General features: G+C 33.6%; 13 protein-coding genes across 16 annotated transcripts; 6 read left to right on the top strand and 7 right to left on the bottom strand.

Annotated features, from left to right (window-relative positions):
* Window positions 1-4,271: 4,271 nt before the first annotated feature.
* On the top strand, window positions 4,272-4,781 carry LOC116004757 (uncharacterized RING finger protein P4H10.07-like). Its single transcript, XM_031244920.1, has one exon. It carries the CDS (start codon window positions 4,272-4,274, stop codon window positions 4,779-4,781), a length of 510 nt encoding a protein of 169 aa, XP_031100780.1.
* A 5,271-nt stretch (window positions 4,782-10,052) lies between these two features.
* Window positions 10,053-10,541, top strand: LOC116004755 (E3 ubiquitin-protein ligase RHA2B-like). The gene has a single exon (XM_031244918.1). It carries the CDS (start codon window positions 10,053-10,055, stop codon window positions 10,539-10,541), a length of 489 nt encoding a protein of 162 aa, XP_031100778.1.
* Window positions 10,542-35,143: 24,602 nt separating this feature from the next.
* Window positions 35,144-35,653, top strand: LOC116004754 (RING-H2 finger protein ATL28-like). The gene has a single exon (XM_031244917.1). It carries the CDS (start codon window positions 35,144-35,146, stop codon window positions 35,651-35,653), a length of 510 nt encoding a protein of 169 aa, XP_031100777.1.
* A 5,948-nt stretch (window positions 35,654-41,601) lies between these two features.
* LOC116005175 (probable E3 ubiquitin-protein ligase XERICO) lies at window positions 41,602-42,362 on the top strand. The gene has a single exon (XM_031245429.1). It carries the CDS (start codon window positions 41,725-41,727, stop codon window positions 42,169-42,171), a length of 447 nt encoding a protein of 148 aa, XP_031101289.1. The 5' UTR covers window positions 41,602-41,724; the 3' UTR covers window positions 42,172-42,362.
* A 9,929-nt stretch (window positions 42,363-52,291) lies between these two features.
* On the bottom strand, window positions 52,292-53,742 carry LOC116004220. The gene has a single exon (XM_031244180.1). The coding sequence runs from the start codon at window positions 53,467-53,469 to the stop codon at window positions 52,483-52,485; it is 987 nt and encodes a 328-aa protein (XP_031100040.1). The 5' UTR covers window positions 53,470-53,742; the 3' UTR covers window positions 52,292-52,482.
* Window positions 53,743-68,010: 14,268 nt separating this feature from the next.
* Window positions 68,011-76,003, bottom strand: LOC116004694 (choline/ethanolaminephosphotransferase 1-like). Of its 2 annotated transcripts, none has more exons than XM_031244850.1 (19): window positions 75,856-76,003; window positions 75,498-75,673; window positions 74,848-74,857; window positions 74,712-74,762; window positions 73,747-73,824; window positions 73,073-73,148; window positions 72,907-72,929; window positions 72,725-72,825; window positions 70,970-71,064; window positions 70,801-70,869; window positions 70,439-70,508; window positions 70,197-70,260; window positions 70,056-70,096; window positions 69,888-69,972; window positions 69,566-69,628; window positions 69,116-69,174; window positions 68,960-69,012; window positions 68,571-68,643; window positions 68,011-68,390 (listed from the first exon to the last, which is right to left on the bottom strand). In XM_031244850.1, the coding sequence occupies exons 2-19, from the start codon at window positions 75,632-75,634 to the stop codon at window positions 68,369-68,371; spliced, it is 1,170 nt and encodes a 389-aa protein (XP_031100710.1). In that variant the 5' UTR covers window positions 75,635-75,673; window positions 75,856-76,003; the 3' UTR covers window positions 68,011-68,368. The 2 variants fall into 2 exon arrangements, with proteins under 2 accessions (XP_031100710.1, XP_031100709.1); XM_031244849.1 differs by having other exon boundaries at window positions 75,498-75,663; window positions 75,856-75,997.
* A 9,666-nt stretch (window positions 76,004-85,669) lies between these two features.
* On the top strand, window positions 85,670-87,163 carry LOC116004597 (S-adenosylmethionine decarboxylase proenzyme). Its single transcript, XM_031244711.1, has one exon. It carries the CDS (start codon window positions 85,858-85,860, stop codon window positions 86,950-86,952), a length of 1,095 nt encoding a protein of 364 aa, XP_031100571.1. The 5' UTR covers window positions 85,670-85,857; the 3' UTR covers window positions 86,953-87,163.
* Window positions 87,164-88,971: 1,808 nt separating this feature from the next.
* Window positions 88,972-94,396, top strand: LOC116004646 (signal recognition particle 54 kDa protein 2-like). Of its 2 annotated transcripts, none has more exons than XM_031244772.1 (10): window positions 88,972-89,105; window positions 89,972-90,371; window positions 91,269-91,368; window positions 91,593-91,746; window positions 92,322-92,472; window positions 92,575-92,723; window positions 92,838-92,938; window positions 93,022-93,179; window positions 93,500-93,614; window positions 93,706-94,396. In XM_031244772.1, exons 2-10 carry the CDS (start codon window positions 90,141-90,143, stop codon window positions 94,032-94,034), a joined length of 1,488 nt encoding a protein of 495 aa, XP_031100632.1. In that variant the 5' UTR covers window positions 88,972-89,105; window positions 89,972-90,140; the 3' UTR covers window positions 94,035-94,396. The 2 variants fall into 2 exon arrangements, with proteins under 2 accessions (XP_031100632.1, XP_031100633.1); XM_031244773.1 differs by having other exon boundaries at window positions 88,995-89,105; window positions 90,116-90,371.
* Window positions 94,397-98,508: 4,112 nt separating this feature from the next.
* Window positions 98,509-101,101, bottom strand: LOC116004243 (DNA-directed RNA polymerase III subunit RPC6-like). The gene is made up of 2 exons (XM_031244208.1): window positions 100,821-101,101; window positions 98,509-99,310 (listed from the first exon to the last, which is right to left on the bottom strand). The coding sequence occupies exon 2, from the start codon at window positions 99,306-99,308 to the stop codon at window positions 98,619-98,621; it is 690 nt and encodes a 229-aa protein (XP_031100068.1). The 5' UTR covers window positions 99,309-99,310; window positions 100,821-101,101; the 3' UTR covers window positions 98,509-98,618.
* Window positions 101,102-102,299: 1,198 nt separating this feature from the next.
* LOC116004753 (peroxidase 11-like) lies at window positions 102,300-104,790 on the bottom strand. The gene is made up of 4 exons (XM_031244915.1): window positions 104,521-104,790; window positions 103,804-103,995; window positions 103,530-103,695; window positions 102,300-102,816 (listed from the first exon to the last, which is right to left on the bottom strand). The coding sequence occupies exons 1-4, from the start codon at window positions 104,788-104,790 to the stop codon at window positions 102,386-102,388; spliced, it is 1,059 nt and encodes a 352-aa protein (XP_031100775.1). The 3' UTR covers window positions 102,300-102,385.
* Window positions 104,791-106,051: 1,261 nt separating this feature from the next.
* LOC116005262 (DNA-directed RNA polymerases II, IV and V subunit 3-like) lies at window positions 106,052-109,765 on the bottom strand. The gene is made up of 3 exons (XM_031245524.1): window positions 109,317-109,765; window positions 107,667-107,904; window positions 106,052-106,634 (listed from the first exon to the last, which is right to left on the bottom strand). The coding sequence occupies exons 1-3, from the start codon at window positions 109,763-109,765 to the stop codon at window positions 106,362-106,364; spliced, it is 960 nt and encodes a 319-aa protein (XP_031101384.1). The 3' UTR covers window positions 106,052-106,361.
* Window positions 109,766-110,707: 942 nt separating this feature from the next.
* On the bottom strand, window positions 110,708-113,411 carry LOC116004615 (6-phosphogluconate dehydrogenase, decarboxylating 2-like). 2 transcript variants are annotated; one of them, XM_031244735.1, is made up of 2 exons: window positions 113,233-113,411; window positions 110,708-112,442 (listed from the first exon to the last, which is right to left on the bottom strand). In XM_031244735.1, the coding sequence occupies exon 2, from the start codon at window positions 112,429-112,431 to the stop codon at window positions 110,971-110,973; it is 1,461 nt and encodes a 486-aa protein (XP_031100595.1). In that variant the 5' UTR covers window positions 112,432-112,442; window positions 113,233-113,411; the 3' UTR covers window positions 110,708-110,970. The 2 variants fall into 2 exon arrangements, with proteins under 2 accessions (XP_031100595.1, XP_031100596.1); XM_031244736.1 differs by lacking the exon at window positions 113,233-113,411 and adding an exon at window positions 113,043-113,186.
* A 9,834-nt stretch (window positions 113,412-123,245) lies between these two features.
* Window positions 123,246-123,973, bottom strand: LOC116005166 (basic leucine zipper 8-like). Its single transcript, XM_031245421.1, has one exon. The coding sequence runs from the start codon at window positions 123,866-123,868 to the stop codon at window positions 123,350-123,352; it is 519 nt and encodes a 172-aa protein (XP_031101281.1). The 5' UTR covers window positions 123,869-123,973; the 3' UTR covers window positions 123,246-123,349.
* Window positions 123,974-144,179: the final 20,206 nt, after the last annotated feature.

Genomic DNA, 144,179 nt, shown 5'->3' with positions numbered 1-144,179 from the left:
GAAAAATTAATTAATATTATATTTACAGCTAAGTTGTTGTTAACTTTGGTAATCATAAAGTTTCAAATTTAACTCTAAATAAAAAAATGTGAATTTACTTTAGTATGAATACAGTTCCTTTATTAAGAGGAACTCTTACTCAAAAACCGTACAAAAATAATGGTCATTTTTCATGGTCAATGGAAATCATTTTCCGGAAGTTTCTAAACATCGAAAGTCCGGAAAATGATTTATGGAAATCATTTTCCGGGTTACCAAACACACTACACACCCTAAGAGTGTTTTAGTTCATGAGTTTAGCTTTCAGGAATAAGAATTAAAGTCTTCGTTATTGTTTGGTTGACAAGATTCAAGAGCACTACTATTATATTTTTTGAAAACACACTACTATTATATTTGATTACCCCTTAATTACAAAATTCATTCCCTAATAAAATAAATGTTTCATTCCATTAATCTCCCTCCTAATTGGTAATTTGATTTTTTAAGTTTGGATTAATGCTTTTAGATTTTTACTTTTATTTTTTTTTTGTTCTTATTGGTGCTTTGGATGTCTTTATATTAGAATAAATTGCCTTCATTTTTTGTTCTTGTATTTTTAAAATATTTATTCCCATTATAGATCATACATAACCAAACAACAATATTAATAATCATTCCAATTCCATCCTACTACCAAACAAGTAAAATACTTTCACTAAAACCCATTACCATTACCAAGTATTTGATTTCCATTCCGATTCCGATTTTCATTTGCGAACCAAGCACGCCCTAAAGTTACTCCTACATTAAGGAATCCACCATTTTATAGTTAAGGAATCTTCCAAGACAAATTTCTTTGCCCCAAAATCTCTATTGACAAACTTCCTTGCCCTAGCATCTTCACTTTTATATTTGTGATCCAAAGACTCCAACAACGTAATTACCTCACTAACGATCTTGAACAACTAACATATTCTGTTGCCAACTCCCACATGCCATCCATTTGGTTAGAAATAGGGAATTATGGAAGAAAAAAATTGTAATCCGTAGAAAATGAATAAAGTGGGAAGTACAGAGGAATTCAAATTTTATTGTTTGGTAAGTAGAAATAGAAATGTTTGGTAGATATAAGAATTTAAAGGTAAGATGAGATATAAAGACTAATAAAATGCCTTAACAACAACAACAACTGAACATTCCCATCTAGCATGCAATTGTAATTCTTCGGAAAGGGTAGAATTTCCAAACAACAACTGAACATTCCCATCTAGCATGCAATTGTAATTCTTCGGAAAGGGTAGAATTTCCAATTCTTGTAATTTTACGTACATGGTAAAAGAACTAGAAAAGGATAGAATTCCAATCAACCAAACAACCAAGTTAATTAAACGGCATCCGGTAATTGCACTCCCATATGAAAAAGGGGTGAATTTGAGTCTCGGCGGAATTCATTGGAGCACCATACTCTGAGTTCACAACAGTCATGGAAACTCCATTTCCACTGTTAGTTGGTATTCATTCTGATATTGATTTTAAAGAACGTGTGTGAAACATGTCTTGATTTAACTTTTTTTTTTTATGAATTTTTTATTAATAGGTGATGACATGATTGAACCCTTATGGTGGAGTAATCAATGAATCTTTGGCCTGAAAAAGATTGACAAAATATAGAACATGATACAAATATATATATCTACAACCTTTTCCTTAAAAACAATCAAAGAATTTTGATATGTAAAGCGGCAATGATCATTCTCATCATCATCATCGTAACCACCATGTGCATCTATCTCGACGATGAGAGCAGAAATCGAAGACGATAACCTCTTGATTATGATGAAGATCATCTTGGAAACGCCGACTGGGTGTCTTGACGTGAGTTCGGCAGAGCGGACAAGTAATGCGGCCAGTGCCCAGCCACCTATCCAAACAAGCCCTGTGGAAAATATGCTTACACTTCAAATCTCTAACCTCTTCTCCCTCCTCTATCTTGCACAGACAAACTGCACATTCTACCGCGCCATCCGATTCACCCTTGAAAACCCTTACTCCCACCTCGGAGCCACCATTTTCCGGCGACATTCCGGCGACGACGTTGAATTTGTTGGGAAATTGGCATAAAGATTGCAAGAGGAGGCAATCCCAACCCCATTTTAGCTGTGCTGCTACTGAAACAGCACAGATTAGAATCCTTGACTGCGGAAACATTTGGAGCAGTTTCTTGAAAATGTATGTGCAGATTATTACGAGGAAGACGAAGATGAAAGCATTGGAAGCGTTTCTCATTTCCTTTTTCTTCTCTCTCTAGTGTTAGAAGCTGTGAATTGAAGTATTAATTGTTCTCAGAGAGTTGGCTGGCTTGTTTAGTCTACTGCTGTAGTGAAGGCTTTATATATAAGTTCACTAAATGTTTATTATTATTAGGCCGCATATGTTCAATAGTAAACACATGGGCATGCCAAGAAACTGCAAATACAATATATATTTGATATATAGAGCACAGACACATTTATATATATAAACACGTGTATAATCTAATTTATATTAATAATAAAAGTTTGTTAGTATATATATACATGTGTTCAAAATGATGAATACAATAATGGCTGTCAAGCCAACCCTACATGAATTTTGCGCAAATTTAATTTATTTAATTCATCAGCTTTGAAAGTTACAATTTTATAACCTTAAAATGCAAATAACTGATGAAATTAAAAATATAAAAGCATACTGTTAGACCACATGCGTGCCTCAATGCAATTTTTTTTTTTATTGCACTTAGGTCAATGAAAGTGTTTTCTCATATTGGCGCGTCTCAATAAATGACCAAGAAATGATAGTAATATAATTACCCCACCAAACAAGTTAATATTATATTTCTATAATTTTAGCCAAATATATAAGATAATCTTACATTTCCTTAATCTCACATTATTTATAGTATAAGTAATGAAGTAGTTTATAACAAAACTGTAATGATGGCTCGTTCTCATTAGATAGAATTAGGGATGGCTTTCAGACGTTTGGTTAATGCAAATCGAATATAAGAACTGGACTTATATATTGACCTTTTAAAAAAAAAAACATTTTGTCTATTTTAGGTTTCTTATGAAGTACAATATTTATGGTATAGGGTATTGGATCAAATGAGAGCAAGTTTTTAGAAGAGAAATAAGAATTAATTTCAACCTTACATCTGAAAAATATGCATTTTTCAGAATTTTTCAGATTTGCACATTTAGTATTAATATATTACACATTTAGTGTTCAAATATTGCACTTGCAAAAATGCGAAAGGGCATTGCACTTAGGGTTTCAATTTTAGAGTTTATGACTAAGTTTTTTGTTTTATTTAATTTTGTGATTCACTTTTTACTCCTTAGAGTCTAACATTTATGGTTTATATTTAAAGTTTAGCTTTTTTTTTTTGTTGATTTTATAAATTTTACCAGATTTGCATATTTAGTTGTTAAAGATTGCACATATAAGTGTTCAAATTTGCATAGTGAAGTTGATGATAATTACGAAAATACCACTTCATTTTTTAAAAATCTAATTAGATCCATCAAATTTTTACAGATGTAAGACTAAGATTGGTTCGTATTTATATCCTATGGTACTACTGTTCTCACAGGATCCTTAGCCTATGGTATGATGTATAATATATAAGGTACTTTAAAAAATTGATGATATCTATAATTTTCTTATTTTATTACTTTAATCCCTAAAAAATTTGTATTACATTTATGCTATAAAATATTATATACATAGATTAAAGTATTAATGAATATGATATCTACAATTATGTTATTACATTATTTATATAAACGGTTTATTATAGTTTTGTTATAAACTAACTATTTCATTTATATACGCTAAATAATTAATGTGAGATTGAGAGAACATTTTCATTGACCTAAGTGCATGCAACAATTTTTTTTATTTTTTAATATTTATTTATTTTTTGCATTGAGGCACGCATGGTGGTCTAACAATATGCTTTTATATTTTTTATTTCTTCAGTTATTTGCATTTTAAGGTTATAAAATTGTAACTTTCAAAGCTGATGAATTAAATAAAATAAATTTACGCACAATTCATGTAGGGTTGGCTGGGCAGCCATTATTGTATTCATCATTTTGAACACATTTATATATATACTATCAAACTTTTATTAATATAAATTACATTATACACGTTTATATATATATATGTGTGTGTGTATAAAATACAAGCCAATCAAGCCTTCCCAGCCTCTAAGTGAAGCGAAAGAAAACGAAAACTAAGAGATGAAAATGAGAAACGCTTCACATGCTTTCACCTTCATCATCCTCATAGCAATCTGCACTTTCATTTTCAAGAAATTGCTCCGAATGTTTCCGCAGTCTGCTATACTAAACTACGTCGTTTTGGCAGCGTCGCAGCTAAAATTGGGTTGGGATTGCCTCCTTATCCAATCATTCTGCCAGCCGCCGCCTTACAAATTCAACGTCGACGGCACCGGAATGTCGCCGGAGCTCGGAGGTCGGGTTTTCGGGGGCGAATCGGAGGCGGTAGAATGCGCGGTTTGTTTGTGCAAGATAGAGGAAGGAGAAGAAGTTGGAGACTTGAGGTGTAACCATATTTTCCACCGGGATTGCTTGGATAGATGGCTCGCCACTGGCCGGAATTCATGTCCGCTCTGCCGGACCCAAGTCAAGTCAGCCGGCCGACCACTTTTCGACGATCGTTATCAAGAGGTTATTGCGTTCGATATCTTCTCTGACCGTCGAGATGGATGCACATGGTGGTTACGATGATTCAAATATTTAAAATCCAATGATATTTTTTTGAGTGAAAGTTGGTAAATATGCCACTTCTATATCATTGGATGTTATATAGTTATTAATTTTTTTTTTTTTTTTTTGTAAATTAATTCTATTGAATTGCAGTCGATCATATCAATCTGTTCCCTTTATATATTTATTTACTAGCTAGTTATAATAACCATTGCGCAATTAAACTAATCCTCAATACGAAAATGAATCTAAATAAATACTTAACATAATTTCTAACTGCTAAAGTTAATTTTTTTTTGAATACTACTGACTCTACAACCTCCCGTATAAAGGGAAGGGTTTGATGCCACTGGACTACAAGGTCCTTGGCACTAAAGTTAATTAATATAAAGTAAAATTGATTATTTTTAATATAATTAAATTGAGTAAGTAGTTATAAAAGTTATAGTAAATATGGGTATTGTTGTAGATAAGTATGATCGAAAATAAAAATCATGTTCTAACAATTTTCATATTAAAATAAATTTAAAGGTCTGTTTAAGAACTTGGAAAATGTTTTGTGAAAAATGATTTTCAAAGAATGAATCATTTTTCATAAAATAATTTAATTTTCTGGTGTTTGGTTGAATGTTAGAAAACTATCTTCTTATGTTTGGCAAAAAGTTAAGAAATCGCATTTTTCTGTTTGGTTCATTTTTATGAAAATAAACATATTATTTGTTATTTGTTATAATAATAATAATAATAATAATAATAATAATAATAATATGTGGTGATGGTGGTGGTAGTGGTGTGGTGGTGTTGGTGGTGGTGGTGGTGGTGATATTGTAGTTGTGTTGTGGTGTGGTGGTGGTGATGATTGTGGTGGTTTGATGGTTGTAGTGTTGGTAATAATAATAATCTTGAAACTAACTTTAAAAAAAAAAAAAAAAAAGAGTGAAGAAAGATGGAAAATAAAGAATCCAGAAAATGTCTTTCAACTAAAAAACTAGGAAGATATTTTTCCGCCAAATTAAGCATTTTTTTTTTGTTGACTAAAATGAACATTTTCCATTGACTTAATTTTTCTTGAGTACCTAAATAATGCAAAATCTAGAAAATGACTTCTAAGAGTCATTTTTCTGCTAGTTTTCAAACGGACCCGAAGTCTTTAATGTGGCTTTGGTTATCATTGATGAATTAATAAAACCAAACTTTTTTTTAAGTAGCATGTTTAGTTGTCTCTATTCCCAAAAAGAAGCTAAGCTCAGTGGTCCCGTATATCTTATTTTGAAGATATCAGTTAACCTATTTGTAATAGAAGATAAGAAACCTAACCTTTGTAAACGCACATTATTAGTATATCATCAACATAAACTATTAAATAAATCTGAGTGTTAGCAGTGTAATAGATTAACAAAGACACATAAAATTTTTAAGCCTTGAAGCCGATTGAAAGTAAGAAATCATGAAAATATTTGAACCATACACTACACGAAGTACTTCTTTCAGGCCATAGACTGATTTCTCTAGTTTGCAAACATGACTAAGAAAATCTTTGTATACGTATCCTAGTGGTTGCTTCATAAAAATGTATTCACTAAGAAAGCCATTTAGGAAGGCATTGTGAATATCAAGTTGGAGGGTTAACCAGTTTTTGGTTATGGTAGGAAATAAGAGAAATTTTACTGTAGTTTGTTTGACCACTGGACTAAATGTGGCAATGCCATAATAGTCAATGACTAAATGTGGAAGTTGTTCAAAGTCATGGATGTAATATGACAAAATTAAAAGAATGGGACTAAATGTGGCAATGCCACAATAGTCAAGGACTAAAAGTGGAAGTTGTTTAAAGTTAGAGATGTCAAAATTAAAAGAATAGGACTAAATGTGACAATGCCACAATAATCGAGGACTAAAAGTGGAATTTGCACTAATGATGTTTTAGAATTTTTTTTTTTTAATCTAATCATTACTCATGGTTATTCTTTAAATGTAAATTATTCCAAAATCATTAACACATATAATATGTATTCATTCCTTTCAAGTAATTATTCTCTAATCATTACCATACCAATCATTAAAACGAATTCAAATTCTTAAAATATAAATTGTTAACCAATCGCTAATTATTGTTAACAAACCTAATCATTTAATTAGTTTCAAATCAGCTGTTTGATTGGAAGGAATTGGAATTCATTTCCTACCTAATTCTTTAACATAGCAAATATTAATTTTGGTCCCTCAGTTATTAGTAAAATGACAATTTTAGTCCATATGTTTAATTTCTACTAATATTGATCCCACGGCTATTGTTTTAGTACCAAATTTGGTCCCGCAACTACCGTTTTAATGGAAAAATTCATCGCGCCAGCCACCCATCCATTTAAAACATGTCAAAATCTAAATTTTTAAATTTTTTTTAAGTACTACTTTCTCAACCTACTGAAGCACAATGAGTTAACAGTTGCTCGAACCCACTCCCATCATCCATGTGGGAGTGTCAACCGGGACACCGGATGCCACTAGACCACAAGGTCTTTGGCAAAATCTAAAATTTTTAAATGTATTTTCGTCATTTTCAACTCAATATTCCAATTTGAGCATGAATAAAGAGATTTAAGCTCTAAGATCGATCACAAATCACAGTTCTCATCCTCAAATTAAGGTAAAATGAGGAGGAAAACTGTGAATTTTGATCGATCTTAGGACTTAAATCCATTTATTCATGCTCAAATTGGGATATTAAGTTGAAAATAAATTACGAAAATACCCTTAACAATGTTAGATTTTTGCACGTTTTAAACATATGAGTGATGGATTTTGGCACTAAAACAATAGTCGTGGATGAAAATTGGTACTAAAACAATAGTTGTCGGATCAAATTAAAATTGGTAGAAATTAAACATGTGGATCAAAATTGTCATTTTGCTAATAATCGTGGGACCAAAATTGGTATTTGCTCTTCTTTAACATGTAAAATTAAGAATTGGAAAATCCACCCCTTCCCCAAGAATTGCAATTCCAAGCTAGATGGGAATGTGTGGATAATCATTATACCCCACCCCCCATCCCTATTTAGGCCCCGATAATTGCTCACTGCGCACAAAAAGTCCTGCTCCCACACTAACGCTGGTGAAACTCGATCACTAATTTTTTTTTCAAATTTCACCCCTGTGACCAGTTGACAATGTGGGCTAATTCCCTCATTCTAACCATCCAAATGGACGTCATGTGGGAGTTGGCAACAGAATATATTAGTTGTTCAACTTGGAGATTCCTTAACTAGATGGGGCAAAGAAATTTGTCTTTAGAGATTCCTTAACTATTAAAGGGTGGATTCCTTAATGAAACAAATTTAGTTTCATTCTTGAATAAGTTTGATTTTTGTATGATTTTTGAGTAAAAGTTCTTTTAAAAAAGGAATTGTATTTTTTTTCAAGTACTACTGACTCTGTTATATTGTAGTATTTAGTACTCAAAAAAAAATATTGTAGTATCTGTTCATCTATTTTCTTAGCCTGTTGAAGCACAAAGAGTCAATATCTCCTCCGTTGAGACTTGATCCCATAACCTCTAATTTGCAAGAGTCACTAAAATGAACTGTATTTATATTAAAGCAAACTCAAATTTTTTTAGAGTCGAATTTAGAATTTTGTGGTTATCAAGCTAATAGTCTAACCAACTTAGCTGTAAATATAATATTAATTAACTTTTTTTTTTATAGTCATTGAATGATGCTGAATTTAATAAATAAATACATGATGGAGTATTTTATAGAAAAGCAGAATTCCTAAACTCTTAATTTAATTCAATAGACATCAACCACTAGCTTCAACTCGCACTTTCTTGGTCATTTCTTGAGACGCCGTCATCATCATTATAATATGAGAGAATACTTTCATTGACCTAAGTCCATGCAATGCGACAAAAGAAATTTTGCATTATTGAGCCACGCAGGCTGGTCTATTATATCAGTATGCTTTTATATTTTTAATCTTTTTAATCTCTTCAGTTATTCGCCTTTTTAAGGTTATAAATTGGAACTTTCAAAGATGACAAATTAAATAAAAATAAATTTTCGCAACATTCGTGTAGAGCTGGCTGCGGAGCCATTATATTTCAAGTGTGAGACCGTCTCACGGATTCTTATTTGTGAGACGAGTCGGGTCGGGTCGGATCAACATGTAAATATATGTGCAAATGTCATATTTATATATTCAAATGTAATACTAATTAGGAATACAATTTTTGTTACTTATAAGAGAAAAAGTAATATATTTTTCACAATAAGTAATGTTGACAAGTGCCCCTACTTATAAGGGAAAATATAACTTTTAAATCAAAATGTAAAAGTATTGTATTTTCCCTTAAAAATATTACATTTACCCTTATAAGTAAAATTTTTTTTTTCCTGATTAGTATTACATTTGAGTATATAAGTATGACATTTGTGCATATAAGTATTACATTTGCATATTGACCCGACCCGACCCGCATCACGGTGAGCCGGTCTCACACAAGTTTTTGCCTTATATATATTGTATTCATCATTTGTTTTAGGGATCACACTTGTGTGAGACCGTTTCACATGTCCTTATTCGTGAGACGGGTAGGGTCGAGTCGGAGCAACATGCAAATGTCATACTTATATACGCAAATGGCATACTTATATGATCAAATATAACACTAATTAGGAATACAATTTTTGTTACTTATAAGAAAAAAAGTATTAAATTTTTCATAATAAGTAATGTTGACAAGTGCCCATTGTAAGGGAAAATATAATACTTTTGAGGAAAAATGTAATAATTTTAAATCAAAATGTAAAAATATTGTACTTTTCCTAAAAGTATTACATTTACCCTTATAAGTAACAAAAAATTTATTCTTGATTAGTATTACATTTGAGCATATAAGTATGACATTTGCACATATAAGTATGACATTTTTATCTTAATGTACCCGACCCGACACGTCTCACGGTGAGACGGTTTTACACAAATTTTTGCCTTGTTTTAGTTAGACCACTAGGTGTCTAAGTAAGTTCTAACTGTAGAAGGCCCATTTAATTTCGACCGGATTGATTTTTTTATACAAAAAGAGGTTTAAACTCTGGACTTCTCTTAAGGGCCAAGAGGTAAGATCATTCATACCAACCATGCTAGTTGTTTGTATGCATCATCGATTATTTTCAACCGTCAAATCTACACATTATTGACTATGTCTATATATATGTGTGCGTAGAATACAAGCCAATGAAGCCTTCATTCGCAGCCTCTAAGTGAAGCGAAAGAAAACGAAAACTAAGAGATGAGAATGAGAAGCGCTTCACAAGCTTTTATCTTCATCATCCTCATAGCAATCTGCATTTACATTTTCAAGAAAATGCTCCGAATGTTTCCACAATCTGCTATACTAAACTACGTCGTTTGGGCAGCGTCGCACCTAAAATGGGCTTGGGATTGCCTCCTTATCCAATCATTCTGCCACGTCGACGGCACCGGAATGTGGCCGGAGCTCGGAGCTCGGGTTTTCGAGGGCGAATCGGAGGCAGAAGAATGCGCGGTTTGTTTGTGCAAGATAGAGGAAGGAGAAGAAGTTGGAGACTTGAGGTGTAACCATATTTTCCACCGGGATTACTTGGATAGATGGCTCGCCACTGGCCGGAATTCATGTCCGCTTTGCCGGACCCAAGTCAGGTCAGCCGTCCGACGACTTTTCGACGATCGTTATCGAGAGGTTATTGTGTTCGATTTCTTCTCTGACCGTCGAGATGGATGCACATGGTGGTTACGATGATTGAAATGTTTAAAATCCAATGGTATTTTTTTTTTTTAGTGAAAGTTGGTAAATATGTCACTTCAATATCATGGGATGTTATAGTGTAATTAATTTAATTATTTTTGTAAATTAATTCTATTCAATTGCAGTCTGATTCCTTCATTGATAAATCAATAAAATTCAACTTATTTTTTATATTGAAAGTGACATGCTTATAATATCTTTACTAATGTTATCAAAGAGTAATATAATTTGTGCTCAGATGATACATCTATAGCTCTCTTTGAGGTAATGTCACATTATCGAACCTCGGTTGTGAGTTGTAATAGAGTCAATAATACTAAAAAAAAGAATAATATAACTAATAAAGAGTTTTTTTTTTTTTTTTTTTACACAAAATATAACTAAAGAGTTACGCAGTGAAGTTATAGTGTATAAATTCATAGGCTTTCCTTGTGTATATAATTAAGACTTCAATTGTTATCATGAAATACTATTATTATTTTTTCTTTCAAGGTTGGTTAGATAATGTAACTTTTGCATGTAAATTCTTAAAGTAGAGAGAAATCTTGTCCTAGACATGATATATAAGTCACCCTTGCCTCCCCTTACAAGACATCTCTTGGTCCTTAGAATTCTTCCTAGTCAAGTGGTGTGGTTCCTGACTTCCAACAGAAACCAAAGTTCGACTTTCACTAGCTACAATATTATTCCTAATTATTTCTAGTCCCCTATTAGAGGTATAATATTCATTATGTATTCTTTGGGCTTTTTACATACGCTTTTGGGCTTAGTGCCTGTAATTTCATACCTGGTTTATGGTGGACTCAGTCCCTATAAAATCATAATTAGTGCCGTTTGTTGGGACGCTACGAAAAGCACGTGTTCCTAGTTTGTACCCGTTTTACCCTTGTATTTACTCAACAACATATTTTATATTCTTATTAAAACCTTAACAACCTTTACTCTTATACCCCCTTGTCGCAGCTGCATGTGGTCATTGTTCGTTGCCGACACTATTGCCGCCACTGCTCACCGCCGACTAGAGAGAGCTTCGATGTCCAATAGTTATACCATAGACCCGGTCCGTCTTGTAAGGTGAACCTGTCTTCAAAATACACAATTTTTATTTATTTATTTATAAAGGAAGGGGGAGACCCATTTACAATTATGTATCAGTTGTGGTTATACATGAAGCGCTATGTAGGGCAGCCTATTATATCGAACTCCATCAAATTGGTGATGTTAACCGGCGGTTGGGTTAAGCAGTGGAAGCCTTTCGTGTAGTATTTTGACGACTTCGCCATTTTATCTGCTACTGCATTGACTTCACGAGTGCAGCTACCAATCTCCAGGACTCCATGCTTCGGAGCTCTTGTTTGCATGCCTTTACTATATTGAGGATTGGCGACCTCGCCATTACACCGTCCCTTAATGCATCAACCAGTTGTGTCGAGTCTCCTTCTAGTATAATATTCTTGAAACCCATGTGGTTAGCTAGCTATATGCTCCTTAGTAAGCCCCAAGCTTTTGCTTGCAGAGGGGGGCAGTGCCTTATGTTATTGACGAATCCCCCTACCCAGTTGCCAACGAAATTCCTTATTATTCCTCCACATCCTGCTAACTTGGATGCGCGATCAGAGGGGCCATCGTAGTTGATTTTTACAACTCCTTCTGGCCTCTCCCAGCATTTGCTTTCCTAGCCTGGATTCATTGTCGTCGCTCGATTTCTATTGTCCTTGGCAAAAGCAGATTCAATTTGGTCTAGACTTATCCAGTCTCTCTTGAAATGTAGGGACTGGATAGCGTTGAAAAATATTGCTTTGTTTCTCCATCTCCATATCCACCATAACGTTACTGTGAATAGCGAGTTGCCTTCTTGTGGATTAAATCCTCTGCCTTTAGATGCCAGGCCTCTATCCAACCAGTCTTGGAATGATAAATTCCTGGACTCAAAATACTTAATTTAAATATTGAATGTTCACAATTTACATATATATTAAGTGTTCACAATTTGAATTGTGAATATTCAGTATGTAAATTGTGTATGCAAGGTGGACCCGGGTCCACAGTATAATTACAAAATTAAAAAGAAAAATGTCACCGTGTATGTTTTAGTATCTCTTTTTTTAAACAACAGATGTTAATAGTTTAATATTTTTTGTTAAATATTTATTAGTGTGAGGAAAGTGCGTGTAATACTTATGAAGAAGTTGACCCCTTTTATAGATGAGGTTCCGTGAGGGGGTAGCATAAGAAATTTTGTCAAATTAAATTATACTACGTATCCTCACTCCTATTTTTTTTTTAGGATAAACAAGTCCCAACTTCGATCCCAACTAATTAACTTTCTGATAGGCTACCAAGAGGTGCTGCATTTAATAAATAAATAAATAGGCGCATGGAGTATTTTATGGAAACACATCAGAATTCTGCGCTCTATATTCAAAATACATCAAATATATATTATATTTGCAGTTTCTTGGTAGGTTCTTGGCTGCCCATCCATGTTTTTACTATTGAACATATGCCTAATAATAGAAATTATATTTAATTAGTGAACGTACTTATATATAAAGCCTCCACTACAGCACAAGACTAAACAAGCCAGCCAGCCCTCTCAGAACAATACTTCACAGCTTCTTATAACATCAGAGATATAAGAGAAGAAGACTAAGTGAAAGCAAAACATACAAAATGAGAAACGTTTCCAATGCTTTCATCTTCGTGTTCCTCGTAGTAATCTGCACATTCATATTCAAGAAACTGCTCCAAATGTTTCCGCACTCAAAGGTCCTAAACTGTGTTGTTTGTGTAGCAGCACAGCTAAAATGGGGTTGGGATTGCCTCCTCTTGCAATCTTTATGCCAATTTCCCAACAAATTCAACGTTGTCTCTGAGGTGGGAGTAAGGGTTTTTGAGGGTGAACCGGATGGCGCAGTAGAATGTGCAGTTTGTCTGTGCAAGATAGAGGAGGGAGAAGAGGTTAGAGATTTGAAGTGTAAGCATATTTTCCACAGGGCTTGTTTGGATAGGTGGCTAGGCACTNAAATGACTTAATTGCCCTTGAGAAAATGACATTAGATGTCCAATTGTAAAGGAAGGACCATAGGTGGCTAGAAACAAAAAGTAAGAGAACTAAAACTGGTTGATTTAAAAGTTGAGGACTAAAAGTGGTGGTGCCATCAAAGTCGGAGGACTGAAAGTGGTTGATTTAAAAGTTGAGGACTAAAAGTAGCGGTGCCATCAAAGTCGGGAGACCTCCACTGGTATTTACTCATATAATTTTTATTATAGATCAATAGTGTTTTCAACATACAAGAGGAGATGATGTAAAATAATATACAGAGATGGAGTGAAATTATTAGAAGTCAAAAGACCTTTGTCGTTGTACATTATTAGTATATCATCAACATTAACTGATAAATAAATATGAGTGTTAGCAGTGTAATTGATAAACAAAGACACATTAGTGCTTGTTTTAAGCCATGGAGTGATTTCTCTAGTGTGCAAACATGATTGGAAAAACCTGTCTATGTACCTTGGTGGTTGCTTTATAAAAAATGTTTTCACTTAGGGAGCCACTTATGTGACATCAAGTTGGTAGAATAACCAATTGTTATTGTAAGAGATAAGAGAAGTGGTCTTACTGTAGTTGGCTTGATCACTGGACTGAAAGTCAAGCCTTGTAACAGTCAATTGGTCCATCAACCTTTCTCTTGACTCAAAGCACCCGTCCACTTGCATCCTATCATCACATTCATATCCCGGTCAAGTGGAAATAGTTCCCAAGTGTTGTTGTGCAATAGGACATTGAATGTAATGCTTGGTCCATCATTGTTTGCCATTCAAAGCTCTTCACGGTTTGAGAGTAGCAGGTGGACTCAAAATCTTCTACACATGCAATCAATGTTTTGTTAGCAATGAGTCATGTGGCGAAATACCAAGATGTGTTTGTTGAGTTGGAGTTGATTGTTGATGCCATGGGGTTAGGAAGGAACAACTTGAGGATGCTCGTGCGTGAATTCCACTAGGGGGTGGGGTGACACTAACATGGTAGTGTCCATGGGGTGTCACGACCGTGTCACTTTTTGTCTAGGTAACACGGCCATGAGATGGGGGCGACACAACTGTGCCTTTTTGCTGAAAGTGTGGTTGGCTTAAGGTGCTAACAACAACTCAAGGTAATATATGCATCTCGAGCACGAATAGGAACGTAGCCTATAGAGAAGTATTTGCTACAAAAGGGAAAACATTCTCATCAAATCAAACATGGCATACCATAAAAATCTTTCCACCAGTATTGAGATTCAAATAATAATATCCTTGAAATGAGTCTAGGTAACCAAGAAAGCCAAATGTGACAAGTCTGAACTCTATTTTTTGTGCTTGTTGTAAAGATGAAGATAAGTACGTAAAACACAGTCAACCAAAGACACAAATGAATGAATAATCGCGATTTTCTTTGTTGGTGAAAACATTAGGGGGTCATACTATTTTGGGTATTAGTAGAAAGTATACAGTTGATAAGAAAAATCGCAATTTCATAAGCATTATTGCAATCGCAATTTTATTATTTTATTACTTTATTCCCTAAAAAATGTGTATTACATTATTTACGTATAAATTAAAGTATTATAGGCCACCTAGAGGTGCTGCATTTAATAAATAAATAAATAGGTGCGTGGAATATTTTATGGAAACACATTAGAATTCTGCGCTCTATATTCAAAATACATCAAATATATATTATATTTGCAGTTTCTTGGTAGGTTCTTGGCTGCCCATCCGCGTGTTTACTATTGAACATATGCCTAATAATAAAATAAAAATATATTTAATTAGTGAAAGTACTTATATATAAAGCCTCCACTACAGCACAAGACCAAACAAGCCAGCCAGCCCTCTCAGAACAATACTTCACAGCTTCTAACACCAGAGAGAAAAGCAAAAGAAAATGAGAAACGCTTCCAATGCTTTCATCTTCGTCTTCTTCGTAGTAATCTGCAAATTCATATTCAAGAAACTGCTCCAAATGTTTCCGCAGTCAAAGGTCCTAAATTGTGTTGTTTCAGTAGCAACACAGCTAAAATGGGGTTGGGATTGCCTCCTCTTGCAATCTTTATGCCAAGTTCCCCACAAATTCAACGCTGTCACCGGAATAATGTCGCCGGAAAATGGTGCCTCCGAGGTGGGAGTAAGGGTTTTCGAGGGTGAATCAGATGGCGCAGTAGAATGTGCAGTTTGTTTGTGCAAGATAGAGGAAGGAGAAGAGGTTAGAGACTTGAAGTGTAAGCATATTTTCCACAGGGCTTGTTTGGATAGGTGGCTCGGCACTGGCCACATCACTTGTCCGCTCTGCAGAACTCACGTCAAGCCAGCTAGTAGGCTTTTGGAAGAACATCTTCATCAACAAGAGGTTATTGTGTTCGATTTCTGCTCTGATCGTCGAGATCGATGCACATGGTGGTTGAGATGATGATGATCAGAATGATCAATGATAGCTTAACTTTTGAAATTCTTTAATTTGATTGTTTTTAAGGAAAATTTGTAAATATCCACTTCTGTAATTGGATATTAATTAATTTCATTTTGTATATATATAAGATGATAACAATAATTTTTATATATAATTTTTATTATAGATCAATTGTGTTTTAAACATACAAGATGAGATGATGTAAAATAATATACAAACATCGGGGTGAAATTATTAGTAGAAGTCAAAAGACTTTTGTCCTTGTACTTTATTAGTATATCATCAACATTAATCCATAAATAAATATGAGTGTTAGCAGTGTAATAGATAAACAAAGACACATTAGTGCTTGTTTTAGGCTATATAGTGATTTCTCTAGTGTGCAAACATGATTGGAAAAATCTTTGTCTATGTACCTTGGTGGTTGCTTCATAAAAAATGTTTTCACTTAGGGAGCCACTTATGTGAACATCAAGTTGGTAGAATAACCAGTTGTTATTGTAGGAGATAAGATAAGTAGTCTTACTGTAATTGGCTTGAACACTGGATTGAAAGTGTTATAGTAATTTTCTCCTTCAACTAGATGAACCCTTTGGCAACAAGTCGAGCTTTGTAACAGTCAATTGATCCACCAGCCTTTCTCTTTGACTCAGAACACCCACTTAATTGCATCATATCACATGTCATTCATATCCCAGTCAAGTGAAAATAGTTTCCAAGTGTTGTTGTGCAGTAGGACATTGAACGTAATGCTTGGTCCATCATTGTTTATCATTCAGAGCTCTTCACGGTTTGAGAGTAGCAGGTGGGCTCAAAATCTTCTACACATGCAATCAATGTTTTGTTACCTGTAGAGCAACAAGTCATGTGGCAAAATGCCAGGATGCGTTTGTTGAGTCAGAGTTGATTGTTGGTCCCCTGGGGTTAGGAAGGAACAACTTGAAGATGCTCGTGTGTGAATTCCGCTAGGGGGTGGGGTGGCACTAACATGGTAGTGTCCATGGGGTGTCACGACCGTGCCACTTTTTGTCTAGGTAACACGGCCATGAGATGGGGGCGACATGACTGTGCCTTTTTGCTTAACAACAACCCAAGGTAATATATGCATCTCGAGCACGAATAGGAACGTAACCCATAGAGAAGTATTTGCTGCAAAAGAAAAAACATTCTCATCAAACCAAACATGATTTTACCATAAAAATCTTTCCACCAGTATTAAGATTCAAATAATGATATCCTTGAAATGAGTCTAGGTAACCAAGAAAGACAGATGTGGCAAGTCGAAACTCTATTGTTTGTGCTTGTTGTAAAGATGAAGGTAAGGAAAACACAGTCAACCAAAGACACGAATGAATGAATAATCGAGATTTTCTTTGTTGGTGAGAGCATAGGGGCTCATATTGTTTAGGGTATTGGTAGAAAGTATACCGTTGATAAGAAAAATCGCAATTTCGTAGGCGTTATAAGCATTATTGCAATCACAATTTTATTATTTTATTACTTTATTCCCTAAAAAAATGTGTGTTACATTATTTACGTATAAATTAAAGTATTATAGGCTACCTAGAGGTGCTGCATTTAATAAATAAATAAATAGGTGCGTGGAATATTTTATGGAAACACATTAGAATTCTGCGCTATATATTCAAAATACATCAAATATATATTGTATTTGCAGTTTCTTGGTAGGTTCTTGGCTGCCCATCCGCGTGTTTACTATTGAACATATGCCTAATAATAAAATAAAAATATATTTAATTAGTGAAGGGTACTTATATATAAAGCCTCCACTACAGCACAAGACTAAACAAGCCAGCCAGCCCTCTCAGAACAATACTTCACAGCTTCTTATAACATCAGAGATATCAGAGAAGAAGACTAAGTGAAAGCAAAACATACAAAATGAGAAACGCTTCCAATGCTTTCATCTTCGTGTTCCTCGTAGTAATCTGCACATTCATATTCAAGAAACTGCTCCAAATGTTTCCGCAGTCAAAGGTCCTAAACTGTGTTGTTTCAGTAGCAGCACAGCTAAAATGGGGTTGGGATTGCCTCCTCTTGCAATCTTTATGCCAACTTCCCAACGACGTCACCGGATTAATGTCGCCGGAAAATGGTGCCTCCGAGGTGGGAGTGAGGGTTTTCGAGGGTGAATCGGATGGCGCAGTTGAATGTGTAGTTTGTCTGTGCAAGATAGAGGAAGGAGAAGAGGTTAGAGATTTGAAGTGTAAGCATATTTTCCACAGGGCTTGTTTGGATAGGTGGCTGGGCACTGGGCGCATCACTTGTCCGCTCTGCAGAACTCACGTCAAGCCACCCAGTCGGCGTTTCCAAGATGATCTTCATCATCAAGAGGTTATCGTCTTCGATTTCTGCTCTCATCGTCGAGATCGATGCACATGGTGGTTGAGATGATGATCACAATGATCAATGATAGCTTAACATTTGAAATTCTTTAATTTGATTGTTTTTAAGGAAAATTAAAGTTGGGAAATATCCACTTACGTAATTGGATATTAATTAATTTCCTTTTGTATATAAGATGAAATACATCAAGAATTTCTATGTATAGTATCATTTTTATTATTGATCAATAGTGTTTTCAACATAAAAGAGGAGATGTATTTATAGGAGTACGGAGATAGGATCGAAAATCCTAAACCGATAAAAAAGACATCAGCTAGCTTGCTTGTAATAGGAGTCAAGAGACCTTTGTCGCTACATTATTAATATATCATCAACATTAACCAATAAATAAATATGAGTGTTAGCAGTGTAATACAAAGATGCACATCAATTTTTGAAGCCTTGAAGTTGATTGAAACTTGAAAGTAAGCAATCATGAAAACATACATTTGAACCACACACTGCACAAGGTGTTTGTTTCAGGCCATAGAGTGATTTCTGTAGTGTCAAACATGGTTAGAAAAATCTTTGTCTATGTACCATGGTGGTTGCTTCATGAAAATGTTTTTACTTAGGGAGCCATTTATGTGAACATCAAGTTGGGAGAATATATAACTAGTTTTTGGTTATGGTCGGAGATAAGAGAAGTCCTATTGTAGTTCGCTTGACCATCGGATTGAAAGTGTCACAGTAATCTTCTCCTTCAACTTGATTGAACCCTTTGGCAACAAATTGAGCCTTGTAATTGTCAATTGATCCATCACTCTTTCTCTTGCTCAGAACACCCACTTGCAACCTATCACATTCATATCCCGGTTAGATGGAACTAGTTTCTAAGTGTTGTTATTAATTAGTTGTGCACGCAGTAGTACATTGAACGCTTGGTCCATCGTTGTTCATCATTCAGAGCTCTTCACAGTTTGAGAGTAGCATGTGGGCTCAAAATCTTCTACACATGCAATCAATGCTTTGTTACTTATAGAGCAACGTGTCAAGTGGAGAAATACTAGAATGTGTTTGTTGAGTCGGAGTTGGTTGTTGGTGCCATGGGGTTAGGAAGGAACAACTTGAGGATGCTCAGGTGTGTTTCATGGTAAAGAACGTCGTATACGGAGAGTAATTATCAACAAAAATGACAAAATAATAATGTTTCTCATTAGATATTACTGCCGATGACCCCCAAATGTTTGTGTAAATCAAATTAAATCTAATATAAGAACTAGACTTATTGACCCTTTATTAATTTTTCTTTCAAATTGTCTATTATAATTTTCTTACAAAGTATAATATTTATGGTCTAATGTATAATATATATATAAGGCTTGAAACAGTAATGATATCTGCAATTTTATTATTTTATTACTTTTTTTTCCTTACCAAATGTGTATTACCTATAAAGTATTATAGGCAACCAAGAGGTGCTGCATTTAATAAATAAATAAATAGGTGCATGGAATATTTTATGGAAACACATCAGAATTCTGCGCTCTATATTCAAAATACATCAAATATATATTCTTTTTGCAGTTTCTTGGCAGGATCTTAGCTGCCCATGTGTTTAGTATTGAACATATGCGTAATAAAAATAATACTGATTATATATTTAGTGATGAACTTATATATCCACTACAGCAGAAGACTAAACAAGCCAGCCAGCCATCTGAGAACAATTCTATAAATTTTAATTTCATGAAATCAATATATCTGTCAGTAAAGTGTTAAAATAAAATTAATATGAGAATCTCTCTTTAAAGTCAACACTCTTTCCTAACTGACTAGTTTAGTCAATCTGAATGCTAGTATAATTTAATTTGTGGTATGTGAAGTGATTTAACATTATATAGATAGTAACAATAGTAGGAAGATAAAGATAATTGGAACCAGTTGTGATATTATTGCTAAGTTTCAGATAAAATTGCAGTAGAAATAATGTCAGTAATTAAAATAATGATTGAAGGAGTATTTAGGGTGAATTTGTCGTTCTCAAAAGACTGACGATAAATGTAGTTTATGTGTTCTCAATTACAAAGTTCTATTAATTCCATACAATAATCAAGTATAATATATTTAATTGAGCAGTGATGTTGGTTGGGGCTTGGAGAGTTCAACTAAGCCTTCTTGAATGGCTATTTTTTAAAGGACAAGAAGATTGTATTTATTTGAAGCATTCAAGAAGGGTAGTTTAGATGAAGCCTTCAGATTCTGTGACATATATTCATGAATACATATCATACACCAAGAAAGTCAATATATAGCTAGGTAACTCCGATGGAAAATTAAACTTGTAACCATTACATACAACTTCATCATCATTTGCTTACTTCAATTTGAGGAACTTGAAGTACTACATAAAATTTTGTCCAACAAACGCATAATCTTTTTACAAGAATATATCAAACAAAGCTCATGCGCAGGCATGTCTTTAAGTTATTTACAGTTTACATCACTCTTTCAACTGCATCACACTCTTTTTATTCCACAATAATATATATATGTTCCATTATCATACAATAATGCCTGGAATAATCACACTTGTAACTGCATTTAAGATCCATTTTCTCACTCTCTCAAGTCTTTTAGAAGTATGCACACACACCTTACTGGAATTTATTGACAGACAACATTATTCAGATTATGCATGGAACAACAACATACAATATAGTACAGTTCGATGAAATTAAGATGGGGGTTTTGGAGTGTGACGGTCATTTGCTGATCCTGATCCTGGATAGTAATCGGTGCCGTCCAATCCGATGCTGCCCCCATTCATGAACTTCTCTTCTACATTCTGAGTAACATGGATGGAAACACTACCATTTAGATACTATAGTAGTTAAGATTACTGAGTAACCAGGATATCAACTGTCCCTTTCCTGAATTGTAGGCACCTTTAAAAGGTGGAACAACTAGCCTAGCGATTTAATAATACTGCTCCATACACAAGGCTAAAGATCGATTCCTTAACGTTTGGTTAAAATTAAGTTGTTATCTGAGGTAATTAATAACACTTTTCATAAATGCATCTAACCCTTACAATTTTATGTGTGTGCATTCATATCTTGACAGATTTTGAGGTTCTTAATATGATTTCAGATCAAGCTAAGGTACCTGCTGGCTGCTGTTTTCTTTGCCAGAAATCTCTGGGTTTTCATGTAGAAGATGAGCACTCCCTGCAAGCATAGCAAGAAAATTTTATTAGGATCAAACGCTTATCATTAAGCCAAAAGTTATAGTTCACAACGATTGTGAACTTTATTTTTAGAGAGGCAGGATGCCGGGCTTAGCCCTTCATTGGCCTTCGCCCGACAATCTTAAACCACCAATTGCTGGATTAGCCCTTTACGGGCCTCTGCCCAACAACATTCTAGGTGAAAAACATTGTAAAAACTCAAAAAGACTGCAGGGATTAAATTAAAGTTGGGAAGTTTTACTTGAAATTGGGATAGCATTCAAGGAGATGATAAGGTAGGAGAGTGCCAGTGAAATCAACAACAAATGGGATGAATTGCCTGCCATTTTGTGAGCTGATATGGTGATCTGATGGACTGGCAACTGGCAAGATTCCTATTTATACAGCTTTAAATTTGTCGCCTAGATACTTTGTAGCAATAAATGTAACATTATACTAAGTCAAAAAGGTGACAAAAACATCTGTAGTGGAGGAATACCTAACAAATAGTACCTGAAAAGCTGAAGTTGTCTGATTTTACACCTCCAAAGAGGCCAAGGATGCACACATTAATTTATTCTATTACTATATTATAAACTAATAGCATATTATAAACAAGAAGAGTGGAATTTATAAAAGAGATGCACCACTTGTAATCATGAACAGATTTTTGCGCGGGAACACTTTGTTTTGTCTCTATATATATAGATATAGATTTATTTTTAGGTGAAAATATCTCTTAACGTGAGAACATGTCGACTCCTTCAGTAATGCACAGTAAGTTCTAAATGGATGCACAATAACTACTCCAGCTCAGTGATTACTTTATAAATGCGTGCATTCGTGTAGTAATTACTGTGCATTCATGTAGTAGATGCAGTGCATTCATGTAGTATTCACGAAGCTAGAGTAGTTATTATGCATTCATGAAAAATTTACTGTGTATTATTGAAGAGATCCGCACCTAAAGAGGACCCTATATATATACACGCTCACATTAGTTAAATATATTTTGATCTTTATTGCTCTAATTATAAAATTTCAATTCAAAATTATACTTCATACCAATCAAGTTCATCCCACAATACTTATAAATTTAATTTTAGTATATTTTATTTTTATTTTTTGATAGACTATTTCCTTTCATGGATTAAGATATATTGTGATGACCCTATCTACTATAGTAGCACCTCACAAAGTCAAAAGTTAGTTGATGCGACTGAACTACAAGAAGGAAAATGTATAGTGTAATAATTAATCTGACGAAGTTTTAGTTCCGTCACATACTTTGATTTCACTAGAAGAAAAAAGAAGTGCAATACGTTTCTCTGAGTGTCACTTAACAATAAGTAAAAATAAAAGAAAAAGAATATGTAATATTTCTCGTACACGATTTTCATTTGAATATAAATTTATATATTATGTGTTCGGCAGAGGTCGATGAAAAGCCAAGTTTAGCACTAGATGACTAGAAAGATTATAGGATGGAGGCTAAAGGGTAAGTCTAGCATCATGTCTAAAAAATGTGGCGGTATAATAAGAAAATAAAATTACATCTTCACTACTAGTAATAACAACTTCTTCTTCTTCTTCTTCTTCTTCTTCTTCTTTTTTTAATATGTGTTGCGCAATAGACCAGCAACTCAGCAAGTGGAGGAATTGTTGGGCAGAGGCCTGAGGCCAGGCAACATCAATAGGAGCACTTTTTTGTGGTTTTTGATGTGGCAATTAGGAGGGAGAGAAGGTCAGGAGGGAGAGAAGACGGAAAAAGAGGAAAAAAAACATGTCTGACGCAAAAAGTGAAGAAATAATGGGCCAGTCGGCGCGTGCAGCTAGGCGATGTATGTGCGTGAAACGTGCAACACTGCACCTCTCTTCTCCACTCTCTCTCTCTCTTGTGAGACCCGCAAAAAAACCAACTTTTTGCAGGAAACCCAAAATCTTCTCTATCCTCCACATAAATTATGTTCTCCTAAAAACTGAACAAAAACGGTTATTGTGATTGCTCTGAAGGGACTCTAACACTATGAAATTTGTGCAGCTAATCAAAATAGATTTGTTTTTAATTAAGGATACATACACATTTTTTAATATATTAAGGCATGATATATGAATTGAAAAATTAATGCAAAGATGAGATTCTGAGAAATCATTTAATTTGAAATGGTTGGTTTTCAAACTCATGGAATTTTTAATGAAATGAAATCAAGTATAGCCTTTATTAGCCTTCATATACATAGACTCCTAGCTAGGTTCTACTTTCTTGAGTATTTATTTACCCCCATTTTCCCACACACGTACATGTTCATATAACATTTACATTATATTTTGGTCACATAAAACAGATGGCTAAACCAGCACTTGACAGAGTGACACCCAACATGCCACTCTACTTGCTTTAGTATGTGCAACATGTACACAACCTAGGTTTATATATTCTCTCCCTATATATAATACACATTTGGATATTTATATGTACGTGTACTACATTAATTTATGTATGCATCTTTTTTTCTGTGCAAATGCACTATTGACACCTATCATGCTTATCAAACTCAAAACCTTGTTTATTAATACAAATGGCCTGCAATAATACTACGCACTTTGAGCACTTTTAATTATCCTTTGTCGGCCAAAATGCAATTCAAAGAAAGTGGGTTTGTTTATTAAATTATATTAAAAGTATTTGATGTTGACACAATGTTTAAATAGAGAGTTAAATATTATTTGGATCTTGAGTATAGTGATTTTGTCACGTTATGTTCTAAACTTTGAAAATGCAGTATCTGTTCATAACTATTTATATTGTTTCACTGAGGTTCAAATTCACTTCCTTCTATTAGAGTGTAATCGGATGCTACTAGACCATAAGGTCTTGGCATGTTAAAGAAACATATAATTCCCAATATTTATTTTGCTATCTTTCCCATTTTAAAGCGCCCCTTCACTTGCCATTCTCTGCAGGATGACTATAGACTATATATAGTTAATTTTATTTTCCCAGTTTTTAATTATAATTCGAAATTATAATAAGTTTAGTGGGTGGCTGATTTTGGACTTCTCTAATATAATTAATTTTCATCGACAGTAATTCATTTTGTATAAGATTCTTAATTTCATTATTTGTAAATATTAACGGGGCGATCGAGCTGATCCGCAATTGAAACATCTAGTAAAGGGGTTTAACTTTATTCGGTTCTCCCACGTGTTGAGAGAAGGAAACAAATGTGCTGACTACTTGGCAAACTTGGGTCAAATCACAGAGAGGGGGTACAATAATCGTGATTGAACTTTCAGAAGATCTTCTGACGCTCCTCCAAGCAAATGTTGGCGGGGCTATCTCGAGAGTCGAGAAGAATCAGATAACGTTCTATGCTAACAAAAATCATCGTTGTTTTTAAGCATACAATTTTTAAAAGACAATGCTTTTTATTCATCCGTTACTTTTATGTGCATCGCTCTGTTGTTCGGTGTGTTGACCCATTGTCTTTAGGCATACATTATTTTCTAGCTAGTAGCGAATGCACAACTTTATTTCCTTATAGACCGCCATTACATTTTCAAGAGGCAGGGTGCTGGATGTGACCCTTCACCGCCTCCGCCCAACAATTTCAATTCCCTAGTCACATGCATAGTGCTGGACATGATCTTTTACCGGCCTCTGACCAACAATCCCCTAGCCACATATTGTTGTATTTGTCCCTTTATCAGCCTCCGCCCAACAAGTTAATTGATGTGACTGGACTCTAAGAAGAAAAATGTTTAGTGTAATTGCAAGAAGTATTAGTTACTCGCGAAGAATCTAAGCTAGCCCATATCGCCTACCTCCACCCAACAATTCCCCTAGCCATATGGTGTTGGATGTGGCCCTTCCCTAGCCACATGGTGCACAATCCCCCTAGCTACATGTTGCTGGGCCAACATGTGGAATAACGGGATATGATGCCATAACACTATATGGTAGTTGGCAAACAAAATAGATTTAAACAGTTAAATAATTACGAACACTTTTTTTTTTTTATGTACTCCGTATATATTAAAGAATGATATTTGGATTGAAAAATTAATGCAAATATGAGATTTTGAGAAATCATTTAATTTGAAATTGTACATTTTCAAACTAATGGAATTTTTAATGAAATCAAATCTAGTAGCCTGCATTGCATTCATAGACTCCTAAGTTCTACTTTCTTGCATATCTATTCACCCCATTTTCCCCCACATAAAATTTATCTTTTGGTCACATAAAACAGATTGCTAAAAGAGCACTTGACAGAATGACACCCAACATGTCACTCTACCTGCTTTAGTATGTGCAACATGTTTACATGCTACATTTATATATTCTATCCCAATATAATACACATTTTAATATTTAAATTTTTTATATATGCTCATGTACTACATTAGTTTATGTGTGCACCTTTTTTTTTTCTGTGCAAACTGTACTATTGACACCTATCATGTTTATGAAACTCAAAACCTTGTTTATTAATACATACAAATGGCCTGCAATAATACTACGCACTTTGAGCACTTTTAATCATCCCTTTTGTCTGCCAAAATGTAATTCAAAGAAAGTGGGTTTGTGTAATAACTATTGTGCTAGGGACTATAGAAATTATCAAGTATATTATATAACACTTTGGTTGTGCTAGGCACTTTTAATTATCCCGTTGTGTTCTTTCTTTAATTTGTTAAATTTGTATGCATTATATTTAGACAAAAAATTTTAATTACATTTTTATTTTTATCATAGAAGACAATAAATAACTTAAAGCTCAAATGAATTTAAACTCAATTACTTCAGGAGATTTTCCAGATCTTTTAGACTTGTATCTTCATCTTTCAGATGTCTTTTGAAATTCTGTTTTTTACCTTTATAAATAGAAATATGTATCATTATAGCAAAATTTAAATATTAAAAAAGTTCTCTCTCTCCCTATGTTCTTATTTATCTATTATTGTCTTTGTCTTTGCAGTTACTCTATTATATTTAGATTTCATCTTGAAACCAAAACAATGAAGGTGCAAATTAAACTATTAGACATGGCCCCTATGTTTAATGGAACAGCCCGGCTAAATATTTATCCTTTATTACATGTTGGCCTATCAACATTACTGGTGCAAATTTTACTGTGGACCGTGGTCCACAATACATGATAGTACAGACATAAAAACGGTGTCGTTTCTTTTAATGAAAAAGAAACGGCATCCATTCCGCAGAAAGTAACTCTGTGTGTATAACATATTCAGTTTCATTTTATATACATATACTGCAGTTTCCTTTCAATACAACTACAGTTACTTTTTGATATAACTATAGTTTCATTCGACATTATACACTCAAATATGTGAAACTGTTATTTAGTTTCATTTTATGTACACTATAGTTTCATTACAACACAACTATAGTATCATTTCGATATAACTACAGTTTCATTGAAAAATATACACTAAAATATGTGAAAGTGTTATTCAGTTTCATTTTATATATATACACTACAACTAAACTTAATGCTTAAATAAATACTCTTTAAAACATACTGATATTGTTTTGTTGTTAAGAGTATTTATTGGAGCATACTGGCATTAAGTTTAAAACATACTGGCATAGGCTTTTAAAAAGGTTTCAGGCCAGGCTAAGACCAATGTAAGCTTTTTTCTAGGCTAGGCCAAATGTAGGCTTTTTTTAGGCTAGGCCAAATGTTAAATAGGCTTTTAAAAAAGCCTCTATACAGGCCCAAGCCCAAACTCATGCTTTAGATTTCTATAACAAACTCAGACCCAAATTTCTAAGGTTCGGCTCGGCCTAGCATATTTCCACCGGCAAATTATTGAATGGACTATGGACCACACAGCTGTGTGGACCAAAAATAAAAAGTACATTATTTTTGTACTGAAGGTACATTATTTTTGTACTGTAGGTACATTATTTGATAGTATATATCAAATAATGTACCTTCAGTACAAAAATAATGTACCCTAAAATAATGTACCTACAGTACAAAAATAATGTACCTTCAGTATAAAAATAATGTACTTTTTATTTTTGGTCCATGCAATAATGATTGATTTCCACCACTAATTGTACTTAATTATGCTTAGTAAATTAATCTTGATTTGGACTTGTACCTCGCGGATTCAATCGCTTTAACGTCTTGGTGTCATTCTGCATTTATTTTGTGTTTTGCTTATCTGCTGCATATTTGATATAGAGACTCCAGTCTCTCAATCGAGTAACCTATCTCCTCAAAGTGTTTATGCACGAAGTGTATTTTTCACTTTTAGCCCCAATGAGTTAGTTTAACAAGTCTCAACTTTTAACTTATTAACTTATAAATTTTTAAATATAGAGCAACAACACCAACAACGTAACAACAACAACAATAATAACAATTATAAGAAGTTAAATAAATTGCAATTATTTGAACCCGCATGAACAGTTCAACTGGTCACATGAATGAAGTTTGGGAGGATGATCTCCCAGATACTTTGTCGGGCTGGGTTTGGAAATTCAACCTTTTGGAGGAAATAAACTGCAGTTATTTAACCATAATACAATTAAATGCATCTAGTTATGCATAAATTCTATGCTAACCATTGTATCTTTTTATTAGAGTTAAATATCGAAATAGTCCCTTGATTATAGTGAAATTGCCAATTTGGTCCTTGACTATTTTGTTTGACCAATTAAGTCCCTCAATTTTAAAATTGAGGGACTTAATTGGTCAAACAAAATAGTCAATGACCAATTTGGTAATTTCACTATAGTTAATAGACCATTTCAGTAATTAACTTTTCTGAGAAAATGGTGCATGTGATGACCGAAATGTTCCATTGATTATAGCAAAATTATCAATTTGGTCCCGAATTAACGGATGTCTAACGGCAAAACAAACGGATGACCAAATTGATTAAGATTTTTAAAGTTGAGGGTATTAATCGGTAAAAAAATAGTCAGGACTAAATTAGTAATTTCGCTATTGTTAAGGGACCATCTTTTTATTATGTTTTAATTTGTAATATGTATTAATTTTTGTTACAAAATAATATCGTTTTCAGAAAATAATTTTCACATGCACAGTGTTTTTTTCCTAATAAAGTTGATAGTGACTTTGTTAGATCAGAATGCATTAAATTTTTGCTCCAAACATTGTTCCCATTGGTTGAATTCAAACATACAAACAAGTTTTCTCCCACTAAATTTGAGCCATACATCTCCATATGGGCAAAAAAATCGTTTATAACACCCAATTGCTAACCACACCGTACAAGCTAAGGAATTGAAAGTCAAATTCTTTTTGAAAAGGTGTAACACGAGGAAACAAAGTGGATGAGACAATTGCTACTCCTTTGATACAAAATGTAATTTATATTAATTTTGTATGAAATATTTTATTTAATGGTGTCTCTATGTGATATGTGTTATAATTATTTTATGAGTTTTTTTGAAAACAATTATTTTATGAGTTATTTTAAGAATTCTTAACTATCTTTATAAGTTAATTATGTATTTCCATATGGCATAGATTAGAGTTTTTTTTTTCTTTCTATATGGCATTGCAGCAATACTTATTCTATAGACTAAGGTTCATATCAGAACATGAAACCAAATAATTTCAAATGGCTCTCCTTCAATTCTTTTTTAAGTTTAAATTTATTTTTCTCTTTTTCTTTGTATAAATAAATTTAATTTAATATATATATATATATATATATATATATATATATATATATATATATATATATATATATGATCGCGTTCAAATGATAACAGTGTGTCCAGGACAGAACTCATAATGCATGACTTCCGTCCACGTGTCCAAATCTAACGAATGAGAATTTAAAAAAAAAAAAACGTGATGGTATTTTCGTAAATAATTGAACATCAAAGTGCAAGTAAAATATATTACAAGTGCAAGTAAAATGTATTACATGTACAAGTAAAATGTACACTGAGCATTAATACTAAGTGCATCTAACGTTATAACTAGTTGCATCTAACATTATAATTAGTTGCACCTAGGTGCACGAATAATGTTAACAAAGTAAATTACTTTGCAATTGCAAGTTTGCAAGTGAAAATAGGTGCACTTGCAAGTGATTTTATTTTCAAAGGTGCACCAGCTACTTACACTTATAACACATTTACTTGCACAAAAGTTTGAGTTATTTACGAAAATGCCATCGTGTCGTTTTTTTTTTTAAATTATATCTAATTCGTTGATCTGGACACTTGGACGACGGTGAATGGTTCTTATTTCCCTCGCTGGATGGCTGCTCCATGGGCCTCAGGCTGGCAAACTCATCCAGCATGTCTCCAACTGGCTTAGGCTTGTCTACTTTGCAGGTTGCGCCTCCTCCCTCAACGCGTCCAGAAATGTTGGCACCCAAAGCCAAAGATCAAACCCTTGACCTTTGGTTAAGGATGGATGAGTCCCTTCCACTCAATCACACCCCATGTTTGATACATATTTTTTATTTTAATGAATCTAATTCAATCTATAGGTTCATAAATTTAATATTGCATGTTCATAAAAGTCACAATTGTAGGTCCATTTCATTAAAGTCACTACTAAAAGTTCATAAAGTCACTGATGTAGATTCATTAAATTTTTATTACATTTTCGTAAAGTCACGGATGTAAGTATTAAATATTCGGTTTGATCGAATGGTGGACCATTCGTAACCTTCTGGCAACTATTTGTGGGCACTATTCCAACTACACTTCGGAATCCTGATCTAGATGTGTTAATTCTAATTCGTAGGAATTAATTTTGAATTAATTATAATATATATATATATATATATATATATATATATATATATATATATATTAAGAATTAATGGTCATAACAATTGTGTTAAACTTTATATTAAAGTTGTTGTGGGTGGGGGTGGGGTTGTTACATATCTGAATTTATTTAAGATGTTAATAATTAACTCTTCATTCTCATATATATAAATACTTGGTCTTGGCAGATTTGTTTTTGTTGCTGGATTTTGAACTCTAAAAATCTCTCATTTACTAACTCAAAAAATTCTCCAATTTTTTGTAAAACTGAAAATTTAGAGAACATACAAAATAAAACATGTTTACGAGCACAGTTTTCCATTTTGAAAACAGGAAACAATTTTCCAGTTCTCTAGAAAATTGGAAAACTATTAAAAATTGTGTTCTAAATAAAAAACAGAATCATCTATCATCTATCATCTATTTGGTTATGGGGGTGTTTGGTTATTGGCTTATAAGCCAAAATTTAGCTTATTTGACCAAGTTTAACTTTTTGACCAACCAATAAGCTATTTTGAAGTGTTTGGTAAATGGCTTATTGGGCCAATAAGCTGAAAATTGAAAAGCTAATGAATGTAGCTTTTTGTATCAGCTGGTTTGGAACAATGGGTATATTGACTATTTTATCCTTTAAAATCAATGGGATTTACTTTTAAATGGGTGGTGTGTTTGTTATTTTATAATAATAATAATAATAATAATAATAATACCCTTAAATGTCATTTTACATTCAATCAGCTACTAGTAAACAGCTAATTTACCAAACAGTTTTTATAACCAGCTAATACAACCAGCTGGTCAAACCAATTAACGCAATCAGCCATCAACTACTAACTAAACCAACCAGCTATCAGCTATAAGCTATCAGCCGTTTGCCAAACACCCCCTATATATGTCACTATAACCACATTCTCACCATTATCTACTTACATATTTATTCATTACTATGATTATATTTATTATCATCTTCTTTTACTTATCACAATCTTATATCTTTTCTACATGTATTATTTATTTAAACATAACTTATTTACTTATGCAAAGTTAGACATTATTCACATTATAAAAATTAAAAAAAAAAAAAAAGAACTCTGTACCAAATTTATATTTTGATTGAACTCAATTTATTATTGGTTCGGATATTTTTAGTTACGTTATATCATAATAATGGTTTATTTGGTCCGGATATCGGATATTTCAATTTCACATATATATATATTAGAATTCAAAATAAAATTATATGTTTATATACATGTCATTCCAATGAATATATCCAAAGATATTTTAAATGTTAGCTCCAAAAAATATTAATATTATCTAAACTAAATTTTAAGTGAACTTAATAGTTTATTAGTTCGGAATATTTTTAGTTAAGTTATATACAAATATAAATTTGGTTCGGATATCAAATCTAAAAATCTTACATATATTGGACTTAAAAGTAAAATTATACTTATTCTATTTAAACCAAATATATGTAAAATATTTTAAATATAAGGTCTAAAAATCACTCAAAATTGATAATTTTATAGCGTTAATCTAAAAAAAAGTAAATTTGAAAGAATAAGTGTTAGTAAACAAGTTTTCTAAACAGAAAACAGAGAATTGAAAACAAATAATGAAAACTAAAACATTAGAAAACAGAAAACAGTTTTCGTTTTTCTCTCGTTTTTCCTTGAAAGAAAATTATGTCCACACTTTCGATAAAATATCGAAGTGCTCGATCTTGGTTCTAATTCGCCAGATCTTTTCTTTGAGTGCTCAAACTTAAGGTCATGATCCATTCTATCCTGCGGGACTGACGCACAACAATCCTAGCACCCTCGAGAGATTTTTAAAAAAAGTGTATGTTACACACAACTTGGATCTTTCCTTACTTTCGTTGGATGTATAACCTCAAGTTTGAAACCCTTTTTCGTCTTTATTTATTTTTATATAAATTATTTCGTTTCAATTGATTTCGTACCCAAGATTAGTTGGAATTAATTTTCTAAAATTAAACTTCGATATATATATATATATATATATATATTTAGGATCATATGAGATCACTTGTTTAGGTAAGATCGTGAGATCAGATCTTGTGCATCCATTTAATAATTTAATGGTCTAGATTGATTTAAGATGCTAAGTTGAAGTGTGTGCGAACGGTAATAAAATGTGTGCGAATGGTGATTAAGTGTGTGCGGACGGTGATTAAATGTGTGCGAACTTAACGGTGATTGATGTACAAGATTTGATCTCAAAATTTTTTAATGGTCTAGATTGATTAAAATTTCAAGTTGAAGTGTGTGCGAATGGTGATTAAATGTGTGCGTCAATCAATCTAGACCATTAAAAAGTATTACATGTATGCACAAGATGTGATCTCACGATCTTACATAAGCAGGTGATCTCACTGGAACCCTATATATATAGGGCTTGTTTGGTTATCAGCGGTTAGATTTTAGTGGTAGCGGATTGTATTAGCGGTTTGTAAAAAAATGTTAGGTAAAATTAGCTGTTTAGATTAGCGGTTAACATGTAAAATGACCAAAAGGGTATACAATATATATATATATATATATATATATATATATATATATATATATATATATATATATATAATAACAATAATAATAATGTTTTAAAATAAATAATAAAAAAAAGGAGGGGGTTGGGGAGCCTCACATCACAGTGGCTCCCCTTTGTTTCCCCACTTATCCCACATCGGTGGGATAAGTGGGGAGTGGAGCCTTGAGGCTCCATTTTAATTCAATCAGTTGGTGCGTTGGGCAAACTGTAAGTTTTAATTTTTTTTTTAATTATATAAGAGCGTTTATGAAAAAGTATATTACCCCAAAACGCTGCTATATGTAGTGTTTTGTAACTTGGCGGTTTGGAGCAAATCCGCTGCTCCAAACCGCCATATATATATATATATATATATATATATATATATATATATATATATATATATATTTATTTATTTATTTATTTATTGGTAAATTGACTTATTCACTATCTATAAATTTAAAAAATATAAAATATTATATAAAAAGTTGATAAGTCACATCAATACTATTTTCCATCAAAAGCAATCATAATACTCCGTATATGTGAAGTAGAGAGTACAGTACTTATTTGATCTACATTCACTAAAATAAATATAAAAGCATATGTTGAGCAGCCTCTTCATTTGTCACAGTTTTGATATCTAAGGCTAAGGCTGTCATCGTCCCAAAAATTTTGTCAATTATAAGATAATATAAATTATAAACTCTTTTTAAATCTATTTTTGTTTAAATTTATAAGCCATATGGCTTGCAAGCTTAATTAGAAAGCTTGTAAGCTTGTGGCAGCCTTTTGTGTACTTTTTTATTATTAGTTACTTTATTATTATTTTGTTAGTATATTTATAATATAATATGAAACTGATACCATTTTTAAAAGTGATAAAATATAATTGGTCAACAATATAATTTTCCTTACATGCATTTAATGTGTGTTTTGCTGATCGAACGAATAAGCAATATTTGTATAAAGGAGAAGTATTACTCCGTACAATTTTTGTTTAAATTTTTTACATATTTGTTGATAAACATTATTTTTTATTGAAAAATATTAAATTTTCCTTTTAAGGATCCAATTGAAAACCCGAAAAATGACTTCCGGAAAAAACTATTATTATTATTATTATTATTATTATTATTATTATTATTATTATTATAATATAACAAATAACACCACCACTACCACAATACCACCACTATCATCACTACCACTAACACCAACACTTTGGTTAGTAATCTTTGTTTGTAATTGTGAATTGTAAAACTTTGGTTATTTTGGTCGTAATTGTGTATTGTAATACTTTGGTTATTTTGGTTTGTTATTTTGAATTGCAAGACTTTGGTTAGTTATTTTGATATCTTATTAGTTATTTTTTATTTTATTTAATAATAATAATAATATTATTATTATTATTATTATTATTATTATTATAAATGTGTTATTCTAAACAAAAAAAAATTAAAATATTTAATTATACAATACTGCTCATTTTCTGAAAAATAAACAAAACACTCCCACCAAAATAGTTTTTTGGAATGCAACCAAACACGGAAAGTGAAAATTTTTTATGAAAAATGACTCATTTTCCATAAATCATTTTACAAAAGTCATTTTCTTAGTTTTCAAACCCCCCTTAATATAAAATGTATCACTTTTCAAACAAAAATTAATACTTCTGATGAAAATGATAAGATGCAAGTCATCTGGAGGCTGGAGGGATCCTAAGCCCATATTGATGAAACTATGAAGAATTAAAGACTAATTATTAAAAATTGTATTAAATTACTATTTTAACTATATATAAGGTTTACTAGAGTGCAAGAATACTTTGTCTGAAAATTTTTTGCTAAGACAAATTAAAGATGGGGAGAAGTTTCTATTTCTCGGTAGCAATCGAAATGGGAACAAGACAGAGATTATACTCTCGGCCGCCACTCCACCTATTGACATACCTAAAAAAAAGTCTAATTAATTAAATAAAAAATGTGAAATGTACCCAAAAAAAAAAAAAAAGATCCCGACAAAAACATCGTAGAATCCTTTCCATATATTACTTATCCACTAAAAAAAAATGAGAAAACTAAAACGTGTTGACACAAAACTTATTCACACCATTCAATTGTTATTGCTTCTACATTAGTCTAACAATTATTTATACATCTATAAATATATAGTAAACGTATATAGTCCATGCAAAAGTGAAGAAAAAAGGGAAAATGAGAACCGCTTCACTACAACATGCTTTCTCTTTCCTCGTCTTCCTCGTACTCTGCACATACACTTTCAAGAAAATGCTGCGAAAGTTTCCACAGTCCACGGTCCTAAACTACGTCGTTTTTCTGCTGACCCAGCTGAAAGGATCTTGGGATCACCTCCTCAGGCAATCCTTTTGCCAGTCTCCCTGCGCCAACCTCGGAGCGTCGCCGGAGGTCGGCGTAAGGGTTTTCGAAGGCGACGGAGTGGAGGCGGTGGAATGCGCGGTTTGTTTGTGCGGGATAGAGGAAGGGGAGGAGATTGGAGACTTGATGAGGTGTGGCCATATTTTCCACCGAGCTTGTTTGGATAGGTGGCTTGGCACTGGCCGTATGACGTGCCCGCTCTGCCGCTGCCACGTCAAGGGGTTCGCCGCCGCCGCTGGCCGGCTTCTTAACGATCTTCATGAAGAGGTCATCGTGTTTGATTTCTTCTCCAATTACAGAGATAGATGCACATGGTGGTTAAGATGATATGGTCCAAATGAACACTGCCCTAGACAATGGAGTTAGGTGGCCGTCTAAGTGTGGATTATTAGGTGTTAAGCACTTCTAGGTGCTCCAGGGGATTTTACTGATACGCCATTGATTGGCGATGATCCTACCGCAAGAATAATGTATATTACCTTATATACATAATAAGAAGTTCTATTTTCTTTCATTTTGGAGTTTTGTCTATGACTCCAATATAGAAATCTGCTCGAAAGATTTCATTTGTCCCATGTTCTACATGTAACATTTACCTCTAAGTAGATGACATTAGTCAACCGACTAATTAGTCAACGGATGACATTAGTCAACCTAACTCAAATCCTAACTTGGCCAATTCAGCGGAGTATTTTATTTTTAATTTGCAATGCGTACTATGTTTTTCTTAGTGTTAATTTTATTTTTGGTCATAGATTTATATGTGACAATTCAATTTTAATTATTTTTTATCAGAACATTTTTTGCCCTAGTATTATTGTGACATGAATATTTTTTATCTTCTATGAACAAAACAATTTAAATGTAGTTAAATAATACAAATGCATTTTGATCTTCAATTATGAATTTTTTCCAAAAAAAAAAAAAACATAAAAAATATAGTGGATCAACCTACTTTGTATATAAAGTATCTAAATGTCCTTGTATTTAAGAACATTTCAACGAATTTGTTGACGGATGACAAAAAATAGTCATATCACAATAATACTAAGATCGGACCAAATAAAGTGTTCTAATAAAAATTATTAAAAATGAACTGTTACATATAAATTTAGGATAAAAAATGATATTAAATTTTTTTTTCTTATTATTATTACTTACTTGACTAAACGTTTTAGGTGCTAGGCGTCCAACTAGAACGTAATGCTTCTATAAAATTTTAAAATTATGCCTAGTTATTGTAATGTAGAGTGTTGGATGGGAGAGTTTATATTTTTGTTTCCAGATTTTACTTTTAGCTTTGTCATATGGTGCCATTTTCAATATCGATCCCATCATACCATCATTGTCAGTATATACACCTAGATTGTTAAATAACAACTCTAATTTTGTCATCACTTCATTAAATGTTCCAATAACACAAAAATTACAATTGTTATTCATTAATATTTTTTTTAAAACCTAGATTTTTCGACTTTGTCAAACTCTAGCTTGGACCTTATGAGAGGACCCATAAATGAGGTAAATCTCAAGTTACTCAAATGATTCATAGTTCCCTGTCATCTATACACTTCCGGGCACAAGAGATAAATCTTCACCACCACTGAATCGTAAAATTCTTCTAATCAAGATTTACTTGAATTTTTATCCATCCAATCACCCGCATAACAAATAAGAATCCGCTTGGTGTCATGACTGAAGATGACAATGTGAGAGTTCAAATCCCAAAAAAGAAAGAAAGAAAGAAAAAAAAAAAAGAAAAAAAAAAAAGAGTTCAAAATGATGGAAGGTGCGGATTGGATCTCTTGTGCGCGCATGAAGACTAGGGTTTAATCAGTGGGTAATTTGTGCGACTTACGATTTACCTCTGCGATGGGTCTAGGAGTGAGGTCGATTTGTTGAATTTAAAATTAAATCGGCAAACTGGGATCACTTAATATAAGTATTTTAAAAAATTCTGACTGCCATATTGCAATAATAATTTATTAATGTTTCTATAATTTTATTTAGTCAAATTTGTCTGTAACCTTTGTTTCTATAAGGATCCGTGAGACCCTTGTTTTTATTTTCGTTAAATTAAATTTTGTTACTTTTGCGAGTGTACAAATATGAAATATTTTCGCGTGCGTTGGAATTTTTCATCCTCCAACTAAAGTGAAAAAGTTTCATCTAGTAATGTAGTGGTGGGAAATATGTCCAATTTGTGTATGATAAAAGAAAATCAAATTTAATTGTAAAAAAATTATAAATTAATTAATGAAATCGGTAAGTTTTCAATTTATTATCAAATGTTCTTTCCATAAGTAAATTATTAAAATATGCACATACTCAAGAGTTAGGTATTGAAGTGTTTTCATGTACTGTAGATGGATTGTTTCGAAAATTCAATCTATCATGTTCAAGCGGTATTACTGTGGCTCTTAAACGAGAGGTCCAAGTTCAACAAAAAGGTTAACTTTCGAATTTTGGCTGCCAAAATTTCTAGCTATTTTGAATTTCCGCCCATCATTTTTTTTTTCAAATTATAATTTTTTTGTCCACCAAGGTGGATTGAGTAATTTTTTTATATTTAAAATTATTTTAAAGTTAAAAATTCTATGACATGACAATTGAATAAAAATTAAAATTCCATCAAGTTTTTTTTTTTTGAAGGTAAACGTAGCTATTCCATTAATTCATAACATAAAACGTTTACATCAATGATCAATAAATGGTAAATCATTCCTTACAGTCAGACATAGAAACAACTTTTCTAACTATGCTATAGGAAACTTGAATCGCAGACTGTTTTATAACTATGAAGCTATGTTCCTTCAGGGAGTTTAAAGCTTCATCAAAGCTCTGGGTCTTCGTCATCATTCTTTTTTGCTCGCCCAGGATAAGATCAACACTTGTCGAAACCAAACTAAACAATTTATGCTAATGAAAATGAAAAGCTCGTGAAAATAACGAGAGGAAAAAAGCTCGTGAAACTAACGCGAAGAAAACACAATAATAGAGAAAATAAAAAATGGGTGAAGAAGAGCAAGAGCAAACATAGAAGGTGACCAAAACCGCCGGCTCAAAGCTCCATTAGAGCTCTGGCCGGAGGCCGGCGGTGGAATCCGAAGTTGAGCAACAAAGAAAGGCGTCTGATTTTAGAGAGAAAAGGGAGGCAGCATTAGGGTATTCTTGCGTCAACTTTAGTTCAGAATAAAAGTTTTAAGTAAATTCCATCAAGTTATCTTCTCATCCTAAATAGGGTAGGCGGGGTAGCTAGGTTTGTAGGGTAGGCGGGGTAGCTAGGTTTGTAAGAGTGATTGGGTAGTAGTGTTGGGGATTTTCTCAATACTTTAAAAAATATATAATTTTCTCAGGAAAATAATTTCAGTCACGTATCAACAAAATTCAAGATATGTTTGGCATTCACACTCTCATTGAAATCGATTTGTTTCCTTATGAGAATGCTAGAATGCTAGAAGCATTGAAGCATTGAAGCATCGATATCCTATGATACAATGGGTAAGTCAATCGGTCATTACATTTAAACATTCAAATATATTGTTTTTAACGAATTTGAACAATTATTTCAATAGTTACGTATTATATTATTTCAATGATTTATTCATTGCTTTTTAATTTTTTTTATTTTTTTTGCAAATTAAATTAGAAGAGAGAAAAGAGTCAAATAAGCCTATAAACTTTACCTGAAAAGTCAATTAATCTCTTAAATTTTTGAAAATTACAATTACACCATTTAACATGTTATATTGAGATAATGAAGTCCAAAAATTGATAAAGATTTTGACATCAATTTTATTCATCTCCGATGACAATTCAGTGGTCGAACCGTCGCCGATCGCCGTTTACCAGAGAAGGCGACCAGTTGAGACCTTCTCTATTGGTCACCTTCCCCCAACGAAAGGCGATCAATTGGTTGCGCACCATGGAGAAGGCGAAATGTTCACCTTCTCCATTGGTCACCTTCCGCCAGGTAAGACGATCAACTAGTCGCCTTCTCTAAAACATTGCGTTTTTACGTGCATATGTTGTTCCAAATTCATAACTAACACTGCGTTGGACTGGAGCATAAACTGAAAAGTGTGGCCGAGGTTGATCGTTCATAAATTAACGATGAATATTTGCCTGGGAATCGCTTTCAGGTCTGGAAAATGTGAAAGTAATGATCCTTATTAGAAAATATCAAGAATTTTCAAGAAAACTTAGAAAATATCAAAGAGGTCTGCGTTGTCTGGCTGAAATTATCCTGAAAGGAACCCAGTAAAGTTGATGTGAAAATTTACATTGTTTTTTCTTAATGAGGTGGGTGACAACTGGCAAGTTTTCAGCCACTGAAAGCTTGCAATCATACCAAAAACTTGCAGGTGACAGTGTTTTTGTACTCTTTAGTAATATTTGAAATTGATTGGAACGTAATTTTTAAAATTTTTCTTATTTGCATATTGTACTTGTACGTATCTATATCTTATGAACTAATACTAATTAAGTTGAGTGTGGATTAGGTTTCATTTGAGCTCATACTTGAGTGACTCAAATTAAACCCTCCGAACTAACACCTAAGTATAGTTTGAAAAACTTCATCTATTTTAAATGAAATTGAGAACAAGCCGTCATTTTGTGGCTGCATAACAAATGATTAGTAGCTCCAAGTAGATTTGTCAAAGCGGGCCAGCTTGTGGGCTTTTGCAGGCTGGCCTGCCAAGCTTGTGGGCTAAGAATTGTATGGTCCTATCCTATTGCCCCACGCAGGTTGACGGGTCTCGTGGGCTGACATTTTTTTTAATTAAAATTTTAACTACTTTATCTAAGAAATTAATCTCATCAACTTCTAATTCTATGAATTAATAAAAGTAAAGGCATGGGAGACAAATTTAATAATTTTACTTTCAAAAGATGTGTTGCTGGAAACGCTGCACTGGCAGAAGAGATGAAAGAAATCCATGCTCTCTCCATAACAAAAGCGCTCACCCCAGAACAGTGGAAACAACAGCAAGATGCAGCTGAGAAGCCTCAAGCAGCCGCATAAGTCAATTCCTTATACATGTTAGAATATGCTATTTCCGGCCAAATGATGTTTGACTGTTTGAATAAGAAAACATCTATAATATATATATATATATATATATATATATATATATATATAGGTCTGACCCGCAATCCGCGCTTGTTAAGCCTGCTCTTTTGCGGCCCATCTTTTTTGTAGTCCTAACTCGTCCCACCGCGAGATGGATGCAGGCTAGCATGCGGGCTTCATTCGGCCCACTTTGACAGCCCTATGCATGGGCCTGTGGCAGATTCACAAAGTAGTGTTCCGTTAATATTAGTGTTGCAAAAATCCCGCTTAAGCGCCGATTAATCCTCGCCTAGGCGCTAGGCGCTGGTCGACCGCCTAGCGTATCACATTAAATGGTGGTTTAGGCGGCTGGCAGGCTAGGTGACCGCCTAGGCCACCTAAGCTCCGCCTAGGCCACCAAAACACCGCCAAGGCCGCTTAGGCGCTGACCGCCTAGGCGTCGACTAGACCGACTAGGCACCGATTAGGCCTTTTAGTCGGTCGATTAACTACTGTTTTTTTTAATAGGTTATTTCACACAAAACAACATCGTTTTGATCGAAATAATCCTAAATTGTACAAACTTTAGATTTTTTTAGGTTAATATTTAATATTTTAGTATTAACTATTAAAGTATTATATAATTTATAATTATTAGTCTTTTAACATTTAAAAATACTTAAACAAATTTTTAAAAAATAAAAAATAAAATAAAAATACATGGGCGCCTAGGCGCCAATTAATCCCCGGCTAGGCGTCCTAGGCGTTAGGCGCTCCCCGAGCGCCTAGCGATTTTTTCAACCATGGTTAATATCATGAACATTGAGGGTTTCGATTACACCTGTATGCATGGGCCTGTGACGGGTTCACAAAGTCTAGAATTGAATATAGTCTGGCAAAACCGGAACTTATGTTATTAAAAAAAATAGAGAAAAACTATTAGTATTTATAATAAATCAAGTTGTGCTTCCAACCTATTGGTCATTCTAATCCTTAGTATAGCGTAATGGTTCGTCGCTTGACTTGATATTACGACTAAAGGTGTTAATGTAAGTGTTTAAATTCCACTGAAAACATGAAGGTGTTGATTGGATCTCTTGTGCGCGCTTGAGTATAAAAATATTATTTAAAAAAAAAAAAAAACAAAGAAAAGGACAAATAATTATTAGTGTATATAATAATTGAAGTTGTGCTTCCAACCTATCGGCCATTCCAATCCCTGTATTTAATAGAAGGTACAATGTACAGAACCCACCTATTTCCATGCCCTTATAATAGTATGTATATATAATGCTCTTTAGTCTTTAGTCTTCCCACTTCAGATTCTCCCCAAAATATAAGCAACATGACTTCTATCAAAGATTTTATGTTGCTGGCTTTCTCTTCTCAAATCTTCCAAACCACAATTGCTTTAGCCTCCAACAAATTGGAATGGCTTCGGAATTCCATTTCCCAGAAAAATCCCACCGACGGCGAGTCCAAAGACGCCGCCGCCGGAGAACTCGCCGTGAAACGGTTCAAGTCGGAGATGGGAACGGAAGGGAGCTCGGAGTGCTCGGTGTGTCTGTGTGGAATTGAAGAAGGGGACGAGATAAGAGAGCTTAGTTGCCATCATCTTTTCCATCGAGTTTGCTTGGACCGGTGGGTCGGATATGGGCGTGTAACGTGTCCTCTCTGCCGGCGGTCGGTGGCAGCCGGGAGAATGGCGGCGGAGCACGGCGGAGGATTGGTGTTGCTCAAGTTTCAGTGCCTGAGCACTAGCCAGAACCGAACATCGTGGTGGTTGCGATAGTACATTCTTGTTTTGGTTTTTTTTTTTTTTTTAACTATTGAGTCTATTACAGTGTAATATATGTTCATAGCGTTAAGACTTGAACCTACCCTTTATGTAGAGATGTAATCATGTACCACTAGAGCACAAGGTCTTTAGCCTTGTTTTGGATTTATTAATTAATAAATGGATAACTTACATTAGAATGTATATTATCTGATATTGGTTGGGGATAGATATTATAACTTTTTACATTTGTTTGAATAAAATTAAATGATAGAATTGTAGGGTAGGTTCTACTTATAATTATTACTCCGTACATGTTATTGTAGTGATAATTTGAGTTCTATGTAATAGTACCTACCATCTTTATATATATCATGAATCAGAGTTAATAATGCACTGTGACATGTGGACATACAAGTTCCATCCTTTCAAGGATGGGAAAAATAACCATATCAATGGGTTATGTAGAGTTTTGGAACATTGCCAAGTGAGTGGGGAGGTGAGAGACTGTAGGTGAGAGAAAAAAAAAATCGTCTTGTAAGAAGTATTTTTTAGGGCGGTAAAGTCTGACTATTGGCATTAACAAACAACGTGTTTCATGCACAGTAGGCCCATGCGGGCGCGTGCACTGCAAGCGCCCGCTGGGTGCATCCTAACAGCTTTACTTTATTGTTATTATTTTTTAAATCATATTTGTTTTATTTTTTTTCATCTCCTCTCATTTTCTCTTTCCTAATCACATTCACAAAACTCCTCAAAAACTGCAAAAAAAACTCCATTGGTAAGGATGCTCTTAGCCTATGCATGGCTTGTACGCCTTCCAAAGTATATGCTAAATGAAGATTGTTGGGCAGTATTGTATCAATCATGCATATTGGAACTCTATTTGTATCGTTTACTTGTACTTAATATATTATCTACTATACGTCCAATTTACAAATACTTGTACGTAATCTAATGGTGGTGTTTGGTTGGAAACTTCCATATCGCACTATCAAATTTGATACCCATTAAAATGTTACTTTGCCGACTTTTGCTATTCTATTATGGGATTCAAATCGTTTAGTAATTCTAAAACCTATAATCCTTCACATCCCCTACTTATGAACAATATAATAGAATAAAAAATGAAGAAAAATAATAATAAAAAGATAATTGTTCATGCATTCAGTATGGAACTTTAATCTATATGTGTCTGTATTATATATTTTTATATATTAGTTACTTACTTATTTTTAATTAATTATTTGTTTATTTATTTTTATTGTGGTTCTTATTTAATTTCAAACAAAGTGACTTATCCTAGCTAGCTACTTAAATCAATTACCATGTCTTATGTGTGACGAGCTCTATTTCCATCCTACTTGTGAGAATTGAACATAAATTATCCCCATCATATCATCCCCACAAAGAAGCTCCTCTACCACTTGAATTGTCCCTTTAAGTTACTACAATCTGAACTCTGATCCATAGTATAATTTGCAATACACGAAAAATAGAATAACAATAATATCATTACCAAAATTAGATTAGGTATCACTAAAATATTGTATTAGTTTGTATCTTGTTACATCGGTAAGCACAATGCACGAAAATATATTGACTGCATACTTCCCTCCAACAATTTTATGATTGTGTTTAAAATTAATCTAAGTGTACCAAAATGGGACATTAGAGAATGACAATTTTAGAATAATATAGGACATGAAATGTGAGGAAAATGATGTTGTAAATGTAGAAACTTTTGTTATATTTGTATATGATTTTTTATAAAAATGCATCAATATTAAGTGTCTACTTATTAAAAATAAAATAACACTAATAAATACTAGAAAGTCCATTTTATTTTTTTATTAAAAAAAAAACATAACTTCCAAATTATTATTAAACAACAAGCTTGTCCATGCTTTTATTAGCAAAATGCAAGTTCTTGAATTTTATATGGAAAATACTTCCTACTTCATTCTACAATAATCACACAATTTTTTCTTCCTAAAAGGTTGAATCTCCAACCCCAAGGATCACACATCTCGGCCTGACAGAGCATCTGAAACGATGTAAATTATGGTAACTACTCAGCTAAATACAGAGTCTAGACATTTGCTTACTACGCACAAGGAACCCCTCACTTTGAGAGGTCAGGATGTAGTTATTTTTGTGTGATTAGTTTTTTATTTATTTATTTTATTTTTAATTTCAAATCTCAATTATCACAAATTGCCATATATTAGGTAGTGACAAACAAAAAAAAAAAAAAGGTGGTGTTTGTGGGGGCATATATCATTGTCCTACATATAATCCGATAGATGCATTTCCTCTTTTTTCTTTTTTTCTTTTTGGTTTGAAAAAAATAAAATGGAAACTACCTCAAAATAATTCGTGACAATTTCTTAGATAAAAATGTGTCAATGTAAAAACGCACCTCTAAAAATATTCATGCTACATGTATTTTCAAGTTATATACTTCAATTTTCACTCCTATGTGACATGTTTTGATTCATCTATAAGAAATAGTAGGTCATAGTTCTTGTTACTATTGTTGAGCATATATAATATATAAACATAAATATGTAATCCAACTATCAGTTTAGACTTTTAAGTGAGATGGAGCGCATGCTTCAATTTGGTATCAGAGTCAATCTCATGCCAAATTATAGGTCATGAATTCAAATCTCCGCATCACCCTATAAAAAAAAAAGACTATAATCTACGTGTTATTTGGAACCCATTAAAAAATAATTAGTTTATATACGTAAGGAGCTTGTTGAGCATATTATATACGGTATTGGTCTCATATACCATTTTCCCATGTAAAGAGGAGGATAGCTACTTTATGAATATCTTAAACTTGTGAAGCTAACACTAATCCACGTTTTCCATATACAATTACCATAGATATTATCACCAATTTTGTGTCATTTTCAGCAGATAGACACTTCACTAATAAATTGCCCATGCTAGGGATCACATGTTCCAATCCCAACAACTCTAGATTTGTTTGAACATAAAATCCAAAATAATGTGTCCTCAGTAGGTCGGCCCATGCATACACTTCAGCTTGTACAAAAAATTGACTCGCACCAACCAAATAGTAATTCAAGTTTTCTATCAAAATCTAGTACTGCACAGTACCAATCATAGTGATTTGGGTTTTCATGTTATAAAAAAAAAAAAAATTATAGGAGGAAATCTATTTCTTTTTCGTTGTTACACAGAGTACGTAGTATTCAACATTTAGGAAATAAGGAATTTTCTTCTTTTTCTTTTATGCGGTACACCTCATTGTATTTTAAAAAAGAAAAACTTCATATTTAGTATGGTAGTAAAATGTTTTTTTTTTAAATACTTACGACCGTTTAGTTGCAATGAGGAAATTAGATGGAAAAAGAACTGTAATTTCATGAGAGAGTAATAGTGTAGCAATAAAGTGAGAATTTAAATTGTAATGTTGACTTGCATGAATAGATTATTGAGAATTTCAAAATTTACTTAACCATTGATGTTAAACTTTATAAGCTCACATCCAAAAAAACTTCATAAATATAAGAGTATACAACTTAGTTAAACATAATAAAATGTTAAATTTTTAAATCCTTACATCCAAAAAATATCATAAAAGGGTAATTTTGTCTCAATGATATTTTTTTTTAGGTTAGAAAAGAAAACGGTAATTTTATTTTAATCACTTTTTATTCTTCACAACCAATGCAAAATTGAAATACTAGGGTAGTACTGTCAAAGTGGACCGAAGCACGCGAGCCGCCCCGCGGTCAAGCGGGTTAGTATCATGAAAAAATAGGTTTGCAAAAATACGAGCCTAACGGGGCAGGCCATAATTGATCCGAAGCCCGCGTAGGCCGGGGGCCAAGTAATTAAAAAAAATTATATATATAATTAAATACTCCACATCCTAACCCTAATCCACCCAGCCTGTGTTATGTTCTTTTCATATGCAACATTGTTTTGTTTTTAATTAATATACGCGATATGCACCAAATTAAAAATGAAAAAACATAATATAGTATAGCATTAAAATTTATCTACTAATTGAAATAGTTAAATTAGAAAATAATATAAAATGAAATCCTAGATATTAATCCGCTTTGTACCTGCCTATAGGCTATAGGCCATAGCTAAAAGAAAAATAGTCTTCATGTTAAGATTTGATTGATTGCTTCATGTCTTCATTTATTTTAAATCATTTAATACTATGCCTCCACGGGAGATTCCTATTAATTTTCTTTTCTTTGAGATCAATAACGCAGTCTCTAGTATTTGTAGACTTCTAGACTTTATTTTTTGAACATTGAAGTTTTAAAAAAAATGTGGGCCCACCAACTTCCGTGGGGCGAGTTAGGGTTGCATGAACCTTAGCATGCGGGCCTAACAAGCGGGCTGCAAAAACCTATCAAAAATTAGGTCTGTGGTGAGGCCGGCCCACTTTGACAATACTAACTTGGGGGTATGGGATTCTAATTCCATAAAAATGATAGAATTGTAATTTCATAAAATTTGCTTGCCTTCGAAATTAGGTGAGAGTGGAATTTTAATTTTCTCCAACCAAACTGTTTGTTAATTGCATTTTTCAAGTTTGAGTGTTAGTTTAGTGCTTAAGAACTTATTTATTGTTCATGTATAAGTTGGAAGGTCTATTTGACTCTTATTGCAATATAAAAATTGATAATTGAAAAACAAAGAATTCTATTCTTTTTTCTTTTTTTTTTAAAGTTATCAAATAATTTTGGAAAACACATTTAATTTTTAAAAATTTTATATTATCCCAATTTAAAAATATACATAACTTCACAACTAATTATTACTGATGGACGAGAGGCGCTTAGACCCAAGGTCAATTAGGTTAGGAAGTGGAGATCTAAGAATAGTAATTGAGTCCAAGGGAAAATCAGAATTCATGGACAATATTTTTGGGGCTTAAATAGGAAGAGAAGAAAGATAAAGGTGCGAAGTGGGTTAAGAAGTAGACTTAAAGATGTTTGGGTGCAAATGTTAAAGAAGTGGGGTCTGAAGTGAGACAAGGTAGAGAGTTAAGGGGGTAAGAGTGTAAATATTGAAGGGATGGGTATTAAATGAAAATGGAGGAGAAAGTTTGGGAGTAAAAGTGTGACAATACATAAAATTTTGGGATCGCAAGGTACAGATAAAGGCGTTGAGAGTGCATTTTGCAAAAAAAAAAAAAAAAAACATTCAAGAAAAATGGAGAAAAGTGAGGACATATTTGGCCCTTACTAGGCCAATAGAAGTACTTGCTAGGAGAGGCTAGTGGCCACTTGCCACAATCTACTATGATGGGATCTTGGCCGATGGTTGTTGTGGAAAGCGGTGCAACTAGTTGAGATTTGCGAGTGGTGTTTTACAATTTGGTAGGTAGTTCGATGGCTTGGTAAGAGAATCTAGTAGCTAGGTTGGATACCTGTGTAGCTAGGAATCATCCTCAAGTATTATAGTCCACATGTTTCCTCGAGATTTTCTGCTCCAAATATATTATAAATGGGAGGTCTGCCCCCTTTAGCCATCGCCATTAGCGCTCTCACATCTACTAGTCTTTTAGTCCCTTATCTTCCTAACCAATTATCCTCACTAGTCATCCAAGTAGACATCCTCACCAATCATCATCAATAACATACATTCATACACTTTTGGCGTGTAAAGAAGTGCTCTCTTGGATGAAAAGTCGAGGCTATAAAAGGTAATAGCGGAGATTGATTGTCTCAACATTTCAAACATAATTAATCGAAGTTTAGCTAATTCATCCCATGCTAACCTAGTTTTAGAAGAGTGTGTTTGTCTAGTTCAATCTTTAGGCAATACTTTAGTTAGACATGTGCAACAATCATCGAACCACGTAGGTCACACCTTAGCAAAGACTACTTATTCTCTATCTGGTCTTATGTGTTTGTCGGGATTACGAGCTTTATGTATTCTTGACTTGATGCAATAATATTTTCTTTAGTTGCTTTTAATAATAATAATAATAATAATAATAAAATTTCAATTAATTTCATATTGTTTTGTACATGTTCAAATAATGACACTTAAGTATACAAATAATGAACCTTAAGCATAATAATAATGAACATTCAATTTATTTCATACTCCGTATTATTTAACTTTACACATGTTCAAATAATTAACTTACAATATATAAATAATGAATCTATACAATACATAAATAATGAACCTTATGGCATGTAACAACATTTTTATTAATTTTCGGTAACAGCATTAATGCCGCAACTATCACTTTTTAATTAGCTAAAATGTTGTGCCATTGGACTATGGCCGTCTACCCGTATAACCATTGTGTCCCATACGTGGCAATTTATATCGTGCACCACGGTGCACAATGCATTATACACTCCGTATCAAAATGTTAGGATATGAGTTCTGTGTATTATAGGTAATGGTTTTGTGTATTTTAGGCAACCGTTCTGTGTATTCATGTTAGTAACACATGTTGTGATGTGTTTGTGCATTCGAATGTTTAGGAGGATGAGTTTTGTGTATTTTGTGTCAATGTTCTGTGTATTCATGTTATTAATACAGGTTGTGATGTGTTTGAGCATTCGAATGTTAGGAGGATGTGTTCTGTGTATTTTGTGTCAATATTCTGTGTATTCTAGGCAAACGTTCTGTGTATTCTATGCAAACGTTCTGTGTATTCTAGATAAAGATTATGTGTATTATAGATAATGAATTCGCTGGAGTCATTCGCGTTCGCGTCCGCGTCCACTAACATCGAAACGCCGTCGTTTTGGACCAAGGTCCACAATGCACTGTGGACCCTGGTCCACGATATAACGATTGCCTATACCTATTGACGGCTGCTTTGGGAACGTGATCTAGCTTGATTAGCCCAAATCAGATGACGAGATGTTCTGAGTAAGCCCTCGCAAATTATACTGTGGATCATGGTCCAAAACGGTGTCGTTTCTTTTAATGAAAACAAACAACACTCGTCCGCGCCGTTATGAGTAAAGTAACTCTATTTTTGTAACATATTCAGTTTCATTTTATATACACTGTTGTTTCATTTCAATACAACTACAGTTTAATTTCAATATAACTACAGTTTCATTCGACATTATACACTCAAATATGTGAAATTGGTTTCATTTTGTATACACTATTGTTTCATTAGAACACAACTAAAGTATCATTTCGATATAACTACAGTTTCATTTGACGATATATACTCAAATATGTGAAACTGTTATTCAGGTTCATTTTATATTCACTGCAGTTTCATTTCAACATAACTACAGTTCATTTCAATTCAACTATAGTTTTATTTGATAATATAAAAACAAATGTGAGGCGGTTTCATTTTAGATAAAGTGTAGTTTCATTTACGGGGTCCCGTTAAGATGTGACCGTATCGCGGTTTTTGGACCCTATACAATACATTATCTTATCCTAGAATTTCATTATTCAAAATACATTATTATAATTCATAAAATATATTATCTTACTCCAGAATGTTCATTATTTTATAACACACACAAAACAAAGAATTACTTTAAACATCAAAAGAACGTTGTTTTAGATCGTGGTCTACACTATTGTGCGGACCACGGTCCACATAATACTTTGACCATGGCATCCTTTGAATTAAGAGTCACATTTTGGATATTTTATTGTGGGCATGAAATTGGGCTTTCAAGCCCAAAATGGTCTTGGACTGAGCAGTGAGTTGTGCCCGCCAGCATTAAGGAACAAGATTTAGAGTTTGGGCAAATTATTGTGTGGACCATGATAAAATGTACATTTTTAATATACTAAATGTACATTATTTTTATATTGAATGTGCATTATTTGATAGTATGGTCCACACAGCTGTGTGGACAATAATGATTGTAGAGTTTGGGCCCTATTCCCATTAGGTCCTTTTTTTTTTTTTTTGAAGAAAATTTTCCATTAGTCCTATTCATTAACAATTGTTATATTATGGACTAGGGTTTGTATTACATTATAAATCTTGATTTAAAAATTATGTTTCTCCCGTTAACACATTTTGTACCTACAGCTAACGATTTGTGCGCCTTAATATATTATATGTCTGCAGTTAACATATTTTTTACATGCAATTAACAATTTATGTGTACATAGTTATCATATTATGTGCCTATACTTACTATGTAATATGCCTTAAAATTGTTAATAATTACAAAAAACATTAATTGCAGATACAAAATATATTAATTGTTTTATATTATTTCATACCGTACAATTCATTTTTTTGTGGGATCTTTTTCCCACGAGAAGTAATAAGAAAAATGATAGAAAGGTATGTCTAGATCGCGGATAAATAAAAATTTTATTGATAAGACTTTTTTAATTGTAACCAATATCTTATTATGAATAATTTTGACAACTTCGAGAGAAAAAGAGGTATTTACCTATTACAGAGATTGCGCGATTTGATTCTAAGTACAAAATTTAAATATTAATTTTAAATTAAGGTCTACAATGCAATATAGACCAAATGATCCATTTTATAATTTGTCATTAACTAACATTCTTAAAAATTAAACCAAACACCTTTCTCTGATGCTCAACTTCGGCTTCCACTGCCGGCCTCCGGCCGGAGCTCTAATGGAGCTTTGAGCCGGCGATTTTGGTCACCTTCTACGTTTGCTCTCGCCCTTCTTCCTCCCCGACCACCGTCGTAGCTCCGTCCGCCTCCAACCACCGCCACGGATATTCTTCTTCAGTTTTCTCTCCCTTTGAATAAAATAATAGTAGGTAGGTATTGGGGTTTGTGTTGGTAGTCTTGAGCTCCCAACCCTACTTTGACTTTACCCACTTTTTATTTTCTCTATTATTGTGTTTTCCTCTCGTTACTTTCACGAGCATTTTTCCTCTTTTTCATCTCGTTACTTTCACGAGCTTTTCATTTTCATTAGCATAAATCGTTTAGTTTGGTTTCGGCAAGTGTTGATCTTATCATGGGCGAGCAAAAAAGAATGATGACGAAGACCCAGATCTTTGATGAAGCTTTAAGTTCCCTGAAGGAATATAGCTTCCTAGTTATGAAATAGTCTGCGATTCAAGTTTTCTATAGCATAGTTAGAAAAGTTGTTTCTATATCTAACTGTAAGGAATGGTTTACCATTTCATTGATCACTGATGTAATCGTTTTATGTTATGAATTAATGGAATAGCTACGTTTACCTTCAAAAAAAAAAAAAAACATTCTTAAAAATTGTCAAGTAGTACTCAAAAAGAAAAGAAAAAAAAATCTTCAATTTCCTTTACCATATTGAGCCTTATGTTAATGGGCAAATTATACCATGGACTACGTCTATATTACATTATAAACCTTGATCTAAAATAACATTTATATTATATATTCAGCCAAAGATTTTATGGTCTAGTGGCACCCGATTCAGTAAATATGTCGTGGACTAAGGTCCACCTACCTGGGTCCAATACGACGTCGTTTTACAATTTAAAAAAAAAAAGAAAAAAATTAACGGCGACTCCTCATCGCAACAGAACACAAACTCTACATTCACAAACCCTATACTTCACATTCACAATTTGAAAACTCCACATTCACACATTACAGGGCTATATGTTTAGTAAATATATTATCACTGTTATGCATTCACACATTCAAACATCTATATTCACAGGTCCTATACTCCATATTCACAACTTGGGGACTCCACATTCACACATTTCAGGGTTATATGTTTAATAATTTTTTAAAAAAAAAAAATATATAGTGAAACGGGACCCAAGTCCACCTTACAATTTGCGCACCCGATTGCACCCTCCATTTGATATGGATTGGTTGCTATGAACAGATATTACATTGTAACATAATCAATAGTACTCAAAAATAATTACTCGTATATGTTTACAATTAATAGATTATGGGTTTATTTCGAAAAAAGAAAAAAGATTATGGGTTAATAAATAAATTAAAAGCCTATAATATCTTAACAACATATACATAATATGTTAAAAGCTGAACAAATAATATGCAATTAACATACACGTAGCAATTTATGCTGGATCAATCCATGGTTAACAATTGAAGTTATTGGCAAGTTGTTGAGACAAGAAGAGTTGGATTCATGGCAGAATCCCAAGGAAGATGAACATAAAATTTGGAAGAAAGAAGCATATTTCTATTTACTTTGTCACCACTACAAGGCTTTTTTGTATTCACTTGAAGACTTTCTAAAACTACTAATTAATCAAAGAAACATAAGAGAGAAACAGATGGATGATGGAAACATTGTTGTTGATAATGGTTTGTTTTTTTTTCTTGTTCTCAAGATTTTGATTTTGAAGAAATTAATAATATTTATCATCTTTTTTACTTGCACTTCTTCTCCCAGAGCTTTGCCTGGATATCCATTTCCACACTCTGTTTCCTTTCCCACTCCTCTTCATTCCCTTATCAAATTCATTCCCATTCCCATTCCCTGTGATTCTACAAGAACCGAATAGCATTCCATTCCCAGATGGTTTCATGGTGGAGAGTGAAATTGCAGAAGAGGAGTCATGATCTGATGCATTGCTGAGCCTAAGAGAGGAAGAAAGGTCGAGTTTTATGTCAATGAAGGCCGATTCATCCATGGCGCTGAAATCGCTCTCTTTTACAGGGAATACGCTTCTTGGGAATGGGAAATTGGCCTTTTCTCCTCCGCCGCCGCCTCGGAATCCGCTTTTCCTTGGCTCCTCGCCGTCGAACAGAACTCCGCCGGTGACATCTGAAATCTTGGCGCTGGAGAATCGGTACTGATCGGAGCCTTCGTCTCGGAAGCTGCACAGAGAGCGAGATCTTGACACACGCATTTCGTCGAACACCTGGTGGGCGTGATCGTGATCGTCGTCGTCTTCCTCCTCTTCTACCTCATCGGAATAGCTCTTTTCCCTCTTGCTTGTCCCTCTTGCGAACAGCCGCTTGATCTTCCAGAATCCATTGCTGCTCTTCTTGATCTCCACGCAGCTGCTGCTGCTCCGCCGCAGCACAATCACCTCCTCCGCCGCCGCCGTCTTCTCCCTCCGCCGCCGCGGCGGCGGCGGCGGCGGCCCCTGATCCGCGCCCTTCTCGTTCTCGATCAAGAACGAGATCCTGGAAGAGGAAATATCAGAGCAAGAACACGACGAGAGGCGCTGTTCCCCGCACTCGGAGCAAACCAGCTTCACGAGCCTGTCTTTGAGGCACTGAGGGCAGATTCCGACGGAGGAGCAAGACGGGTGTTTCTTGCACGGCATTTCAGTGAAATCTGTGAAGTTATTTCCCCCAATCTCCACAGCTTTTCCCCTGTCTCTCATTGCTGGCTGGGCTGTTGAATCCCCCAGAAAAAACAGAGCTTTCTTCTTTAATTTATCAGAGCAGGAGAGGAAAGAAAAAAGGGGAAATGAAGAAATGAACGGAGCTAGTAGTGACTTTTTTTTTTATTTGTGGGAGTTTTTTAGGGTTAGGGTTAAGGGTTAAGGGTAGGGAGACGTTAACTTTACGCTTTGTAGTGAAGAAACAGTGGTGATTGAAAAGAGAGGAGAAGAGTGTGTGTCTGTGTCTGCAGGTATCATTGTGTGGGGAAGAAGACATTTAGAAATTGAGTGAAGGAATGGAACAACCTGTCTTCTAATTCTTGCTTAAGTCCCACCACTTCTACCCCTCTACCATTCTCCCGTAATTCTCATTTTATGTGTCTGATTCAATTAATGATATCTAACAAAATGTTAAAGTACAATATTAAATTAGAGGCATTACAGATGTGATGAAGAAATTTGTATACACAAAATGTACAGATAGGGTGAAAACTATCTGGTTACACGCATGGCTGTCACATGTGGTATAAAATCCGTAATAAACTCTTCACTTGCAAGATGATTTTCTCACTTCTCTCCTCTAAGATGGCATTTTGTTCTTAAAAATCGTGAGTAATTCACTGATGTGGATGCTCTAACAATTTATCTCCTATAGCGCTCTTGGGCGTAGGTTATGAAGATTTAAGATTAATCTAGCGTAAACTGAGAAATCTCATATATCAAAAATGAAATTAGTCATTAGGGTCTAAGGAATGAAATTGGAGTAATTCAACTTTTAAAAAAAGAGTTTGATATAACCAAAATACATTTATTTTGTTAGGAAAGTAAACATATGTTAAAAATTCCTTCTATGTTCATTGTATCAAATTAAAAATAATAACTTTCATATCAAAATCAACTAAAATTATATTCCTTAATATCCTTAGAGCAACCCCAATAGGAATTTTTGCTCAGTTTTTTAGGAAGAAAAAATCATATGTGTTGTTTTTGAACAAATATGATGGTGATTTTTGAGTATTTTTCTCTTGCAAATGAATGTGTTTTTGTGGAGTCCATGGCGCAGAGTGGAGAGATGAAGAGACGTGGTTTACCACGTGAAGGGCATTACCTGCCCCCGGCATGGCATCTGGGCGCATAAACACATCGGTTTTTTCCTTTCCTTTTCTTTTTCTTTTTTTCTCTTCAATCTCATTTTCTCTTTCCTTGTTGGCACGGTAAAAAACCAGTTAAAATCCTTCATTATTGAGATTGCTCTTATGTTCCATTTTATATATAAGATTTATTATTTAAATGTCAAATGAGAGATATATTCTTTATTTGTGTATTTTCTTTAATATTGTCTCAAATTTTTAAAATTAAATGTCTTTTAAAAAACAATAATTTAAAATAATTAAGTAGTGCAACAATATAATTGTCTATTTTCTGGTCCCCTATTGTTAAAAGAATAGTAGCACAAAAGTCATAGATATGTAGGATTGAAAGCATCAATCAATCTATCAATATGTCATGCATGCTTAACTTTTCAAGATTTTCTTTCTTTTACTTCTCATACTTTTGTTGTTGGACAAGATCACAATTATGTATTTTTCTTCTTTTTTTTTCTTTTTCATTATTCTCATTCATACTAATAATAATTTTTTTAAATGGGTTTTTTTTTAGAAGAAAAAAAAGAAGAAGTAAGAAATGAGTAAGCATGAGGTAGAATAAGCAGAGTCCCATTTGTCCAGGTCTTTGGCAGGGGGCAGTCATCATGATTCATAAGAGATCTTGTGTCCTTCTCACTATACATCTTTGGCACGTGTCTGGCTGACATTTTTATTTTTCATTTGGTCCCACTATTGGTCATTTTTTAAGGTTTTGCCGCCGTCCGTTTTTAAAACATCAAAATTTCTAAGTCCCAACAGCTCAATCGGGCCTTCCACAATAGTTGTAATTTTGGTGTGGATTTTGAAGAGTTTTTGTAAGAGTGATTAGGAAAGAGAAAATGGAATGGAGGAAAAAAAAATAAAAGGAAAAAATAAAACAAAACTTAAAAAAAGAAAAAAAAAAAGGTTATTTACACGCCTAGGCGGGTGCGTGCACTAACTGCGCTCACGGATTGTGAGGTGCAGTTCTCCTCTCACAATGGGGCCCACCATGTCAGCATAAAATCCAATGCTTGCAGGAGAAAGAAACAGCCCAAAATTACCTTCTCCCAATTGTTAAAACACCATGCATTAATTTTAAGTACTGCAAAATCCCACCAAAATCTTCTTTTGGAGAAGGCCTTAGTCACATATATAAAGTTTGAGAATAATGATATGGGATCGAGTCTCACTAAGGAAAAACTCTGAGATTTCTTGTACATAGTAAACAAATGTCTAGCTTTCATGTTCAGCAGAGTCCTTTTGGAAACAACAACAAGAAGATTGAAATTTTTGAAGAGAAAAGTATTTAAAAGTCTTATGATTCTCAAGACATCAATCTTATTTTTCTTTCTTATATTAATGTTCATGACTTAATTTAAAATTTACAAAACTTTATGCAAGATAATTTCACTGAGTTGAGATTGATTTTAAATATCTATGCGAAGAGAACACTCTAGTTCCTCACATCTTGGGCAAAGCAAGCTGCCCCAACCCTTGAATGCTCCAATTGATTAGCCTTGCTTCAAGCTAAGGCTCCCTTGGATTAAGGATGAATTCAATTATAGGTCAATGCTAGTAACTCAAGTGTTCAAATTTAAATTCAAAGATTAATTTTGAGACTCTTTAATTTAGCCTCATTTTGGAAAGCGAAAATTCTCAATCCAAATGACTAAAAAGTTCTTAACTCTTGTTGAGAAGACAATCATCTCATCGCTTTCAAGAGTAAATGCTTGATTTTTTTTTCCTAAGAACACTTTTTTTTTTCAGAATAATTGTTGACGCTATTGCCAACACCTGAAATCATAGTGAATGTTTCACTATGGGTACGTGCCTTTTAACCAATCCACTTGATATCATAATGAGCACATGTTGAGTGCCAACATTCACTAGTGTATCGATTCGTGAATCAACGTTCACCAAAACACCATCTTGTGAATTTGCAATGTTGATGGAAATATCATTTCCAACGTTGCAACCTTTTACTGGTGTGTCGACACTCGAATATGCACCACAAGCAACATTCACATTTTCACCGTCAACATTGATGTTAGTGAAATCCATCGACTTATTCAATTATATCGATTTTAAGAATATATAATAACTTAATAAAATAATAAAATAGTGGGATTTATAATATTTCTTAGAAATAATCCCAAAAAATCAGCGATACAAAAAAAAATCCAAGTCATGTATAAGACACACTTTCCTTACAACCAATTCACAACCCTCTGATGGTGTTAGGAACATTATTGTAGTGTTAGTCTCACATGATAAAATGAATTTACAATAATATAGTACTCTTGGGAAACAAGAATGACAGGTAGAGCACAAGAAATTTTAAGGAACGTTTGGGCATAAGTTTTGAGTGTAGGGACAACGTTTCGGAATAGAAAAGTAGTTTTCAGCATGCGAACACTATAGTACTTATAGGAGATTATTGAAATCATAACATTAATATGGTGTGCGATTATGGAATTAAGTGCAGTTAATTCTTAAACTAGTCATAATTAACTCTTTCCATATCTGTTACACCAAGAGGTGCACCCAAATGGTACGCCCGAGAAGTAAAAATCCACTTCTCGGAAGCAACTGAACCAAGAAGTCATTCTTGGATTGTGTCGAGAAGTTGCTTCTTGGTCTCAAGTGGCCGAGAAGCAACCCTATTTAGTTTGAAAATTTATTCAAATAGATGGCATAACTTAACCCGTATGTGCTATCAATTTTCGGGTGACATTCATGTACTCAAGTCATGTGTGCACACGAGTCAGGCATTCTCATGCTCATTTTGTGATTTGCACTCACGCGGGTGAAAGAGAATATTTATGTTATATAATTCTAGCTCCTCTAAAAAGGGGAGTTATATAAATGTGGGATAAAGGTTTATTCCAAGCCTTTCCCATAACCAATTTTCCAACTCAAATGAGTATACTTTGAGAATCATTTTATCATTCACTCAATATTCATTTTGAGCGTACAATATATCAATTTCTTTGTTTCACTTAGAAAAAACTTGAATCCAATTTGACTCTACCTAAATTGAGAGTAAACTCGACAAAATTTTTTATATAAAATAATAATTTACAATGTCATTTTTGCTAAAATTTCTAACAGTTAAAACATTTTGTAAATTTCATTAATTCAATTCGGCTTTCAATCAAATTAATTGAATGAAAACTCTACTGTTAAGCCATTACGATCCCCAATAGTTAAAGCCTTAGAGTTCTGCCTTATTCGAATCAAACGGATTCTTTGAATTCAAAAACACAAAGAGAAAGTAAAAGCAAAAAAGGAAAAAAAGGTATTAAAAAAAAAGAAAAAAAAAGGACAAGAACATGTCATAGACATGCATCCAATTCCCCTTGTAGTAATCTAGTAATTAAATCTGCACTTCAGTAAACATAACAAATGGGAAATTATGTTTCTGAGATATACAAGGACCTATATGTTTCATAATAATGTAATATTTAATATAAATTAAAACACAAATTTTAATGAGGTATACGGTAGAAAATATATCTATTGATGATAAGTACAATGCTTAAATGCCAGGTCTATAGGCCGAGCCTGATATATATAAGTCTGACCTGTTTAGTTTAATAGGCTTTTAAAATTGGCTCAAACCTGACCTTTTTACTAAACGAGCTAAGCCTAACGAGGCTTTAATTAGGCCCGGACATAGGCCCATACAAGAGGTCTGGCCTATTCACACACCTATATTGAGCCGACCCGACCAGACCTGTCTCACGGATGAGGATCCGTGAGATGGTCTCACACAAGTGTGGTCCAAATTATAATTAGATGTGTAGTATTGTAGTTCCAATTAAAGTTTAAAAATTTTGTTCAAATCAAACACATGTTAATTCTTAATATTTTTAAAATTTGGTAAAAAGATATAAAAAAGACATTGGCAATTTGGCACGGTAAAAATTGTCAATATTTGACATGTTTGCAGTTGTGTACGAAAATAAAATGTGGGTTTGCTATTAATTTGTGACCATATATGTTATATGGGCCAAAGCCTAGGGTTGACTAATGCTGTAATGCACACATCACTTTCGTAGCAAGAAAAAGACATTAGATAGAAGCTTTCTTTAACGTGTCGCAGAGAACTTGTTATGTATGTCTCTTCCCTTTGGAAAATCTGACTCAAAATTAAATCACTTGTTGATCTGTGAACCATAAAAGAATTGATTTGAAAGGGCCACAATTTTCTGCACTTCTGTTCGTGAAATTAATGTTTGATCGAGGATTTTGATTGATGTCATGCAAATGTTGTTGTTTTGGCCTCCATTGTCTGAATATAGAGATATCGAAGATCTACTGCCGATCAAGATTCAAGACATTCAACAAGTACTACGTACGGTGTAACAATTATTATTGGCATTTTCGTATGAGTTTGATAAATAATACAAAAACTAGTTTGATGATCATAAAGTTATAATTTATGAAAGTATTAATATATTTGACGGGTGTAGTCCACTCGACTTGCACGGACAGTTCAATTGATTCATGAGTGGTAAATTGTGGGTAAGGATACATGATCGAGTCTTTGACAATCGCCGTATGAGAATTCACTCAACGTAGTGGTGTCTTTGTGGGCACCAGCCACCAGGCACCATTATTTACCTATCGATAGTCGGATTGAGGTGTGGGAGCCTTGTGGGTGAGGAAATTTCGAAAATTTACTGACTCTTTTTAGGTTAAGTTGAACTAAAAGAGATTCTACTATTTTGTAGGATTCGTGCGTACATAGTGGCTTGTTAGGGAACCGTATATGGGAATTGAATTGCTCCAGGGCCGGATTTTAGGGCGTGCAAGATGGGCAACAGCACAGGGCCCCAAAATTTTGGGGGCCCCTAGTCCAGCCCTGGGTCCAATAGTTAGTATGTGTATTTGCGTCAAATAATGCTAGAAGGATAGCTTTTTTTAAATAAAATATTTGTAGTTTGCATTATGTTTAAAATTTTGTTCATAGTAAATAAAGTTTGAATTTGTTTCATCTTTTTTACATTTTTCTCTTTGCAACTTTTTCTACAATTCGCAATTTATTTATACTTTGATAGGGCCTCACTCACTTGCCAGCACAGGATCATGCAAATTAAAAAGCCGGCCCTGAATTGCTCCTTAGAGGAGACCTTGTGCGGGGGAGGAAGAGCAAAAAGAAAAGGAAAAAAAAACGGCATAGTTAGTCCTAATACTCACTATTTATATTTATAGCCAAAGACCTTATGGTCTAGTGCTACCCGGTTGCACCCTCACATAGGGGGTGGGTTTGAGTTTCAGTGGAGGCAATATTGGTGAGAAAGTAGTTATGAACAGATACTACATTGTAACAGAGTCAATACTACTAAAAAAAAAAGCACTTTTTTTTTGCTAAATTCACTGAGTCTTTCTCCGTCTGTTTAACGGTTCGAGTCCACCCGCGTTCGGTCCGGGAAGCACGAGAGCTGGTTGTTAAGTAATAAATAGCATACAATATTATAAGGAGAACATATTTACTACTCTTCTCCCAAAGAACATAAGGAGAACATACTTAATAGCATACAACATATTTACTACTCGAGGCAATGGAGTGGTTGTTTAGAGTTTGATGAGTGTCAAATTTTACTTATTTTTAGGGTCTTTTGTAACAATTTTGGGATTGAATTTGTTCATTTAGTGGTTGAAATGTCTTGAATTGTGATGAATTGTGTTTAAGGATTATTTTGAGGCACTTTTATATTTTGTACGAAAATTGAACTAAAGCAAGGATGAATTGGACAAATTAAAAAGGAGCGAAAGTTGTAATAAAACTTATAGTCTGCTATTACGAGCTCTATTACGCACGTAATTCGATTCGTAGCATTCATGATCAGAAATACAATTCTGCTGTTAGGAGCGCAATTACGCTTGTAGCTTGGCTCATAGCAAGAAGCATCAGAAAGTCGATCAAATATGCTACTACGGATGGAGTTACGTGCATAGGGAGGCTTTGTATCAAAGATCATTAGAAACTTGATTCTGCAATTACAAATAGCATTACGCTCGTCATAGCTCGTGTAGTAGTCATCATCAGAATCATGGACTTGCTGTTACGAGGCTCATTACGCACATAATTGTCCTCGTAAGCAAGGAAATATGGAAACTATAAAAGGGGGAGTTTAAAATTTCAAAGGGACTTTTATTCTTTCTAGATTTCTCCTTAAACTAGTTGTGGAGCTCTTTTTCCCTTTTTGAATTTCAAATACTTTTAGCTTTCAATACTTGTTAATTACACTTTACAATTCCAAGATTTACTTTCTATTATTGCACATTTAGATCCAAGATTTAAAGAATTTCCATTATATTCAATATTTTCATAGATAAGTTTCCTTTCTTTTACATTTCCTGCACACTTGCACTATTGTATCGTGTTTTGATGAAATTGCCTTGTTGTTTTGTGTTTATGATGCACTTGTGCTTTTATTGTTGAATTCCTTGTCATTTCATTCCTTAGGATGCATGTGTGAGTACATTCTTAGAAGGGTGATAGGAATGTAGACTACGGTTTGGGGTCAATATGATCTTGAATTGGTTGATTAGGGAGATGAGACTTACCTACATAGCCTAGCTTCGTTGTCGGAATCAAGCCCAATGTAGTTCGATTTTACTTGCATCAATCACTTACCACTGAACGAAGCACCAAAAAATGACTTTTCTTTAGAATTGACTTTCTTATGATATTATATGATATTAGTAGTCTTTGTCTCTTGCGAGTTGCCTCAACTAGATGAGGCATGTCGATGATGGATATGAAATGTTAATTAGATAATATGATATTTGAAGCATTTCCACAGAAAGAGATCACTAGGTGAAGTCTCGTCCCTGTCTCCCTAGAACTTCGTTCCCTCAAGCTATTGGCCAATCAGTGAGAGTTTACTTTGCTGCTAATCGAGACTATCCTAATGTATTTCTAAGATAAGCCTTTGCAACCTATGTAAAATACACTATCAAGTTTCATTGATATCTTATATCCCCTATGTATGACTATGAACTCCAATATATGTATGGAATTTAACTTTTTAAATAATACTCAATAACTTGGGTCAAATGAGTTGAACTAGACACCATTATTCCATCAATATTAAAATGGTGATTTATCTTATAAAATATTATTATTAATCTTCTATTTTTCTCCCTAGTGTATGTACAAGTGATACCTTAGAGAATCATGTTTCACATCAATACAACAATATTATCATAATTTTCTATTAATACATAAATGCAACCACAACCTTTATACCATTAACAAGTAATTATAGTCAATTACAAAAACTCCCACACAAATGATTATATACTATCAAATTTGTCACAAGTGTATACTATCAACAAATTAATACATTAACGAAAACATATCACTCAATTAACACATTAAATATAATCTCATAACTCTTGTGCCTAGTCAAATGAGATAATATTTTCAAAATGAAGGAACCAGCTACTTATATCAATTCAAATAGACTAAGATACCCAATTCAAAATTTACTCTCTAAGTGCATGCAAAGAGTCTACGAGCATTCACAATATCATAGAGATATTTCCTTTCACATCATTACTAATTATGTATTTCATTATAAGAAAAATCAAATTTATCAATAAAAAATCTATATGAGCATCATATCAGTTAGAAATTTTGCACCATTTTTTAAGTGCAATGTAAAAGAGATAAAAATAAAAGAGAAAAAAAAATTTTGACCGTTGAAAACTTTATAGTGGCTGGCGGGCGTATGGAATACGCGCCTATTGAGGTAGACAGTGAGCGCCTGCAATCTTCTTTTTTTTTTAAAAAAAATAATTTCAGACAAAATTTTTGTTCGAGTAAACTTTCTCAAAAAATTTCATCGCACACCAGTTACTTTTACACCAAATTAAATTTTTTCTGCAAAAGATTAAATAAAAATCACTACTATGTATGTTCTAATAAATTACTCGAACTCGTAAATATTTAATTAATTAGCAATAAATTATGAGTGAATAAGTGGGTGCACGCCTGGCGTTGCAGCAATGGTAGTACCACGGTACCACCAGTCCACCTCCACTAGTCCTGCTATTCCTTAATGCTTAAGTTATACTATATATGTGTGTGTGTGTGTAGGGCATGATGGGGAAGGGCGCACGCGCCGAGCACGCCCTTTGCATTCTTCATTCATGCCTAAGCCAATTGTTTTCAGCAATCTACCATTCTTAAACTTTCCAAACTGTGTTCTAATCATTATGTTTTATTCCCTTTCATCCTTCCATCTCTTCCCCCTTAGCTTTGACTTCATGCATATATGGGTGCATCACTTACTCCTTTCTTTGTTAAATTCTCTCACAAAAAATCTGATGCATTAAAAAAGACAGATATATGCATACATAATGCAGTTATAATATGCATGGTTATAGATCCTTTTGGTAAATGACTGTTAGCTAACTTAGATGGTATAACTAGATAGTTGATTGTAGAAAAATATTTGATAAATTAGTTGTAAGCTGATAGTTGATAGCTGTTTGATATAATTTCTTTTTTCAAAAAGTTAATTGAACAACTTTTTGAATTTTAGCATTTTGAAATTACAAAAAATTGATTAACCAAACACTTATATTGATTTTTTTAACCAAGTCAAATAGCTAACTATTTTATCAAACAGGGTCATAGTAATTTACAAATCAGATTATGAATCATATATAGTAATGAAATTTAAAAACAATATAATAATGAATTTTTAAAAGAAGAGACGTGCATTGTTATATATTAAGGATTATATTTAATATAGAAAGCTAGTCAATGATATTAACTACCTACTTGGATGTAATTAATGGTACGAGAAACAAATTTCTTATATTTTTAAGAGATTTTTTATCTGACGCCAAAAAGGATAAATATGTACTTAAACAAATTCAGTAGATTTCTAGTCACTGGGAAAAAGAATCCTACCCCCTTATGTAACATTTACTTTTCTTGACATCATGAAATTTGATTAATAGTTGACCTGAACTTTCCTAAGTTAAATTAAAGATTCCATCAAACATGAGAATAAATTTTTCACCTTTTAAATCTTCAAGAAAGTTAGAATTTTCTTAACTACCAAATCGTCCCTCTTAAAATTAAGATATTTGAAATTTTGATATCAAATCACAAAATTAGAGTGAAGTGTATGATGGTTTGTTGGGTTAGTTCTATCATGGATCTTTGGCTTTTGGTAAGACAATCTACATGAAAATGGAAAGTGTACTGTTGAAAATAGAATTGATCTAATTTTCTATATATAAAAAATAGATTAAAAAAAAAAGATACACGTAAAAATTTATTATTAAAGGTCGGGTTTGAGGTATGATAATAAACAAAAGATTTCAAATTTTTGTGTGTGACACAATTAAGGATGATACATTGATACAATGAATAAGTTCTTAATGAGGAGATTTTTCAATATGCATGGGTGTATCAAACATGTGTCATTTCCAAATCTTTAATTGTGATGCATGTTTTGTCAAAAAAAACTTTTTGAATCATTAAAAACAAAATTGATCTAATCGTTTTTGTGTGCATATGGTTTATTTGTGGGAAATATTGAAATTTTATTTTATTAAATTCTACAATATATTTGACTAGATCACAAAACTTCTATGATAGTGATGATGATGATTAAGTAGAATTAAGGGAAGTAGCTACACTTTGTTTAACAAGTGGACAAGTCTACCGTACAATATCAACATGCATGTTGGGCTGCTTTAATTTGTCTGTCTTTTCATGGTCACCACATACTCTGTATAATGTTGAACATTTTATTTTTTATTTTTTTCCTTTTGAAATTTGGTTAGTAGTTAAATATGTTTTCAAGAAGAGAGTGCTACAAAAGCATGGGTCACATCAAAGTTATTATGCTATCAAAAATGTTGTTCGTGTGATGCTCAGAATGCCTCGTGCATGTATGTTCTTAGATTGTTCTTCAATTGCAATTGCTACTTCATCACTCTTTTTGGTTTTAATTCTAATTTTAAATTTTATATCTATTGTTATATATATATATATATATATATGCTCCTGATCAGGTGAGAACTTATAATTAGGTAAGGATCCTGTGGACTAATCTAACGGCTATGAATGCACAATAAACTGAGACCGGATGCACAACAAACTGAGACCAAATGCACAAAAAACTAAGAACGAATGCACAACAAACTGAGGGCGAAAAATTAAATCTATTGCATATAATTAATCACAACCATTAAATTATTTAAATCAAAGGATCAGATAAGTTCACAGGCTCCTCACCTAACTAAAAGTCCTCATTTGATCCTTAAACTATATATATATATATATATATATATATATATTAAAATGGTATAAGAGAGCTGTAAGGGGCACTATATATGTTAGCTCAGTTGATTCTTAAGTAGCATATTATCGATAAAGATGTATGATTAAATTTGGACAATTATAGTATAAGATCGAGTTTCACCGTCTTTATAAATGACTTTAATTAATTTTCTCATTTAATGAGTTACTCAATCAGACTATAATTTACTCATTCAAAATTTTTGATGTTGTAAGACCTGAGTATGACCCTTCATATTCCTCTGGGGAGACCAAAATTGCAGCTTCTGAAGAACTGTCATATAAAATTCACTATTAAAAACAGTTTCACCACTTTTTTTTAGGTCCTCATAGATTTTCCACAGCTTTTGTCGGCAAATTAAAAAGTTTATTTTACCTTTACTCCACTGCAATAATTTTTATATTTTTAATTATATTCTTGGTTTAAATTTGTATGTTTAAAATAATTCACTTTTAATTTTGAATAATTTCACGTTATGAAAATTTTCACCAAATTTTACTCTGTTTTATGTCTGTAATTAAAAGTGAGGAAATATATCTTGAGCTACATACGATTCCATACCAGAGCCTAATTAGATACGAGTCGTCTCAAGATCCAGGAGATTTCCTGACTTGGACCGACCAGAAAGCGCACTTGACTGACCCGGTTTGAAAGGATTATCGATGCTAAGGCTTAATGAGCCGCTTCCCACATTTTTCGAAGGTCAGTCTCGACCTGAATGCTCAACTGAGGATCGCCCACAGGTGCTTCACGCCTATACTAACCCCAACAATCTATTAATTGGACAGGTACATTCTCACATGTGTTCGTCCCTCCTTAGCCGACTGGGCTACCTAGTGCATGTAGGGAACGTGGCACGCATGCCGACCTCTCGGCATGTGTTCGTTAGAACTCCCTATAAATACCCCGTGAGACACATGATTAAGGGACCTTTTGACAATTTTCATACTATTGCTACCAGCTCAGGAACCTCTGACCACATTTGTCTCTCTCTCGAGCCCCACATCATTTACTAAAAGATATATGATCGTATTTCAATACACTTACCGACTAAATACTAGTACAAGTATGGATACTTGGTGAAATTTACCACATCAAAAAATATTTTAGACTAAAAGTAAAATGTTATTTTACATTCAAGAATTAAATATGAGAAAATAAAGCTATAGTTTTTTTTTAATACAACTAAAACTCTATTAGATTGTAGTTGTAGTATCTGTTCAAACATACTTTCTCAACCTATTGGAGCACAAAGAGTCAGTATCACCTCCACTGAGGCCCTCCGAACTCATGACCTCCCATATAAGAGAGTCGCTACTCTGCCATCTGAGAACAAGGTGCTTACCGCTATAGTTGAGAGAACTAAATTGAAACGAGCACTAATTACCAACATGGCATAATCTAGTGAATATTTGATTTTCTTTCACCTAAAAGATATGCAATAATGTTCATTATCATGAGAAAAAAATGACGATTTTAGTTCATTATATAATTAACAGCAATTTTGATTTTCAAATAGCCTCCTCAATATATAATTAATCATGATATTAGCTCACCCCAATTTTATTTTACTTTGACCTTTTCTACATTTCTTATGAACTAAAAGTGCACTTGCCAAAGGCCTTGTGGTCAAGCGGTACCCGGTGTATACTACATTGTAACCGAGTCAGTAGAACTCAAAAAAAAAAAAAAAAAAAGTGCACTTAATCGGCCAGAGCTGTAGCCTCTCAGATTCTCATTTCTAGGATTTTGAACCTCCCGATTTGTATTCGTTCGTTACTTACAGATTAATAATAGCTTTAATTTTTGCTTTAAAAAAAAAAAAAGTACTTAATCAATTCTCTTTTTTTTATATAAGTGATCTAACCCCATTAGGTGGGAGAGAATATAATCAATATATCATACCATTTAACCCATTTTCATAATCCTCCAATATCATGTTCATATCATACAAATTCCAACAACCAATTATTGTTAATCAAGTAAGGGAAATTAAGTTTCAAAACATCAATATTAGTTATTCCCTGTTTATATATATGCAGCAAAAATTATGAAGTTTGATTAACCCAAGCTACCATAGGTCCATATTGCTCTAATATATACTTTTGGAAATGGGAAATGACACTTTTAATAATTAAATTATAAAGAAACAATGTAGTGAAATTGCAATTCCCCCGTTAAACATGGCAATTTGAGTGGTCAAAAAATTATGTTGTAATTGAATTGCAACTACATCCAACCAAACAAGATTTCAATATATTTCATATTTATTTATTATTATTAGTATTAAAATTAAAATCACCTTAAAAGCCTTTTATGTGGCAAGCATCTATGTGATAATCCATTGGTTGTAGAAAGGGAGGTCAAATGTGCACTTTACTTGATTAGTAGCTCAAGAAATAAAGGATCCTCCTCCGCAATCATTATATTCCCACTTTTTAATACTATATTCAATTCCATTTTATTTCTAATTTTTAATTTGATTGATTAATATTGATTTTTGAAAAGTTGAATTAGCATATTGCATATTATTAAATTAAAAATTAATTAATTAAAAAATACTCCATCCGTTCCATTTTATCTGTCATACTATCAAACCAACTCTTTCTTCTTTGTTTATTTTTCTTTATTATTTTTTTACTTATTTTTAAATTTAATTTTTTGTGTATAATAATACTTTTAGTGTAATTTCTAAATATGTAAACTTTGTATATTAATATTAAATTTAACATTATAAAAAATTGAATTAAAAATAACTTCGTTAACCGAATCAAACACATAAAATAGGACAGAAGTAACAATTTTATTTCATTAGTTATACACATATTATAGACTCATTTCATTAATTATTACTTTATACAAATTTTCTCTTTTAATTATATGCGTCATACTTAAAAAATTAATTAATAAATAGTGACATAATAAATAGTGACATGACTTGTGTCATGCCACTTTGAAAGGGTAAAATTTTAGAGCAACAATAGTTGAGAATTTTCCTAGTTTTTCAAGAATGACTAAGAAAGAGAATATGGAAGAGAGGATTTATAAAATAAAATTAAACAAAAAACAACAATTGATTTCGTCTATAGTCAAAGATTACTACTACTACTCAGCTTTCATTCCACTCACTCACAAAACCTTCTCCAATTAGCATTTTCATAAAATCATTAATTAAAAGATAGAATCAGTACAAGGGATTCCTTTAAAATTCTTATGGAACTGCCAATAAAAACTAAGCTCATTACCCTATTAAAATTTTTCAATACTATATATATCTAAAAGGCTTCAAAGCCCCATTTTCGTGATCCCAAGCTCCAAAGCAATGGCATGAAAAGCAATTGCAGATTCAGCATATAAAACCATAGCCATACTTTAGCTCATCCACAAAACAACCTGAGCATACCCTAAAGAGATAGCGGCTGAATAAAATTACGCTCAAGCCTCCTTTCGTGTTATCCTGCCATTCAAAGAGGATGCATTAGCAAAATCTTAGTTTAACACACATCCGGGGATGAATTTCATGAGACTAGAAATTCTTCAAAATTTCATCAAAGACCAATAGCTGTAACGAAAACTAACAAACGTTAAATTACCAAATTTTTATTAGTTAAAGAAAGAACTAATCAAATTCACTTACCTGAAACAGGAAATTCCCAGTGCTGCGGTTATCTCATGAATGACTGATGTTGCAAAATGCAAATAGAGTGACACTGAAAATAATCGAAGACAACGGTGTTCATCCACAATGTCAGGAGACAGAATAATCGTTAACACATAAATGCAAGCAGGACCAAAAGGGAAAAAAAAATAAAACAAAATCTAGGTGTTAGAAGTATTATTTGGATAATAAGTCAAATAATATACATTAAGCCCCCAGTAATTGCAACCTTAAAATTGTACATCAATTGTCTATCTGTTCAAAGTGTCGTTTAAGTACAATAGGAATAAATTACAGCAAACAGGAAAGCACAGTCTACCCATGTGAAACAGATCATGAGCAGTTGAGCACATAAGAGAATGAAGTACCTGAGTACACACAAAACCCAAGGAGAATCCAGAACTCATCAACTAAAGGAATACTGCCACAAATAAAAACACAAACACATTACAATAAAAGGAGTACAGGACATTCAAAAATGAATAAAATTGATATTCAAGAAGCAGGATTTGTGTTCCACTTACCCATCATTAAGTCTAGCAGTGAGTGCATTAGCTATGGCAAAAGGCAGATATAGCAAAGACTGCAACAGGAAAACGGTTCTTAAGGTTTAAGTATAAATAAGAAACTATAATACAGAAATTTCAGTGAAGAAAATTAACTCTTTTTCATTCAGTCATCAATATGCAGATGAAACAACATTTTATCCAGATAGATTCAGCCTGAGCAATTAAAGCTAACAATAGTAAAATTCAATTGAACTCAGAAAAATAATTCTCAATGTCCATACCATATTGATACCAAGAATATCAATAATGAATACATTGTGGATAATATTAAAAATGATTGGTCTGCATAAAAACAAAAATTATCTGCTTCAAATCAGTATATATATAGATTATCTTTAGGTTCACAAGTCAAGTTCAGTTGCAACATGATTTACAGTAGTTTATTAACCAGAAAAGTAAAGTTACCATGCACATGCTAGTTTTCAGGCCCTTGGGTTCATCACACAAGTGAGACAGAATCATCCTTCCCTGCAGAACAATCCTCTTCAGAAACACATAATGCAGAGTACAACAAAGCATGGCATTCAATAGAAACAGGAAGTAGCATAGAAAATGTATATGAACCACGATAATGGGGTCTGAGTCAATCTTTACTATTTCTTGATAAAAGATCTCATTAATAGACCATTTTTTCAGTTGCCTCTTAATTCACATAAAACAAAACAATTTCAGTCCATAAAACCACAATATTCAAGCAAGGAACCAAGAGCATGAACCAACAAATTACCACAAGAAATCCAAATGCAAGCCCAGTTCCCACAATGAACAAATGTGGATAGTTCCCCATCAAACCATATGGAGAAATATATTCCCTGCATAACAGGTAAAAATAAATATTGAAGCAAAATCCTTCAAAATTTAGTGAGTAAAGGCAATCAAAAGGCAAAAAGACTACCAGAGAAGTACTCCTCCCAACAGCACGACAAATGGATAAAGCTGTCAAAGTCATTGGTGCAATACATCTGTCAATGGCTGGAAGATATACAAAAGGGGGAGGGAAAAATATTGTTTTTCAGTGATTTATTTACACGCATACCATGGCCAGTGCTAGCAGCATACTTCCCTTTTTGGCAGTGACAACCTTGTACACATTTTGCACACTGAAAATTATAGAACCAACTTAAAGAGCATTCATACTGGCTAATATGTAATACTACATAGAACTAACATATCAGCTTAAAATATGAACTATTTCAAATGCTTAAAACTGTTAAAGTAATGTAAGAATCAATTAGGATGGACAACTAAAATTATCCTTGAGCCATTAGAAGCACTTACTTGAATGATACTGTTGGTATAACACCAAAGACTATCATCAGAAGCAGCACAGCTCTAACTGTTGAGATTTCTGAAATGTAAAAATAAACAAAAAGATAAAGCAGCCCATCTATTTCCGAGCATTTATATGGTATATCCTACACAATATGATATACAAAACAACAAAGTTCCTATGGAGTATGGAGCACAAGAATATGACAGAACGAGAGAAAAATAAAATAAAAAGGGAAATTGAAGTCAACAAGAAATAAGAACCGCTAAGGAGTAAGGATAACACAATATACAAAGTACCATTTTCTTTAATACAAAAGATGCTAGAATTTGCTTTCAAACTCAAATCATTCAAGGTATGCATATCTCACCATCTATAAATGGAACCCAACTAAAAACTGGCAGGGACTTCCCAAACGGTTGAGCCCACCACTCGGCACCTGAAGGAAGTCTCAAGCTAATTAAATGGCAGAACTAGATGAGAACATGGGAAACAAATACTAAACTACTGAGGTAGGAGGGTTTGATAAGTGAAAATACCAACTAAAGCAGTAAAGAAATGGGCAAAATATATCAGCATGAGACCCTCTGTAGGACCATTTATTGCTGGAAGAATTAGAGTGTTGGTGAAATAACTGCAAGAAGAAGGATTTAGTGTCTTCTTAACTGGGCAGAGTTTAATGTTCTAGTATTCAAAGCAATATATACTGGTAATTTTGTACTCGGTCCATATTTATGAAAATAATAAAAATGCATATATCACATGCATACAGGAAAATTAAAGATACCAAACAGAGGCCTCTGGAAAATTCTAATTTACAATCAGCCATAGCTAATCAGTAAACTTCGATAAAAAGGCAACAGTAATGTAATATTGTAGCAAATCAAATATCAATTGATATATCCACATGCATACAGGAAAATTAAAGATACCAAACAGAGGCCTCTGGAAAATTCTAATTTACAATCAGCCATAGCTAATCAGTAAACTTCGATAACAAGGCAACAGTAATGTAATATTGTAGCAAATCAAATATCAATTGATATATCCACATGCATACAGGAAAATTAAAGATACCAAACAGAGGCCTCTGGAAAATTCTAATTTACAATCAGCCATAGCTAATCAGTAAACTTCGATAACAAGGCAACAGTAATGTAATATTGTAGCAAATCAAATATCAATTGATATATCCACATGCATACAGGAAAATTAAAGATACCAAACAGAGGCCTCTGGAAAATTCTAATTTACAATCAGCCATAGCTAATCAGTAAACTTCGATAACAAGGCAACAGTAATGTAATATTGTAGCAAATCAAATATCAATTGATATATCCACATGCATACAGGAAAATTAAAGATACCAAACAGAGGCCTCTGGAAAATTCTAATTTACAATCAGCCATAGCTAATCAGTAAACTTCGATAACAAGGCAACAGTAATGTAATATTGTAGCAAATCAAATATCAATTGATATATCCACATGCATACAGGAAAATTAAAGATACCAAACAGAGGCCTCTGGAAAATTCTAATTTACAATCAGCCATAGCTAATCAGTAAACTTCGATAACAAGGCAACAGTAATGTAATATTGTAGCAAATCAAATATCAATTGATATATCCACATGCATACAGGAAAATTAAAGATACCAAACAGAGGCCTCTGGAAAATTCTAATTTACAATCAGCCATAGCTAATCAGTAAACTTCGATAACAAGGCAACAGTAATGTAATATTGTAGCAAATCAAATATCAATTGATATATCCACATGCATACAGGAAAATTAAAGATACCAAACAGAGGCCTCTGGAAAATTCTAATTTACAATCAGCCATAGCTAATCAGTAAACTTCGATAACAAGGCAACAGTAATGTAATATTGTAGCAAATCAAATATCAATTGATATATCCACATGCATACAGGAAAATTAAAGATACCAAACAGAGGCCTCTGGAAAATTCTAATTTACAATCAGCCATAGCTAATCAGTAAACTTCGATAAAAAGGCAACAGTAATGTAATATTGTAGCAAATCAAATATCAATTGATATATCCACATGCATACAGGAAAATTAAAGATACCAAACAGAGGCCTCCACATGCATACAGGAAAATTAAAGATACCAAACAGAGGCCTCTGGAAAATTCTAATTTACAATCAGATACCAAACAGAGGCCTCTGGAAAATTCTAATTTACAATCAGCCATAGCTAATCAGTAAACTTCGATAAAAAGGCAACAGTAATGTAATATTGTAACAAATCAAATATCAATTGAAACTCACTGCTCCCAGGTTGCACAGTAGAATGTAACAGCTGATATAAACCAGAACCAGAAAGTAGCAGGTCCACACATAGCAGTGCTGCCAAAGGCCAATGCTTCAAACTGACGAACACAAGAATATAGAATCTATAAGGCATCACATTCACCATGGAAACCATATGAAAAGTAGAAAACCATACATACCGTACATGCAAGTGCATCACATCCTGGATAGTTTGTGGAATTAATGTCATTTATCAAAAGTGTAGTTAGTCAGCACTCAAATAGTAACACAGGAAGTACACAGAAAATATTTTTTTTTTTTTAAATGAATAAAATGATGACACAAAAAATAGTGAAAGAGTATTACCATGATCAAAAAGCTCCCCTAATGGACTGGAAGAATTTGTTCGTCTAGCTTGTTTTCCATCTACGGCATCAAATGTCTAATGTGCATTTTAGTAGATTAGTAGAGTCAGAACTAGCATTTGATAAATAGGGAGGAAACTTTGTTGGAAAGCATAAACAATCCAAAGGAAATTGCCTTCTTGAGCATATATCAACCATAAGACAATTGTAAAGATCATACAATTTGGTGATCTAACTTTGGGTCATACCAACTTGATAATTTTTAATAAGACTCTTTGCTTAACAAAAAATACAAATTAGTGCAGTGACTTAGAGTATTCATACAAGTGAAATGGTGGAACTCAAACGTTACCATTCTCTATATAAATCAGGTTATGTGTCTAGATTAAAAATACTCATTTATCTAGCTGTATCCATAAAAACTGAGGAACATAAAACAGCTTTGGATGATAAACTGAAATAGTCATGTAAACAACCAAATGCTAATAAGGTGCAGCTTACAGAAGTACAGAGTACCAAATAAAAAAAATAAAATAAAACAAAAAAAAAAAAACCAAACAAACAAAACAAAATCCATATCTCCAAGGTGGTAATTATTTAAAAGAACCACAATGGATAATCATAAGCATGTATATATATGTTTCCATGTGAATTGTACACAGAAAATAAGTGAACCTGGTAAAGGAAGAGAAGCAAGCCGTGTGCAAAATGAACCCATCTTGGAGGTGGCGAATCCAATTGAGGGGAATATATCTGGGACAAAGAACTCAGTAAGTTGCAAAAATAGAAAAGTAACAAAGAAATGTTTTGTTTCTAGGAAAAACATAAAATAAACTGTATAATAGAAAAATTCCAAAAGTATATATTATTAAAATTCTATAATTCATAGCCTAGAAAACAGATAGTCATAAATATATGATTGTAATAATTAGCAAAAGTAAGGAATAACTTGCTGAACCCTATGGTAGTTAGATATCCAATCCAAACCATAAAATAGAGTATTCTAGACAAATGACATTAGATCATAATGTGCATAGGAAGTACTGATTACCAAGTTTAAACCAGTGCAATACTACAATCCAAATAATGTCACAATACAAAACAATAGATTATATATCCTACTGATGTATCAACTCAGGCTTATATAACATTGTAACCATGACATTGTAGTTCAATATTCAAAATAGTAATATTACTTCATGCACAGCAAGGGTCTGCCACAATGTGTTACTATGAGTATCCCTGTCAGTAAGCCTCACTTACCTTGACTTTACAGTTTTCACCCATCCATTACAAACATATAATACATGAGACATTAAAATTCAAAGGACTAATGTGTTAGGCACTTCATCCTATAAAAGTGACTTTGAACACCTGATACTCTGACCAAGAAGATATAGCCAAAATGCAGAAGACCAAAAAACACAGTAAAACCAGCTTACCAACGATAGCAAACAACATTAATAAATAAAGCAGATACTATAGCTAGGGGAGAATATGTGATGTATGATTGTAAGCATATTGTATATGTAGAGTATGTAGAGGGAGGTTTATTATTATTATTATTATTTTTCTTTTGCCAAGGGGGGTGGTAGTACAGAGAGAGACAGATAAGAAGTGAGGGAGAGAGTCCAACTTACATATCCAAGCAAAGCAGATGTGACCAAAAACATAAATCCAGTAAGGGTAATCTGAAAAAAAGAATAGGTTAATGCATCAGGTAACAATCAGCATTTATTTTGATCCAAGACAAGATTGATTATAGAGTATATTTACCATATTTGGCCTAGTTAACATATCCAGCACATGCACAAGAGATAAAAGAACAATTAGCTAACAATTTAGAGAAAAATGGCAAGAATTAGCATAAAACATCTGACAAAATTTATTAAAAGCAAATACAGTTAAAACCATTTCAGACGCAAAACTTTGTATTGATTACAGTGAAGAGCTTGCCGCCAGAAAGCTTCATAAGCAAAAGTTCAAATAAGTAATTGTATCCCAAACCTAACAAGTAATTTTAAGAACTAAAATGAAGAACCTGTTAATCTAGCACAGACTAAACCACTTGAACTGTCATCTGCACTAGTGGGATTCAAGCCAATAATATGTATATTAACCATTTTCTTACCAAGTACATGTTCAATACAAGTTATTCTCAAATTAGCTTATCCAATATCCACTATATTTACTTTCATGGGAATTCCACACAATTAGATTCTGTTACTTCAATTCGATAATCTTCAACTAAATGCTAAGATACTCCAAGTCTACAGAAGTACAGAACCATATACTGTCAGTTCTGAAGGAATCAAATCCATGGTTCCACTAAAAAAACAAAAACAAAAAATTCAGAATTGTATGTCTAAAATGGAAAAACAGCATTACAATTAATAAAAAATAAATAAAAACAAATATATGCTTACGGCATCCAAAGAGGGAAGAAATTAACACAGCGACTCCAGAAGGGCTGCAACACATATTTGGCTAAATAAGAGTGATCTACTCCGCTGTACTTGTATCTATGCAGCGCCGCTATTCCATGCGCCCCTATGTACCCCATCCTTTCCCTCTCGCACCTAAAAATCAATCCTACAAAAAACTAAGGAAAATGTGAAAAACACTTTCAATATTCCAAACAAAAAGAGACTAGGCATAAAACGATGCTCTTTAATTCTTTCTGAAATCAAACAGCGAGGAATTAGAAACGGTTGCGGATATACATACAGAATTACAGATATAGATGTACACATATAAATACGTTAATCAATTTTGGGAAGTTACCTGTGGCGAATGCAGGAAATGAAAGAGAAAGGTGAAGAAGGAGCTTTGCGTGTGTAAGAAGAGGAGGAAGAAGAAGACGTTTCGCTCCCGCCCTAAAGTGACTGATGCAACCACAGTCGATGACTCGATGGGGCTTCTAGACCCGTATATTTGCTCGCCGACCGGATATGCCTTTTAATTTTACAATTATTTTTAAATGTCAAAAATATGACTGACGTCTATCAAAATCACAGTTGCAAAAATCCCCGTCTAGGCGCTCCTAGACCAAGGCGAATTGCTTTTTAGGCGTCCGCCTAGTTGGCCGGCCGCCTAGGAGGCCGCCTAGCACTTAACTCGGTCGATTGGGCCGAGTTGGTGACCGACTAGGCTGAATTTGGCCGAGTTAACTCGAGTGAGTCGGTCTTATTAATTTTATTATTATATTTATATATATTTAAATTTATTTATTTATATAAGTAAGAGAAGTAAGAGATATATATAATATAATATATGACATACACCCACACACATGAATTAATTTTTTGTTTTTATAGGTCGCCGCCTAGATCGTTTAGGCGCTAGGCGCTAGTCTACCGCCCGACTAGCGCCTAGCGCCTACTGCAACCATGAATTCAAAACTTACCAATGATTAAAAACTCTGATGAAAATATATGGAGATTTTTTTTTAGAACTATTGACTGTAATATTTGTTTATACATATTTTTTCAACATACTAAAGCACAAAGAGTAAATGCGCCACACTAGGAGACCTCTTATTTATCAATAGAAGTGGCATCAGGGATGATGGTGCCCAAGGGATACATGCGACAAGGAGTCAATGTCTTGTCTTGCCATAAGCTACGAAAGGGTTTGTGTTCATAAGTGCTATCACCATGGGTGGTTAGTGTAACGGTTGTAGTATCCATTTAGGTTTTAAATTCTACCTGTATAGTAGACTTGTAAATTCTACAGGGTATTTATATCTTTCATCGTTTCATCCATTCCATATTTTTATTATTAGTTGCCTACACTTGGGATAAAAGTGTTTAAAAGAAGAGGTGGCCTAGTAATAAGAGGTTTCTAACTTTGATTGTGCAATACTTTGATGTCGCCTAGAATTACATTACCTAATATGATCACTACAAGAAAAATTGCAATTTGCGACGGAAAAAATTTGCAAACTTCCGTTGCAAATTAGCGACGGAAAATAATTCTATTGCGAATTTTGGCAATTGAAAATAAAAAACCGCAAAATCTTCACGGCGAAAAACTAGTGATCGAATTTGCGACGGATTTGAGTTTCGTTGCAAAGTGGCGACGGATATAATTTCTATGGCGAAATGACGACGAAATTTTTTCCGTTGCAAAAGGAAGCAAATTATTTGAAAATGAATAAATATTGCGACGAAATTAACGATGGAATTTATTCCGTCGCAATTGTTTTCTATTTTGACTTCAAAATATGGTGACGTAAAACCTGTTTCGCGACGGAATTTGACTGATTCGCCAAATTGCGATTTTTTTTGTAGGGATAAATCTGCACAAAATTATTATAACCTAATTTATCGAATAACTAATCATAAATAATGTGAATTTATCCCATGCAAGTTAAGTTATTAGGAACTGTGTTAATTTGTTACTCCCTCTGTTCCATTTTACCTGTCCTATTTACTATTCATTGGTCAAACCAACTCTTTCTTAATTGCTTATTTTCTTTAGTAATTTTTAATTATTTTTAAATTAAAATTTTTTTGTTTAATAGTACTTTTGATGTAGTTTCTAAATATATAAATTTTATATACTAATACTAAACTTAATATTATAAAAAATTGAATTAAAAATAACATCAGTCAAGTCTCGTTAACCGAATCAGACAAATAAAATGGAACGGAGGTAGTACTAGATAGTCTTGGTTTTTTAATATCGTCATGCCCCTAGGTCTATGGATCATTTAACTTACTGTGCTAGCTAGGGCTGTTGGTCTAGGGGTTTGGTTTTGACCCATTAAGTTCATAATGTAATGTAATTTTGTAATAAACTATACCCCTTTTCGAATTTGAATAGTACAGTATAACTAAGCCCAAATCTTTGGCCACGGCAAATTATTGTGTTGACCATGTTTCACACAGTGTTGTGTGTATCATAATAAAAAGTACATTTTTAATAAATACTCCGTAATATACTTTCTTTGAATATAATGTACATTTTTAATTTACTAAAAGTGCATTATTTATATATTGAATATACATTATTTGATAGTATGGTCCTCGCAGCTATGTGGAGCATGGTCCACACAATAATAATTGTTATGCCATATATCCCCATTAAATACATTAAAAAATTAGAGAAAAAGAATATTTTCTAGTAAATTCCCTAATTAGATATAACTAGTCATTTTAGTTTCACATTTTTAGAGATCACAAATATTAATTCTAACTTTGTAAAAATATTACAGTTTTGATCATCAATGGATGGAATCTGTTAATACATTAAGCTTTTGCATTCTATATAAGTATTTTTTTAAAAAATTTCTTTCGGCATGTAGCTAGCCACATTTCAAAGAGATATTTTTTTCGATGGACTGAAATTATAATGTTTTTGTAAATTGAGTCTATAACTTTTGAAAATACGGGATTAAAATGACTAAAGACATATAATCAGAATAAAAAAAATTGTGATATTAAAATGACTAAAGACATATAATCAGAATAAAAAAAATTGTGATTTTATAAATTTTATTGATCTCTTTATAAATTAATCAAACAAAATTATATTATATTGAACCAGATTTTGTGTAAAAGATTTATTAGATATTGGCCCATCATATATAGTGAGCATCTTACCCAGAAGAAGGACCACTCAAAATCTCCAAAGGCCACTTATCTTTATCCATAAATGCAATCGAATCTTACTTTATGTCTTCCTTTCAAATGCCTTTCATTATTCTTTTTTCTTCTTTTTTTTTTTTTCAAAAGGAAATGTCCCCATATGATAGGGGCTTCTTTATAAACTATTCCAAAGATATGATTATGGATTTATATATGGTTCCCCTAATGAGGGATATTTTGAGCAAATATCATTTTCTATTGCAACGCAAGAACCAAGGTTATCACTAAACTATTAGAATATGTCATTGAAGCCAAGATAATGTCCCGCGGCAACGCAGGAATCAAGGTTTTGGTTCTTCGAATGACTATGACGACACCGTCAAATCCAATACTGCTATTCATATTTCAGAGAAGACAATTTTCTTTGATGATGTCATATGTCACGACCATTAATAAGATTCAATGACAAGTACTATCACATGTTGGATTGCTACTGAAGAAATCAATTTTTGTACATGGTCAATTGTATGTTGCAGCTTTTCGATTAGCTAGCAATCCAAAAGGATTAAAAATATTAATATGTAGTGATGACTCGAATAGAGTTAGTACCTCAACTATTAACGTTGTTTACCAATAAGTTTTTAATAATTTGTAATTTATATATATTTTTTATTTTTAATCTAAATTCTCGAATCAACTATATAATCTCTATAATTAAATTAGGTCTTTCAAAATAAACTTGAAATAATAATAATACAAATGTTTCTTATTATCATAACATAACATAACAGTAATCTTTATAATATTTAGTCTGTCTATCGCATTGGTATCATACTAGTTAATCATTAGGGAACTCAAGATGTAAATATAATAGGGAAACACTTCTTTCAAATAATTTCTTCACCCTCTAAACCTATATATATTTTATAGAAGTTATGTTTGTACTTAATAAATAGTTCTGAATTATTACTAATTTCTTGATTGAAGAGTAATTCAAAGTTTTTTTTTTTGGGGGGGGGGGGGGGGGGGGGGGGGCAATTTGATTGTCAAAATGAGACAAAATTGTAGTCAAATGGCAAAATTAGACACCACCATTAGGTTGATGTCAAAATTAAGCAAACTTGTCTATTAAGCTTTCTTTATTGATGGTTAATTTATGATTTTATGGACGACATTTCTTTTTTGAACTAATTGAATTTTTTACGGTTAATGAAACGAGGTTGATACCAAAATCTTTTTCATTATATATAATGGAAATTAGTACAAGATTTGATGCATATAATACTCTGTTATAGAGTCTAATATATTCTTGACCCACTGTATACAATATCAACATTTGAATATTTTGTAATAATTCGATCATTGTATCCGCTTCAACGTTCCTAGCATTATTAATAAAAAGAATTGATTTGTAAGAAAAGTGTATATTATACATGATTTGGATTTAACCAGATATTACCAAACTTATTTTTTATATAGAAAATGGTTAAATATGTCATTGAATTATATACGAAAAAGCAATTTAGCCTACACTTTAAAAAGTTACAATTAAATACATTAACTTGTTATTTTTTGTGCACTTAACAATAACAGTCGATAATCAACTGATAATGAGAGAATATTTTAGGGTTCTAACCAATAATCGCCTTCTTCAAATCGAGAAAAAAAAACGTGACGCTAGTTGTTTTCTTCATGAAGATGAAGAAGGTGACTGTTGGTCGCCTTTTGTTTGCATAAGCGACTGGTAATTGACTAATTGTGTTGCCGAAACTCTAAAATATCTCCATTGCTGATTTTTACCAGTTGATAATTGGCTATTGAATCTAGGTGCACAAAAATGATAAGTTTATGTATTTAATTGTAATTTTTTAAAATTTAGAGACTTTTGTATAAAGTTTAAGGACATATTTGACCATTTTTACTTTATATATATACTAGTTTTATACGCGTATTGCGCGAATGGGTTAATGCCCAATGTTTATATTTAAATAAATATTTGAAAGTATATCAATGCAATATTATATAGGAGAAGTTTATACATGGGTAATTGAATGTCGATTTTTTTTATTTAAATATCTAACTCAAAGTATATGAATTCAAGATAATATAGAAAATTCATTATAATTATTACTAAAATAAATGTTTGCAATATTGTAAAATCGATAGTCTAAATATTGGTTTAAAAATGATAGTCTAAATAAATACTACTTTTAATTTTGAAATTTTCTAAGTGTTCTTAATTCTCTTTTGAATAACATTGTCATTGTCTTCATATTTAATTTACTATTTGTTCTCTTCCTTTTTGTTGATAGTGTGTTATTTGCAATTCGGTTATTGTTGGTAGCATAGATGACAACGTCATGCAATGAGATTATAATATAGGAGCTATGGACTTTCCTTTAGGTGTTCTGCTTGGGGTTCATTTGGTTTAACCATTATTATTGTTGAATGAGTTATTGTGGATAAAGAAATCCCTAGTTTAAGAAAAAAAATTAAATAAATTAATAAAAAATTGAAAATTTAAAATATTATGTATTCCAAAGATATTAAAAGGTAGTTTATCGCTTCAATTTGCTGGGTAATGGGTTATTTGAGTACTTTCATTGTCAACAAATTCCCCAAGTAGTTAATTGGTTTCAAACTATTTTTTTTTTAATTTTTTTTCATGGTATTAAAGAAATACATATGTATCATTTTTTTGGTGTAACTACTAATTTATTTAATTCAATAAGAGTAAAATAGAGTGGTTCCGCTTCAATTTGTTGGGTTATTATTTGAGTACTCTCTTTGTCAACCAATCCCCAAGTAATTAATATAATTAGCTTCAAATTATTTTAAAATTTTATTTTCATAATATTAATAAAATACTTGGTAAATAAATATATAACATTATTTTGTACTATAACTTTGATATTTAATTAGATATTGTAAAAATAAGATAATGGACAATGTAATGAATATCAATTGAAAAATTTGAATGTAATGAATCTTTGCATGAGAGAAAATAAAGACAATATAATTAATGAAATTATTTCTCTTATTTAATTTAATTTTTTGATAATGAATAATTTTTTCAAATAAAGATATTGTAGACACATAATTATAAATTAAAGAAATACATATGTATCATTTTTTGTTGTAGCTACTAATTTATTTAATTTAATAAGAGTAAAATAGAGTGAAAAAAACTTAATTATATCAAATTTGATTAAGAAGAGGTTCGAACCTAAGACCTTTCTTATAGAAATTAATGAGTAAGTTAAAAGTTAACGGAGAAGATAATATTTAACAGAAAACTTAACGGATAATCATAAAAAGTAAGGTTAAATTAGGTAATCTCTATTAATAATATTAATCTGAATTATCTTAACCATCTATTTAATTAAAAATTCATCTGAACATCCATTTGATTAAATAATTTGACCGCCATTTTTTCTACTCATTTTAGGCCTAACTTTCTTTGACTCTTATTAATATAGTAAATCTGTTATAAATAAATATAAAAAGGAGATTGAAGGGATAAAAATAACTTATCTCAAATTGTTTACAGTATATGTCAGTATGCATTCACGGACGCCAATGTCCTTGGCTTCCACCCATCACTTCTAGGCCAATTTGTCTTATTAGACTAGCTCACACGTTTTAGTCTAATCCTTTGATAGATCCCATCTCATCATTATTTTTGTAAAATAATGTTTTCATTTTTTTTTTAAATTGATCCCAATCATCTTTCACAATTTCTTATTAAAAGAAATAATTAAAGATTTTTTTTGAAATAAGAAATAATTAAAGATTATATAATAAATTTGTTTGAAGAAGTGGAGGGACTTTTTGACTAAATAGAGGAAAAGCAGAAATAATGGGAGGGCCAAAAGGTTTAAATTATTATACACTTTATTATGGTTTACGTATACGACGCGACATATATGCATGGATTACTGGAGTACGGTGTAAAGATTGACATTATGAATGCAAGGACAAAACCCACTCATCTATTATTTTTTATTATTATCTTACTTTTATGAGTTAATTACCGATTTGGTCCCTCAACTATTGGGATTTCATCATTTTGGTTCTCGACAATTTTTCTTGCCCAATTAAGTCATCGATTTTGAAAAAATTAACCAATTTGGTCCTCTGTTTATTTTATCATTTGATATCCGTTAAATCGGGACCAAATTGGTAATTTTCACTATAGTGAAGGGACCATTTCGGTCAAAATTAATTACCAAAATGGTCCCTTGACTATAGCAAAATTACCAATTTGGTCCTAATTTAACGGCTGTTTAACACCAAAATAAACGGAGGACCAAATTGGTTAATTTTTTCGAAGTCGAGGACTTAATTGAGCAAGAAAAATTGTCAAAGACCAAAGTGATGAAATCCCAATAGTCGATGGACCAAATCAGTAATTAACTCTTACTTTTATCTTTTGTCTTGTCTTTCAAAGTTTCAATCCACCCATTCACATACACACTTCACCTAGAGCTCTCAAAACGGGTCTAACTCGCTGATTTGAGTTCATTTACGGGTTTTTCAATTCGACCCATATAACTCGTGTGGGAGCACAGATTATACAGGTTGGTTGAGATTTTCTCACTCGCGCAAAAACTGGCCGGCTCAATCCAACCCATTTCTAGAGAAGTCAAGATGGGCCAACTCGTTTGGTCCTTTATTTAATTAGGTCCATTTTTTAAAAGTTTTTAATAGTGTAAGTAAAGAAGTATTATCACCAAATAAGCTCAAGTTTTGCATGTCCGAAAATAGAAAAAATGACTTATGACGTTGCTGTCGAAGTAACACAAAATAAGCTCAAGTTTTGTACATCTGAAATGTAGATCGAGATGGACGAGTCACAAAAACTGTTCAAAGAAATAAGTAGAGGACGGGAGAAGAAATAATGTTTTTTTTTTTTTTTTTTTTTGTATATTATGAGTAGAAGGGTAAATTAATAAACCATATGCAAGAAAAAAAAATAAAAATTACAACAAGAAAATTCAAAATACAAGATAGTATGCAAATCAAGAAAATCAATTCGTTCTTCATAAAGAAAATCGGGATGACATGAACTAATGGACCTAATTAAATAAATGACAAGCAATGTAGAAGACAATAATGTTCTTGAAAAAGACTAGATAATATTTAGATTGTGTTGATTGTTCAAAGATTGCAAGTTGTTTTTTCATATGACGTAGAATGTTATAACAAGACAAATATAAAATAATTTATAAAAACTCTCGAGCAGTCGCCCCACACGATTCGAATGAGGCATGTTCAGAATGGGCGATTAGAACCCTAGCTACTTTGACACCACCAAATATGAAAATATTTTTTCCTACAATTTAAATTCCTAAGAATGTTGAAACTCTAGTGAGCCCCAACCTAAAATGCGTCACCCCAATCAATATTATGCAAAATTCCTTTTATTTATTTTTTAAATCATTTACTGCCCATGAAATAAAGTTTCATTAAATATGACAGCACAAATTTTGAGAATCAGAAAATATAGCTAAAGCATAGCCACACAATTTGATGTGCAGTAGAAATCTGCCGTTAATTTCCTAAAAGGGTTAAAAAGATAATGGAAAAAGCAAGAAAAATCGCAGACCACGAAATCCGAATCTTCACCATATTTACGTAATTACGTGGCACGTGGGCCCCCTCCCCGTACTTCGAACTTGCCCAAGGGCACAAGGATTGGAACGTCATAATAAATCAAGAACGGGGGCAAAACCGTCACAGCGACTCCTATAAATATAGAGGTTCTCTCCTCGCCGCAACGCTCATAACAATCCCTTCTTTCCTGATATATCTCCCGGCCGGCGTTTTTCCCTGAAATCTCTTATCCTCTCGTAGAAATCTGCGAACCCATTACGGAATTGCGTGTTTTTTCTTTTTAGAGAAAAGAGTTCTATGTAAGTGGTGTTTACCCATAGCTTCAAATCTTGTTTTCTACCCATATATGGCCGTGTTTGCGGTTTAAATTTCTATTTGTTTGCGTTTGAATTTTTATTTTGCTGTTTGAATGATCGTAGATTGATCTGGGCGCGGTTCTGATAGCGTTGAGGAGTCATTGGGTTCATAAAAATCCGAACTTTGATATTGTAAGTACGATTCTTGTGGCTGTGTTAATGGATTTGTTTTGTTGTGAATGTTGCCGATTTATATTACGTTTTATGATTGAGAATTTTGGTTTTGTTAGACTCTTCTAGGTTTCGTGTGCTAATTCATATTTTGCATGTGTAAATCTGCAATCTTTTATGCTTTGCTTTTAATCTTGCATTGTTCACCTGTAGATCTTTATTTGTTGCCACCCTTAGTATAGATCTTTGGTTTTCCCCAATTTTTGTTGAGTTATTGTTTTACCCTTCAAACTTATTATAATGTATTCTATAATTAGCAGTTCTTTGGGATATGAATATGACCCAGAGTCACAGACTTAAAGTTTATAAATAACCATTGATGGATTCATATGTGTTTTGGGTATAATTAGATGTTTAAAGTCTCTGCTGGGTTGAAGAGACTCATTTATTATTCTTTGTGGTGTTTTGATGATGTTTTGGCTATAATTAGATGTTTGGTGTCTCTGCTGTGTTGAAGAGAGTCTGATGATTTGATTTTCATGTTGTTCTTTGTGGTGTTTTGATGATCTTGTTGCTTTGTTGATAGCCTAAAAGGAGTAAAAGCTTTTAGGTTGCCTTGTGTGATTAATTAATTTGGGTGATTTTTGAACAGATTGGACTGAATGATCTAATGGAGTCTAAAGGTGGGAAAAAGTCTAGTAGTAAATCGTCCTTATTCTACGAAGCTCCCCTCGGTTACAGCATTGAAGACATTCGACCAAACGGAGGAATCAAGAAGTTCAGATCTGCTGCCTACTCCAACGTGAGTGGCTGCCTGTGGATTACATTGTTCTTTCAATGTTTTATTATTGTTTTGTTTGTGTTTTTGTGTTTTGACATTGTGTGTTTTGCTTCTTTGTTTTGCAGTGTGCCCGCAAACCATCCTGATATTCCTAAATTGCTCTTCTTATCACGTCTCTTCAAGGCGTGGTGTTGTTAGGATTTCATTTTTTTGCATTGTTAACCCTCGCACTCCTTTTCTTCTTTGTTTTGCTGTCTCCTTGTTTTTGTTCGTCCGAGGCTCTAATTATTGTCCACCCAAAGAATTGTTTTCGGTCTGAGTATTTCACATTATGGAAATGGCGTTGCCTGTGTCTGTGTCTGCTATTGGATTTGAAGGGTATGAGAAAAGGCTCGAGATTGTGTTTTCTGAACCTGGCATTTTTTCTGATCCTGATGGAAAGGGCCTTCGATCGCTTTCCAGAGCTCAATTGGATGAGTTTCTTGGCCCTGCTGAGTGTACGATAGTTTCTTCACTGTCGAATGAGTTTGTGGACTCTTATGTCCTCTCTGAGTCGAGCCTCTTTGTTTATCCTTACAAGATCATTATCAAAACTTGTGGAACGACGAAATTGCTTCTTGCTATCCCGCCTATTCTGAAGTTGGCGGAAACCCTTTCTCTTTCAGTGCAGTCTGTGAGGTACACCCGTGGAAGCTTCATTTTCCCCGGGGCTCAGTCGTTTCCTCATCGTAGCTTCTCCGAAGAAGTTGCTGTCCTCGATAGCTACTTTGGTAATCTTGGCTTGGGAAGCCAGGCTATTGTCTTGGGCCAGTCTGATGGCCCGCAAAAGTGGCATGTTTACACTGCTTCGGCTGTTGCAATGCTGTCAACGAAACCTGTTTACACAGTCGAAATGTGCATGACTGGTTTGGATCACGAGAAGGCCCGTGTGTTTTACAAGAACGAAACGTGTTCTGCTGCTCTCATGACGGTTAACTCTGGCATAAGGAAGATCCTCCCCGAGTCTGACATCTGTGATTACGAGTTTGATCCGTGTGGCTATTCCATGAATTCTATCGAAGGAGCTGCGCTCTCTACCATTCACGTGACACCGGAAGACGGTTTTAGTTATGCGAGCTTTGAAGCTGTTGGATACGATCTGGAAGCGGTGAAAGTGTCAACGATGATTGAGAGGGCGTTGGGATGTTTTGAACCGAGCGAATTTTCTGTCGCTGTTCATGCTGATGTTGCTGGTAAGCTGCTCGACCAGAATTGCTCCCTTGACGTTAAAGGCTATTGCCTCGGGGAGAAAAGCGTTGAAGAGTTTGGGATTGGCTGTGGTTCTGTTATCTACCAGAAGTTTGTTAGGACTGCTTTTGCCTGTGGTTCACCAAAGTCTGTTCTTCAAAGCTGCTGGAAACAGGAGGATAAAGAAGAAAAGCAGTAGTGTTGAGGGTTTTTCTTTTTCGTTTTGTGTTTTAAGAAGTCTTGTTGTTCATCCCTGTTGCATTGATGTTATTGTGTTTCTGCTGAATAATGTTGTTGTGTGCAGTCCAATTAGTTGGCCTGTGGACAAGGAAACAGTTTGTGTATTGCCATACTGGTTAAGCTTTCTTATGAAGTCTTGAATGTTGTTATGAACATCAGTTTGTGTCTTTTACCATTTTGTCTCTGCAATATCTATTAGTTTTCCACTTCATTCTTATAAAGAATGATTTTATCCACGATTTCGTCTTTGCTGAGCTAGAGGGTCAACTATTCCAAATTCATTTCCTTTTGATTTATGCTTCAAGTAGTTCTTGAACTCATTCCATGTCAAAGGTAATAAGAGGATAATAATCGCCACTCAGAAGGTTTCACCCACAAGCATCCTCTCATAACAAATCTCATTGAAAATAATCTAGATTTCCTCAACCTAACTTAGCATAATTTTAACGGATGACAAACTTCTTTGCCCTAGTGTCTTCACTTCTATATTTATTGCCCAAAGACTCTTACAATTCCTTATTTTATTTCAACTTTCTAGCTCTTGTTCCTTCACACCAGGAACTTTCTTTGTCAAGAACCTCGCAAGCCCAAGAGTGATTAAGTAAAGCAATATCTTCTGATGCCACTTCTTGAAGTTCAACTCATTGAACTTCTCTGGCTAGACTCAAAACGTTCGGAAACATCATTTCCACTATTGCCACCATTGTTGTTGTTAACGTTGTTAAATAGAGACATGATTCTAAGCACAGGCAAAGTAAGAACAATAGACCTTGTGGTCAAATGACTTTTAAAATTTGATTTGCACCCCTCCCGGCCCCCTTATAGGCTCACCATATCTTGAGGATATGAAGAGTCAAATGATACCTTTTAGTTAGGCAATGTCCAAAAAGTAGCTAAGCAACAACCGGAGAAGACTCACGCGATATCCAATACTTAAGGATAGAAATTGCTAGGAGACAATTAGCTTCCTTTGGGAAGTGCAATGAGTCGTCCCTATGCGATTGTGTTCGAGAGAGTCTTTATACTATACATTTTAAACTCGTGCTCGAGAGAGTCTTTATACTATACATTTTAAACTTTTTAAAAAGTTGGACTGTATATGTACTAGTGCAAACTCAAATGTTTTTCCAATGTGAGATAACGATTATTTAAAACATTTCAAAGTTTCATTTTTTCTAACTCAATGAAGAATTTATAATTCACCATTATTTATTTTAAATGTATAATATATCAAACTAAATCCCACTTGATAAGCCTGAATCTACTATGACTCAATCCCGTTAGAGTGAAGCCGTGAAGGATAATGCTACTATTATTCAAGATAAGAATAATAAGAGTATAATTTAATTGAAAATGACAAATTTTATCTCTATGATATGACTAATAATTATTCATTGCTCATGAATTGAGTGACCCACTATTAGTTAAAAATAAATTACTTGTCTAATTAGAAAATGTCATGTAAAGAGGGAAAGATTGGACAGTACTTGTACCGTGGACCATGGTCCACAATGCATTGTGGACCATGGGTCATGGTTAATACTGCAGTTGTGTTAAAAGGATATTGTAGTTGTGTTGAAAGGATACTGCAGTTATGTTGAAAAGGAACTGCAATTGTGCGGAAACAGAGACCGTGTCATTCATCTGGAACTGCAGTTGTGTTGAACGGATACTGCAGTTGTGTTGAAAAGATATTGCAGCTGTGTTTAACGGATACTGCAGTTGTGTGGAACGGATGAACGACCTCTGTTTCGTGCAACTGCAGTTTCATTTCAAATCTTTTCAACACAACTGCAGTATCCATTCAACACAACTGCAGTATCAGTTATGATCATGGTCCACGATATAATTTGCCAAGATTGGAAGGTAGGTAGTATTTTTTTTTCATATAATTTTATTTAATTTTTAATTTTTAATTTTATATTATTTAATAATTTTTAAAAAATTCATATACTATAATTTTGTGTTGATAATAGAATTTAAGAATTACGGAGTAGTAAATATAGCTAATTCCGTCGTCTTCCCAGAAACCTCAGAAAGGAAAGGGGAAATCAACAAACCCTAACCAGAAATATTGACACGAACCTGAAATACTTCATATCATTTTTCTCTGTAAGTGTTCATCCATAGCTTCAAATCTTCTTCTTTTTATAAATGTTTGTGTTTTTCGTGCAAATTTCTATTTCTCTTTTTCTGATTTCGCTTTTTCAATGATCTAGAATTGATCTGAGCCCGGTTCAGATAGCCTAGGGGTCTCTGGTTTCATAAAAATTCCAACTTTGATGTTTTAAGTACAATTCCCGTCTTGACATATTTGTCGATTTGTTTTGTAGTGAATTTTGCTTATCAATATTCTATTTGATGTTTGGAAATGATTCTAGGTTTCGTAGGTTAATTTGCATGTGAAATTCTACAATAATCTTGCATTGGTTCCTTTACAGATCTTTATTCATTGGTACCCTTGATATAGATGTTTACTTTTTCCCATTTTTGCTGAGTCTGTTTTAGTCTGGGACTGCAGAATTAAACCTATGTTATGTTGTTAAACATGTTATATGTTAACTTATTGTAGGTATTCATGCTATGATTTAGATTTTCACTTGAAGTTCTATAGGATGTGTTTTTGACTCTAATAACTAAAGTTTATAAATAACCATTGATGGAAGCATTTTCATATTGTTTATTATTTGGTTGTTTGAAGTCCTATTGTATTGATGTGACCACAATGCTTTATGCATCATCCCCTTTGATTCCTGTTACTCTCTGCTGTGTTTGGATGGCCTTAATGTTTTATTAATATCTAATCATTATGACTAGTTTGGTTGAATGTTGTACAAGTAGGATTGAATGTTTTATTTTTCTCTGTAAATCTTTACCTGTAGCTGCAAATCTTATTCTGCCTATATATGCTTGTATGTCATGTGTAAAGTTCAAATTTTTAAATTTTATTTCCTGATTTTGCTGTTTGAATTATCTAGATTATCCCAGTACGATCTGATATCCTTGGTGGGTGATTGGTTTCATAACAATTGAAATGCTTACCTGACACCCAAGACAGAATTCTTCAATCCCTAGCCCTAACACTCACTGGAAATTCTTCAATCAAATTATCTTATCATCAGACTCTGAATTTCAACATTCTTCAAGATGGTGTTGGCACAGTTAGGAGGGAGCATTTCACGTGCTCTCCAGCAGATGAGCAATGCGACAATCATTGACGAGAAGGTTCTCAATGAATGCCTCAACGAGATCACTCGCGCTCTTCTACAGTCTGATGTTCAGTTCAAGCTAGTCCGTGATATGCAGACCAATATCAAGCGGATTGTCAACCTTGATGACCTAGCTGCTGGACACAACAAGCGTAAGATCATCCAACAGGTTTGTTAGTTCTTCACTTTTTGTAATGTTTGAATTTAATTTGTTGGTTTTTGGGTGAGTCCATGATAATATTAGCTGCTGTGAATCTGTGATATTCAATTATTTTACCTTGAATGTTGAATTTGGAATTGTTTAAATGTGAGAACTTTAGGACTTAGGAGTGAACATTTCCTGGTTCATTGGGAAATTTTTGGATCTTTTTTTAGAAGATTAAAGGAGAAAAGATTTAGTAAGAGAAAAGGTAAAGGTTTTCTTGGTCAGTTGGTTGTGATGTATTTTTGGTTTTGTTCGGTGTAATTGTGAATGTTGTGGTCCCGATGGCACTAGCTAGCATGTATTGTTTATTCAAAGCAATTTGAGAATTCCATTGTTCAACACCTCAATGAAAGGAAAGTTCTTTTACTGCAATGCATGGATATTATGAAACAAAGAAAGGAGAATATGAAAGCAAGAGGTGATGAAGATACGGGGAGATCATGTAAAGTATAACAGAAAGGTCTTGGCTTCAAATGCTTTTGTGATGTGGTAGTCAGTCCCATACACCTCAACTCCCAGTTGGAACTGTTAACTGTCAAGTGAACAACCTAAAAAATTCATTATCAATGAAAAAATGGCTGGATGCAGAAGTTTTTAAAGTATATTCCTCTTGGACATATGCCTGACTAACTAATAAGAATGCGATAAATGCATATTTCAGCTTTATTTGTAGTTTCGAGTGCAACCAACATGGCTAGATGTATAATATCAAGAAAACTGACTGCTTTCCTGTTTCTATAGTACATTGCAAGCGTTGAAGAACCAATGTCCTATGTCCCTGATAATTACTTCTTGATGAAGGTTTACTTGTCAGTTTTTGTTTGCATGATCTACAGTGACACTATTTATTAATTGCTTTAGGCTGTATTTAACGAGCTTTGCAAGATTTTGGATCCTGGAAAACCATCATTCACACCAAAGAAAGGGAAGACTAGTGTTGTCATGTTTGTAGGGTTGCAAGGCAAGTAATCTCTTTTATTTTTGGACTAACAGTCTTTCTATTTTGCAAGAGAAATAATCTGGAATTTTTATTTATTTATTATTATTTTTTCACTTTTATGAGCTAGGATGAGTGTAAGATACTTCTGCCATATCATTTTGCTTAATGTTGAGTTTTTCAAATTAATAGTCTCATTATTTCCGGCTTTCCTTCTCCCTCTTATTTTGGATTTTATTCTGTCTCAGGTTCCGGGAAAACAACAACTTGTACAAAATATGCCTACTACCACCAGAGGAAGGGCTGGAAACCAGCTCTAGTTTGTGCAGATACATTCAGAGCTGGTGCTTTTGATCAACTGAAGCAGAATGCAACCAAAGCTAAAATACCTTTCTATGGGAGGTATAGATTTTGTAAATCGAACTATTATTATCTATTTTCCAAAGTTATGTTTTTTATTTCATGAAAACTCTAGAAGATGAAAGGAGCTGTTCTATTGAAGTGATTATTCAATCTAAATCATGGGGCATATGCTCTACTCTTAATCTAGTTGAGTTATTGTTAACTATTCTTAATGTCATAAGGCACTTTGGTCAAGATGTTATGGCGAAGATATGATTTTGTATTCTGGTAAACTTGTGACAATATAACTATATAAGCATGCTGCCTATTTATTTATGTGGAAAGCATATCATTTAAGAGAGATCATCTGAAAGCTTATTTGTCTAAAATCAAAATTAAAAATTTCCAGTTATGTCAACATTCTTTTTCATGGGCTTGCCAAATAAGAGGATTAAGTGTAACAACGACTGCATATTTTTCTGGCAACCATCTAGTACAGAATCTGGGTGCTCTTTGCTATACACCACAAACTATCTATATAAGTATTGTATATCAGTCTTTTTCCTGGAAAAGAATTGGTTTCTTACCATCACTACCGTTTGGCATCTAATGTACATGATATATTTCTGCAACAGCTACACAGAGTCTGATCCTGTGAAAATAGCGGTGGAAGGTGTTGAAAGATTCAAGAAGGAAAAGTGTGATCTCATAATTGTTGACACCAGTGGACGCCACAAACAAGAAGCTGCTCTCTTTGAAGAGATGCGTCAAGTCTCTGAAGCTACGGTATGTGCTTGTATGCTTAGCATGTAATTGAGTTTTCATTTTTTGTAAACAGCATTTAATTACTATATTACCATAGTCTTATCTTTTTGCTGGGTTTTCTAGAAACCAGATCTTGTGATATTTGTTATGGATAGTAGTATTGGTCAAGCCGCTTTCGATCAAGCTCAAGCATTCAAGCAAAGTGTTGCAGTTGGAGCTGTAATAGTTACAAAAATGGATGGCCATGCAAAGGGAGGTGGTGCTCTTAGTGCGTAAGTCTCATAAGCATTAAAACAATAATACAGCATTTATTTTGGATTAATATTTTTTATTTGACAATTGTTATGATGGATGGCTATATGAAAATTTAATTTGTTCACGTGCAGAGTTGCTGCAACAAAAAGTCCTGTCATCTTCATTGGTACTGGAGAACACATGGACGAGTTTGAAGTTTTTGATGTTAAACCATTTGTCAGCCGACTTCTAGGTCTGTGCCTCCTTAGCAAGAACTTGGGAAATTTCTTGTCTTTGACTGCCTTTTGGCTTTATACGTGTCCTATCTTCTTCCAGGCATGGGCGATTGGTCTGGGTTCATGGACAAGATACACGAGGTTGTTCCTATGGATCAACAGCCCGAGCTTCTTCAAAAACTCTCCGAGGGAAATTTTACCTTGAGGATTATGTACGAACAATTCCAAAATATACTTAAAATGGGTCCTATTGGCCAGGTTTGCCACTTACCTCTTATATATTTATTTATGTTTAAACGCTCATTGTGTGGTTGGGCATTAGTTAGTTTGTTTTTTTGTTAGATCACGAGGTGTCTTGTGTAGGCTCTAACTATAGGAAACACCTTTAAGCCCGTATCATATTCAGACTAATCCCTGTTCACACCGGCCCGTCCCAATTAAGGGGCAAAGTGCTGGCCAATTGGCCATATTGGTTTATCCATACGAGAGGGGGTTTTGAACTCCCGACCTCTCTTAAGCGATGAGAGTGCACAGTCACTCATGCCAACTAAGCTGGTTTAACCTTTCTTCTTGTTCAGGTGTTCTCTATGCTTCCAGGATTTAGTCAAGAACTAATGCCAAAAGGGCGTGAGAAGGAAAGCCAGGCAAAAATTAAACGTTATATGACAATGATGGATTCAATGACGAATGAAGGCAAGTGGGCTATACACACTGATGTTTAGTTTGGTTCTCGAATATCTAGTCGTCTATTATTCTGATTTCATTTCGTGCATATATCGAACAGAATTGGACAGCACAAACCCGAAGCTTATGACTGAATCACGCATCATGAGGATAGCAAGGGGATCTGGTCGTTTGGTGCACGAAGTGATGGAAATGATGGAAGAGTACAAGCGACTGGCCAAGATATGGAGCAAGATGAAGGGACTTAAAATCCCAAAGAAAGGAGATATGAGCGCCTTGTCCCGAAACATGAATGCACAGCACATGAGCAAAGTTCTTCCCCCGCAGATGTTGAAACAGATAGGCGGCATGGGTGGCTTGCAAAACTTGATGAAACAAATGGGTTCCGCCAAGGATATGATGGGCATGTTTGGCGGTGCGGATAAGTAAACTCTCTCTCTCTCTCTCTTTCTCTCACATACTAAAGCTGATTTGAGGTTAGAAGATGCACAAGCAACCTGGATCATAACAAACACCTTCTAGCCTCGAAGCTTGTCTGTCAATCATAGCTGTATTTCAGGTTGTCAGTTTCGAATTCTTGAAAGCGGGATGGTTCGTTTTTCTTTTTAGACGACAAGGAGTATAATTTGTTTCGTATTTTCTCTCGATTCCTTGATAGAGTTGTTATTTCTTTAATTTTCTTAGTAAACTAGAACTTGGTTTTGTGCCATGTGAATGTATGTACTAAAGTTGAGAATGGAAGAATGGCTGCCATTTTCTCACTTACCAAATTAGTAGCTGCTGTTTCCTGACAGAACAATTTGCAGCCTCTGGGTTTTCTACTTTTTTTTTTTTTTTTTAATTTTTTTTTTCATGCATTAGGTTTTCCAAATATTCTGTCGGGCCGTGGTGTGGGAAATCCTTGAGATTGGGGATTTAACTTTTTGGAAGAAGAAAATAACTGTGTGGATTATGGTTCATACAATAATGATCGAAATCGAAGATAAACAAAATGCAACTATTCAAAATAGTAAATTTCTCAATGGGTCCCTTTCTCAATTTAAGTTTAGAGTGTTAAATATAGAGATTAAGTACACTTAAAAGAGTAAATTATCTTATCAAAATTAAACATAATTGTTTTTAGTTATAATCAATTAATTTATTATAATGGAGGTGCAACATATACAAGCCAATAAATTTTTTTTTTAATTATTGGTTTATCCAGCTGAGTGCTTAATTAACCACATAGCATAAGCTATAATTTAAGCTTGTAATAATTATTTTTCGTATACACCATTTTTTGTTCACTTATATCAGTTATATGCAAAAGGGGGGAAAATGATATTGGTGTGATATTTTCAGTATAGGATTAAAACTAGAATAAAATATATTGTTAAAAAATTAAAAAGTTGATTTAAAATTTTAATTAGGGTCCTTAGCTCAGTGGTAGAACATTTGACTGCAGATTAAGAGGTCACCAGTTTGAATTTGGTAGAGCCCTTTGTTGTTAATCTTTTTGAACTCTTATCCCAATAAGTTATCATTTTTGAGTAATTGGAACATTTTTTTTTTATTTCTTTTAATGTAATTGGGTTAAAAATACGGCAGCAATTGCCGCCACAGTCCAAGGCACCAGTTCGAATCTGGTAGGGCCCTTTGTTGTTAATCTTTTTGAACTCTTATTCCAATAAGTTATCATTTTTGAGTAATTGGAACATTTTTTTTATTTCTTTTAATGTAATTGGGTTAAAAATACGGCAGCAATTGCCGCCACAGTCCAAGGCAGCAGTCGCCGCCTCCGCCGTACTAGTAGCAGTAGTAGTCGCCTCCACCTACATTTTTTTGATTTCTTTTAATGTAATTTGAGTTAAAAATAAACTAGTATGACAAAGAAAATGCAACATATTAGGTAAGTAATATGATCAAATTCTAATGGAAATATTGAAAATGTCTCAATTGCATATAATTGTTCGATTACACATTTTTTTTTAAAGTTTAATGACTCAATTACACAAAAGCAAACAAGAAGTTCAATGATTACTTCACACTTTTTCCTATATTTAAATTATGTAAACTTTTGATCCGTTTAACTTGTTGATCTTCCATTGCTGGTTTATTATTGTGCGAATGAAGTTTAATTTGACTAATTTTATGTATAATTACATGAAATAATATGCATCAACAACACCATTTATTAGTCATAATTTTTGTTGGAAAGTTTAACTAAAATTGAAATTTTGAGATATTGTGCGAATGAAGTTTAATTTGACTAATTTTATGTATACTTACATGAAATAATATGCATCAACAACACCATTTATTAGTCATAAATTTGTTGGAAAGTTTAACTAAAATTGAAATTTTGAGATATAATTTCAGTGGATACTTTTGATTTGGGTTGTGTCAAAGTGAATTCGAATTATTTTAGTTGGGAAGATAAATTTGATATATTATATACTTAAAATGAATAATGAGTGAATGAAAAAGTGTACTCATTGGGTTAGAAAAAAGAATAGAATTCAGGGAAGGTTTTTAAGTAGCCTTGTTTGAGAAATTAATTCTCAAAGTGTTATCTATTAAGTTGGGAGAAATAGAGTTTCAAAAGGTTTTAAAATAGCATTGGTCCTACATTGAAAATGTATGTGAGTTTGTATTAGTATAACTACAATTTAACTTTTTTAACTAGAGTGATGGTCATATTGATTTTTTCTATATGAAAGATGTTTTAAACTCATGACCTCTCTTAAACATATGAGAATAAGGGCATCCCCAATAGTGGGTTCTCTATTTCAGATTTTGTTTTTATTTATTTATTTTTTTCTTCTTTTCCTTCCCTCCCATCTTCTCTTTCCTAGCCAGATCTGCAAAAACTCCACAAAAATAAAGAAAGGTTCTTTTTAGGACCATTAATTGGGAAAATATGATAAAGAACTGAGCAATTTGCGCGTGAAGGCTGCTGCGCCGCACCCAGTATGGCACGTGCCATCGAGATGCATAAACATGACATTTTTTTTTCACTCCCTCCCATTTTTCTTTCCTTGTTGCATCACTGTAAAAATTAAGAAAAAAACTTCACTAATGTTGTTGCTCTATGTAAGACAGAATATAAGTTCTCACAAATTTAATCCTTTATTATGGTGCATAATCATGTATCTCAAATTTACCATGTACCGTATCTAGGATGGACGAAAGACAAGTAAAATTGGTAGGTTGCATTAAAGATAATGGGAAAGAAATAACAAACGAGTAAGAATTTTTTATATTACATAATTGAAATAGATAACTATAACTAATAGACATCTTAAAACTATTATAATAGAAGATTAAAACTAAACTTTCGTTGTTCAAAAAAAAACTAAACTTTCTAATACTAATGAATATATATAATAATTCTAAACAACTAATTAATTAAATAACATATTGATATAATCAATTATTTTTCAACCTTTTAGCTGCTCAATCTCCTTCTTCACCTGTTCAATCTCCTTCTTCACTTGCTCAAGCCTTGTACACTTTTCTTGTATAGATTTTGACTTATTCTCACCTTCCCCTTGCCTTGAGGAGCTGCCTATCACCCCACTTTCATGAACTCTGATCATGAATTCGATTCCTTCCTTATTAAACTCAAGACTTTGTAATTGCCTCTCTAATTTTTCTTTCTTCTCCGCAAATTTGTCCATCTTTAATTTGATTGAATGCTATAAAAAATCAAAAGATTATAGAGATGATAGGTGCCTTTAATCCTTTAAGAGTATCTTATATTTATACTATATTATGGTGTACGATTTTAGTAATTTATAAGTAAAATTGAATGTGTATAGAAATTTTCCTAATCTTATTGTGTTCCCCGGCCCCCCATCCCGGCCCCCCTCTATTTATAATAATTTTCAACATATATTATCTAGTCAATCTACTTAATTAATAACCTCTCCTCAAAAGCTAATTAACCAAAATTGGAAGATTCTAAAAGTTAGGTGTGTTCCTGATTACATACTACCACTAATAGTTTCCTTTTAAAATTTGTGTGTTTTAATAATTAGCATTTATGTTTAATTGGTAACTAGGACTCTAGGGGAATAATTAGTCATTCTAATATTATATTTGCATTAATTTAAGAAGTGTGGTGCCAAAGGCCTTGTGGTCAAGCGTCATAGCTGTAACTCTCGTACTATGTATAAGGTATTCGATCTATGTAATCTTTAAAGACATCTAGAAATCAATTGAAGAGTTTTTTTTTTTTTTTTTGGAGTTATCGTAACTCAAATACAAATTAGAGCTAAAAGCTTACTTGAAAGGTTATGGTTTCTTCCGTTGCACACTAAATTTCAATACGTTAGTGCTTCTATTGAGAGAATCTATGTAAGCATTCTTTATAAAATTTATTCTTTTTTTTTCCACAAAAAAAAAACCCCAAAAAAAAAACTACAAAAAATTTACCTTGTATATTCATAAATTTTCCCCATAATTATCATTTTCTCTTCATATTAAAATTCTTGAAATTAACGTGTTGATTTGTTCACATACTGTCATGACAAATCAGTTAGTAACAAATTTCTGACTTTTAGTCCACCATCAAATTTTATTATTATTTTTTTTTTGGTGGGGAGTCCACCATCAAACTGTTCACACCAATAATTTGAATATCCAACTCCAAACCATTATTATATTTGCATTGGTTTAAGTGAGGTACTATATATTATATCAAAAAAAAAAAGTGAGGTACTATATATAGAGTATTCTATGTATCGTTAAAGGCATCCAGAAATCAATTGAAAAATTCTTCATTTTCTTTTGTTACTTTGTTTTTCTTTTGAGTTACTGTAATCAAAATACATATTGGAGTCAGAAGCCTAATCGATCCGTTTGCATACTAAATTTCAGTACTTGTCATAATAAATTAAACAAGCACAAGAGAACCCAAAGATTTCCTGGTAAAAGAAGCACCATCTGATAGGAGCCAGAAATAAAGAATATGATGCAGACCATTAATTAGGTTGAAGTATAAGTTAATGGACAATACAATTACATAACAGACTAGAATTCCAACCATTTAGAGAAGTAAATGCATGCTTTAGGGGATATGATTCCATCAGGTGTACACTCACTAATCCTTGGGCAAACACCACAAGGAATTGAAGCCATTGCACTACCCATTTTTTTATCTGCCCCGGTGCCTGCGCTAGCGATGATTCTATAACAAGTTGCTCCAACTGGGATCGAATGGTACTCTCCCAATCCGCTGCTCTTTACCTCTATAACCGAGTTGTCCAAAACCATAGACCGCAAGATTTCTGAAATTTGTCCGAGTGTGCAGTTGATCGCTTTCCTATCCTTGAGGAAATCGAAAATCCCGTCTGCAGTGGTAACGTGCAGTTTGTTGATGACCTTGAGGCACGTCTCCTTGAGAATATTGATGAGTTCTTTGTCGAGATTCCCCTCGGTGTACCAGGCGCCACCGGTGAGCTCTTCTGAGGGCTCAAACTCCACTGCCATGTAGTGCTTCCTCGCTTTGTTTTGTATGTTTTTTACCTGTTTTATAAGGTTCTTTTTCACGAGCGAAGCCAGGGATTTATCGACGACGGCTGGTTGAAGCTTCGCCTCTTTCTTGATGTCGGCTAACCAAATTCCGAGGTTCTTTTTACTTTTGATCAAGTTGAGGACTACATTTTCAGAATCAACCAGCGGCTGAGAAGGTGAAGCTCCCTCGGGTCTTCTCCGCTTCATTTCTGTGCCAAAAGTGGTTTATTCAGTTCAATCTCATGTGGGAAGTGGGCACATTAACACTGGCGCAGTGGCGCCCAATATCAATCGTCACATATATTTTAATGATGTCCTATATAAACACGGCACATATTATAGTAGATCCAACACAATACAAATTTTCAAGGTGTCCAGTTGTCAAGTACAAAAAATCCAACAGCAAAATACAGAATTCAAATCTCCAAGACTAGCATGCAGTACGAAAAATGAATCAACAATGTGTGATGTCCATTGTTGTTAAGGCGTCGCCTAGGCTTTCAATCGGTGGAGGCCGGCCACCTAACGAGCTCGCCTCGCCTTAAAAGGAAAAAATAAAAAAACCTACTAACGTAGCTGAGAGCTTGAGAATGAAAATAACCCCAATTATGATCCATCAACGGATCCTAAAAGGAAGGCTAAATCTAAAGAACCATGCTGGAAATGCTAAATTATTGCATAATTTAGTACTTATTATTGAGATACGAGAATATGTTTATATGCTAAAACGCTAAATTATGAATTGATATATAGTCTGCCTTAACAACAATGCTGATGTCTCTAACAAAACTAATCTATAGTTGATTGTGAACTGCAATATGGAATATATTCCTGTTGCCCTCAAATCTAAATAATTATGCATGGTATACTTTATCGCATATAGTGCCTTAAACTCATCAAGGAAAGCAACAAATGTTCTGTCCTATACTGCAGCAGTTGGAAGCAGAGTTTCTAAATGTATCCGAAAGTAGCTGATTTCATCACAAAATAGTACACAGTTTAAAGTAAAAATTTGCCGATCATTGCTAGTGTGCAACTATAGATACAGACCACTTCGTTGCAACTATATATACAGACCACAACTATATGTATAGAATACTGAAATTAGAGATATTGCTGATGTATTCAAGATTTAGAATTTTACACATGCTAGTGCCCAAATCCAAATAAAAACCCAGTTTACTAAAACAAAAAATTCAAAGCTCACTAATTGTCTCCTAGATCAAAAGTCCAAAACACAAGGAGATTATACTACCTACTTTTAGCTGACAATGACATTTTTACCAGGGAGAAATTGGAAGGTTAAAGACAACTTGGCTGCAGTGTTAACAGAATAATATATCTATGGCTAAACTAATCGGAGAACACAATAAGTCTGCATAAAAAAAATGTAAACTTTATTTTAAAAAAAAAATCTAAATAAAAACTTTGATATAAACCCAAATTATATAAACTTTATTGGCAGTTGTGTCCTAATTTCCAATCAGCAGAAAAAAACTTACAAACCCAGACTATAAATTCTTGCCCTTTTTTCTCAACAATGTGCATATATAATGAGAAAAAATATGGAGCAGAAATGGGGGGGAAATAGGTTAGAAAACCAAAAACGAAAATTTAAACAGAGAAATTTACACATACAAAAACAAATAAATCATAAAACCACAAATCAGGTAAAACACTAAACCAGTGAAAAGTAGGAGATAGAATTTGGGTACTCACTTTTGAGGCTGAAGATTTGGGATTTGGGAAGCTAAATCAGTAAATCGCAAGGTGAGGCGGTGAGCATAGAAAGAGAGAGTTGCTGCGGCTGTCAGAAACAGAGAATTACAGAAATCGGAAGAACTTTAGCACAAACAGAAATACAGAATAGGCAAATAGCGGCTACAACTTTGATGGGTCGGGTAATTTCATGTAATTGATCACAGTTTGTTTGGCTAGAGTTCTTGTAATTGATGTAATTGTCATGGATCGAGTAATGTCAATCAGGCCCGTTGGTTCGATTTTGAGCTAGTTATATACTTATATCATACTGTCGGACTTGATTAGGGTTAATGAATGTTTTTGATCGATTTAAAATTTCTTACTATAACCCTAAAATCTTATACAGTCAAGCTTAACTACACCTTTTAACATTTTTGGTTTTAACATTTTCAATTTAGTACAAGTGACGATTACTCTCGAACCAGTTTCGTGCTCCCGTAGTGAACACAGGTGGACCCGGACCGTTAAACGGACGGAGAAAGACTCGATAAATTTACCCAAAAAAAAATTCAATTTAATATATTAGTGCACTTACATTAATAAATATAAACTTATATACTGGAGTATCATTCAATCAATTTAAATTAAACCTACATTTTCAAATTTCAACTAAAAATAATTAATATAGTTACACTATAATATAATAATTATAATAATATTTTTATTTTCCATTATTTATTTTCATAAAAAATATTTTATTTTGTATAAAGATGAGCTTACATATAAATTCTTTGTGTGTGTGCGCGCATGTATACATATATATATTTGGGTATTACCGACTCTATTACAATACAGAAATTCTTTGTATATTTTGTTCAACATGACTCGTGAAACAACAAATAGTGTTAAGTGGCTCAGACTATCGGGCTGGCTTACTAAATTTCACCCTTTTTTTTGCAAGGAGAAGTAATGATTCTGTATAATTAAGTTAAATACTTACAATTTATTTAAAAATCATATATTTTTAAATAGGTCGATAAATTAATTTTTCTACCACGAAAAAGTTTTTTTTTAGATACAAATGAAATTGATATCGAGAACGCTTATATTTAAAATGTCGAATACTATTATATTTCTATTCTTTTATTATATCTTTTTATAAGAGTTAATTTTTATTCTCTATATAATTATGCATGCAAATATGATGGGTCTCATCTAAAACTTTAAATTTCATTGAATCTCCAAACATAATCTCAACTATCAATTACCATTATCCATTGCACATGTATACATTATACATATAGTATTTAAAAAAAAAAAAACTTACATTACCACTAGACAAAAATATTTCAAATTAAATATTTCTATCTATTACTTATTTTTCTTGTCACACATTGTTTCAGCATCACTTAACTCATAAATACTATAGACACACAAAAAAAAAAACAAAAAAAAAAAACAAAAACAAAAACAAAAATTATAAAATTGACCCTGCGTTCATGCATGTGTTAAACTTTCATTCCACATGCATGCTTTAATTTTTTTCTGTGTAACTTAGAATTTCCACTGTAGAACAGTAATGCTTATGCATTAACGAACCTACAAGTCTTCCTAACTTCCCCATTCTCATGAGCTTCAGGGTTAGTGATGTTTCCCATTTTCACCATGGATTCTGCAAATTGCTGGAAAAATGCAATGGGATTTGCAGCATACTTCTCCACGAGCTCTCTGGTTTCTTCAATGGCGAGAAGGCTTGAGTAGAGGTTTTGGTCGGAGTTGAGAAGCCCTTCCCCTCTAAGGAGTGTGTGGTAGTAGGAGTTGTCAAAGAGGTGTGGAGTGAGATAATCCATGGCGGTTTCATTGTAATTTTCTCCTTCAATTGGAGGGCATATGGATTTTAGGTTGTTTAGGTATACTTGAGAGATTGGGTTTAGTGGTGATGTTGTTATTGGGAAATCTCCGTATATTCTTCTTCTGAAATTCACACATCTTGCCTTCCCAATTGTGTGGGCACCTGCATGCCAAATTTTGTGTATGTATGTGTCAAATCAACCTAATTACGTCAGGAGTTCTACTACATGCAGTGTTACAAAAATTCCGCCTAGACATCGATTAATTCCCGTTTAGGCGCTAGGTTTCGGTCAACTACCAAGCGTATCACCTTAATTGGTGGTCTAGGCGACTGACTGGCTAGGCACCTAGCCTAGACCTCCTAGGCGCCAACTAGACCTCCTAGGCACCGACTAGACCACCTAGTTGGCCGATTAATTCTTGTTCTTTTTTTAATGAGTTATTTCACTCAAACAACATCGTTTAGAACGAAATATACCTAAATTGTACAAACTCTAGATATTTGTATGTTAATATTTAATATTTTAGTATTACCTATTAAAGTATTATATAATTTATAATTATTAGTGTTTAAAAAATAAAAAATACTTAAACAAATTTAAAAAAAAAAAATACACAGACGCCTAGACGCTGATTAATCCCGCCTAGGCGTTCTAGGCATGTATTCTCAATTCTTACTCCCTGATGTAGTGGACATTAATAAGCTATTTTTTTCTTCGTGGGACAACTAATTAACTTTGTGGGGCCAAGACCTTGTGGTTTAGAAACGAAGTTGCACTCTCATATGAGAGGTTGTTGGTTCGAGCCTCTACTGAGGTAGTATTGACTCAAGTAGTTATAACAGATACTCCATTGTAACAGAGTCAATAGTACTACCAGAGAGAGCAACCATGTCAGTGACAGAAAGGCCTTGATAAAGAAACTTAGAAATAATGGAGAGAAGGCTTTCATCTGCAGTGGGCATGTTTGTTTCAACAACTTCATATCCTGCACTTTTTGAGTCTTTTCTTCCCAATGGAACATCCCAATATGGTCCACCAACCTGCACCCACCAAAATCCTAGTACTTATTACTCATGTTCAACATATGATATACATAAAAACTATAAATATTTAATGAGTATTGATATGATGAATGCTAATGTCATTACCAGAAGAACTGCATCCCTAGCAGCAATAGTGAGAATATCGGCACAAGAAACAATTCCGGGACATTCAGATTCAAGCCAGTTCTTGATTCTATCAATGATTTTGAACCCATTCAATGAATGTCTGTTCTGAGGAGCGCTCTTTTCTCCCTTCAATGTGACTGTATCGTCCAACAAAATCGACCCATCGCAACCCTAATATTCATTCCCCCCAAAAAATGTCAACATATATGCTAATTAAAACCATGTTTTCTTATAGTGCATTGATAGGCATTTTTTTGCTTTCATGTTGGCTAGAGCCCGTGAAAGACCAAGTCCAACACCAGATGAAATTGTTGGGCAGAGGACTGAAGAGTCAAGACCAGCACTCTGCCTCTCGAAAATATGAAGATATAAGGAAATAAAATTGGGCATTCACTGCTATCTATAACTTTTGGGGTAACCAAACTCGATAAGAGATTGTTGGGCGGAGACCTGAAGGGCCAAGACCAATACTCTACCTCTCAAAAATATGAAGATATAATGAAATAAAATTGCGCATTCACTGTTATCTATAACTTTTGACGTAGTCAAATAAAAGATTACTGGGCGGAGGCCTGAAGGGTCAAGACCAACACTATACCTCTCGAAAATATGAACATATATAAAGAAATAAAAGTAGGCATTCGCTGCTATCTAACACACGCTCGAAAAAGAAAGGGAGGCCATCCATTAGCACACCTGAACAAAGCAGTCATGAAAATGCAACCTTAAAATGAAGGCTGCATTTCGAGGATCAGAGAGCACAGCACACTCCATTTCTTTCCTCACTATCCCCAGCACCGATGGGCACGTCGACTTGTAGTAATCCAACGTTAAATTTGGGTCATTACTCGCCGCCTCCAATAATAATCCACCACAAACCACACTAACAAACAAAACCATATGCACCTGCAAAATCTTGCTATTTTTTGATCCAAACCATGAAGATGTACACCACAAACAAGCCATTTTTAGCCACCCAATTCAAGCTAGAGAAAGTGTGTGTTTGTTATTACATATATGGTTGAGAACAAACTTCATCACCATCATATATATATACATATATATAATATGCATGGTAGATTTTGACAACTAAAAGAAGCTAGCTAGCTAGGATGTTTGATTGTCATCTTTTTTAATTATTTTTATTTTAGAGTGTTTTGAGTGCAGTATTGGGTGAAGATATAGATGTTTGTAGTCAAGAGAAGATGTAACTAATACAGGCTATAGTTGGTGAGATCCCTCAAACTAAAATTTACCAAATAAAACAATAAAAGAGAACCAAATCTAAAGGCTTGTGCTTGTTACTATATATGCATGTACACTTTAATTACACGCAAGACTTAAATTTGGGCATGCAAGCTAGCCACCAAAGCACTTTGTCTTTCTCCTTCAAACTATTTGTTTATTTATAATTTAGTGTATGTACGTACCATGAACCGTGTTCAATAATTATATATACTCATTCCATTTCATTGTATGTGTCTGATTAACGATGTTTGACTGAAATTATTTTTAATTTAATTTTTTATAATATTAAGTTTAGTATTTAAAAATTGCATTAAAATTATTAGGACTTTGGATTCTAGGCACACTACAATTCATTTTTCCGGCTTCCCCTTATTTTAATGTCTCTTCCCACCCTCGGGGCTTAGCCTAGTTAGTTCGTTGTCTGACTTAAAAGCCATGACTAGAGGCGATATTGTGGGGTTCAAATTTCACTGGAAACATGTATGGGGATACAAATCCAAGGTAGACCCTGCTATGATTTACCGCCTCCTACAGTTATACCCTACTCTGAACACCCCCCCCAAAAAAAAAAAAAAAAAAAAAAGAGTGCAAGATCCATTCAGTCTAAGATGGTTCTCAAACATTGTATCCAAAAAGGAAATTCATGGTGTTCAAACTCATTCTAAACCTCCAACATACTACACTCGTATAATATAATTATTAATTTCTTTTTCTTCGTTTAGTTTGATCTATTCCACGGTGACACTTCATTCATCCTGTGTTCCAGATTGTTCAACTTCTGCTATTAACTTGTATCTCTGCAATTTCCAAAAAAAAAAAAAAAAAAAACTTGTATCTCTGCTTCATGGGGTCAAAGACGTGTATGATTACACATTTTATGTACACGTTTTACAATTTTCAACGACGAACACACGCCAACGTAAATTTGATGATTTTTCCAAATAAAATCTTGAATTCAACTCTTAAAGATTATAACAAATATTAAAAAAATAAACCATTTTTTTCTGAGTAGCACAAAAAGTAGTGATTTGGCTTTGGAATACAACTTGTTCAAGAAAGAGAGGATCAAACAAGTTAGTGTTTGTCCATTTCCTTCAGACACACGAATATGCACTGGCAAAACAAACACACTTTGGTCACCAGTTTCAAGATTAAATCTGAAGCACAGGTAGAGAAGAAGGACAAGTTATTAGTCTAACATCCAACATACTACTCATAAGAAATAGAAGTTAAGGTCAATTGTCATAACAAAGTACAGAGCACAGGAGTTGATCACGCTCGGGTTGCGATTAACCTCCTCGCATGTGTGCACCCAACTCTCCGAATTGGTCATCTGCTTCCACCGTGTCCTCTGACAGGCGCACTGCGTCTAACTTCTGCTTCAAAATATCGATTGCATTGAGGACGAGCTGAGAAGCTTTGATTGCACCCGTGGATTCGACTGTGAAGATGAAGCTATCTTCCTTGGCATGGATTTCTATAAGCCCGGGTTTGTCCATAGACGCAATTTTCTTGAGCACCTCATCATCGTAGGTGTATGCCTCAGCATCAACCACAACAATCTGCAAGTTGAAGTACAAAAATAAAGATGATGAACTTAGGCAGAGTACTATTTCCATAATCATTAAGTTAAAGGATGGAAAGCCTCTGGTAAAAATCAATTTGAACGATCCACAAAACGGTGTCAACATCTATACGAATGGTAGTTCTACACACATTCAGTCTATTCCTTTATCAATAGTTCCAGTTCACCACAACACTTCCAATAACAAATCTATCAAATGCCCCTTGAAAAATTACTTTCAAGTTCCCAGCAGATAGAAAAGCCTGATCTTTCCCCACTTTTTATATTGAATGTTGTTATCAAACCAAACAAAAGCACTCCATGTAAGTAGTTATTTTAATCTAATTGCCCATAATTGGTTACTATTGTTATGCACTTATGCAAAAAGCAAAATAAAAGGCAGGCACACCCTTACCACTTTAAATGTTCTTTCTGAGTTTTCAATTATTTCATTTTAATTTATTTCATATTTTGAGGCATCAGAGTTGAATATTGTATTTAAGTAGTTTGAGCAACCCCTGAATTCAACCCTTTCCCCTCCGAGTTCTTTTTCCTTTCTTGCCATTTTCCCTAACAAATCATACGACAGAATATAAAAGTATGTCATTCCTACTAAAGATGAAAAACCCCACTATGGATGCATCAGAAGCTAATACTTAAGTCAAAGCAGAAACATCATCCAGGTTCCAAGTTAAAAGCTAAGCCTCACAGAACAGCTATCAGTAATAATGATCCAGCTTGACAACTGAAGTTCTGTAGGCTTTTCCACTCTTTTCCCACTATGCAACCCCCCTATACCCCCCGATCCAATATGCAAGACTGGAATTCAACCATAGAAGACAAGAAGATTGCATTAGATGAATGATTATGTCATCAAAGAAAAGTATTTCAAAATTCTGGTAACGGGAAGCATAGTTGGGAAATAATCTGAAACCTCCCTCCTACATACATCCAGATACCAATACCATAACTCACCAAGGAACACAGCACTTATAACAATAGTGAAACTAAAAGAACAAATTCAGCAAACCTGTTGGGTAACAGGGTCGATGTCAAACACTTTGGTGGGACTGCTTTCAACAATACTTCTTTTTTCCTCAAGTGACAATGTGTCCATCATGTCTTCATTGATATAGATGTCTGGCTCATACATAAATGTCACAGTTGCGGCAGGTGACCACTTTGCATGATCCTTGCCAATTCCTTTCCGTGCAATTGCTCTGAGCCTCAACTCTTGTCCACGGCGTAGCTTAACAATAATTACCCCCCTACAACAATGTAATAGTTTTCATAATATTATGGGACTTTCAACACAACTGATTATTACTTTATCACAATGTCTTACCTGCAATTTAAAATACAAAAACAAATAATAAATGGCTATGAACATCAAGATCTATTGATTCTGATTTATCCATGGGTTTCTTTTATGATGTTTAAAAATCTTCCCATTCTATTTGATGCTCTACTTCTCTTAATAGGCAGATTCTTCACAGTTTAGTGTAGGACCTTAGACATCCTTTGCATAGAAGAGGTCAAAATATGCTCTGAAAATATCCTGGTTTAATACAAATTCACCCTTCCATTTTCTTATAATTAGAAATCTAAATTTATAAGACTTGTAAAGCTTTAAAATACTCATGAACTCTCTTCCATTTTCTTCTGTCCTATCACTTTTATGACCACTGACCACCATTCACATCCCTAGAATGGCATTAAATAGCTTCCATATCACACCTTTTTCTGTTTACCTATAAAAACCCCTAAAATTCCATCACATTTCCCATCGTTCCAGCGAGAAAATTAGTAAAGCCACTACCATGCCTGGAATATGTTTCTTTTGAGAACCATTATAGCTGGAGTATTACCCTCTGACTAGTGACAAAAAAATTAAGTAAGCCACTCCCAAGCCTGCAAACTCTATATCAATGAATCTCAAGCCCTGCTAGTTGTAATGATCAGCTAATCGAATTCCTTTTTCATAAATGTGTACTTGTGTTTTGTTCTGAATTGTGGAATACCATTGTGACCACAATACCTATTGAATTATGAAAATGATTTAAAGATTTATTCACTTTTTCCTTACCATTGTGGAATACCATTGTGACCATTGTGACCACAATACCTATTGATTTAAAGAATTATGTTTTGCACAGTTGTTTCTTCTCAGTCCCAGCCATTATGTAAATAAATCCCTTCAAGAACAAGGCTTCAAACTAGAGTACTGTTCTAAATCCCCTTTCAGAATGCATTTTGTTCAGTGTCATATATATGCCACCCTTCTCCTCATAAACACCTTAAGCTAGTTTGAAGCGAAATGACACAAAATCACCAATTGGTGCTATTAGGATTCTGTATTCTAATCACACTAGAATTCCTTCTCCCTCTCCATGTGTTATTGTGAATCTACATTTTATCATTCCTCCATCTGACCACAACTCTTTGTATTCTTATAAATACATCTCTTTCTGTACCTTGCAAATTGAATCAATAACAAAATTCTTTTCATAATTATTGTTCTAATTGGTGCATTCTTAAATTCTCACAACACTAATGAAATTCTTCTCAGAATTATTGTTCTAATCGGTGCATTCTTAAATTCTCACAACACTAATGAAGTATGAAAATGAATGGAACATATTTTATCGTTTTTCATTCCTGAGAAAGAGAGAAGTCTTACTTAGACTCGGAATTGCCGAAGCCGGAGGAAGAATCGGAGTAATCGACGGGAACGACGGTGTGGTCGGAGCTGAGGAGGTCCTTGCTGGTAACATCTAGGGTTTGGTCAGTGATGCACTTGACGCGGAGATAGAACTCGACGGAGCAATACTCGCACTGGCCGTCGCCGTCGCAGGCGTCGCAGTCACGCGAGAAGCGCATGCTCATAGCGCGCTCGCTGGTGAGGGGGATGAGGCCGAGGCGGTGGGCGATGAACTCGTCGTTGAGGACGGTGGAGTTGCACTCGATTTCGACGAGGTCGATGGCTATGGTGGGCACCTCGGCGATCATCACGCGCCGGAGCGCGTTGGCCATGCTAGCGTCGGTCTCGCGAAGCTCGAACTTCATGTAGTCGTCCTTCACTTCCCGGATTTTTATCTTTGGGAACCTCTGGTACGATGCACCCTCCATTGTTGTCTTCCTAGTTCCGCTCACTTCTCAGCAAATGCTCTAAAACCCTCTTCGGAGATGATTATAATATAATGTATAGTTTGGGAGTGGAATTTTTTGGGGCTAATTTCTTATGGACCCCTCAACTTTCTGATCTTTACATCTAAATCTTTATTTTCTTCAACAAGGAAAAATTGTATAATTGTAAAATTCGTCGATGGCACCAATTAAAGCAAATACTAATTTTGGTCCCACGATTATGAACAAAATGATAATTTTGGTTCACATGTTTAATTTCTACCAATTTTGGTTCCAAGATTATTGTTTAATCGCTAAGATCAACAAGTCACAGTTTTCCTCCTCAAATTAAGGTAAAATGAGGAGGAAAATTGCGAATTTTGAGCAATCTTAGGACTTAAATCCATTTATTCGTGCTCAAATTGAGATATTAAGTTGAAAATGACGAAAATACCCTTAACAATTTTAGATTTTTGTACATTTTAAACGGATGTGTGATCGGCGCGATGAATTTTGGCACTAAAATAATAGTCGTGGATGAATATTAGTACTAAAACAATAGTCGTGGAACCAAAATTAGTAGAAATTAAACATGTTAACCAAAATTGGTATTTGCTCGCATCAAGAATAAACTGACATCTCCCTTCTTCATCGATCTAGGGAGAAAATGAATCGTCTACCAGTTGAGAAACTATCAAGTAAGTGGCTTAACAAGGATAACTAAGCTGGTACACCGGAGTTGTATCTACAGTTAACATGTTAACATATTAAGATATCTATGTATCTACAGTTAACATATAACATATTAAGATATCTATGTATCTACAGTTAACATATTGAGAATTGTATCTCGCTAGCAAAACATCCATTATAGAAGGGCCATACAACAAAAACAAATGGGAAATAAAGGATTTGAGGAAAGGGTTTTCAAAAAAAAAAAAAGGATTTGAGGAAAGGTGGTCTGAATGATTTTATTGTATGAGAAAAAAACAAGTGGTCTGGTTTACAAATACTTCATAAAAACAAAACAAAACAAACTTGGACAAAATGCAAATATACCAAAAATATTAAAGAGGGCTGCAACATCATCTCAAGGTCATAGCTAGGATCTGGCTGGAAGATTCCAAGTTAACATTTCCAGCCACAATGAATCCTTATTCAGTACAAAAAACAACAGAGTTCAAAACAAAGTTTAAGAAAAACTCATATTATATCTTAGATTGTTGGGCAATCTTGAACCACTCAGTATGGAAGGACCCTGGCATGTCAATTCTCTCATAAGTGTGGGCACCAAAGTAATCCCTCTGAGCTTGGACCAAATTCGCGGGCAGTCTTTCCCTCCTATAAGTGTCGAAATAAGCTAAACTCGAAGACATCCCGGGAGTGCTAATCCCCGAGCTGATAGCGAGGCACACGACTCTTCGCCAAGCGGACTGCCGTTCAATTATCTCCTTTGCAAACTCTTCGTCCACGAGAAGGCTAGCGAGCTCCGGGTTTCTGTCATAAGCCTGCTTGATACGGTCCAAAAATATAGCGCGAATGATGCAACCGCCCTTCCAAATTCTAGCTAGCTCCCCGAGCTTCAAGCCCCACCCTTTTTCAATACTCTTTGCGCGAATCAAGTTCATTCCCTGTGCATAACTGCATATCTTGGATGCATAAAGCGCCTTCCGCACATCATCGATAAGCTGTTTCTTATCAACAACGTTGTTGTCGGCAATGGCATCGTCAATGCCACCGGATTTAAAGATCTTGGCGGCTTCAACTCGCTCGTCCTTCAACCCGCTGAGGAATCTCGAGTCCAATGACGAGGCTATTGTTGGGGCGGCGACTGAGAGATCTGCGGCTTGCTGAACTGTCCACTTGCCGGTACCCTTCATCCCGGTTTTGTCGAGAACCTTGTCTACCAAATACCCTTCGGCCTTGTCATCCTTGATTCCGAATATATCAGCTGTGATTTCGATCAAAAAGCTTAGGAGCTCCCCTTTGTTCCATTCCGAGAACACTTCGTGCAACTCGGAATTAGAGAGCTTTCCCACGGATTTCAGCACATCGTACGCCTCAGCAATTAATTGCATATCACCGTATTCAATCCCGTTGTGAACCATCTTAACGAAGTTACCAGAACCTCCCTCGCCAATGTAAGTAACGCACGGGCCACTGTCGGGTACTTGAGCCGCCACTTTCAGTAGTATGTCTTCAATGTACTTGTACGCTTCGAAAGAACCGCCAGGCATTAGTGAAGGTCCTCTCCTAGCACCTTCTTCACCGCCCGAGACTCCCATTCCAAGATAAAGCAAGCCCATCTCCGCCGCTTCTTTCGCCCTCCTCTCGGTGTTCTCATACCACTCATTCCCACCATCGATAATACAATCCCCTTTCTCCATATAAGCAGAAAGGGTTTTGATGGTTTGATCAACCGGTGCACCAGCCTTAACAAGAATGATAATCACACGGGGCTTTTGGATGGAGAGAACAAAGGACTCGGGATCATGAAAACCGTACAGAGGGAGTCCCCCTTCCGCCTTAGCTCGTTCAACGGTCTCATCAACTTTTGAAGTGGATCTGTTGTAGACAGATATAGGGAATCCTTTCTCAGCTATGTTAAGAGCAAGATTTTGCCCCATTACAGCAAGCCCGGCAAGACCAATTCGTGTTGGGGTCGCCATACTTTTTTTTCCTGTAATCGGGAAAAATACCAATTTAATTTCAAAGTTTGCAAGATGCAGGAAAATTTGGGGCAACAAAACTTCAACATATCTAACAACTCTTTTTTCCCAGAACCCTTCACCCTCATTTCACATCCACATATGTCTGCACCTCTTAGGATAAAGTCTATGAAAATAAATTACAGTAACAATTATGAACTTTTACCAATCATATACAGTGAATTTTGATACTACAAGAGTGAAATCCAAGTGACCAAAGTGAAATGAAATATGTGCAATAGATCAGGTAAGCATAGAAAGGAGAATTTGCAATTTAATATGAGTAGATTTCAGATCCAAACAAATCAAAAACGAAGCAGAAAAAAAAACATTACAAATTGCAAATTCATTTGATCAAGCAAAGCAGATAGAAAAGGCCTTCGCAAACCAACAAAAGAAATCCATCAAATATCAGCAGACAACAGCACAAGACAGTAAAAAAAAGTTGAAATTTACAGTAGCCCAGACGAGTTATACCCAAAAAGTTTACATTTATGCAATCACCGATGATCATAGATCAAAGATGAGAGAATCAACAGAACAAACTAGAACAAGAAAACCTAAACTATTACCTATAATCGCTTCCAAAACTTGCTAAAAAGTGCTCGGAATATGAAATCGAAGTCAAATAAATGAATCCCAGAAATATTACAGATTTGGGTACGAAAAAAGCGAGATCAATTTGCACATAAATACTGAAAACACGGGGATTTTTCTTGTGTATGAACGCCGGTGAATACGCGGAAACGAAAATTGACTCACCTAATAGTTGAAAAGAAATGTGTGGAGTTGAAAAGGTGAAGAGCGTTGAGAGAAATGATGGGCGCTTCTTCTTCTTCTTCTTCTCCTTGCAAATCGGTGAAAGAGTTATATAGGTAGTCAAGTCAAATTAGTACAGCTTCTCGGCCTTCTCCGCTCTCCACTACAGCGATCAGCGAAGGGCTGCTCGTTTTTTGGCAGTTGGTGTCCGTACCTACCTTTGTTTAAGGTACTATGACTTTGTTATACCAGGGACATGGTCCACCGTAGTACTCACTCTGTCCCATTTTACATGTCATGTTTATTATTCATTGGTCAAATCAATTCTTTCTTCGTTACTTATTTTCTTTAGTAATTTTTAATTATTTTTAAATTTAATTTTTTGTGTTTAATAGTATTTTTAATGTAATTTCTAAATATATAAATTTTATATACTAATACTAAATTTAATATTATGAAAATTGAATTAAAAATAACTTTAGTCAAGCTTCATTAACCGAATCAGACAAACAAAATGGGATGGAGGTAGTATTAATTAGTGTACTTTTAGTATTGAAATTATGAATTTTTAGAATGTAAATTGTGTTTTTAAGTCAAAACATATAAATTATGTATGTTAACATTATGTATTCGTAGTATACAAATTGTAAATTTTTAAAAGATAAACTGTGAATATTTAATATGTAAATTGTAAGCATTAACATTGTGTGTTTGTAATATACAAATTGTGATTTTTTTTTTTGTAATATACTTTCAAATTGTGAATTTTTAAAATGTAAATTGTAAACATTCAAAATCCGGGTTCACAAAAAGATACACAACACTAATTTATTCATTTTTTATACATTAATAGCCCATTTGTTTTGCTGAAAAATATTTGAAGAGAAATTGAATTGAAATTTTAATTCAATGAAAAATAAATTACAGGAAAATTGATTCTATTGTTTGGTTGGTAAAAAAGAAATTAATGGGAATATGGATTCTATTGTTTGGTTGGGTTTAAAAGGTAAATAATAATGAATATAAAAACTAATATGCCTCTAAAAAGATAAATGAATAAATAGGTGTCTATATAATTAAGAAACTTTTGTAAGGGTAAAATGGTCCAGTCATGTTATTTTTTTCTCAAGCCTTGTGGAAAACAAAATCCTACTCCTTTGTAAAGAATTCATTTTTCCAATGGAAAATATTTTTCATCCAACCAAAACAACATAAAAATAACATTTTTCTCCACTTTTACGATAAATTTTTACTATGATGTATATTTTGTTAAGTTGTATTATGTACTTTTTTAGTAATGAAAAAAAATTAATAGTTACTTTTTGAGGGTTTATGCAGGGTAAACTTTACTTTTGTATGATAGCCTGCAAATTATACATAAAAGGTAAAAAATAATAAAAAATCCGTGTGATAGATTCGACCAAAAGAATATTGACAAAAATCAAATTCATAAAATTAATTTCAATTTGATTTGATTTCAATTGCCACTACAAATGAATAGCTAGATTAAATCTAAATTAATACGGAGTATTTATTTAAAATTGGACAATAGCAGTCTGAATTGACTTGATTAAATAAATAAAAAACTTATTTAAATTGTATTATATTGATTATATATAGTATTTATATAATTATTTTATTATATCCTCACATTTTTGTATTAGAGGGAGTGAGAATGACGAAACTGACAGGAATGCATGACAAAAGCTAAGAGCATCCTCGTCAATTATAGGTTTTTTTTTTTTCCAGATTTTTGTCCCACATTTAAAAGTGGACATAGCAGTCTGAATTGACTTAATTAATAAAAACTTAAATTATAGTATATTGATTAGTTATATAATTATTTGATTATATATATGCCCCACAATTAAAAGTGAATGTATGGTTGGTGGAATGTTGTTTGGTGTGGAAAATGGTGAAGAAATGGGCTTCTTCATGTTAGGTGAGAAAACTATATTCTACTTGCCCGCATTTCGCTTTTTAGTCCTCTATCCATAAAATATTATTCCGTCATATATATACACATTTTCAAATATATATTTAATACATGAACTAAATGATATATATATATATTTATTTGTAAGATATATGTAATATATATTGGGTGGAGGCCGGTGAAGGGCCAAGTCCAGCACCAAGTCACAGGTTATAGTTTTTCGCGTAGGTAAAAATTTGTGTGAGATTGTCTCACGAGTCTCAATCAGTGAGATGGGTCGGATATTTGATTAATGAGCCAAAGATCTGACCCATTAATCGAATATCCGACCCGTCTCACGGATTTAGAGCCGTGAGGCGGTCTCACACAAGTGTTATCATATTGTTTATAGCCAACTATTATGTACTGTGATGACACATCTGTTATGAATTTTTTAAATTAAAAAAAATTCTTTTTTTTTTTAGTACTACTGACTCTATTACAATGTAGTATCTGTTCATAGCTATTTTCTCAACCTAATGAAGCACAAAGAGTCAATGTTGCCTCCACTGAGGCTCGAACATAATTAAAAAAATTCTTAACTGTTTACATATAATTTTTAAAAATTATATTTATAATTTGAGTTTATGAACTCCGTAATAGGTAGTTCAATATTGACGGAGAGTATATATAACACAATGGCAGACACGGTGACGGCCTGACCATGCCACCTATACTGTTCAAGTTAAATAGAAAATTAAATACCTTTGTTCACATGCATGTCTGCTTCTATTGCAGAAAATAATTGAGTTGCCTTTTCTTATGTTGTTTTTGTTATTTTCTATATGTACTTTTTTAATTTTGTAAATTCTTCGCACATATGACAACAACCTTATTTAACAAGTAAAAGTAGAAGCCGATTGGATCCTTTGTACACATAAATACTTGGATATGATTTTGTAGGTTGATTGAGCAACTTGTAGCTCTAAGTCGAGACCGATTCTGTGAGCATAGGATTAGTTAGGCCAAATTAAGATCACCTAAATATTATTAACATAAAAAAAAAAGTTAGAGTAAACTCTCCAAAGGAATTGTCAAGTAGGTAGAATATGATTATCACATTTGAAAGCCACGAGTTTGATACAATTTCATGTTTAATTCCAAACTCATCAACTGCAAAGAAATGTCTTTCACAAAGGAAGCATACTGCTTGCTTTTCATACATTACTACAAACAACAAACTACTTACACAGCTTCATATCTCTAGACCTTGCTTATTGAAGCTAAGCCGCACCCTTCAACATCCCATTATTCAGCTCGACTTTCTCGTTTTCTATCTTTCTTTTTTTGGGTTTTTCGCTATATATGTTTTGCTAGCCTGCAAGACAAATCACAATGCAGCCCTGAGTCCAGGTTTGTGACCGATGCATACAAGGTACACTAAATCATCGACATTTCATATATAAGAAAAGGACGAGACCTGTAAATCAAATGCAGAAGGTATCCATGGCGAGCATGGTGGTTAATATCAATGAATTCAAACCGTAAGAAGAATTATAGACGCTAGGTCGCTAGGAAAATAGAACATCATCAGTGCTTAGCTTTGGTATCATTCTCCATGGCAACTTTATCAAGAAATCAGTAAATCACCGACTTGAGTGACTTCAAATCTAAGAAGTGACATCAAGAGTTCAAGGTTATTGATCCTATACATCCCTCAGGCCATATCTCATTTCACAGCTTAAGTGCCTAACAACCAGCAATGAGACAGGCCTTATTAATACTTCTCTTTGTACATATTGATCATAAAAATGACCAATGTTGCAGAAGGTGCTAGGCGCTAGGTGCTAGTCGGGTGCCTGGCCTAAGCGGCCAAGTAATTAATTTTTTTTTTTAATAAAAAGCATTGGGTTGTGAGCTATTAGACTGTTATAATTCCCCAAACTAGTCAACTACATATAACATATGCTACATTGTTCATTGAGTACTTGGCTAGAGGAATATGGAAGAGGCGCAGCCGAGCAGGCGACAACATACAAACAAGGGAATTAAAAAAAAGCCACTCGGCCGAGTTGGGCGCCTAGTTGACTGGCCAACTAAAAGCCACCTAGGGCTGAAATCCCCTCGGCCTAGCCCCTAGGCCGATTTTTACAACACTGCCAATGACTATGGAAAGAGTTAAAAAATGATATGCAATTGAAGCAGAATTTTCTCCATGTGTAATTGCAAGTGATATGCTCAGACATAGTTTGCCTTGACTTGCTTCACCTAAGGCAGCCACAATACATCTACTCCCCATTTTACCCAAACTCCAACTAAAGTTCTCAGCTTCATGATAATGTTATTGGAAGCAAGAGTGCACCACAAATTTCATTAACCAAACAGAACAATTGTACATTGTGCACTGCATTTAGACAATTAAAAAAAAAAAAAAACAAAAAAGAGAAAACTGAAGTCTTTCCAACACAATTTAGCTAGGAAATTAATAGTTTTACAAAATTCAAATCTTAAACAAAGCAAAATCCCGGTGAATTCCAGAGCCAAAATATCATATTTGCAGTCAAATTGCAAGAACAAAAAGAAAGTATTAAACAAGGGAAGCAATATCTCACAAAGAAGCATGAATAACCCACACTAGAAAACGTAGAGAAGCCAAGCAAAATAGCTAATCTGCAACAAAATTTTCAAGAAAATTGCAGAAAGAAATGGTAATTGCCTAAGCCCAGAAACAAAAACCCCATAAGAATCACATGAATTAACCAAAAACAAAAGAAAGATAACGAAAGAGATACCTGGGCAAAATCCATTTTGGGGCAATAGGGCAAGGAAGAATCAAGAAAGCTCCTTTGCATTCTGGAAGAAAGCAGAAGAGCAGAGAATTGAAGCAATGAAGGCGAAAATTCCCAACCCAATCATGAGAGAGAACCCAGCAACCACAAAGTCCATCAAGCAATGCAAGCTTATTCCCATCAACATCTTCTATACACTACTCTCAAAATATGAATGAAATCTTAATCTGAAAATTGGGTCTTCTCTACATTTTCCTCCACTATTGTCATATATAGAAGGTAGCGGTGGCGGTGGAGGGTGGGAAGGCGACGGAGAGTTGCAGAAACGTGATGGTAAGGTGGGCACATAATCGGCTTACTGAAAGCCTCATCAAGCGGTCCAACCAAAACGTATTTCATGTCTATATGACGTGCCCTCGAGTTTCCTTTTCCCGATAAAAGATGATAATCATAAAGGGAAGGGCTTATTTGGAAAAATACCAAACATTTGTATTTTGTTATGATTTATCAAATTTTTTTTTTTTTTAAAGTGATAAGCACCTCAACTTTATACAAAAAGTCAATTAAACTCTTAAACTTTTAAAATTTGTAATTAACATCAACATGTTATTTTCTTACATCGAAGTTCAAAAATCAGTTACTGACTTGTAATAACATGTCATTAGTATTTCGATGAGATTCTAACTAACTTTGACAATCAGCGACTGATAAACGGTCGTTGGTCGCCCTCTTCAATGGAAAAAGTGACATACTGGTCACCTTCTCTATCGTAAAAGATGACGACTACCTGTTGCTCGCCTTCTTCAAAGGCAATCAACAACCGTTTGTCAGTATGTAGCCGACTGTCGATTTAGTAGCCAAAGCTAGTCGGAACGCTAGTGACATGCTATTACAGATCAATTACTAGTTCAAAAATAAATGTTGATAAATTTAATTGCGACTTTTAAAAATTTTTGTAGCTAATTAACCTTTCATATATGGTGAAAAGTTTAAGGGTTATTTTTATTTTGAAAGGAAAATAGTAAATTTCATTAAATCAATCGTTTAATACAAGGAGGAATAGAAGAAACCTAGATAGAAGGACCAGGTTGAAAATGGACAGCCCTAGCTAAAGCATGGACAAGCTTATTCATTGATTTAGGAACAAAACCAACTGACGTGTCTTTGAATAACTTTACAATCATTAATGGCGCAGCTAGCATAGGATAAATCTATTGAAGACCCATTGATAAAATTACATACCATATGACAGTCTGAAAGAACCGCAATCTTCATACAACCCCTATCCTTTGCCCAAGACAAGGCTTCCATTACCGCCATGGCTTCAGTAAGGTGAGCGTTATTCATGCATCGATAAGAACCACTCTTAGCAGCAACAAAAGCTCCATCATGATCCATAATTACAATGCCATACATAATAGGTTTGCTCGGAATTAGGAAACACAGCCGCATTCACATATACTTTCAGCAACCCCTCCGTGGAGAAAGGAACATTACACGGGTGTAATTGAGGTTCTTTAACAACATCTGCCATACTCGACAGTCCCTGCCAGTCTATAGCCATATGAATTGCCTCAGATTGGATACACGTAGCATGCCACGACTTACTCATATAATCCTTAGAGAATTACAATAATACTTTTTTTTTTTGCTGATATACAAAAATAAAGGATTATTTTAATTCTCTAAGTTGGCATTTTGTCGCAAGAGAGAAACTTGTGAAACACGTTGTAGTGATCGAGTTGTGCCATTGGATTCTCTAATTGCCGATATGACCATTGCAAAACTCGGATTGCATAGCTCTGATACTATGATGGAAAGTCAGGCAACAACGTAACGTAGAAAAATATGAACAAAAAGGGGGGATTATAGTTCTTCATTAACGGAGATAGAAAAGAGTGTTACTACAAAGTGTCTATTTAGGCCTAAACAAAGATAGAACAATTATCAACACAATACATCTTAATCCAACCTGGAAGGTAACTATGTCTCTTGTAACATTTGTTAATTGTATGACCATTCATCCCACAATATGTGCACTTAGTTGTTGTTGTTGTTGTTGGCTTATTTATTTATTTATTTATTATTTGATTTTTTAAGCATGGAACTTCTTTAACTCATGGATTTTATCAGATTCTCCTAACTAACATTGACACTCATTGTCTCGTTACTATTATATCAAACGCTTCTTACATTCATATGCCTTTCTAGTTTGAGAGTCATGCCAAAAAACTTTGTCAACCCCTTTAATGGGATCAAGGACCAAAACACTAACTCGATGTTGTTAAAATCCCCATTCAAACCTTTTAGAAAACATAATCTTCTTCAGTCCTTTCTAATTTAATCAATGTGATCACATGTACATCTAAGAGTCTAAGACTACACTTACAAATTACAAATTAGAAGAGGCCTTAACACGCTCATCTCAATCTTCTCCTAAAGTTTTACACCGAGTGTAATAATCAGGTGCATTCAAAATTCCCTACTTGCGGTTGTAAATCTCATCCTGAAGTTCTAAGATCCTGACCTTTTAGAAAATTTGATCTTTTTCACGTTCCTTCCTAATTTTATTAATTAGATCACATGTACATCTAAGACTCACTTACGAATTAGAAGAGGTCTTAACACCTCATTTCCTCCCATAGAATTTTACACCAACTGTAGTAATCAATTACAATCAAAATTCCCTATCTACCGTTGTAAATCTCATCCTGAAGTTCGTTTTGTGATTCTATAGAATCTCCTAGAGATCATTTCCTCAAACCCATCCTTATATATATAGGGAAGAGTTTTAGGTAAGAATATGCTCCCAGAGGCAACACAAAGATATTGTGTATTGTTACATTTTTTTGTCAATTCTCTACTAGTGGATTAAGATATCAATGATAGTGGAGATAATCAATATATTTCTTTCCACCACTATGAGGTTAGACTCATGTTTAAATGTATTAAACACGTTATTTGGTTAACCATCACCAAAAAGTGATTGGAAATAGTAATCAATTTTTGACTACGGTCTTTTGAGATGGTATGAAATGTCAAAAAGTTCACTAATCTATTTATTTTTTGAGTGATAGTAAAAGAGGCGGGTAATTGGCATTTTTCAGCTGTGAATTCAACTGTATAGAAAGATAATATCATATCAAGGTGGTGATAGGAATTGAATAATGTATATATGTGTGTGTGTGTGTGTGTGTGTGTGTGTGTGTGTGTGTGTGGAATGATATCCAATCCGGAAAGTATACATATTCTAGGATGTGCCCTGGAGAGCTGATGGCTGATGCCCTAGCTCACTAAATGTTAAAGCACAGTTGCTGGATCTTATAGTGGGTTGCCTTTTCAAATGTGTTGTGTTTGTTATAGAAGCTCTCTTTGAATTATGAGCCACTATCAACAGCATATCCACCTCCATTTGTCTTCTTGTTTGTGCTATCTTTACTGTTCAAAGCAGATGGATAGATGGCCTTGTTGCTGACCTTAGATTCATTCAGGACCACTTGCATTTCTTTTCTGGATACATCAGGTTTCGCAGCTTATACTAAACGTATTAGTTCTAAATCCTCATAACCTCTGTCCAATGGCGATGGCACTAGAGAAGGTAAATCGTGAATTGTCTGATTAGTTATTAGTTTTAGACTCCGCCCTCTCACTGGGAAAAGACTTCTAGGGTGGCCCTTAAACCATTGAGTTAAGCTCCGTAGGGAAGGACCACTTGCATTTTTCTATTACTTTTCATCTTCTTCTAACATGATTTTTTAGAAGTTTGGAAATGGATATATATAGTGCATATATATAGTGTGTACAATGGATTTGATTTTCCAAGAGTTAATTTATTTTTGTTCTCTTGGACATAATCATGATATGTTTAGGTATATATAGTCAATGATTTTTAATTTTAACATGTTTAATCTATACCCACAAGTCACAACATTAGTCATTATTGTTAGTCAATGGCTTTTAATTTTAACATGTTTAATCTATACTTAATTAAAATTGTTTCTTTTTCTAAATATATAAATTTTATGTATTGAAACTAAGCCAAATATTACAAAAAAATAATTTACATAGTAAATAACTTGATTCAAACTTTATTAACGGAACCAGGACAAAGAGATGGAAGATAGTACAAAATATTAAACCTTTCAATTTAATTTATTTTCTGATGAAATATTTATAGTGTAGGAATATTTTAGACATTTTAAAATTGAATTTGAAACCATATTTTAACAAATTTGTCAAAAGTCGTAGATGGCTGAATATTAAATAGAATGAAAGTGGGATTAACTCATATTTCTATTATAAGGAGTATTTTATTTTGGACATTTCATTTTGATCCACTTACCATCCCACAATTGGTCTTAATGGAATTTTGAAGTAAAACAATCATGAAGTTTCTTGATTTCTCTGGCATATATGGACCCGGACCACTATGATTAACCATTCACTTTCACAATTTTAATTTGTACAGCTGCAGATAGAATTATGCGGCGAGAAGAGTGTTGGAAATTTTTTATGCATAGAATTTAACTATCAGATAATGTCCAATTTAGTGTTAGGTTATAGTGGATTTTTTAACTTTGTCTTATGTGTTTAATTGGATTAAGAATTTCAATGATTATTATCTAATTGAGTATTTTGGTAGAATAATTTGGTATTTTTTCATTAATATTCAATTTAGTTAATCAACTATAATGATTTACTTAATTTAATCATCAACTATAGTAATTTTACCCAATTTGTTCCTCAATTATACCGTTTTATCTCGATTTAGTCATTAATTCTAACAACTAACCGAGGTAGAGTATTTCAATTTAGTCATCGATTATAGTGATTTTACCTAATGTCCTAATTTAATTACTATAATATTTTTTCTTAATTTAGTCATTGATTCTAACAACCAACAAGAGACAGGGCACCCCAATTTCGTCATCGACTATAGTGATTTTACCTAATGTCTTAATTTAATAATCGACTATAGTAGTTTTATCCAATTTAATTCTCAACTATTGTGTTTTTCTCAATTTATTCATTGATTCTAACAACCAACAAAGGCAAGACATCCCAATTTCGTCATCAACTATAGTGGTTTTACCTAATGTCCTAATTTAATCATCTATTATAGACGTTTTATCCAATTCAATCCTTAATTATAGCGTTTTTATTAATTTAGTCTTTGATTCTAACAACCAATCAAGGCAGATGACTCAATTAGATAAAACCATGAGTCCAAGTCCATAACCAATTAAGGACTAAATTAACTCAATGAAACACAAAAAATCAGACTAAATTCAGAAAAATTATTATAGTCCAAAAAAAAAAAAAACCGTTTGTTATTGAACATTCCCATCTCAATTCATGCTTGTTGTCATCGGAAACACTAAGGTAAACGTACAAAAAACAGCCGCAAAATCATTTATTAATCATCGAAACTCCAGCCGGCGACCTGCGCCTCCGCGAGCAAGCGGCGGAGATCGGCGGCCTCCTCCTTGAGGCGCGCATTCTCCCGCACGGCCTCGCCGTGCTTCTCCGACGCCTGGTTTAGCCTATCCAGCAGGCTATGATTCTCCGACCGGAGACGAACAACCTGCGACCACAGCTCGTCGAGGTGCCTCTGTTTCCTCATTCTCGACCGCCGCGCCGACTCTCTGTTGGAAATCATCCGCCTCTGCCTCCGCTCGTTCATGAGCCTGAGTTGGGTTTTGTGGTATGATTCGTCCGAGGTTGAGTTGTTGCCGAGACATGATGAGGGATTGTTTTGGGCGAGCTCCGAGATGGGTTGGAGAGGTGTGGTGTGGTAGTTGGGTAAGTTGGTTAGGAATCTGGAGAAGTGGAAAGTGTTGTGCATGAAAGTGAGGTCGAGAGGGAGAGGGAGAGGGAGAGGGGGAGAGTTTTCTGCAGAAATATAGGTGATTCCCATGGTTTCAGATGGGATCATGGTGGGTTTTAGTGAAGAAGAAGAAGAAGGAGATGAGACATACAGGTTTTTCTGAGATAGAGGAGCGTGACATGAGAAGTGGCCTGGTGAGATTATATAGGAGGAGAAGGGGAGACTATTGTTTACAAATTTTACTTTTTGATGTAGCAGGCACTGATAAGTTATATAAATGTATGCATTAGATTTAATTATCATGTGTGAAAGTAAAAGTTATGAATATAAAATGGGAATATATACCTATTTTCTTTGTTATACCATTGATCCGATCCAAAACAACATTCAGAGTCTGTAGTTCACAAGTTATGTATCTTATGGTCTAGTGTCACAAAGTGGCTCTCCCATATGACAGGTCATGTGTTTGAGCCACAATGGGGGAGGTATTCAGTAGGTTGAAAAAGTAGTTACATGAATAGATACTACGTTGTAACAGAGTTCGTAGACAGTAGTAGCACATATAATATATTAAATACAAGCACATAATATGTATTTGGTTTTGTTGATGAGGTTTGACTGAATTTATTTTTAATTCAATTTTTCATAATGTTAAGTTTAGTATTAGTATATAAAACTTATATATTTAGAAACTACATTAAAAAAATACTATTAAACCCAAAATACTAAATTTAAAAATAATTGAAAATACTAAAAACAAGTAAAAAAAAAAAAATTGATATGAAAAATGAATAGTAAACAAGACATGTAAGATGAGACAAAGCGAGCTTGTAGTTCCAACACTTAATTATGTATCTGCAGTTAATATATTGTGCCTGTAATTAATAAATTATCCATTTATAGTCAACATATTGTGTGTCTTCAATTTATTTATATATAGGTGTTACATAAATAATTTATTAACGAAATACACATAATCTGAATATTATTTTGGATATATATATATATATATATATATATATATATATATATATATATATATATATATATATATATATATATATATGGTATAATTTGGCAAGGGCAGAGAAGTGGACCACATTCAAGTATTCAACTAACAGTGCAATTCAGAGTTGTAGGGTGATGATGCACAAATTAAAGCTAACAGTAGTAGTTTCTGGGCATCATGGATGCATGCAAGTAAGAGAATTTATAACGTCCATGCAATGTGTTGATTGTTTGTTTAGTGACTTTATATTCACCCATTGCAAAAGCTCCATATATGACTCATATGCCTCTTATTTTTAGTCGTTGAAATGACTAGTTAATTAAATCCATATATCACTACATACATGACAACAATATAATATATATAAATAAGTGCACAATCATAGAAGAACCTTTTTTCATAAGAAAATTAAGAATCATCAATCTCAACCGTTTATTTGAAAAAATTAACAAATCTGAAATATTAATAGCAAAAAAAAAAATAAAAATACAGTGACATTTTGATAATTTTTTTCCACTTAAAAAATATAGTTCACAACGTTATACATGCAATTTGTATAAAGTTCAATCATGATAAACCCTAAAACTTAAATCAAACAAACTAAACATTGCTAAATGCTAAATAGTAACAAAAAAAATTCTTAAATTAAACTAAAAAAAAAAAAAAAAACCCTAAACCAAATAAAAAACACTAAACTAACTAAAAAACGAAACCATAAACCAAATGGAAAAACTAAAACATAAACTTTAAGCGCATAAGTGCATTACACTTTCACGCTGGTGTAAATGTATTCTATAGTGTTTCAAAGTGCACCGTATAATATTGCAAAATATATTTTAAAAATTTAAATTATTTACCAAAATATCATTACTTTTTTTCCTTGCTGCCATATTAAAGGCAGAGGTTGAACAGTGTTACTACAATAATAACGTTTAATAAATAGTGTAATTATTTAAGGAAGGTTTTGATGACGAAATTTGAAATTGCTTAAGGAATAGTATTTGATGATTATTTTCAGTATGATGACTCAAATGGCACTTCAGATTGGATAGATTAGGAGGGACCCATGCATCAACAATATTGCATATTACAAGAATCATGACCACACAGCTTCAACATATATAATTCTTTGTTTAACTTTTTTAAATATTAACATAAGATATAGCTAGTATTTGTTAATATCTTTTGGTAATCAAATTCAATATAGATATAAATAAATTAGAAATAATTAAACTCAATTCATATGTTAATAAATAAATTGGTTAAATCTTACTTTTCAAACAATTAAATCCTTAACCTTGCAATATAATATTATATTATACTTCTTAACTGAATGCTAAATTTTGTTTGCATTGTTGGTTTGTATAATGTGTTATATATGTGTATTGGTAAATGCTTATTACCCGTTTATTAGGAAATTGAATATATATATATCTTCAAATGGTCGGGGACAATTCCCGTTAAATTAGTTGGATAATTGACTTGATAACTACAATGTCCCAAGTTCAATTTTCTATATATGGAGTTGTTTATTGGCCTTATTGGTTTGAGCTGATCAACTATGAGCAACATAGGTTGGTTGTTTACCTCCTTATAATGCCTTACCAGCTAAGGTCGCAAGACAGACTTCATTTACAACACAGATCCGGACTAGTAATTGTGAACTTTTCCATAAAATTGAATATATATCTACAATTGCCCAATTGGGGAATGTGTACAATAATCCATATATATGGCACTTGGGCAAGCTAGACTTTTGGGTTTGACCATGAATTATACTTTTGGTCCACTTAATAAATATTTTTTATTTGTGCACCTTGCAAGTAAATTGAGAATTATTGGCTATTTATAATAAAATTGTTACACTTTATAAACTAACATGGAACATCAACAAAACCTGAAAAAGCACATATTGCAAAGTGAAAGGAAAAGGGAACCTTATGATGTACTAACTACTAACATGAAAGGGGGGACAAGTTCAACTTTCTTTCAAGTACATCAAAATCTTTAGGTGATCAACTACACAAATTTCATACGACATCTGAATTATGTCTAGTGAATTAGATAGCCTTCATAAAACCGTTTTGCTAACAATTAATGATGATAATATTCTTTTAATAGAAAGAAAAATTATATACAAATTCTAAAGTCACATTAAACATGGTCAAGTCTATGCAATAAGCAATATTCACCAAATTTCTTTGGGGAGGGAGTTCAAGAATACCAGTCCAATTCAAGCTTAAAATGACAGTATTTTATTTCACTTAACCCCCCCCCCCCCTCCCTATATACGCTAAGACTTGCTTGGATAAAAAAAAAAAGATTAAATCTCAGCTATTAATCTAATCCAAATCAACAATCAAGAATGAAGAAGAAGAAGAAGAAGAATAATAATAATAATAATAAACACACAATGACTTTATAGTAATTTTGTGTAAGTTTGTATTTTTTTTTTTGGTGCATTATTTCCATTTTGAATGGATATTGTTCTTTTTTTGAGTGTATATTTTTGTTTCTTCATGTGCATAGTTTTCCTTTAGAGACATGAATATTTCTACTAAGTATATATATTGCCAATCAATCCAGGCAAGCAAGTGAAAAACTCAAACTGATAAGCATATTGCATTCACCTTTAAAACCAATTAAAAAAATAAGAATTATTGGTTTTGAAGTCCAATACACTTCTTGCTTCTCAACATATGGGTGTATTATTTTCCTTATTTGAGGACATATTATTCCTTCTATGAGTACATATTGTTCATTCTTTGAGTGCATAGTTTCTCTTCGAGTGCATGTTTACTTTATTAGCTTCGTTCTCAAAAGATGGGTGCATTATTTCCCTTCTTCGAGTGCATCATTTTCCTTCTTCATGTGCATAACTTGTAACTTAATTAGATGCATGACTTTAAACCATTGGGTGCATAACTTTAAAATGTTTAACTTTGCACTGTAAGGTGCATAACTTTGCACCGTAAGGTGCATAACTTTGCACCGTAAGGTGCATAACTTTGCACATTGAGGTGGTGCATAGAGTTTAACCCACGAGTGCATAAATTTTAACTTTGCTGCCTTAAATGACAAAGGCCTTGTGGTCAAGTGACATAGCTGTGGCCCTCTTAAGTGAGAGGTCATAGGTTTGATCTTTAGTGGGGGTGTTTGGTTGAGAAAGTATGTATGAAATATGTGTAACTTTGGTTACATATTGGTTACCATTCTAAATGGATGGTCATAGGTTCGAACCCTGGTGGTGGGGACTTAGACACTTACTAATTTGTGTGTGTGTGTGTGTGTGTTCCTTAATGGCATGTTTGGTAGAGAGGAATTGCAATTCCTTTCCACTTAATTTCAAGAAGTGAAAATTAAAATTTGAAGAATTGCAAATCACACATCCCCTAGGAATTGCAATTTCGTTATACATGAGAAGAAAGTTTGGTTATTTTCCTTAATGGCATGTTTGGTAGACATGATTTGAAATTCTTTTCCTGAGTGAAAAATTTCAGAGTTTGGAGGAATTACAATTCCTCGAATTTGATGAATTGCAAATCACACATCCCTATAGAAATTGCAATTATTCCATTATACATGATGAGAAGAAAGTTTAAAATGTGTGAACCAAATTGTCCTTCCTAATAATTCTACATCTTCCTTACAAAATTACAAAATTTCCCTCCTAATTCTCTCATCTCAACTAAATCGTACCTAAAAGTGTAAGAGAATTAGGCTATCCTTATCCCAAAAATTTCTCTCACTTTCTAAAATGGGTCTCACTTCCACATCATCAAATTTATAAATTTTCTACTATTCATTCTACATCCCTGCAAATTTGACAAATTTTAAAAATGGGTCCACTTTCATTTTATATTATATATATAATAATAAAATAATAAAAAAGAAATAAAAAAATAAAAAAAATAATTTATGGCAGCTTTTGTTGGGCAGTCTTAACTTTCTAATTTAGAAAGCTTGCAAGACACATGGATAAAAAAAAATAAACAAAAAAAAAAACAAAATTCCACATCAATGCCACCTCACCTAGCAAGTCTTCCACTTGCTAGGATGAGGATAGCCTTACAAGGAAGAAAATGATTTAATTTCCAAACAAATACGGAGTAAAAAATGTACAATTACACTTTTCCCAATGAACTATCACATCATGTACTAGACTAATATGTCCAAAATCTCTTAATCCCAGCATAGGAAATTTAAAAGAAGAAGCTAGTAAGAAAAGTCACCAACTAACCACCACCACCACTCTCCTTCTCCAGTTGCCGGTGGGACGCCGCCATGGCCACAACCATGGGGCACCACCTCTGCTTGTCGGATCTCTGATCTTCACTGTCATCAAGTCATCAACCTCCACTCTTGCACACTCATATATGATATATGTGGATCATATATAATATAAAAACTTAAATGTTTCAACTTATACTTTTAATTAAGATGAAACACATGTTTTAATTTGATATCAGATCCTAATATCCTATACCTTATCATCATCTACGTAAAAAATAAGTGATGTTGCAGCCTTGCAGGGACTCAAGCCCGTGACTTGACTCTAATATCAGTTGTCATAATTCATAAATCCCGTGACTTGTTCTAATACCATTTGTTAGATCAGTTATCACTGCACTAAAAGCTATATCTATTAGTAAAGACACATACAACTCTATTTTCTTATACTGCCACATATTTTCAAAAGTCAGGGTGTTGGAAACCTGGATTTGCCCCTTTACCGGCGACATCCATCATATCCAATAATTCCTTTAACCACATAGTGTTGCACTTGACCCATATCATCCTAATACCATTTGTTAGATCAAACGTTTACAAATATATCAAAATCTATAACTATTAGTAAATGCACAACTTTATTTCTTTATACTACCACACAGTTTCGAAAATCAGGATGTTGGATGCCTGAATTTGCCTTTTTACTGACCTTCATCCAATAATTCATTTAACCACATAGTGCTGGCTTGACCCTTTCCGTCTCCGCACAACATATTATTTACTATTGAAATTTCTTCTGTCCCTATTGTTGGTGTGGACATGCATGTAGTTTGTAAACTAGATCGAATATGATGTTTGTCTCATTGAGGATATGGTCCGATGTTATTTACTGTAATTTTTTTATTATTGTTGCCAATATTATATATATGTGTTCCTGATGGCCACTACCCATTAGATGAGACCATAATATATATAATATTGGGAGATCAGAAGAGGCAGCAACTTGCAACCGCAAAATGTATTAATTAAATAATGCGGTTCACAAATTAAAGTGTTTCTACTATACCACTTTGTCACTCACCTTCAATTGGTGTTGCTGCCTTAGCTTTATCTTTACTTTTTTGTTGAATTGGGTTGTTTTGGTGATTCCCACTGTTCAACTTTGTATAATTGTACGTCTTCAGGTGGGGTGTTGGGATGGAATTATATATAGCCACTTGTGTGCTATTAACTTTTTTGATTGTTAATTATTGATACACATGTGGTATTATATAATTTGTTTTTGTTTTTTTTTGTTTTTATTTATACATATAAAGAATATGAGTGCCCAACCCAAACAAACAAGAAATTCATACACAACAGAAAACAGAAGTGAAAAGGGCATTCAAGAATGAAGATGGAATCCCGTTGTTCAAGAATTGATGCTTAGCCGACTCTACATACATACGCTTCACTAAAAACTAAATTTACCTGCTTCACGGTTCCATTCTATTTTGAAGTTTGGCAAAGATATGACATAGGAATTAATAAATAACCCATTCAAGTAAAAAATACATTTTTGGTCTGATGGCATCACTGTTACCATTCCAAATGTAAGGTCACAAATTTGAGTTCCGCTCCAATCAAGAATGTTGGTGTAATCATGTTGAGAAGACACTATATAAAATTAAAATATGTAAATTTAAAATTTTGTATGAGTAAATTTATATTTTTATTGGATGTATTTCTTTATATAATTGGATAATGCATTATATGTGCCCATAATATTTATTAATATGTATTTAGGTAAATTTTATAATATACTTTTTCTAATTATAATTTATATTGTTATATTGTTATATTTATAATTAAGATGCCTCATACCAAAAAAAAAAAAAGAAGATATATATCAATGAGTGTTTTTGTATTTTTTAAATATTTTTATTTTTTATACTATATTGATAGCATGTTTTGTAAAATTAGACTAATATAATTAAGTCTCAGTTGAAATTCATTCAAGAAAAATTCCTTCAATAATATTGTTATTGCACATTTAAACGTTTCAAATCTTTTTCACCTGAGTTAATACAATGGTCACTAGTTTAACTAATAAGTTAGAACCATTTGTCAAATATTGACGTGATATGCAATTGGTATGCAGCTATCAAGTATAAGTCGAGTGGGTTCTCTTCTTTCCAATCAAGGAAGAATATGTCGCTAGCCGAGCCGAATAAAATTGTCACACTTAGAAATACTTATAACACGTACAAGACTTGATGAAATTAAAAAGGCAATATTTTTAGGGTAACATACCAACATCCTTTGATTCTTGATGCTTTCTTTTGTTTATTTGTTTTATTTTAAAAATTCGTTTATTCTCGATCTTGCGATCGAAGATGTATGCACGTGAAGAATAATTATATATATGCACATATATAGGTTTATAAAGTGAAAATATTTTGTAGTAAAAGATAATCACAAACCCTATAATTACATCAATCTATCTCTCATCACTAGTAACTTGAGATAAGATGCGCAATAAAATAAATAAGTAAATCAATCAAACAACTTGGATCCATAGCAAGAGTATTACGGAGTAACTATCTCACGAGTAATTCAATTGGTTCCCAAGTTATATCTAAGGATGTAAAATTGAATTCTGACAATTATAGTGTGCAGTGGGAGCTAGGTAGTTTCACCCTCTTATGTGTGTGACTCCTTGTAAGCACTAGGTACTGGTTCTTCAACCTAATAAGGGGCCAATAAGTCACAGTAATTAATTACTTCTTTACAATTCCTATAGGGTCACGGGGTGCATGTGGATACTCTGGGACGAGAGATTTCACCTTTTGCACTCGAATTGAAATATTACAGACTAATTATTTAGAGAGAACTAATTTTGTCAAATATTGTTAGGAATAATTATTTATAAATTTTGATAATGTTATATGATTGTATTAAGGATATAGGACCCCAAAATTTTCTATTCTTGTGAGTATTTTGAATAGTCGAAATGAAGCATATTAGAAGGAAGTCAATAGAAAAGAGTCCAGTTGGATAAAGCCGAATTTTCATACACAAAAGGAAGGATTCTTTTGAGTTCAAAATCATCCAAAGTGTCTCAAGCACATATCAATGGTAACTTAATCGACTTGGTTTGTAACTAGTGTGAAGGGCTCTAATTTTACTTGTATTTATATCATCTTAGCGGAATTCTCTTTCAGAGTTTAAGTAGAAAAGTGGAGTAGAAAATGTTGGAAATTTGCACTAAAATGACATTTTAAGTGGTCATTTTGTGGTATAAATATATGTGGGTCCACTTCCGATTTTGGGTCAGGTCAAAGTGGATTCGGGTTCTTCGTTCTTAGACGAAGAGATCGATATATTATACGCTCAAAATGGATAATGGGTGAATGAGAAATTGATTCTCAAAGTAGACCCATTTGAGATGGAATTCAAGTGTGGAAAAGCTTATGTAGTTTGTCCCACATTGGTTTGGAATGAACTTTTGCACCACTATATATACAAGGGACTTTTTATGACTAAGTAACTTGTATAGCATAGATGCTCTCTCTCGCGCGCAGGGGGTGCAAATCAAATCCCAAAATGCCTTCGAAAGGCTTGAACTCGTGTGTCGGGAAATTGGCAGGCCTTGTGGGCATCAATATGAGGTACTCCAATGTCTCGAACCAACGGGAAATTGGCAGGCCTTGTGGGCATCAATATGAGGTACTCCGGGAAATTGGCAGGCCTTGTGGGCATCAATATGAGGTACTCCAATGTATTGGCAGGCCTTGTGGGCATCAATATGAGGTACTCCAATGTCTCGAACCAAGTCGCGTACAAGGGGAAATTGGCAGGCCTTGTGGGCATCAATATGAGGTACTCCGGGAAATTGGCAGGCCTTGTGGGCATCAATATGAGGTACTCCAATGTATTGGCAGGCCTTGTGGGCATCAATATGAGGTACTCCAATGTCTCGAACCAAGTCGCGTACAAGGGGAAATTGGCAGGCCTTGTGGGCATCAATATGAGGTACTCCGGGAAATTGGCAGGCCTTGTGGGCATCAATATGAGGTACTCCAATGTATTGGCAGGCCTTGTGGGCATCAATATGAGGTACTCCAATGTCTCGAACCAAGTCGCGTACAAGGGGAAATTGGCAGGCCTTGTGGGCATCAATATGTGTACACGGGGGAAATTGGCAGGCCTTGTGGGCATCAATATGTGTACACGTGGGAAATTGGCAGGCCTTGTGGGCATCAATATGTGTACACGTCTCGAACCAAGTCGCGTACAAGGGACAAGGGAAAATTGGCAGGCCTTGTGGGCATCAATATGTGTACACGTCTCGAACCAAGTCGCGTACAAGGGACAAGGGAAAATTGGCAGGCCTTGTGGGCATTAATATGTGTACACGTGTGATATGAACACTGCAGAGGTAGTCCAATGTCTCGAACCAAGTCGCGTACAAGGGCGATATCGTGCAGCCCGGGTCGGCGCGTGCGTTCACTGTCTCGCTGCAGTAACGATGTCTCGAACAACGGGGAAATTGGCAGGCCTTGTGGGCATCAATATGTGTACACGTCTCGAACCAAGTCGCGTACAAGGGCGATATCGTGCAGCCCGGGTCGGCGCGTGCGTTCACTGTCTCGCTGCAGTAACGATGTCTCGAACAACGGGGAAATTGGCAGGCCTTGTGGGCATCAATATGTGTACACGTCTCGAACCAAGTCGCGTACAAGGGACAAGGGAAAATTGGCAGGCCTTGTGGGCATTAATATGTGTACACGTGTGATATGAACACTGCAGAGGTAGTCCAATGTCTCGAACCAAGTCGCGTACAAGGGCGATATCGTGCAGCCCGGGTCGTCGGCGCGTGCGTTCACTGTCGTCTCGAACCAAGTCGCGTACAAGGGCGATATCGTGCAGCCCGGGTCGGCGCGTGCGTTCACTGTCTCGCTGCAGTAACGATGTCTCGAACAACGACTTTGGTGATTGCGACAGCGACCGTTCAGAAATGACTCTTAATATTACGGAATTAATATGCGACCGTTCAGAAATGACTCTTAATATTACGGAATTAATATGATTAATTCCAATCATTATTTCAGAGTTTATTTATTTCTTGATTAAATGGATTAGCATTATTTCAGAGTTTATTTATTTCTTGATTAAATGGATTAGTAGTGGGTGTAAATAGGTTGCTAGTGGGTGGAGGTTACGAATGGGAATTAAATGCTAGATTTAATGCAATGATCCCATCCTTCACTATATATTCGTTGTGAGCAGCAGGTTTGAAAACGATGTCTCGAACAGCGACTTTGGTGACCTCTCGATTGCGACCGTTCAGAAATGACTCTTAATATTACGGAATTAATATGCGACCGTTCAGAAATGACTCTTAATATTACGGAATTAATATGATTAATTCCAATCATTATTTCAGAGTTTATTTATTTCTTGATTAAATGGATTAGCATTATTTCAGAGTTTATTTATTTCTTGATTAAATGGATTAGTAGTGGGTGTAAATAGGTTGCTAGTGGGTGGAGGTTACGAATGGGAATTAAATGCCAAATTTAATGCAATGATCCCATCCTTCACTATATATTCGTTGTGAGCAACAAGTTTGAAAATGACACACCAAGAACACACGAATACACTGTTTTCTCCCTCAAAACCCTGCTCATATTTCCTTCAAGCCATCTGCGTTCATCCCACGGTTTAGTTCGCCGGGTCCAAGTTTGTGTGCTCAAACGGCGGATCGTAGCACGTTTTATCCTGGGAAGCCTAGGCTGCAACGTTCCAGCACCTCGGGAAGCGGCAAATAAGGTTTTAAGAATAGTGACAACACGACTCGTGCTTCCAACCACCCCGAAGGCCATACAGTTCACCTTGCTCGTATCTTCTAATCCTTTGTGGATTATTTCCGTGTAATTGTTCAATCCTACGTGGATTATTATTTTTTCCTTGTAATTTGTTTTGTTTTCGTTTTTCTAATTTCTTGTATTTCCGATCGTCAGAGAGGACTTTTTCTAACAGAAAATTTATAAACCACTGCCACTCATCGTAATTTTCTTTAAGCAAACTAAAACAGGCTACAAACAAATTTAAGTTTAATTAAGCCTTATGCTATAATGAATTTACTCCCAACTACATTTTTAATAAACAAATGTACCTGATTGAGAGCGTGAAATAATGGTTGCGAGCATGTTTATTGGATAAGGGTGTGCTTAGAAATTAGAAAAATGATTTCTGGAAAATATTTTTTGAAAAATAAGTTATTTTTCAAAAAATAGTTTCGAAAAATAAGTCATTTTTTAGAAAATAGTTTCATTTTCAGTGTTTGGTTGCATTCTAAAAAATTGTCTTGATGTTCATTTTCTGAAAAATGGGTAGAATTGTATAACTAAACATTTTAATTATTTTATTTAGAATATAAAAATATTTATAATAATATTAAACATAATTTTATTTATTAAGAAAAAAACATGCACCACCGGAAACCAGACCCATGGTTTCCGCCGGAAACCTTATTGTGAGTGCGGTGGAAAATGACTGCGGCCAAATTTTGGTGGAAGTCATTTTCTGCAAAAATGACCATATTTTCAATGTTTTCCGTTGACTGGATTTTTCCAAGCACATCCAAACACTAAAAACCCGAAAAATGATTTTTACTGGGTTTCCAAACACATTAAACCCTAAGTTCCCACTTAATTTTTGTCTTTTCAGGGTTTTTTTTTCTTCTTAAATTTAGGTGATTCCAGTTCCGTCGGAATAATCCTAATACCAAACGATCCTGCCTCTAGAATCACTGCGAAGGTAAAGCGCGAATCGTGTAATTAATCAGTTCATCACCAGTCAATTTTTGGTCTTCATGTGCGCACAAGAGATCCTGATACTGTAAAATACGGGCACCAAGGAAAACCGGAAAATACGATCTTTTATTGGCTCAAGGACCCAAACCCGGTTACAAGCCGATAAGTGCTCAAAAGGCTCGGCAGGTCGGCAATGGGCTTCCCTACTGTCCGAGCTCTCTTTAAGTCTTAGTCTAGAAACAGCCCAAAGATCCTCTCTCCCCTCATAAATGCGCTATTTATAGGGGAGAAAAGTGCGGGTGCCGGACCTCCGGCATGGTGGGAACGTGGCGCACATGCGTCCGCCCCACCTCGCACCCATGCGGGAAAGAGCACGTGTCAGTCGTGGGCATGCCACGTTGTGGACGGGTCGGGACACTGTTCGGCTCGTGACCTCCGAGCTGACCACTGTCATTCCGACCTTCCGGTCTCCCGACCGTAACCCCTTCCGACCGGACCTGGAGTGTATCCGACCGGTCCTGGAGTATATTTACTATCAGATCCTATCCAAACCTTAAAACCCTGCGAACAGTCTTTTCAATTTTTTTTCATTTAGTTACACATGAGATGGTTTAACTCTAGTTACTTATTAGTATATAACCAAACGGGTTTTTCTTTTAATTGCTAAAATTATTTACGAACATATAAAACACTGTTTTAACATAAGTTTTAAATAGTTGCCCATACTAGGTACAAGGTTTGTTATAAAATCCTCTATTATTAGATGATGACGCCAAAAAAAAGATGATGACGCCAAAAAACTATGCCCTACATATAAATTAAGGAAAACGACAACTCAAGAATACCAACATTTCAATTATTGTTAGTAGCCTATGAACAGCTCGTCACGGTTAGTGTGTGCTAATAAATTAAATTAATTAATTGATAGTATGGTTCAATTGTTACTATTTTTCATAGTAGTAAATATTTATTTTTTTGAGTACTACAATCTAACATATACATTGTACACAAAACAAGTCCTTAGCCAACAAATAGGTACATGGCGACAATGAAGATGACGATGGATTAGAGCGGAGCGGATTGAAGTGAATTTGCATTTAATCTACTAAAGGTGGATTTGAAAATTCTCATTTGTATTTACATCCGCTAGGGTGTAAATTCAATCGAATCTGCTAATGGTGAATTTGGCGAATTGAACGCAGATAGGATTATGGATTTTAAGTTTTAAAAATAAAATAAATTATAATACAAGATTTTAAACATTAAATAAATACAACAAAATATCTAATATTTTAAAAATATAAATAATTAATTAAAAATCCAGACTAATTTAAATTGTGAAAATTCATTCATCGTCAACACAGTGTCAAACTTGTGATTGTGACACTATGAAGAAGAATACATTTGACTTGAAGAGTGAAGAAGGTAGAAAGTCATAAATGACAATTAAGAAAGAGGGAGCTAAAACCCTACGCTAAGTGTAGAAAAATTACAAATTAAAATTAAATTATAATTTTAAGTTTGGATTACACTCGTCATAGGACACTCAATAGTGAGCTACTAGGCTTGTAGTGTGTGCGTGCGTGCGTGCGTGTGTGTGTAGTGGATTAGCATAGCGGATTGGATATAGTGAATTTTGAAAAGTCACATCCATATTCCGTCTACTAGTTATAGGTTTTCATTAAATGAATGCCGATGGATGAGTTTGGCAGATTGGAGCAAATTTGACGAATTTTTGCTCACAAAAAAAAAAAAAAAAAAAGCCAACAAATAAACAAATAAAGGTTTGTGAGCACTTTACCTAAGTGCCTGGTGCACGATCATGATGCTCTATTGGATTGCTTGTCAATTTTTCAAGTATACCCTAGCCAAGATGAAAACTCTTTTTTTTTTTTTTAATTGCTGCGTAACTTTAGATATTATTTTTTGTATTGTTCTGCACAATGTTAAACGTATCAAATTTTATACTATCATTTTACGTAAATTCATATATGTTTTTTTTAGATACATCTAAAGAGTTTGAAGATCAAATCATTGGCATTTTAAGTAAAGTCATCAGTTAATTAGTGTATTATAAAGTCTTAATAAGCAGACGTGACTTCGATCATATATGATTAACTGTGAAAAGGATAAGCAATTCATGAATTTTTCTTTTATCACTGTCATAAATATAATAATACCATTTGATTTATTATAATCGGTATTATCATTTAGTAGAAATTAAATAATATTTTAAAAAATATTGTTAATATAATATTCGTACAAAGAAAGCCCACAACTATAAGTTCATGAATATATGTTATGCATAAAACAATTTGATTACACAAATAATTTAACCCTAATAAATAAATATTATCTTTTACCATTTAAACTTTTAATGAAATTCAAACCTTGACATTTATCATTACCTCAAAAATTATAACGCAATATTATTTTATGATACTTGCGGGCATAGTAATTATTGCTAAATTTTAATGACAAATACTGATCTCGATCTTCTAAACCTCCATCAACACTATGAGATATCTCCAATAGAAATTTCTTTTTATTCATGTTTGGTTAGATTCTTGTAACAAGCGAACCACATTATTATATTCCACATGGACATGGACATTTTAATAGATAAAGTTGTCTAGCTACGAGTAGTACATTAGGTTTTGAAGGTAGGAAAATATCTATATCCGATAAAATGAATTGAATTAGCAATGCAATATAAATATTATACTCAATTACTATTATAATTTATTTTAAGGAAAATGGTCAAATAGACCCTCAAACTTTACCTGAAAAGTCAATTAGGTACCTAAACTTTTTAAAAGTATAATTAAAGCCTTTAACATCTTATTTTTGTGCAATGAGATCCAAAAAGAGGTTGTTAACCTGTGATAGCAGGTCAGAAATCATTTCCGATAAAAAACTACTGTCGAAAACGGCGCGGCCGGTAGCTTGAAAAGTCAACCAACGACTAAATCTAGTCGCCTCTAAAGGGGCGACCAATTCTGGTCGCTATCTCTGGAAAGGCGACCAGTGTGGTTGCCTCCTCCGGGAAGGCAACTAGATCTGGTCACCTTCCCGAAGAAAGCGACTAGATTTGGTCGCCGGTTGACTTTTCCGGCGATCGGCGCCGTCGCCGATAGTTGTTTTTGATTGGAAATGATTCTTGACTTGCTATCACAGGTCACCAACCTGTTTTTGGATCTCATTGCACAAAAATAAGATGTTAAAAGGTTTAATTGGACCTTTAAAACGTTTAGATATCTAATTGAGTTTTCATGTAAAGTTTGAGGACTTATTTGACCATTTTCTCTTTATTTTATTGATATCTAAAATCTAATAATAAATAAATATAAAATCTAATAAAAGTTAATGAAGGTTGTTATATTTCATTTATGTTTGTCTTTTTATTACTTTAATTTTTGCCACATTGCACATTTCAGTTGTACATTACATTTTAAAAAAAAAATAACCCTACCATTATAGCTTCCGTTATTTTTTTTCATTAGGGTGAGTCTCCTGCGATATCATCTCCTAGATCTTTATCGACATGGGTCGGGTTAAAATGAAAATGTAATACTAATCAGGAATAAAATTGTTTGTTACTTATAAGGAAACTGTAATACTTTTTATGAAAAAATATAGAACTTTTAAATTAAAATGGAATATTTAGGGGTTAAACAGTTACTTATGAGAAAAAAGTGCAATGCTAATCATGGATTAATTGTTACTCATGATAGAAAGTATAATACTTATGAGGAAAAATGTGATAATTTTGATGAAAAATGTAATACTTTAATCAAAATATAATGTTAGGAGTTAAAGAGTTACTTGTGAGGAAAATTGTAATATTTATGAAAAAAAAAGGTAATATTTAAGAAAAATCCGACCGGTGATAGTTTTTCTTTTCTGTTATTGTTAGCATGCACATACATCTACAATAAATGGTAATTCATCTGGTTATCACTAACATGACATTCATCATATTAATTTTTTTTAAAAAAATTATTTTAATAATAAATAAAATGAAATTTAAAAAATAAACATCACCCTCTCCCGGTCTCCGTCTCTGGCGAAGTGTTTAATTTTCTCTGTCCCCGGGCCAGAGACGAAGACGGGAAGGGTGTGAGTTTTTCCTCTTTTTTTTTTAAAAAAAAATTATTTTATTTAAAATAATAAATTTGAAAACTAATTTTATAGGATGACCACCAAGTCACCGATAACCGGAAGAATATGGTAAATTTGGTCGAATTACATAGTTTCAAATAGTTCAAGGACCCAATATAATTGCATTTTCTGGTGACTAATTTGACCATTATTCCTTCTTTTTATTTGAGTCACACATGCAAAATAGATTTGAGACACGGCAAAGTTGGGATAAGACTATTCAAGTATAATTGTGGTATGTACTATGTAGTGATGATAGATAGTGTGTTGTTTTGTGTATTTTGTTTTACGCTTGTTGTCAGCAACTGGACCGGCGGGGACTACCAAGCTTTAGCTTCATGATTGATTAGTGGAATCATGTGTGTTGGTGTTGGTCGACCAGGGGCAAATTAACTGTGTGGACCACGGTCCAAAACGACATCGTTTTGATGTTAAAAAATTTTTGTTCCATGAACATTCTGAAATAAGATAATGTACTTTATATGTGTTAAAATAATGAAATTTCTGACGTAAGATAATGTATTTTGATAAGTTAGAATAATGTATTTTATATATTTTGGACCGTGGTGCATATAACTGTGTGGATCACAGTCCACGCAATAATGATTGCGGGCCTGGCCTGCTTTAATTTTTTAATGTAATGTTAGCTTCAGGTGTGGTTGTGCATGAAAGGCCGTTATCTATACAACAGTTGCACCCATTCACGACAAAAAAATATATTGTGCAAAATAGATCTGATATGATATGATCTCACAATAAAACTGTTCCACAACCATTTGCAATGATACAAGCTAGCCTGGGCTACTTATAACATGCATATATAGGACAGACATGACAGAACATAATGTATGTTCAATATAACACTGTACAAATGGATATAATTATGGGATATTTACACCCTAAAATATAATAATGCCTTCTTCTGTGGTTATTCTTTCTTGGGATAAGAGTGGAGAATGAACTTGCAGAAGAAGAGGGGGCCGTGTTCATGAGGTGGGAAAGTTGGGACTTAATTGGGTGTCGGCACATATATTATTTATCAAAATAAATGTGCAAATTATATGGTGAACTAATGTTTGGAAAGACATGTACCAAACACGGGTCCTCCTACCTAATAAGTTGGTGAGTTACAGTGATTTATCATTTGACTATATTCGGTCGCGCAGTATGGGGGTCTGGGACTCTGGGAGAATATCACCTTGTCGACATATTTGAAAAATTATCACAAAGAGGTAAATCACCATGGGTTGTCCATAGCTAATCGGTTCAAATCAAGAATGCCAATAGATCGACATCTTTCACGGGGAGTCAAACTTAAAACCTTAGCTTGCGATTATCAAGCCAACTGTCTAACTAACTTGGTTGAGGTTGTCCCGGACTAGTGGACTTGTTAAGCAAGGAGGTGCACTAAAGCAAGTTTTTTTAGAAAAAATAATGACGAGCTTATTTTGACAGAAAATTGTATAAATGTATAGCATTATTACACATTGTGTTTGATTAATTATCAAATCATGAAATCAATCCCTTAATTGAATGGTAAAGTTCTTTGTAATAATTTACAAATCACATAAGAGAAGTAAATCATACTAAGAAGATCTTGTGTAATGAGTTTGACTAAAAGACTATCTTATGTGACGAATTTGACTAAAAAACTACTAGCAAAAATCAAATTTATAACTTTTAAGTATTAGAGTCATGCTCTATTGTACTCATTCGTCCACCCTATTTCAGAGCGGAATTTTATAATTTTAAGAAGAATGGCATATGAATCTCATATTTTTTATTATATAATTTCTAAAATATAATTTAAATTAAATATATAATCTAAAAATATGTTTATAATCATAAACATAATTTAATTATAAAATTGAGAATGACATGCAAGGTTACCATAAAAAGTATGTAGGTGCCCATAATGAAATTAATAGAATATTATAATGAGTAAAAATTTTATAAAAATAATATAAAATATTATCAAAATACAAGTAACACTAGTGAACAATATTACAAAGTAAACTTTAAGAAAAATAAGTTTTTTTTTTTTTTTGGGTAATAGAAGTCTTTGTACCATGTGCTTTAAATTGTCTCCACTTTCACTCCCACCCAAGTCCCACCCCACGCAAAACGCCCAACATTTTTCGTCCCTCTTTATACAAATTCTTTCTTCATGTCACCACCACCTGATTGGATCAAAGAGGATAAGCTTTGCTTGTACAGACTTAACTCGCTAGTTCAGTAGATAGTATTTGAGAGAAGAGATTAAGGTTTGAACTTTGACAGTGATCGTGTGAGGATCAGATTATGCTCAAAGTGAGCATATCTCTTGTGCGCATCAATCAGTATTAAATCTTATCTGCTGAGCCATTGAGTCACCGTGATTTACATTTTACCAAATGCTCTATTTGGTCGGAGTGTGAGGGTCCTTGGGGTTGGAGATTCAATCTTTTGAAGAAGGAAAAAGAGGATTTCCTTCTAATTATAAATTAAATATAGTATTATATATTCATCCTAATTTCTAACATTATTCGAATCTTTTTCAATTAATTAACGTTGTAATATAATTACCAATATTCCATCCTCTTGCTGATGGGTATTTATTTATTCAGTGCAATTTGTCTGATTTGATAATTAGTGGCACACTATTCCTTCTACAATAAAATTACTATTGATTTGCACGCATATATTATATATTTGCTTTCGTACGATGTAGAGCTCTTAATCCACTTTAAATGAGTGAATATAATTAAATTCAGAATATATGTTTTACAGAATAATATCTATATATAATTCATTAAAAGTATGAGTGACAATGATACTAATTTAACTTTAAACAAAATATCAATTTAATTGTCTTATGACATTATTAACTCATTTTGTTCGGTCAAGTATATATATTTGTGATATTATAGTGCTATGTCGTATATATATTATAATATGTTTTTTAGTAGTCTTGAACTTATTACATAATTTTCAAACTCAATTAATTAAGATTGGCAACAATATAAATTTTTTTATTTTTTTTTCCATGTTCACTATTTTGAGTTCACGTTTCTAAGTTAGCTATTTTATCTTTTTTTTTATGACACTGTTTCAATGTAGTATCTGTTTATACATACTTTCTCAACCTACTGAAGCATCAAACCTGTGACCTCTCACTTGGGAGGGCTACAGCTATGCTGCTTGACCACAAGGACTTTGGCTATTTTTAAAGAATAAAGTAAATTATAATTGTCACAAACATGCATGTCAATTTTCTACCTTTTTGTTGTCTCCATTTTCTACCTTTTTGTTGTCTCCATTTAGTAGTTTATATTGCTTGCTTGACGCATCACTACCTCAATTTTCAAACATTAGCATTAAGAATACTAGAAACAACTGCGGCATTGTGAAAATAATTCCTAAAATCCCATATTATTCTAGTAAATGTTTGTGGCAAACATTAAAAAGCAACAAAGCATGATATCTTCCATCAAGAAAATAGATACATTTCAACCACACATCATACTTTATGATCTTTTGTCCTAATTACTTTTGCCATATCCTTCGGCTTTATCCCAAAAATTTTCCAGCATAAGTCTGCATAATCTCTTAAAATGTATTATATTTTTGTTGGATCAATTATAATATAATAATAACTTGTTATTTTGAGATAAATTTAACTAGTCGTGCACTACTAAAAGACAACTAAAAACGTAATTTTCCTTAAACATAACAAAGAATGACAAGTAAATACAATGCTGAGATGAACTAAAATTGTCCAAATTGAACATAATTAGGGACTAAATTTTGTTCATTACCAATTCAATTTGGAACCAATTTTGACTAGTCTTCAGAGACTACTAAGGGACAAAAAGGTTTTTTTTTTTAATATAAAAATTAGTAGGCCTAAGACATATTTAAGCTCGTATCATACTCAGATTAATCTTCGTTTTCGCACTAGATCAGCTCAATTAAGGGGCAAAGTGCTGGTTATGAACTCCCGGCCTCTTTTAAGGAATGAGAGTGCATGGCCACTAACACCAACTAACCAAGCTAGTTGAATTAAAATTATTAATGCACAAAAGTATTAAATATCCTACAAAAATATCATCATTCTTTCATTCCTAATCTACTTTAATAAATAGTAAAAATGAAGTGTCAAATTATGAAAAAAAAAAAATACATATTCTAACATGATATGATTAAGACACAAACTTTTAAAAGATTTTAATTATAAATC

Source organism: Ipomoea triloba, chromosome 14, assembly GCF_003576645.1.
Source record: "Ipomoea triloba cultivar NCNSP0323 chromosome 14, ASM357664v1".
Taxonomy (NCBI): Eukaryota; Viridiplantae; Streptophyta; class Magnoliopsida; order Solanales; family Convolvulaceae; genus Ipomoea; species Ipomoea triloba.
This window is presented reverse-complemented; position numbering and strand designations above follow the sequence as displayed.

Excerpts from the sequence above, each read along its gene's own strand:
- LOC116004757 (XM_031244920.1), top strand. The coding sequence starts at position 4,272 with ATGAAAATGAGAAACGCTTCACATGCTTTCACCTTCATCATCCTCATA.
- LOC116005166 (XM_031245421.1), bottom strand. The coding sequence starts at position 123,868 with ATGATCCCATCTGAAACCATGGGAATCACCTATATTTCTGCAGAAAAC.
- LOC116004220 (XM_031244180.1), bottom strand. The coding sequence starts at position 53,469 with ATGAGAGACAGGGGAAAAGCTGTGGAGATTGGGGGAAATAACTTCACA.
- LOC116004597 (XM_031244711.1), top strand. The coding sequence starts at position 85,858 with ATGGAAATGGCGTTGCCTGTGTCTGTGTCTGCTATTGGATTTGAAGGG.
- LOC116005262 (XM_031245524.1), bottom strand. The coding sequence starts at position 109,765 with ATGGAGGGTGCATCGTACCAGAGGTTCCCAAAGATAAAAATCCGGGAA. Across the intron at positions 107,905-109,316 it reads TTCGGCAATTCCGAGTCTAA|GGGGGTAATTATTGTTAAGC; the intron begins GTAAGACTTCTC and ends ACATTGTTGTAG. Across the intron at positions 106,635-107,666 it reads TCGACCCTGTTACCCAACAG|ATTGTTGTGGTTGATGCTGA; the intron begins GTTTGCTGAATT and ends TTCAACTTGCAG.
- LOC116005175 (XM_031245429.1), top strand. The coding sequence starts at position 41,725 with ATGACTTCTATCAAAGATTTTATGTTGCTGGCTTTCTCTTCTCAAATC.
- LOC116004646 (XM_031244772.1), top strand. The coding sequence starts at position 90,141 with ATGGTGTTGGCACAGTTAGGAGGGAGCATTTCACGTGCTCTCCAGCAG. Across the intron at positions 90,372-91,268 it reads AGCGTAAGATCATCCAACAG|GCTGTATTTAACGAGCTTTG; the intron begins GTTTGTTAGTTC and ends TAATTGCTTTAG. Across the intron at positions 92,939-93,021 it reads ATTTGTCAGCCGACTTCTAG|GCATGGGCGATTGGTCTGGG; the intron begins GTCTGTGCCTCC and ends ATCTTCTTCCAG.
- LOC116004243 (XM_031244208.1), bottom strand. The coding sequence starts at position 99,308 with ATGAAGCGGAGAAGACCCGAGGGAGCTTCACCTTCTCAGCCGCTGGTT.
- LOC116004755 (XM_031244918.1), top strand. The coding sequence starts at position 10,053 with ATGAGAATGAGAAGCGCTTCACAAGCTTTTATCTTCATCATCCTCATA.
- LOC116004615 (XM_031244735.1), bottom strand. The coding sequence starts at position 112,431 with ATGGCGACCCCAACACGAATTGGTCTTGCCGGGCTTGCTGTAATGGGG.
- LOC116004694 (XM_031244850.1), bottom strand. The coding sequence starts at position 75,634 with ATGGGGTACATAGGGGCGCATGGAATAGCGGCGCTGCATAGATACAAG. Across the intron at positions 73,149-73,746 it reads TGCTTCTCTTCCTTTACCAG|ACATTTGATGCCGTAGATGG; the intron begins GTTCACTTATTT and ends AATGCACATTAG. Across the intron at positions 71,065-72,724 it reads TACTGTGCAACCTGGGAGCA|TTATTTCACCAACACTCTAA; the intron begins GTGAGTTTCAAT and ends TTCTTCTTGCAG.
- LOC116004754 (XM_031244917.1), top strand. The coding sequence starts at position 35,144 with ATGAGAACCGCTTCACTACAACATGCTTTCTCTTTCCTCGTCTTCCTC.
- LOC116004753 (XM_031244915.1), bottom strand. The coding sequence starts at position 104,790 with ATGGCTTGTTTGTGGTGTACATCTTCATGGTTTGGATCAAAAAATAGC. Across the intron at positions 103,996-104,520 it reads TTCATGACTGCTTTGTTCAG|GGTTGCGATGGGTCGATTTT; the intron begins GTGTGCTAATGG and ends AATGAATATTAG. Across the intron at positions 103,696-103,803 it reads CTAGGGATGCAGTTCTTCTG|GTTGGTGGACCATATTGGGA; the intron begins GTAATGACATTA and ends TGGTGGGTGCAG.